This window comes from Amblyomma mixtum, chromosome 3 (assembly GCF_055824585.1).
Source record: "Amblyomma mixtum isolate Tamu chromosome 3, ASM5582458v1, whole genome shotgun sequence".
In the NCBI taxonomy this organism is placed as follows: Eukaryota; Metazoa; Arthropoda; class Arachnida; order Ixodida; family Ixodidae; genus Amblyomma; species Amblyomma mixtum.
Window position 1 is genome coordinate 196332981 of NC_143014.1, and position 144179 is coordinate 196477159.

The following is a 144179-nucleotide window of genomic DNA, read 5'->3' on the forward strand; positions in this document are numbered from 1 at the left end:
ACCGCGGCGGGTATGGCCTTGCCTCAGCTCCGCGAATGGCTCGGCGACTTGCGCAGTATTGCCTTCGCAACAATAAAGTGAATTAGCGGGTCGGATTAGTATCATCTAATATGATAATCCAATGGAAGGTACTTGGACATTGTAAAAGGTGATAACTCATGTAAACCATATAAGGGCAATGGAGCCGGTTCCAATCAGAGTTTTGGCGGAATCGTAACAACATTAGACATTCATTGTAGACGCCATAGCAGGCACCCTAAATGCTATCGCATTTTCTTCTTTGAGAATTCGGTACAGAAGGATTCCAAAGTTTTCATCAAGACCAACTGAACTACAGACCTGCACACTTGGCAGGGTCCTATGGAGCACCGTGCGCCAACTTTCGTTAGCTTTTTGGCCGTTGAGGGCGCTCGGTTGACCTGTTCGTCTGCTATGATCATCATCATCGTTTGCTATTTTGTGCACGCTATTTAATACTTTTGTTTTGTCTTTCTCTGCTATCTTGATATCAGCAATGAAAACAGCCACAATGACGACTTATTTCGCTCTGGAAGAGCACAAAAAACATCTTTTTTGTTCGCTTTCTTTTTGCCGGCACCATCTTGCCTAGCATAGATAAATGGATGATAATGACTATGTGGACAAATGACAAAACTGCCTTGTTTGAAGTAAAACAATAGAAGAGGCCATTTTCTCAACAGGTGTATATTAGCGCCACGCCGCCCGTAATGTTTCTATCCTAGCGGCAAAAGGCATGAACTATAGAACATGCGCGCTGGAGCAGGGCCACTTGTGCAGGTCTGTAGTTCAGTAGGTCTTGGTTTTTATTTCTCTAATCGATCTGACAAATTTGAAGGTATTATCTATAAATTCGCCATTTTTCATTAGATATAAATTACATTGATTTTACGTTTGATATGTTTTTAATCTTGACCTGGGCCTGAAGAGAATACCGCAGCGGTGGCCCAGTGGTTTGAGCATCCGCCTCACATGCGCGAGGTGCGGGATTTGATCCCCAGTGCCGCCAGATACCCACCGGTGATACAATGGGTACAAGCTTTCCCCTGCCTGCTGCTCTGCGTCTTTAGGGTGAAATGCTTTGACCCCACCTTGAGAAAACTAAAATACCTTGTACCGTGGCGCTCTTCGGCCACAGATACCGTTGCGCCATAAAAACCTATCATCATCATCAACCCCCTGAAGAGAGAGGTTCCCTCAACCTTGTAACCTTACGTCACCACCCTGATCCAACTGCTTTTTGCTAACGTCTACTGCAGATTCATTCACGTTACCTTTTGTATATCTAAGCCATAGGTTCTCACGGAGGTTGACTGTGCCCCTGCTGACATCTGGATGAATATACTGCCACAGTCTATTAAGACATGTTCACTTGTTTCTACGAATTTATCATACACTGCACATGTGGCATCTTCATGGTTAAATATCTTTTTTTGTAGCTTTGCGTTCTAAGACAGTCTGATCTCGCTTCAAAGTGTAGGGCACTGCCTCTTGAGTAACCATAGATCTACTCCTTCCTGATCTGTATTTTCCGTTTTCTATACAGGTCTAGAGTCTACCTTTTCTCCATTGAATTAATCCAGTTCTTACGCTCTGCGTTTTTGATCTGTCGTTTAAACATCTTTATTTCTCCGTCTTGGTTTCCTACTTGGTTACCTGGTTGCATACTTACTGGTTAGTTTTCTAGTCATTTTCCGCCACTGTGAGCCTACGCTCTTTCTGCACAAGGATTTAAATAGCTTATCTGTCCACTTGTTATCCTACAATTTCCTCAGGCGTTCTTCATAAAATATTTCACTCTCAGGTTCCCGTGTTTCGAACATGCCCATCTCATGTCCCCGTGTACTGCCTCATCTGTGGTTTTGACGTGGGCACTAGTGTTATAATCTGCCAACAGCTCTCTGATTTATTTCTATTCTCGGCTGAACTTCTGCCCCTAGGCACAAAACCGCACTCCCGAAAGCAAGCCCTGCCACCATTATTCCTTTCCGCATACATCTCAGTACTGCGTACCTGTTGTACCCTCGTAACGCTCTGCGCTTCATTGTAGCCGCATCTCTTCGCTCTTTCTCTCTAGTAGTCTTTTCGTGCTTTTTCATGTATGTATGTCCTTCGTTTATTCGTATCCCGAGATATTTGTATTGTGCCAGTTTCGGTATCTCATGTCTTTGTACTGTAAGCACCTGATCAGCGGAATCGTTAAATATCATCAAAACTGGCTTGAAGGGGATAATGGCTTCTTCTTTTCCACATATGTGGAAAAGAAGAAGCCAGGAAGGTTCGGAGATTCTGATTAAGACATATGTTTTAATCAGAATCTCCGAACCTTCCTGGCTATCAACCAATAGTTTGTCGTCCGAATCCAATAAATCCTAAAGCTTCTGCTCTACGACCACTACGCCCAATTTGTACGCAATATTATAACCTAGATTACTTGTAACCTTCTTTCCATATTTATCATACAAATCATGAAGAGCAGCGGTGGCAACGGACAACCTGCCTTAGACCTTGCGTGCCTCGACCGTTGTCATACTTTTTATCACTTCCCATGCAATTTCAGCTTTGGTATGTCAGTATAGAGGGTTATTTTTGAACCCTTGCAGGTTTTTGTTTTAAAAACTGTGAAATACACGTACGTGCGGTCTGTTGCGATGAACTTTACATACTACAGCAAGCGGACATTATATACCTGATTTCGGTCAATAACTAAGCAATTGATTAACTTAGATTAATTACTAAAATTTTTATAATTCATATTAGGGGGCAAGGTTACATTGCAAACTCGATGAACGTCAACATCGATGGTAAGCTCAGTTTTTAAATTTTCTTAATCGGCAATTTGGTCCGAAATATCGAACATCAAAAACGTGCATTTGAAAGTTATTTGAGTTGGCTTTCCTACATTGCATATTTATAAAATGGTGTCTATCGCACTTCTTATGCATCAAATATATATATATATATATATATATATATATATATATATATATACAGGGTGTCCCAGCTAACTTGGACCAAGATTTATAAAAAAACTAAGCGTTCTTCAGAACTGAAATCGCGTGGATGTTATTGAGGTTCATCTAAAGTTACAGTACCATTTTTTCGCTCTTCCTATTTGAATAATTAGTCGAGATAAATAAATTAACTTTTTAAATATAGCTTGAAACGTTCAGGCGTCAATAGGAAGGTTGTGGAGCTCCGCAAATATCGTCCAACCCAGGAACTTCCAACGAGATAGACTTAGCGTGGCCGTTTTTATTCGGGAAAAACGAAAGCCCGCGGAGTTTAAAAAATACCACGTGAAAGCGCGCTCCGTGCGCCCGGATGCGCCGCGATTACAGCGCTCTCATCCGTGCTTTGTAAGAAACATCACCCGCTTCGGCCCTTTCGTGCTGCCCAAGACAGGGCTTCACGATGTGCTTGGTTCCAAGGTAAGCGCCAGTGGGTACACTCTCAAGGTTAGGTTACTTGTAAACATAAAATACCCCCGAAAGCAGAACATCTGACAGCCGTCGCCGTAGCTCAGAGGTAGAGCACCGGACGCGTAATTCGGAGGTCCTGGGTTCGGATCCCACCGGCGGCATGTGGTTGTTTTTTCTTCTGCTTTTCTAATCAATTAGCTTTAAGCAATAGTATATTCAGTAATATTCTAAATTGATCAACAGCACAAATTAAATAAATAAATTAAAAAATCCCCTGTGCCCCTTGGTTTCTGTGGCTGTTGGCTTCTGTTATATATATATATATATATATATATATATATATATATATATAATTGCTTAGCGAGGGCCTCGGTTCTGGCAGCCTTGACGCCATAGGAAGCATAAGAGGGTTCTCACGCAGCTTCCACCCTTTCCGTTCGATGACGTTCTACGTCACACTTGCGGTAACTCAGGACGTTCTACGTCCGCCGCTTATGAACGTGGGTGGCGCTGATGAACACCCTCAAGGTTAGGTTACTTGTAAGCATAAATACCCCCGAAAACGGAAGATTTGACAGCCGTCGCCGTAGCTCAGAGGTAGAGCACCGGACGCGTAATTCGGAGGTCGTGGGTTCGGATCCCACCGGCGGCATGTGGTTGTTTTTTCTTCTGCTTTTCTAATCAATTAGCTTTAAGCGATAACATATTCAGTAATATTCTAAATTGATCACTACAAAATAAATAAACAAATTAAAAAATAATAATAAAAAAAATCCCCTGTGCCCCTTGGTTTGTGTGGCTGTTGGTTTCTTTCATATTTATAACGAGCCCCTCATTTCCCTTCCCTTGTTTGCTTAATTGCTTAGCGAGGGCCTCGGTTCTGGCAGCCTTGACGCCATAGGAAGCACAAGAGGGTTCTCATGCAGCTTCCACCCTTTCCGTTCGATGACGTTCTACGTCACACTTGCGGTAACTCAGGACGTTCTACGTCCGCCGCTTATGAACGTGGGTGGCGCTGATGAACACTCTCAAGGTTAGGTTACTTGTAAGCATAAATACCCCCGAAAACGGAAGATTTGACAGCCGTCGCCGTAGCTCAGAGGTAGAGCACCGGACGCGTAATTCGGAGGTCGTGGGTTCGGATCCCACCGGCGGCATGTGGTTGTTTTTTCTTCTTCTTTTCTAATCAATTAGCTTTAAGCGATAACATATTCAGTAATATTCTAAATTGATCACTACAAAATAAATAAACAAATTAAAAAATAATAATAAAAAAAATCACCTGTGCCCCTTGGTTTGTGTGGCTGTTGGTTTCTTTCATATTTATAACGAGCCCCTCATTCCCCTTCCCTTGTTTGCTTAATTGCTTAGCGAGGGCCTCGGTTCTGGCAGCCTTGACGCCATAGGAAGCATAAGAGGGTTCTCACGCAGCTTCCACCCTTTCCGTTCGATGACGTTCTACGTCACACTTGCGGTAACTCAGGACGTTCTACGTCCGCCGCTTATGAACGTGGGTGGCGCTGATGAACACTCTCAAGGTTAGGTTACTTGTAAGCATAAATACCCCCGAAAACGGAAGATTTGACAGCCGTCGCCGTAGCTCAGAGGTAGAGCACCGGACGCGTAATTCGGAGGTCGTGGGTTCGGATCCCACCGGCGGCATGTGGTTGTTTTTTCTTCTGCTTTTCTAATCAATTAGCTTTAAGCGATAACATATTCAGTAATATTCTAAATTGATCACTACAAAATAAATAAACAAATTAAAAAATAATAATAAAAAAAATCCCCTGTGCCCCTTGGTTTGTGTGGCTGTTGGTTTCTTTCATATTTATAACGAGCCCCTCATTTCCCTTCCCTTGTTTGCTTAATTGCTTAGCGAGGGCCTCGGTTCTGGCAGCCTTGACGCCATAGGAAGCATAAGAGGGTTTTCACGCAGCTTCCACCCTTTCCGTTCGATGACATTCTACGTCACACTTGCGGTAACTCAGGACGTTCTACGTCCGCCGCTTATGAACGTGGGTGGCGCTGATGAACACTCTCAAGGTTAGGTTACTTGTAAGCATAAATACCCCCGAAAACGGAAGATTTGACAGCCGTCGCCGTAGCTCAGAGGTAGAGCACCGGACGCGTAATTCGGAGGTCGTGGGTTCGGATCCCACCGGCGGCATGTGGTTGTTTTTTCTTCTGCCTTTCTAATCAATTAGCTTTAAGCGATAACATATTCAGTAATATTCTAAATTGATCACTACAAAATAAATAAACAAATTAAAAAATAATAATAAAAAAATCCCCTGTGCCCCTTCGTTTGTGTGGCTGTTGGTTTCTTTCATATTTATAACGAGCCCCTCATTCCCCTTCCCTTGTTTGTTTAATTGCTTAGCGAGGGCCTCGGTTCTGGCAGCCTTGACGCCATAGGAAGCATAAGAGGGTTCTCACGCAGCTTCCACCCTTTCCGTTCGATGACGTTCTACGTCACACTTGCGGTAACTCAGGACGTTCTACGTCCGCCGCTTATGAACGTGGGTGGCGCTGATGAACACTCTCAAGGTTAGGTTACTTGTAAGCATAAATACCCCCGAAAACGGAAGATTTGACAGCCGTCGCCGTAGCTCAGAGGTAGAGCACCGGACGCGTAATTCGGAGGTCGTGGGTTCGGATCCCACCGGAGGCATGTGGTTGTTTTTTCTTCTTCTTTTCTAATCAATTAGCTTTAAGCGATAACATATTCAGTAATATTCTAAATTGATCACTACAAAATAAATAAACAAATTAAAAAATAATAATAAAAATAATCACCTGTGCCCCTTGGTTTGTGTGGCTGTTGGTTTCTTTCATATTTATAACGAGCCCCTCATTCCCCTTCCCTTGTTTGCTTAATTGCTTAGCGAGGGCCTCGGTTCTGGCAGCCTTGACGCCATAGGAAGCATAAGAGGGTTCTCACGCAGCTTCCACCCTTTCCGTTCGATGACGTTCTACGTCACACTTGCGGTAACTCAGGACGTTCTACGTCCGCCGCTTATGAACGTGGGTGGCGCTGATGAACACTCTCAAGGTTAAGTTACTTGTAAGCATAAATACCCCCGAAAACGGAAGATTTGACAGCCGTCGCCGTAGCTCAGAGGTAGAGCACCGGACGCGTAATTCGGAGGTCGTGGGTTCGGATCCCACCGGCGGCATGTGGTTGTTTTTTCTTCTGCTTTTCTAATCAATTAGCTTGAAGCGATAACATATTCAGTAATATTCTAAATTGATCACTACAAAATAAATAAACAAATTAAAAAATAATAATAAAAAAAATCTCCTGTGCCCCTTGGTTTGTGTGGCTGTTGGTTTCTTTCATATTTATAACGAGCCCCTCATTCCCCTTCCCTTGTTTGCTTAATTGCTTAGCGAGGGCCTCGGTTCTGGCAGCCTTGACGCCATAGGAAGCATAAGAGGGTTCTCACGCAGCTTCCACCCTTTCCGTTCGATGACGTTCTACGTCACACTTGCGGTAACTCAGGACGTTCTACGTCCGCCGCTTATGAACGTGGGTGGCGCTGATGAACACTCTCAAGGTTAGGTTACTTGTAAGCATAAATACCCCCGAAAACGGAAGATTTGACAGCCGTCGCCGTAGCTCAGAGGTAGAGCACCGGACGCGTAATTCGGAGGTCGTGGGTTCGAATCCCACCGGCGGCATGTGGTTGTTTTTTCTTCTGCTTTTCTAATCAATTAGCTTTAAGCGATAACATATTCAGTAATATTCTAAATTGATCACTACAAAATAAATAAATTAAAAATAATAATAAAAAAAATCCCCTGTGCCCCTTGGTTTGTGTGGCTGTTGGTTTCTTTCATATTTATAACGAGCCCCTCATTTCCCTTCCCTTGTTTGCTTAATTGCTTAGCGAGGGCCTCGGTTCTGGCAGCCTTGACGCCATAGGAAGCATAAGAGGGTTCTCACGCAGCTTCCACCCTTTCCGTTCGATGACGTTCTACGTCACACTTGCGGTAACTCAGGACGTTCTACGTCCGCCGCTTATGAACGTGGGTGGCGCTGATGAACACTCCTCAAGGTTAGGTTACTTGTAAGCATAAATACCCCCGAAAACGGAAGATTTGACAGCCGTCGCCGTAGCTCAGAGGTAGAGCACCGGACGCGTAATTCGGAGGTCGTGGGTTCGGATCCCACCGGCGGCATGTGGTTGTTTTTTCTTCTTCTTTTCTAATCAATTAGCTTTAAGCGATAACATATTCAGTAATATTCTAAATTGATCACTACAAAATAAATAAACAAATTAAAAAATAATAATAAAAAAAATCACCTGTGCCCCTTGGTTTGTGTGGCTGTTGGTTTCTTTCATATTTATAACGAGCCCCTCATTCCCCTTCCCTTGTTTGCTTAATTGCTTAGCGAGGGCCTCGGTTCTGGCAGCCTCGACGCCATAGGAAGCATAAGAGGGTTCTCACGCAGCTTCCACCCTTTCCGTTCGATGACGTTCTACGTCACACTTGCGGTAACTCAGGACGTTCTACGTCCGCCGCTTATGAACGTGGGTGGCGCTGATGAACACACTCAAGGTTAGGTTACTTGTAAGCATAAATACCCCCGAAAACGGGAGATTTGACAGCCGTCGCCGTAGCTCAGAGGTAGAGCACCGGACCTGTAATTCGGAGGTCGTGGGTTCGGATCCCACCGGCGGCATGTGGTTGTTTTTTCTTCTGCTTTTCTAATCAAATAGCTTTAGGCGATAACATATTCAGTAATATTCTAAATTGATCACTACAAAATAAATAAACAAATTAAAAAATAATAATAAAAAAATCCCCTGTGCCCCTTGGTTTGTGTGGCTGTTGGTTTCTTTCATATTTATAACGAGCCCCTCATTCCCCTTCCCTTGTTTGCTTAATTGCTTAGCGAGGGCCTCGGTTCTGGCAGCCTTGACGCCATAGGCAGCATAAGAAGGTTCTCACGCAGCTTCCACCCTTTCCGTTCGATGACGTTCTACGTCACACTTGCGGTAACTCAGGACGTTCTACGTCCGCCGCTTATGAACGTGGGTGGCGCTGATGAACACTCTCAAGGTTAGGTTACTTGTAAGCATAAATACCCCCGAAAACGGAAGATTTGACAGCCGTCGCCGTAGCTCAGAGGTAGAGCACCGGACGCGTAATTCGGAGGTCGTGGGTTCGGATCCCACCGGCGGCATGTGGTTGTTTTTTCTTCTGCTTTTCTAATCAATTAGCTTTAAGCGATAGCATATTCAGTAATATTCTAAATTGATCACTACAAAATAAATAAACAAATTAAAAAATAATAATAAAAAAAATCCCCTGTGCCCCTTGGTTTGTGTGGCTGTTGGTTTCTTTCATATTTATAACGAGCCCCTCATTTCCCTTCCCTTGTTTGCTTAATTGCTTAGCGAGGGCCTCGGTTCTGGCAGCCTTGACGCCATAGGAAGCATAAGAGGGTTCTCACGCAGCTTCCACCCTTTCCGTTCGATGACGTTCTACGTCACACTTGCGGTAACTCAGGACGTTCTACGTCCGCCGCTTATGAACGTGGGTGGCGCTGATGAACACTCTCAAGGTTAGGTTACTTGTAAGCATAAATACCCCCGAAAACGGAAGATTTGACAGCCGTCGCCGTAGCTCAGAGGTAGAGCACCGGACGCGTAATTCGGAGGTCGTGGGTTCGGATCCCACCGGCGGCATGTGGTTGTTTTTTCTTCTGCTTTTCTAATCAATTAGCTTTAAGCGATAACATATTCAGTAATATTCTAAATTGATCACTACAAAATAAATAAACAAATTAAAAAATAATAATAAAAAAAATCCCCTGTGCCCCTTGGTTTGTGTGGCTGTTGGTTTCTTTCATATTTATAACGAGCCCCTCATTCCCCTTCCCTTGTTTGCTTAATTTCTTAGCGAGGGCCTCGGTTCTGGCAGCCTTGACGCCATAGGAAGCATAAGAGGGTTCTCACGCAGCTTCCACCCTTTCCGTTCGATGACGTTCTACGTCACACTTGCGGTAACTCAGGACGTTCTACGTCCGCCGCTTATGAACGTGGGTGGCGCTGATGAACACTCTCAAGGTTAGGTTACTTGTAAGCATAAATACCCCCGAAAACGGAAGATTTGACAGCCGTCGCCGTAGCTCAGAGGTAGAGCACCGGACGCGTAATTCGGAGGTCGTGGGTTCGGATCCCACCGGCGGCATGTGGTTGTTTTTTCTTCTGCTTTTCTAATCAATTAGCTTTAAGCGATAACATATTCAGTAATATTCTAAATTGATCACTACAAAATAAATAAACAAATGAAAAAATAATAATAAAAAAAATCCCCTGTGCCCCTTGGTTTGTGTGGCTGTTGGTTTCTTTCATATTTATAACGAGCCCCTCATTCCCCTTCCCTTGTTTGCTTAATTTCTTAGCGAGGGCCTCGGTTCTGGCAGCCTTGACGCCATAGGAAGCATAAGAGGGTTCTCACGCAGCTTCCACCCTTTCCGTTCGATGACGTTCTACGTCACACTTGCGGTAACTCAGGACGTTCTACGTCCGCCGCTTATGAACGTGGGTGGCGCTGATGAACACTCTCAAGGTTAGGTTACTTGTAAGCATAAATACCCCCGAAAACGGAAGATTTGACAGCCGTCGCCGTAGCTCAGAGGTAGAGCACCGGACGCGTAATTCGGAGGTCATGGGTTCGGATCCCACCGGCGGCATGTGGTTGTTTTTTCTTCTGCTTTTCTAATCAATTAGCTTTAAGCGATAACATATTCAGTAATATTCTAAATTGATCACTACAAAATAAATAAACAAATTAAAAAATAATAAAAAAAATCCCCTGTGCCCCTTGGTTTGTGTGGCTGTTGGTTTCTTTCATATTTATAACGAGCCCCTCATTCCCCTTCCCTTGTTTGCTTAATTGCTTAGCGAGGGCCTCGGTTCTGGCAGCCTTGACGCCATAGGCAGCATAAGAGGGTTCTCACGCAGCTTCCACCCTTTCCGTTCGATGACGTTCTACGTCACACTTGCGGTAACTCAGGACGTTCTACGTCCGCCGCTTATGAACGTGGGTGGCGCTGATGAACACTCTCAAGGTTAGGTTACTTGTAAGCATAAATACCCCCGAAAACGGAAGATTTGACAGCCGTCGCCGTAGCTCAGAGGTAGAGCACCGGACGCGTAATTCGGAGGTCGTGGGTTCGGATCCCACCGGCGGCATGTGGTTGTTTTTTCTTCTGCTTTTCTAATCAATTAGCTTTAAGCGATAACATATTCAGTAATATTCTAAATTGATCACTACAAAATAAATAAACAAATTAAAAAATAATAATAAAAAAAATCCCCTGTGCCCCTTGGTTTGTGTGGCTGTTGGTTTCTTTCATATTTATAACGAGCCCCTCATTCCCCTTCCCTTGTTTGCTTAATTGCTTAGCGAGGGCCTCGGTTCTGGCAGCCTTGACGCCATAGGAAGCATAAGAGGGTTCTCACGCAGCTTCCACCCTTTCCGTTCGATGACGTTCTACGTCACACTTGCGGTAACTCAGGACGTTCTACGTCCGCCGCTTATGAACGTGGGTGGCGCTGATGAACACTCTCAAGGTTAGGTTACTTGTAAGCATAAATACCCCCGAAAACGGAAGATTTGACAGCCGTCGCCGTAGCTCAGAGGTAGAGCACCGGACGCGTAATTCGGAGGTCGTGGGTTCGGATCCCACCGCCGGCATGTGGTTGTTTTTTCTTCTGCTTTTCTAATCAATTAGCTTTAAGCGATAACATATTCAGTAATATTCTAAATTGATCACTACAAAATAAATAAACAAATTAAAAAATAATAATAAAAAAAATCCCCTGTGCCCCTTGGTTTGTGTGGCTGTTGGTTTCTTTCATATTTATAACGAGCCCCTCATTCCCCTTCCCTTGTTTGCTTAATTTCTTAGCGAGGGCCTCGGTTCTGGCAGCCTTGACGCCATAGGAAGCATAAGAGGGTTCTCACGCAGCTTCCACCCTTTCCGTTCGATGACGTTCTACGTCACACTTGCGGTAACTCAGGACGTTCTACGTCCGCCGCTTATGAACGTGGGTGGCGCTGATGAACACTCTCAAGGTTAGGTTACTTGTAAGCATAAATACCCCCGAAAACGGAAGATTTGACAGCCGTCGCCGTAGCTCAGAGGTAGAGCACCGGACGCGTAATTCGGAGGTCGTGGGTTCGGATCCCACCGGCGGCATGTGGTTGTTTTTTCTTCTGCTTTTCTAATCAATTAGCTTTAAGCGATAACATATTCAGTAATATTCTAAATTGATCACTACAAAATAAATAAACAAATTAAAAAATAATAATAAAAAAAATCCCCTGTGCCCCTTGGTTTGTGTGGCTGTTGGTTTCTTTCATATTTATAACGAGCCCCTCATTCCCCTTCCCTTGTTTGCTTAATTTCTTAGCGAGGGCCTCGGTTCTGGCAGCCTTGACGCCATAGGAAGCATAAGATTGTTCTCACGCAGCTTCCACCCTTTCCGTTCGATGACGTTCTACGTCACACTTGCGGTAACTCAGGACGTTCTACGTCCGCCGCTTATGAACGTGGGTGGCGCTGATGAACACTCTCAAGGTTAGGTTACTTGTAAGCATAAATACCCCCGAAAACGGAAGATTTGACAGCCGTCGCCGTAGCTCAGAGGTAGAGCACCGGACGCGTAATTCGGAGGTCATGGGTTCGGATCCCACCGGCGGCATGTGGTTGTTTTTTCTTCTGCTTTTCTAATCAATTAGCTTTAAGCGATAACATATTCAGTAATATTCTAAATTGATCACTACAAAATAAATAAACAAATTAAAAAATAATAAAAAAATCCCCTGTGCCCCTTGGTTTGTGTGGCTGTTGGTTTCTTTCATATTTATAACGAGCCCCTCATTCCCCTTCCCTTGTTTGCTTAATTGCTTAGCGAGGGCCTCGGTTCTGGCAGCCTTGACGCCATAGGAAGCATAAGAGGGTTCTCACGCAGCTTCCACCCTTTCCGTTCGATGACGTTCTACGTCACACTTGCGGTAACTCAGGACGTTCTACGTCCGCCGCTTATGAACGTGGGTGGCGCTGATGAACACTCTCAAGGTTAGGTTACTTGTAAGCATAAATACCCCCGAAAACGGAAGATTTGACAGCCGTCGCCGTAGCTCAGAGGTAGAGCACCGGACGCGTAATTCGGAGGTCGTGGGTTCGGATCCCACCGGCGGCATGTGGTTGTTTTTTCTTCTGCTTTTCTAATCAATTAGCTTTAAGCGATAACATATTCAGTAATATTCTAAATTGATCACTACAAAGTAAATAAACAAATTAAAAAATAATAATAAAAAAATCCCCTGTGCCCCTTGGTTTGTGTGGCTGTTGGTTTCTTTCATATTTATAACGAGCCCCTCATTTCCCTTCCCTTGTTTGCTTAATTGCTTAGCGAGGGCCTCGGTTCTGGCAGCCTTGACGCCATAGGAAGCATAAGAGGGTTCTCACGCAGCTTCCACCCTTTCCGTTCGATGACGTTCTACGTCACACTTGCGGTAACTCAGGACGTTCTACGTCCGCCGCTTATGAACGTGGGGGGCGCTGATGAACACTCTCAAGGTCAGGTTACTTGTAAGCATAAATACCCCCGAAAACGGAAGATTTGACAGCCGTCGCCGTAGCTCAGAGGTAGAGCACCGGACGCGTAATTCGGAGGTCGTGGGTTCGGATCCCACCGGCGGCATGTGGTTGTTTTTCTTCTGCTTTTCTAATCAATTAGCTTTAAGCGATAACATATTCAGTAATATTCTAAATTGATCACTACAAAATAAATAAACAAATTAAAAAATAATAATAAAAAAAATCCCCTGTGCCCCTTGGTTTGTGTGGCTGTTGGTTTCTTTCATATTTATAACGAGCCCCTCATTCCCCTTCCCTTGTTTGCTTAATTGCTTAGCGAGGGCCTCGGTTCTGGCAGCCTTGACGCCATAGGAAGCATAAGAGGGTTCTCACGCAGCTTCCACCCTTTCCGTTCGATGACGTTCTACGTCACACTTGCGGTAACTCAGGACGTTCTACGTCCGCCGCTTATGAACGTGGGTGGCGCTGATGAACACTCCTCAAGGTTAGGTTACTTGTAAGCATAAATACCCCCGAAAACGGAAGATTTGACAGCCGTCGCCGTAGCTCAGAGGTAGAGCACCGGACGCGTAATTCGGAGGTCGTGGGTTCGGATCCCACCGGCGGCATGTGGTTGTTTTTTCTTCTTCTTTTCTAATCAATTAGCTTTAAGCGATAACATATTCAGTAATATTCTAAATTGATCACTACAAAATAAATAAACAAATTAAAAAATAATAATAAAAAAAATCACCTGTGCCCCTTGGTTTGTGTGGCTGTTGGTTTCTTTCATATTTATAACGAGCCCCTCATTCCCCTTCCCTTGTTTGCTTAATTGCTTAGCGAGGGCCTCGGTTCTGGCAGCCTCGACGCCATAGGAAGCATAAGAGGGTTCTCACGCAGCTTCCACCCTTTCCGTTCGATGACGTTCTACGTCACACTTGCGGTAACTCAGGACGTTCTACGTCCGCCGCTTATGAACGTGGGTGGCGCTGATGAACACACTCAAGGTTAGGTTACTTGTAAGCATAAATACCCCCGAAAACGGGAGATTTGACAGCCGTCGCCGTAGCTCAGAGGTAGAGCACCGGACCTGTAATTCGGAGGTCGTGGGTTCGGATCCCACCGGCGGCATGTGGTTGTTTTTTCTTCTGCTTTTCTAATCAAATAGCTTTAGGCGATAACATATTCAGTAATATTCTAAATTGATCACTACAAAATAAATAAACAAATTAAAAAATAATAATAAAAAAAATCCCCTGTGCCCCTTGGTTTGTGTGGCTGTTGGTTTCTTTCATATTTATAACGAGCCCCTCATTCCCCTTCCCTTGTTTGCTTAATTGCTTAGCGAGGGCCTCGGTTCTGGCAGCCTTGACGCCATAGGAAGCATAAGAAGGTTCTCACGCAGCTTCCACCCTTTCCGTTCGATGACGTTTTACGTCACACTTGCGGTAACTCAGGACGTTCTACGTCCGCCGCTTATGAACGTGGGTGGCGCTGATGAACACTCTCAAGGTTAGGTTACTTGTAAGCATAAATACCCCCGAAAACAGAAGATTTGACAGCCGTCGCCGTAGCTCAGAGGTAGAGCACCGGACGCGTAATTCGGAGGTCGTGGGTTCGGATCCCACCGGCGGCATGTGGTTGTTTTTTCTTCTGTTTTTCTAATCAATTAGCTTTAAGCGATAACATATTCAGTAATATTCTAAATTGATCACTACAAAATAAATAAACAAATTAAAAAATAATAATAAAAAAATCCCCTGTGCCCCTTGGTTTGTGTGGCTGTTGGTTTCTTTCATATTTATAACGAGCCCCTCATTCCCCTTCCCTTGTTTGCTTAATTGCTTAGCGAGGGCCTCGGTTCTGGCAGCCTTGACGCCATAGGAAGCATAAAGCCTGTTTCACATGGAAGCGAATATGCTAGCGAAATCTGCCGCCGCGACGGAAAAACCTGTTTTGAGTCGTCGCTGCGACGAGCGGCGAGGTTTCAACAAGTTGGAAATTTTCGCAGCGACGCGCCGCTCAATCGCTCAGTCGCTTGCATGTGAACCGGCCTTAAGAGGGTTCTCACGCAGCTTCCACCCTTTCCGTTCGATGACGTTCTACGTCACACTTGCGGTAACTCAGGACGTTCTACGTCCGCCGCTTATGAACGTGGGTGGCGCTGATGAACACTCTCAAGGTTAGGTTACTTGTAAGCATAAATACCCCCGAAAACGGAAGATTTGACAGCCGTCGCCGTAGCTCAGAGGTAGAGCACCGGACGCGTAATTCGGAGGTCGTGGGTTCGGATCCCACCGGCGGCATGTGGTTGTTTTTTCTTCTTCTTTTCTAATCAATTAGCTTTAAGCGATAACATATTCAGTAATATTCTAAATTGATCACTACAAAATAAATAAACAAATTAAAAAATAATAATAAAAAAAATCACCTGTGCCCCTTGGTTTGTGTGGCTGTTGGTTTCTTTCATATTTATAACGAGCCCCTCATTCCCCTTCCCTTGTTTGCTTAATTGCTTAGCGAGGGCCTCGGTTCTGGCAGCCTTGACGCCATAGGAAGCATAAGAGGGTTCTCACGCAGCTTCCACCCTTTCCGTTCGATGACGTTCTACGTCACACTTGCGGTAACTCAGGACGTTCTACGTCCGCTGCTTATGAACGTGGGTGGCGCTGATGAACACTCTCAAGGTTAGGTTACTTGTAAGCATAAATACCCCCGAAAACGGAAGATTTGACAGCCGTCGCCGTAGCTCAGAGGTAGAGCACCGGACGCGTAATTCGGAGGTCGTGGGTTCGGATCCCACCGGCGGCATGTGGTTGTTTTTTCTTCTGCTTTTCTAATCAATTAGCTTTAAGCGATAACATATTCAGTAATATTCTAAATTGATCACTACAAAATAAATAAACAAATTAAAAAATAATAATAAAAAAAATCCCCTGTGTCCCTTGGTTTGTGTGGCTGTTGGTTTCTTTCATATATATATATATATATATATATATATATTGTAAAGACTAAAACTGAGACGCGCTCAGCGTCCGCTCGATTGCCTAGCCTTTCTTTTATATCCCTTCCTTCCTCGTCTTCTTCCGCCCGCTTCTCTCATCTCTACTTCATCTTTGTTGTCTTGGCATCACACTTGGCCACGACTGCGGACCTGAAAAGAAGAGACAGCACAGTCCTAATCAGTCTTGCAAGCGAACGACCCTTTTCTTCAACCGCGACACGTACACTGCGAAATTGTTCCTCCTCCGCCCGTCCGAGCCTGCTTGAAAACGCCGCAGTACACACACGCCACGTATTGTCACCTAAGCGCTCAGTGATTACGTAGGGCCCATCATATTTCGCGGTCAGCTTACACCCTGATGATTGAGGACCGCGTCGCACTCAGACCTCGTCTCCCACTCTATAGCGGGGTGCTGGTCGATGTCGGCGGTCATAGTTGCGTTTTTGCACCTGTTGCGCACGAGACGCTCTTTTCCGTGCTTCCGACCTGATGCGCTGACAAGCTGCCTGTCGCGGTACAGGGGTCCCGATGTTGATAGGTGTTTCTAAGTTGCACGTTCCTGCAAGTTGAGGCTGTTGTCCGTACACAATCTTATAAGGCATTGTTCCTGCAGAACTTTGCACAGAAGTGATGACAGCGTAGGCCGCCGCTCGGAGGTGCTGGTCCCAGTCTGCCTCGCCTTTTTTGTTATTCATATAGAAGGGAGCGAGTCGCGATTGTATGGTCTGATTCGTCCGCTCGGTGAGACCATTCGCTTGAGGGTGGTACGCCGATGCGAAGTGGTTGTTCAACTCCCGCCCGGCGCAGGTAGGCACGGATTTCGCGACTCCGGAAGGTGGTTGAGCGGTCCGATATTAGTTTTCGTGGAAGCCCGTGCCGCCATTCGAACCGGTCTTGTAAAAATTCAACGACGTAGTGTGCAGCGAGGGAGAGTACAGCAGCAACCTCTACAAATTTTGGCAGATAATCTACAGCCACTAATATGTACCGGTTACCCACTCCTGTTGTCGGCAGAGGTCCAATGTGGTCGATCCCTACAGTGTCAAATACAGTCTCAGGCAAAGGGATTGGCGTTATAATCCCGGGTTGACAGCCTGGAAGACGCTTGTACTGCTGGCAGACCTCGCAGCTGGCAACGTATGCGCGGATGTTGCTGCTCATCTTGGGCCACCAGAAGCGTTCCTGCGCCTTTCGCAACGTGGCTCGCTGACCAATGTGCCCTCCTGTGGGGGAGTCGTGACTAGTGTGGAGCACCTGCCCGCGGAGAGCAGCAAGAAGTACGAGGAGATGCTGTTCTTCCTTGCGGTTTTTGAGCCAATGTCGGCGGTATAACGTAGCATCCCGCAGGACAAACTTGGAGTTGCTTGCAGTGTCCCCAAGGGAAGCCATGATAGCCGCCAAATCTTTGTCCTCGCTTTGGGCCTTCTTTATAGCCTGCTGACAAAACAAGAGCCAACTTTTGCAACGTGGCTCGCTGACCAATGTGCCCTCCTGTGGGGGAGTCGTGAATAGCGTGGAGCACCTGCCCGCGGAGAGCAGCAGGAAGTACGAGATGCTGTTCTCCTCAAAAAAAAAAAAATATATATATATATATATATATATATATATATATATTGTCACGTAGCAGTTGGTACAGGCGTCCAGACGGTAGAGGAACGCCAACACCGAGATGATGCCAGCGCACACCGAGACGGCCAGGATGGAACGTCCAGTTTCGTCTTCAGCAGCGAACAGCGTGGCGCACGAGCTGCGTGCCCAACAGCCGCCGAGCGGCTATTGTTGTAGACGCGGCATTACCCTCCCTCTCGGAAAGAGCATCGGCCCGATGCTTTAACAAGAAAATAGGGAGAAAGGAACAAAAAAATAACAGAGTAACGTACAGCACTTTGTCACTGAATGTCTCGCGAAAAATAGGGCTTCATCCGCACCACATGAACAATCTCTGGTCTTGTTGCCCGGCGACGATAATCCACCGGTTTCCCGAAGATAAAGTTGGAAAAGGGCCAAGAAGGTCCATGCCAACTTGCTCAAACGGGAGTCTGGGCACTTGAACGGGATGTAAAAGTCCAGCTGGCTTGACAGGGGGTGTTTTTCGTCGTTGACAATTACGGCACGTGCGCACATAGTGTCGTACAGTCGCCGCAAGCTTAGGCCAGTAATAGCTCTTTTTGATCCGAGCCAGAGTGCGGGCGTAGCCGAGGTGACCTGCGGTGGGCTCGTCGTGACACGCCTGCAAGATTTCTTCACGGAGATTCGCTGGAACGACGAGGAGGTAGTCGCTTCCGGTTGGAGAAAAGTTGGCTTTGTACAGCACGTTGTTGCGAAGACAAAAGGAGGACTGGGTTCTTGCGAAGGGCTGGGGAACCTCCTCGGTACGTGCTTCCAGGAAGTCGATGAGAGGTTTCAGCGCCGGGTCCTCACGTTGCTGACTGGAAATAGTCGCTGCGTCTACGGCTGCGATGAGAGGAAAGTCCGGTTCGTCGTCGTCGCGCGCAGCCTCGACTGGATATCTGGACAAGCAGTCGGCATCGTTGTGCTGGCGCCCTGATGTATACACGATGGACATGTCAAACTCCTGAAGGCGTAAGTTCCAACGCGCAAGGCGGCCAGAGGGATCCCGTAAGTTCGTCAACCAGCAGAGAGAGTGGTGGTCGGTTACAACTTGAAAATGCCGGCCGTACAGGTAAGGTCGAAATTTTGTCACAGCCCATACCACGGCAAGGCATTCTTTTTCGGTCGTAGAATAATTAGATTCAGCACGAGACAGAGTGCGGCTGGCGTATGCTACTACGCGCTCAGCGCCGTCCTGCCACTGGACGAGTACAGCACCAAGACCCACGTTGCTGGCATCTGTGTGGACGAGAGTCTCCGCACGAGAATCGAAATGACCAAGGACAGGCGTGGTTTGCAAGCGTCGCCGTAATTCATCAAATGCCTGCTGCTGCTGTTCTGTCCACGCGAATGGGACGTCCTCTCTTGTAAAATGCGTCAACGGTGCAGCAAGTCGGGAAAAGCTGGCAATGAACCGCCGGTAATACGCGCAAAGGCCCAACAAACGCCGGACCGTTTTCTTGTCCGAAGGAGTGGGAAAGTTGGCGACGGCAGCTGTTTTAGCAGGATCCGGCCGGACTCCACGATGGCTGACGACATGGCCCAGGAAAAGGAGCTCCTCATAACCAAAGTGGCATTTCTCGGGCTTCAGCGTCAGGCCGGCAGATCTTATAGCCTGTAGCACGGTCAAGAGGCGCTGGAGGTGTTCTTCGAACGTTGGCGAAAATACAACAACGTCGTCCAGGTATACCAAGCACGTCTGCCATTTCAGGCCCGACAAAACAGCGTCCATCATTCTCTGAAATGTTGCCGGAGCTGAACACAAACCGAAAGGAAGGACCTTGAACTCATAAAGGCCATCCGGCGTCACGAACGCTGTCTTCTCGCGATCCCGCTCGTCAACTTCGATCGGCCAGTAGCCACTTTTTAAGTCCAGCGAAGAAAAGTAGCGCGCGTGCCGCAGCCGGTCAAGAGAGTCGTCAATGCGTGGTAACGGGTAGACGTCTTTCTTGGTAACCTGGTTAAGCTTCCGGTAGTCAACGCAAAATCGCAGACTACCGTCCTTCTTCTTAACCAAAACCACAGGCGAAGCCCACGGGCTCCTCGACGGCTGAATAACACCATCCTGCAGCATCTCTTTGACTTGTTCAGCTATGGCTTCACGCTCCCGCAGTGAGACACGGTATGGGTTTTGTCGAATTGGTCGGGTACTGTAGTACGTAATGATGCGGTGCTTAGCGAGAGGCGTCTGTTTGACTGCCGACGTAGACGAGAAACAGTCGTGGAACTGATGCAGTAGGCCGACTAGGCTCTCCCTATCGGCTGGGGGTAAGCCTGGGTTCACGTCGAGGATCAGCTGAGGTGTGCAAGAATTGGACGTTTCGCTCTGGAGGGCAAGGCAGTCGTTAATTTCAGCGATGCCCTCGAAGTATGCGACCGCAGTGCCCTTGGCGATGTGTTGCCGTTCGGTCCCGAAATTCGTTAGAAGAACATCTGCCAGGCCGTTCCGTAGCGTGACGATACCTCTCGCGATGCAGACCCCATGAGAAAGCACAAGCGCAGTGTTCTGTTCTGCTACGCCGTCAGCACTGCACCGGTCGTCACAAATAACGGTAACGAGGGCACAGGATCGCGGAGGCACGGTCACATCGGCGTCGATTATGCGCAGCGTCACTCCGCGTGGTTCGGTGTCGGCTGAAATCGTTCCAGGGGTCGAAAATGTTACCAGACGATCGGGAAGGTTTATGATGGCACCATGCTCACGCAAGAAGTCCATTCCGAGGATCAGGTCTTTGCAGCAGTGCGGCAGAACAACAAAAGTGCCAACAAAAGCAGAATTCGCAATGGTGACTCGAGCAGTGCGTCTTCCGACAGGCGTCATGAGGTGACCGCCAGCAGTACGAATTTGAGGTCCATCCCATGCTGTCTTTACCTTGCTGAGGCGATCCGCGAGGTGCTTGCTTATTATCGAAAAGTCCGCGCCTGTATCGACTAAAGCAGTCACTGGGTGCCCGCCAACGTGAATGCGGAGGTCCGCGCTAACTGCATCGGTGTCAGGGAAACTCGGGTTCACAGAATCGGGCTGCGGCGGCATCGGGATCTCGGCATCGCGTTCCGGCGGCGTTCGGGGGTCTTCGTTATATCCGCTGTCAGCAACCTTCCCCCCTGAGGACGCCGCTTTCAGTTTCCCCGGCGCGGGCTTGTTGGAGACCGACCCCGCAGTCCATCTGAGAAAGCCTGGCGGCTGGGCGACGTGATGCGTGCGGGATACGGAGATCGGGGTCGGCGGGTAGAGGTGGTGTCATGGGCAGCAAGGTACTCCTCTATTTCGTGGGGTCGCTCACCAAAACGGGGACAGGGAGCGTCACGTGGGAAACCCCGGAGGCCGATTTCACGGTAGGGGCAACGGCGATACAGGTGGCCGGCTTCCCCGCAATGGTAAAAGAGCAGCTGCTGATCAGAAGTGCGCCAAACAGCCGCCTTCCGGGCCGGTGGACGCATGGCAGGGCCTCGCTGAGGCCACTGGTAGAATGACGGTGGCGGAGCGGTTGGCGGCGGCGGGTGGTACGGCAAGCGTTGCACAGGTGGCAACTCGGAACGGAGAGCCGCGGCGTAGCTCATGGGGCGTGGCTCCGGCATGACTGGAGGAGGCGGTGAAAATGCTTGGCGAATCTCGCCGCGCATAACCTCGGTAAGAGCCACAGCCGTCGGATCAGACGAGGCAAGGGTCAGTTTCTGCAGCTCTTCACGGACCACCGCGCGTATGAGCTCACGCAGCGACGCATTGTCGCTGGACACGCTCAAAGAAGCCGCACTGGCGCTTGGCTCACCGCACAAGGAGTCATTTCGGCGGCAGCGCTGATGCAAGGCCCGCTCAATGGCGGTCGCCTCTTTGATGAAGTCGGCTACCGTCTGCGGGGGATTCCGGACAAAACCAGCGAAGAGTTGGTCCTTCACACCTTGCATCAGGTGGCGGAGCTTCGTGGATTCCGCCATATCTGGGTCAGCGCGCCGACAAAGACGGGTCACGTCCTCGGCGAACATGGCAACGCTCTCATTAGGCTTATGGACGCGAGCGTCCAGGAGGCGCCGCGCACGATCCCGGCGGTCCGTGCTAGCAAAGGTGTCCCGGACCTGCTGGCGGAAGGTATCCCAGCTTTGGAGATCGGCCTCCCTGTTCTCGAACCAAATCTTGGCTCCGTCTTCGAGGGCGAAATACACGTTCCGCAGCTTCTGCGCAGGGCTCCATTGGTTGAAATCGGCAACCCGCTCAAACTGGTCAAGCCAGTCTTCAACGTCTTCGAAAGTGACGCCATGGAAGCTGGCTGGCACGCGGGGTTGCTGGAGCGTCAAGTGTGAAGCGCTAGCCTGCGCCATGGTGGTATGCTCACCAGGTCGATGAGCGCGTGCCTCTTTTGGGAGGAGACCAAACTCTGGGACCAGTCCCAGGAGGCGGCGGCTGCTGCGGTGAACGGGCGTGCAGACAAGGGGTAGTTGGTCGGGACTCGATGAGCGGCTGACTGAAGAGGTGTTGGACATAGGACGTCGAGCCAGCAACCTCCACCAGTGTCACGTAGCAGTTGGTACAGGCGTCCAGACGGCAGAGGAACGCCAACACCGAGATGATGCCAGCGCACACCGAGACGGCCAGGATGGAACGTCCAGTTTCGTCTTCTTCAGCAGCGAACAGCGTGGCGCACGAGCTGCGTGCCGAACAGCCGCCGAGCGGCTATTGTTGTAGACGCGGCAATATATATATATATATATATATATATATATATATATATATATATATATATATATATATATATATATATATATATATACATACATATAGGTACAGTATTACGACAAACGCTACTGTTCTTTTAACGTTTATTTTGCCAACAGTTTCGGGAATGGTATTCCCTTCGACAGGGCAGGCTTACAATGAATCCGTTTCGTCAATGTAAGGACACAGAACAAGCGAGGAGGTATAATCTCCGCCCTCTAAACAAACTTGAGAATGAGGGCAGGGGACCGTATAATAGGCAGCACGATAAGTCTCACACGGGCCGCGGCTGAACAACAACCAGAAAAACAAACGGGGAGGTGGAAGGGTAAAGTAGTAGCAAAGAACGAGCCTGAACAGCACAGCGATAGAAGGGGCAAAAGAGCGTTAAACCCGGCTCTCGGCGCACGCGGAAGCCGCTACCCTGGGAGCAGTTGCGGAGTAAGTAAGGATTAGGTTTGTTTTGCTGCCTTTTTTCACCTTGTTCTCTGCCAAAATGGAAGAACGGTCTAGCCACCCGAAGCACTGCAAAACAGTATTCCATATTCTCAGGCTCACAGATACCGAAAAATATGTTCTACAACAGAGGAATTTGACCAGCATACGGGGACTCTCAAGGACGCTTTGTCACGACAAAAATACCCGGGGGAAATAGTCGAAGACGCGATTCAACGCGATCGCAGCCTAGACCGTTCTTCCATTTTGGCAGAGAACAAGGTGAAAAAAGGCAGCAAAACAAACCTAATCCTTACTTACTCCGCAACTGCTCCCAGGGTAAACAACATAGTAAGCCGTCATTTTAATATAATCAGACAGAGTAATAGGCTGTCACTAATATTCAAGGAACCACCCCGAGTGGTGTACCGCAGGGACAAGAACTTGAGAGACTTGCTTGTCAACGCGAAAACAAAGAAGACCGCTGGCCGAGGTGGATGCCAACCATGCGGAAAACCCCGTTGCAAGGTGTGTCCGCACATTTCCGACACCAAACTGGCAAAATCCAAGCCCGATGGCTTTACGTTTCACATAAATGAAGACCTCGACTGCGATTCGAGCAATGTTATCTACTGACTTCAATGCGAGGTGTGTGGGGAGGAGTACATTGGTCAGACCAAGACAACATTTCGTTTCCGCTTCAACAACCACAAAGCGCATGTGTCATCCCTGCCCAACTTGCCCCTTTCCAGGCACCTGCGTCTGCCCCTGCACAGTTTTGAAAACATCCGTGTAATCCTTCTCCAGTCCGGGTTCCCTAACACATATTACAGGGAACAAAGGGAATCGTACTTCATTCATAAATTCGGCACGTTCTCTCATGGCTTGAACGCTACTCCCGGGAGACTTTCCTGCTTAAAGGAGCCAACGTAGGAAATTCCGCCGGTCATAGGCCTTGAACAGCGTTATTATCAGAATACGCCGGAACTTGTTTTTCTTGCCAACTGCAGACACAGTTTGAAATGGCAGGGAATCTAGCAGTTTATTTCCTGAGTACTTTTTTGTCCAACCTCCTGCCAGCATCCACGTTCCATCCCAAATAGACACCTTTGATCTATCACCTAGACCATTGGGACCACGCGGCAGCTCCGCGGGCCGCAGACCTTTCGCGTTTTCCGCACACATGTATTATTATTATTATTATTTTTAATTTGTTAACTTTTGTATAACTTCTTGTGCTCAATTTTATATTCTCCATGCCATTTTTATTTTCATTTTTCTACATATTCCTTGTCATTTGTTATTTACTTACACCAACATCGACTCAACTCGATAATCTCAGAATGATTTAACCTGCGCGTGCATGCAAATCTCGAAACCACATGCACTGCGCCAAACTTTATCAAAGTGCTCTCACCATGTCATACTTGTTTGGCGCCACATTTAATCAGTAGTTTTTCTTTTTCTCTTTTCTCTTCCTGTGTGTGCGTTAACATTTTTTGTGTTACATTTTCTTTAAACATTTTTAGAGCTAATTTTTTTTCTGCTCTTCCCTTCTTTTGTTTTGGTCCCCCAAATTCATCTTTGCCTTCCCATTACGCGCTCGGGCTAGCTCAGTATTTTACCCGACGGACGCTGTTTTTTCACGGGAAGCTGACTGCGGGACACGGGTTTGGACAGCCTAGTATATTTATGGTAAAAGGGGCGCCAGATTGTCTGGTAGAAAGGCCCGACAGAAGAGCAAAGCGACGAAATGAAGCAAAAATACGCAGAGGGCGCAGTCGCAAGTTGCCGTTGCAGCGGTTAACAAGTGAGTGTAGGCCGTCTCTCGAACGCGTCCCTTGCAAGCGTCTCAGGATACCTGATACGGGCCGTCCGCTCGGACCCGGCGGCGTCTTGCGGGGGTGTGCGCGTATTTGGGGGGGGGGGGGGGGGGGGGTAGCGGCTTCCGCGTGCGCCGAGAGCCGGGTTTAACGCTCTTTTGCCCCTTCTATCGCTGTGCTGTTCAGGCTCGTTCTTTGCTACTACTTTACCCTTCCACCTCCCCGTTTGTTTTTCTGGTTGTTGTTCAGCCGCGGCCCGTGTGAGACTTATCGTGCTGCCTATTATACGGTCCCCTGCCCTCATTCTCAAGTTTGTTTAGAGGGCGGAGATTATACCTCCTCGCTTGTTCTGTGTCCTTACATTGACGAAACGGATTCATTGTAAGCCTGCCCTGACGAAGGGAATACCATTCCCGAAACTGTTGGCAAAATAAACGTTAAAAGAACAGTCGCGTTTGTCGTAATACTGTACCTAAACTAGTAAACTGGGCCATTGGAACCCCTACTGAATACAATATATATATATATATATATTGTTGCGGGAAAGAATATATTTACAGATATTTACAGATAGAAAAGAACAGCTGCGAGCTGCACCGAGAACACAGTCAGAACTTCGTGTCGTCTTCGTCTCCTCCGACTCGTGCCATCGCTCACTGTCGTCGTCGTCGTCTACCCGCTTCAGAACCCCCGGCTGCTGAAACGCCGTCTCGGCGTTAGGGCAACGACGTATGAGCGTCGTGATAAGGTTTAAGGCGACAGACGTGGACGATGTCAGTGGTGGCGCCAGAGGACGATGGCGAGGTCGCAAGGGAAACAATTCGGTGACACGGCGCACGACACGGTCATGGTCACGGTAGTGAGAAAAGCTTCTCGGAGAGACCGACGCTGCGAGACGGCGTTCAGAGAAGGACGAGGGATCCTGGGGTATATTCGACTGCCTGGTGACGGCGGTCGTAGGCGGACTTGAGAGGCATGGAGCCGACTAAGTGCTATTTGGCGCGCCAGCGTATGGCCTGGGCGATGGCTGTCCCGAGCGTAAGCAGTGGTGGGGACGAACGATGCCGGCGATCAAACGGCGAAAATATGAGCACAAGCCGGCAAAGCTGCGCACATCTTTCGACGACCTTGGAAGAGGAAAGTCCTTCACGCCTTGAATTTTCACGGTATCTGGGCGCACACCAGAAGCGTCAACGAGGTGTCCGAGAATAGTGAGTTGGCGGCGACCGAACTTGCATTTCGATGAGTTAAGCTGAAGTCCGGCGTTACGAAACACTGTCAGAATATTGGAGAGGCGCTCGAGGTGCGTGGCAAAAGTAAATATCTGTAAATATATTCTTTCCCGCAACACATTTGATGGAGGTGCGGATTTCCCCTACGCCTACCGCCAGACGCACCAGCTGCGTCAGGCTAGGGGGGAGTTTAGCGTCTACTGCCACCGGCTTGCATGTGTAACTACGAGAAACCTGTCGAAACTTTGCGGGCGGATATTTCAAAAGACGTATGCTATTGAATTCTACCAAATCTAATAAATCCCACTGCCTCTCTTTCCAATGTAGACATTCACGCTAGCCGCAGCGGCTAAAAGTTCATTATACATTTTAGTTCCTGACAGTGACAATTATCACCTCACCTAGTGTCCCCTTGGCCACATAACTTATGTGCAGTTGTGAATTGCACGAACTACTTTTTGCCTAATTTAAGAAATCTGTAAAGCATAATTTTGGACACCGTGCGTGCGTGCGTGCGTGCGTGCGTGCGTGCGTGCGTGCGTGCGTGCGTGCGTGCGTGCGTGCGTGCGTGCGTGGTAGCAGTTTGCGTTGGTCAACGGACCACAGAGAACTGTAAGAGGGTCACAGCCTAAAAGTTGATGAACCAGAATTTTTAAAATAGGCTTTTTGAGGTATGAAGGCAGCTTCTGCGGTAGAATAGTACTTGCACTGACGGAGATCAGGAAAAGTGAATAAAGTTAAATAGTTATCCGGTTGACAAATTTCTGGTAATTTTTAGCTATTACAGTTAGACTCCTGGTTGCAATTAAAGATTTGAAGCCGGTCGTTTGTGATACCCATATCAGTTTTTAGAATTTCGAAAACTCAATTACCCTCGGTGCTGCGGCCCAACAAATTATGGCTGCATCGTGCCAAATTATATGCGCTTTCGAAAAGTATAGAGGCAAAGCCACACCTCCAGTACATGTAACCAGTCGAAATAGCCAAATTTTGCCGAGCCACAGCTTCAAGGGTAATCGCATTTTCAGAATTATAAAAAAAGATTTGGCTATTACTAACGACCGACTACAAATCTCTAATTGCAACTAGGTGTCTAACTGTAATAGTCAAAAAGTTAATTACCAGAAATTAGTTAACTTATTCACCTGTTTTCTGATGTCCACCAACGCAGGTATTATTGTGCCATAGGAGCCACGTTCATACCTGAAAAGGCCTACTTGAAAAAAAAACGGTTTACAATCACTGAATCACCTGGTATATATACAGGGTGCTTTTTATTTTTAACCGTTTACAGATTTTTAAAAAGAAGGCGCTGATAGTATCATGAATGTCGCCTTCACTGAATATGTATATTGGCTCGGCGGACACAAGAACACAACGGTCAGAGTTATTTAATTAATTAGCGAAATTTTGTTAATTATCTTTTTAATTCTACACTTTATGCCTCATATTGCAATCTCAGTTTTGAAGACACTAGTGGTTCAAGGCTCATACAATTTTCAGCACATGCCTAAGTGCTACATGTATTGAGATATTCATGATTGAATTATCAGCCTTTTCGAATCCGATTCGGAAACTGGACGCTCAGATAAGCTCAGAGTGCGCCGGAAATCCCGCCCTCAGTACTGCGTAAGGAACTGACGAAATGGTGAATACACCCGTTTGTGGTTGGTTGCCTGCACGGCACCGAGGCTAGCTGTGAGTGCGGCAGACAGGCGTTCGAGATGCGCGCATTGTCACTGCTGCCATCTGCTGCCGTGGACAGCACGCGCTCTTCTTTCGTCATTGAACTTTGCGGTACCTTTTTTTGCCGCCAGCAGCCTCGGATAAGCAGCATAGTGACAACGCGCAAATCTTCCCTTTCCGCTCTGAATCAGGCAAGAAAGGAACGTTGTGCACACACCGTTCCTTGCCATTAATTACTTTTCACCCAAAATAACTGCAAAAGTCAACTGATGACTGCTGCCCTCTTGTTGTGGGTGTTGATCAACAGTGATGAAGACTGACTTCTTTAGGTTAGTTATGTGGACGGACGAGGCCCACTTTTGGCGTAATAAAGTTAATAATATCCACAACGTCCACTACTGGTCTGATCAGAACCATGGCTCCGAGAACACAACCACCAAGTCTGGCGATCAATGAATTAATGTCAGGTGTGGAATTTACTCGAATCGAGTAGTGGGGCCGCACTTCCTAGAAGGAAACCTAAGAGTAAACTCATACACCGCAAGCATTCTAGGTGGTGCTCTTGGCGATTTCGTGTCTGACATGCTCGTGGTTTCAGCACTGCGGGGCGCCTGCGCACTTCTCGTCGCGTGCGAGGGGCTGATTCGACAGCAACTTCGCCGGTCAGTGGATAGGGCGCAGAGGTTCTGGCCAGCCGACCGAGCTCCATTAGATTTCTCTCTTTGAGGTTACGCCAAGAACAAAGTCTTCGCAACTAAACCCGAAGGCGTGGCAGATCTCAAAGAAAGAATCACCACGGAATGTGCGAATATACCCCCGCAGGTTGTGAAACGAGTGCTGCAGTACATGAAGGAGAGATTCATGGCATGCGTAGCGGTTGAAGGCAAGCACTTTGAACAGTACTGATGAATATATAGCTTAGCCTCCAAGATAGGACAGGGCAGCAGTCACCAGTTGACTTCGTTTGCAGTTATTTTGGTTGAAAAATAAATCGCAAAACTGCGTGCCCACTATTCCCTTCTTGCCTGATCCAAAGCAGAAAGGAAAAAAAATGCCAGTGGCTTAGCTCTGCTATGCCAGGATATACGTAGCGTGAGGTGTCCACATCTCGGTGGACACCTGAACCAGAGGGAAGGTGCATAACTGACCTCTTTGAACAGTGGACACCTCAACCATGCTTGAAAGGGACACTGAGGAGAGCTCTATTAATATTTTTTATAGTAAAATCCGATAGTTCGGCATTTCATGGCGTTGTTGCCACTTGGCCGGCAGCGAAAGATGCATTTATTTCTAAGAAATTTGGATTCGAAGTTGAAAAAGTTTTTCCCGCCGCTCTGATTCAAACTTGGGATTCTCCTATGACGACACAGGACTAAGTGACGTGAAACATGACGTGCACATGACGTAACGCAGACTCCGTGATTTCTGGCGGCCAGCAGTGCGGCCCAGCAGCAGCCGAAAAGAAAGCTACCGCCGGCCGCACGTTGAAGGCATCTATCGGCTATAGGGAACCCAAGCTCAAGTTTGGGAGCGCGACGCCAGCGCCGCAGCGGCGAGCAGCGGAAACTCGGGGCGGCGCCGTAGCAGACGCCCTGCTAGCTTTGTGTGCACGTGCGACGGGAGAGTCGCGCGAGGCGCAATCTTCGCGCTGACAGACGCGGTCTCGGCGAAGCAAAAAGGAGGTAGTACGAAGGCCGTAATGTAAAAACCAAAGCGTATGTACACGGTGATCCACTCTTACCGCGAACACGCGAGTATGCGGCCGCGCTCTTCGGAGAGCCAGTGAGTCTGTCCCTACCATGCACGAAAAAAGTGACAGACGACGCGCAGGCAAGTCGCTCGCTGCTCGATTTTCCAGCCTTGCGACTGGGAGTCGCAAGCCGCTGAACTAATCGGCGAGACAGTGGAGCTTTTGGCAATGACGCCGTCCGCGGACAGTAGAGCTTTCGGCAACGACGTCGCCCGCGGCCACGCCGGGCGACGAGCTGCGCTGCTCCCTCGCTGCCGTAGTCGTCGCTAAGCCTAATCATTTCGCACCGATGCTGTAGCTGAGGGCACTTCGGAACTGGCCAGCGCTGTAATAAAGGTGCTACTCCCCAGCCAACCAAGTAATGTTCAGGGGATATCCATATAATATAATTTATAAAATATCAAATGTCCATATAATATTCTCAAAAGTTCATATTATGTCCATAGAATATCCATATGAGCTTCATTTTGATAACAGTGGATGTTTATATAATGTCCATATTTTGGCCACATATGGTCACTCTGAGATATTTAAAGGACGCTGAATAGATATTCATCCAATATTTTTGTGGGTTGTGTAGGGAGGTGCCGGGTATTCTACGCTGAATGTAATGATGCTGTGTCAATATAACAAAGCACTGGGCAAGACCACCATTATTCTTATGTATCTTTATTACCTAGTCAGGTACCCCACCACTGTGACAAAGCCAAGGTGCAGGCACAATCCAAGCAAAATGAGGAATGGCGGACGACTACTCTGGAGAGGTCCCCACTTGATTTCGAGTGGCCTGTGAATATAATAGAGCACAATACATAGTATTAAATAGTAGTCAAGTAACTAAAAAATGCACTTTGTGGAGAAAAACGTGTATGCTAAAGCAGTTTCTGCTTGGAAAAAATTAGCTCCAGAATGACACTACAGGCGAATACAAATGCAACTAGGAATCAAAACCTTCAATGACGTGCTATTTGTACTAAATCACAGAACTTTTCAGAAAGTGACTGCATTTAGGCGCCATTTATCGTATGTTGTGCGATGTCAGTGCACGTTAAAGAACCCCAGGTGGTCGAAATTTCCAGAGCTCTTCGCTACGGCGTTCCTCATAGCCCGAGTGACTTTGGGACGTTAAACCCCATAAAACAAACTTCGATTCAAAACAGTCCTTATCATTCCAGCGGAGAGAGAACACAAATGGCGAACGTTTTCTAGGTATGGAAACTGCTAAAAAATTGGAAACAAAATTTTTAAAATCCAGATTTATGAAATTGTCACCCTAGGCATCTTCAAATCATTTTGAGGACAGATGTGATGTAAGGGCGCATGGGCTCTAACCAGTCAGTGGTTAGGGCACTCGACTACTGAGCCAGGCAACCCAAGGTTTGATCCTGGCTGTGGAGGCTACACAGGCATGCAAGGTGCCTGTGTAGCCTCCTTGCGTGCTACACAGGCACGCAAGGTGCCTGTGTAGCAATGTCAGTGCATGATAAAAAGAACCCAGAGTGGTCAAAATTATCCACAGCCCTCCACACAGCGTCCCTCATAGCCAGTCGCTTTTTGACGTTAAATCCCATGAACCAAATCAAACCGAATTCTGAGAAAAAAAAATGACATCAGTTATAGGGCCAAAATCTATCACCAAAACATTGGAGGTCACAGCGCCAAGCTTACAATTTTGTGAAATATATTTGCTCTTAATGTTGTATACAAAGCGTTCTATCTGCTCAATTAATTAGCCTTAAATGAAACAATCTAAGCTATGCAGACTACGCTCCAAGCTTTGTGAATTTGCAGTGCACCTAATTGTGTACCAGGGGACTAAAAATGTTAGGCTACATGAGGCAGCAAACCAAAAAACTAATAGTGTGCACACAAATGCTCACAAAAATCAAAAGTATCTTTCTCCATAAAAGTCTTTTCTCCATAACACGAGGTGTGGAATGTAACCTTTGGGTATGCCAGGTCTATGTAGACAAGCACACTTCTGGTCATCACTGTACACACAAAAACAGTCTCAAGCTCACAAAAGGTATAAGGGAATCAACTTGCCTCAGCTTTCTTTGCGTGCCTTTCCTGCAGCTGCTTCCGCCTGCAGGACGCATGCTGCAGCCATTTTTTTACCACTCCTTCTATCTCGGCCAGTGTTGTTGAGAACATCTTGTTCGATCGAACAGCATCTATGCAGAACGATAGGACACATTCAGTATGAAAGCACATATGGAAAAAAGAGCCGTGAATGGTCAATATTGTAATAAGTCTGGTTGGTAGACCATAAACGGGGAATGCAGCATGAGGAAACACGGATGAGAACAAAATTGGAATGGGCTGGCACATACTTTTTCATTGCCATTGTAAAAATTGTTTTCTAAATGCATCAGCATGCAATTAGATTTTGATATTACTTAAGCAATACTAGTTGGACTTCCATAAATTTTTGCTAAAAGTTGTATAATGCATGCTAAAGTACTTATATGCAGAAAGTCAAGGCAACTATTTGTAAAAATAACAAGAACAGGATGCCTGGTTATGAGAAGTGCTCATAAATTTGTAACAAAAAGTAAAGCTCCACATTCTAGAGAAAGCGTTACGCAGCGTTACTGAATTCAGTCTGAAGTGATGCAGTGTCAGAACCATCAGTTATTAGATGACACAATCAGCAGCAAAAAACAAGCAGAAACAACACTAAATGAACTGCTAATACAGGTCAGAAAGAGGTCAGCACATCCTTGAGGCATGCCTGAAAGAATTGGAACACCTTAAGAGTTGGTTGCATTAACAGTCAAATGATGTGCAGTTAGAAAGAAAGTCAGCGACCCTGTAGAAAACCAAATAGTCATTGTTGAGGTGCCTTAGTCTTATTGTAGAAACCTGGAGTTTAACATAGAAACATGCCTTGGAGACATCTAAAATCAAAGCTCTTTCCAGACCCAGAAGCTATAAATGTATGTTAATCATTACCGAACATTATAAATTGTGCTTCATGAAAGCATTTGCGGAACCAAAGTTGGGACGTGTGAGAAAACAGGTTTAACTCAAGTAAGTTAATTACGCCAGTGAAACGTGATTGCTTGAATTTTTATGTGTTATGTTAAGACGAAAGATGTGGCAGTAGTTGGCAATTAGCCTGTCTTTAATGAAGAACTAGAATATATTTGGTGAAAGCTATTTGCTTTCCATAGGTCATGACTAATAACCTAAGAATGAAGCACGAAAAACAGTTTCATACCAGCTCTTTGTCTTGATGGAGCAAACGCCGCTAGTGAGTGGCAAAATACAGACAGCCTCTTTTCTGAACATGCTCTCCAAAATACCTGAAAATGAACAGGAGAGAAGAATGGTCACACCCAGCTGCATTACAGGTTTACAATTTGCAACTCTCATTTTATATAACGTAACCCCGTACTGGGGCACACGAACAGTAGCAAGAATTTTCACAGCACTACTTGCATTGACACACTGCAATAAAAAGAAATTTTCAGCAAAAGTTATAGAAACCACAAGCTGAAAGACAAGAATAGTCAAGAACCAAATATCATGAAGTGAGCAACAACTGAAATAGGAGAAAATTACAAGTAAGAAAGAACCCACAAAGGTTTTTTACAAGCACAAAGATGAAAAAGCAATGTCAGACCGCAAAAGGCAAATTTAAACAGAAGAGCTTGACTAAAAACAAAGCCCAGTTAGTTCTGAAGAGAAGAGCTGCAACGAAAGGGGACCTGTTAGCAAATTTTACACCAACACAAGATCTGCGAAAACTGTCTTCTTGAGCCGCCGGAGACTGGAAACTGTCTACCTTTGTAGTGAGGGTCATAGCATGCCAGGCGGCCGCCACAGGCATTCCCGCGCCACTACTGTACCATGCCTCCGCTTCGGGGACAAATCCATTTAACTAAACGCCACGCATTTTTAAGCTATCTACGCACTCCACGAACTGATAAACCGGCTGGTGAAATCGCCAGCACGAAAACTGCACAATGCCACCAACGAACACTAACACTTGTTTGAGAGAAAAGTGTGCAAAAACTCACCATTATTGCCGTTCTTCACGTAGTCCCCCAGTACACTGCACAATGCTGGCACAGGACGGTATACGACGCGTACAAGCTTGCCGCCACAACGGAGAAAATGTGAACACGCGAAAAGATAAAATGTGCAAACGAACGCTAAAAGGAACCAAGAAAACATCGCTTCGCGGCCGCGGCGACGAATGATGATGCCCATGGCCGTTGGGCTGCCTAATATCAATACAGTTCTAGTTGCGGTTCTGGTTTGAAATTCGCGGCGTTTGTGGCTTTCAGTCTGAGAAGTTTCTTCAAATAATCTTACTGCACATGCATTTGCTTGCATAAAATAAAATCAAAGCATGTAATTGCTGACTGCCTAAATATTTCACTCCTGAAAACTTCAGATTGCGAAAGCAAAAAAAAAATCTAAATCTAAAGGCTGTTTGCACATTTTCAAATCTTCCACTGTGCTGAAAGAAAAACATGTATGAATGTCATATGAATATCCACTAACTGATATTTGAATCCGATAGTCGCATCAACATGCAGAGGATATCGATACATAGACATTGGACGTTAGGACCATTAGTGGACATCCTCTGCATATTCATGGTTTGCTGGGTCGCGTCACCGTTTTACTATGTTCACCGTCACATAATAAAACAAAGACGTGACCGATTTCCGTGATGCCTTTAACTGCGGAGCCAGGTGACAACAGGCGAGCAGCACTGGGCATCAGCAAAGCGGGTTTGGAAAAGAAATATGCTTGTATCGCAGTTATCGCTTCTACCAGCAGCTCGGTATTGGCCAACGATCCTCAAAAATGATTCATTTTTGACGTTGCTCTACTCCAGGGTTTGGTATGAACGCGAACAAACAATATTAGCGTATTTTTCTGACGGCGGCGGCAGGCAAACAGGTCGGCAGGCCGGCCCTAAAAAGCGCGCCGCTGTCGCTGTCATCATGGCGCTTATACGACTGCGGTGCACATCAATACCGTCACGACATCCTCCTGGTCACCGTAGTGCATTGAGAATCGCACCGAGCGCGAGTGCAGGAGACGCGGTCAAAGCAGACGAAATTCTCGAAAGCGCGCAAGCAATGTTATTCCGGAGAGTTTTCGTTTCAAGCAAGAAGGCGACCCGCAGGTCGCACTTGCAAGTGTGAACAATGGTGGTCAAATGTTTAGGGGGTTCCCCCAAGGTGGAGTAGAATGTTGACGAACTGTTGCCTGGTCGCATGTCCTTTCGACTCGCACGTAAGTAGAGTGTACTAGAAAGGTCTGAGTGGGCCGAACAACCGGCTCCGCGCTTGCTTGGAGGTGAGGCGCTCCGCGTCGAAAATGCTGCGGTGGCGCTGCGGTCGAAGTGGATTGGGTTGCGCCGGAGCAGACGATGCGTCAGGAATGTTCTCGAGCAGCTAGCGGCGGCGTTTTTTTTTTTTTTTTTTCGCGTAGCTCGTTCTTTTGTGATCACTCTTTTATCCTGCAGTTACCATCAAAGTGTGTGGCATGCCTAATCGAAGGCATCGTCACCGCTACGCACCTGGATGTCGCACCGGCTACGCGGGCGTCCCAGCCGAGAAGAAAGAAGCTGTCGTTGTTCGGCGTCCCGAAAGATGCGGTTAGAAGGAAAGCCTGGGAGCGGAACCCCCATCGCGCTGACAAACCTCTGGATGAGAACTGCGCAGTGTGTGAGCTGCACTTTGAAGAACGGTACATACTTAGTGACTAGTGGCCGGCAAAGGAGTGAGAATTGCTCGCGGAGTGTCCGCGCTCACACCGGAAGCAGTGCCCACGCTTTTGCCCAATAAGCCGAAGTATTTGAGCTCAAAGGCACCTGTGAAACGTGCACTACGCAAGCGTGGCACGTCTACCGTGCTCAAAAGCCCGGGCTGCAAAAGGAAGAAAGCCTGCACCTACGGCCGTGCAGGACAGTGGAAACTACGACGACGAGTCGGGAGAGTGCCTTTACGGGCTGCTTCAGCATGAATCAGTTACACATGCTGACAGCATTCTGCACGTGCTGTCACTGCTCAGGACCAGAACAAAAACAATTAGATGCACAGTCCATGAAGGCGAAGTAAAGTGCAAGGTTGTGAAGTTTTGTATTGTAACACGGCTCCACTTCCTGATTAAGGGCCTAAACAAATCAAATGATGAAAGGCGTCAAAGGATGAAGCACCTAAAAGTGCGCAGGTGCCTATGACGCTGACAAGCAGTACTGCTTGTTGCTTTCGCAAAATAAATGTTGACCTATTTTGCATCAGTTGGCCATACATTTGAGTTGCACTTGCCATCAGTGGTTTAATATACATCATTCCTTTTCAATTATTGACATGTTTCACGGCCTTTTATTACCATAACCAAAAATGTATTCATCCTTACGCAACACTAAGAAAATATTTTGCTTGTACAACAGTACTTTGGCCAGTGTTCAGAGAGAAGTAAATTGAGCGCTGAGTGGTGTTCGAATCCCAGTCTTGCACTCAGCTGTTGCGATTTGCGCACGCGGAGGCCCTTTAGCGCTCCGACCTTGTAACATTTCTCTACTTTGCGATTCCAGACTTTCATTTGGAAGCGCGAAATCGCGCCGAACGCATTCCTGCGCTCCGTTTTTGTGCACGTCCATTCATTCCGCGAAAATTTATTTCGTTTCCGCGCTGACACCATATTCTTTCGCGATTCCGCTGCCTAATACACATTGTCTGGTTAAGGACTTTTTATTACCTTTGCATGACGACGGATATTTCATCAGTATTCGAAGAACAAAAGTTTGCTGATGGTAGACTCGGTGTAAGCTGCCAGGCCAGACATACACGCGAACTTGTGGAGTGCGCTGCAGTTGCAACTCGCCTGCCGCGCACACGGAGGGGACGGTCAATTTCTGGTTTTTGTGGAGACAGCGACTACAAGCGTTCCAAAATACCTCGGGGACCTATCTTGTGCTGTACTGCGCCAATGACCCCTGTTTGAATAAAAAGAATCAACCCGTACTGACAAGACGCCGCAGAAGGGGCCGCAGCGCACAGCTTGCGCCGCGTCTGCCGGCGCGCCCAGCCAATCCACTGCGATCACAGCGCCCTCTATTCTGTCGACAGCCAGCGCCTCGCTTTGAGCGCCTCGTTCGTCTCACTCAGACCTTTCTAGTACACTCTAACGTAAGTGGATCGCCCTGCGCATCGCATGCAACAACTGACAACTACGATCAACAAGTGTCTCGATTTATTTCTCACAGCTGATAGTACTTCGCATATTTCGAGCATATAATTATACCGTGGACTTACCTCTAGTTACATGTCATACAGTACGACGTTAATACTCACTCGAGAAACGCATTTTACAGTCAAATGGGCCTCCTCATCGTCGACCGTCTGCTCCACACAGTAGACGCGACTAATCAGTTTCCCCCCTTTAATTAAGTTTGCATTGCAGTACTGCGCGTCAGTCTGAACGATCTTATTGTGGCTCATGCAGGCGACACATCGCGACAGCGCGGGCGCGCGCACGTGAAAGGAAGCGCGCGTGCAAAGAAGCGTGGTGAAAGCAGCGCGAGCAGCGAGCAGCGCCCCAGTTTTTACTTTTCTCCCATAGATGGCGCTGCACATCAGGCGCAGCAGCGCCACCCGGCGATGCTTTGGGAGCCTATTGCGGCCGTCGCTTCGTTTACGTTTGCTCCGGTGTTTTGCCAGCGTTACAATGGATCCCGTTCTCGAAGTCGTCAACGAAGTTCTCGCAAATAGACACCTTTAGCATACCGTGTACTTTGTTAGCGAAATACCGGGAGCCCGCATACTGCTCTGAGCAGGCGCTGATTGGTCCCGGCGCTGCAGGAGCGCGCGCAGCTGTCGGGTACGTGGCGCCATCCGGCGACGTCAAGGAGATTTGGGCATGCATTTGCTGCGCCTCAGTGATTCGTGGCTCCTCGTGTCCTAGTGTTGCTAGAACTATTGGTTCCAGCAACACTGTTTTGTCCTATGACGTCATGAAGCTTGTACTTGCGAGTTTGGTCTGTGGCGGCGATACCTGTATTTTGGTTCTTGCTCTTTTCTACGTTACAAGAGCTTTGTTGTCAGTATGAATGGCGTTTTTGTAATCAGGAGCTGGTATTCTGTAGATGCAAGTCAACTTCAATTTCTCCTCAGTGTCCCTTTAAGCTAAGTGGCGGTAGTGACAGGTGTGCGTTGCATGCGTTGGCACTGACAACGTGCCAGAAACGCGGCGCTGAAGCCATAGGCGCCTGCTACCCTCTGGAACGCGCGCCGGCGCCAGCTGCGCATTCCAGAACCGAGACGTCATAGACCTGGCAGACGCGCCGGCGCGTCTGCCAGGTCTATGACGTCACGGTTCTGGACTGCGCAGCTGGCGGGTCTTCCCAATACCTCCTAGAAAGTCCCCCGCGCAGCGGCGGCGGCTCCGGCCTCTGGCGCACCAGCTGCGCAGCTGTGACGTCACTCGCTCCTCGCGCATGCGCAGCTTGGCTCATCCACGGCCAGTGTAGCTCACGCTACAAAATTTCAGCGTTGCCGTCGTGCTGCTTATTCGAGGCCGCTTACGGCAGAAAACATGCCGCAAAGTTCGATGCCAATGACGAAATTAGAGCGCGTGTTGCGTACGGAAGCAATGACAATGCACACATCTCGAACGCCTGTCTGCCGCACTCACAGCTAGCCTCGGTCCTTGGTGCCGTGCAGGTACGCAACCACAAAAGGGTGTCACCATTTCGTCAGTTCCTTACGGGGTATTGAGAGTGGGATTTCCGGCGCACTCTGAGCGTCCAGTTTCCGAATCGGATTCAAAAAGGTTGAAAATTCAATCATGCATATCTCAATACCTGTTGCACTTAGGCATGTGCTGCATATTGTATTAGCCTTGAATCATTAGTCTTCAAAATAACAGATTAACGTTGCTTTTGAAACTTTAGTGCACTGTACTTCAGGCAAATAACGCTACTCCTCTTCGCGCTTTACCCTCTAGCTTTTACGTAGGAATCACGCCATTTATTTTTTTGCATGGTCTCTAGTCACTTATCACACACCAGTTTCTTGTCCTCTTGTTCGCTCTTACACTGCGAGATCACCGCTTTGCATGAGCCCAGCCAGGGTCCTTCTGCCCTACAGCAATAACCAGTAAAGATGTGCTACAGACATTTCAGAGCTTGCACAGTCTTATAAGTGTGCTATGCACTTTCATTATCAAATTATTACTGAGAACATCACATCACTGAAAATTTTTCTGTGCCCTACAACTACCTAAAAGAAAAGGCAGAAAATATTCAGGTTTAAAATTCAATTGATTCAACATATTAGTCAGACCAAATAACCATTTGTACTGGTGACAGTAAGCGCTGCTGCTTCAGGTAAATTCTCGCATTAAGAGCGTTCTGTTTTTTTTCATGCTTGGCCCAGAATAAATGGGAAACTTTGTCAACCAGCGGCTAGGCGTTCCAGATTGCACCTGTGTATGTTAAAACACAGCCATTGTGTGCTCCCCTGCCTGACACAACAGACAAAGCAGCACAGCCGGGCACACATCTCTGAGGTGCACACTGGAAATTCACAGGCATGACACCACAAATTTCTTCCCCACCACTGACACATGCTCAGCAGTGAGCCAAATTATTTGTTTATTGCCTTGACAATAAATAACTCGATGGTAATATGTTTATATAATGTGAACACACAGCAATGTTGCTGCACATGAAAAAAAAAGTGATTGCACAATGCAAGGGCCTGCAAAATGATCATAATCATACTGCACTCATTCTTGACATAAATTACACCAATGCACTGAACAGATACTGTAATTAATAGATTCTGACAAAGGATTCAGCCCGTAAAGTCACATGTAAACAACATCAAAGTGAGTTTTTAACAGATTGTATGCAATGCAACTTGCACATCATTGTGACTAAGCAAGTTTCAAATGTGAGAAATAAAGCAGAACACTGCTTGAAATGCAGATGAGATGTTTTCAGGGTAAAAAGAAACCTGTGCACTAGTACACAAGCACCCCAGCTGTCAGCACAGCATTTAAAGCTTCTCTGAGACTAAAGCACACAGCTGCAGGGAGAGTTAGGGCATCAGTCAGTATTTTGTTACACTGGAAAGACACAGTCACAAAGTTCCCGAGTGAGACTGCATGGCAGCTTTAGTTTTACAGTTATGAACACTGCAGTCAAACATAACAATAAAAAAGGTGAGATCCCTAAATTGCTACTATCAGATGTGCTCGTCGATATGACCAAAAGAGTGTTATATGCCCGACACACCATTAGTCAGAAAGTGCACAGCAAGGTAATAACATTGAGCATCTGGTGGTAAAAGAAACTATTTAGTTTCCAAACGCTACACAGACATAGTAAAAGTAATACAAAAAGAATACAACAAGCAGTCATCACAAGCAGCAAAAGTGAAGCCCAATTCAATGAAAAAAACTCAATTTTGGCGTTGCTGCAAAGCCATCACTAGCACACACAGGCAGTATAAAACGTAGTTACATCATTATCAAATTAAGAAGCATTGCATGGAGGTGTTGCTTATGAGACCACAGATGTGGTGTGCATGCACTGTGTCTTGAGACATATGAGAATGAGATCCTGCAGTCACACACCTGTTGATAAAGATTCTGACACACAGGGGAAGATCCACAGGGGGAGGAGAGGTGCACGTGCGATTTCTATATCCTAGTGCAGCTCACAGATGGCGCATGAGGCTGCCGCAGTAATGCCACTGCACCCCCCACCCCTACTTTAATGCTCTACAAAAAGCCTGGTTCCTCCCTATCGACACAGACAGCCACCACAACTAGGGGCCAATCACTGCAACTTGAAACAAAAATACTATGAAACAGTATTTTAATTCTTGTACATAAGGATTAAATAGTGGCAACCTCACATCAAAAGGCATTGAAGGCAAAGTGAAAGACCAGACACAGACGGCTCACAAAAAAAGACTTTCACACAAATATTCCAACAAGGTAAATGCAGAAAAAACACGCATCAAACTTTCACTTACATATTAAGCTCTACACTATTAAGAACACTTTGGGGAAAATATAAAAGCTGCTGCTAGGCATAAGCAAAGGCAATGAAGGACATGCCAAAAATGCTGCATTTTATTCATTTGCATTGTTGTGGTTCTCAAGAAATGATGAAAAATTTGAGAAGAGTGAAGTGTTAGCCTATGTATCTTGCATGGAGTGAGACAAAAGCTGAGCAGAAAGTGGTCATGTAGTGCTATCAACATATCGCAGCTCATAATGGCCGCAACCCTCATGTCGAAAGACAGCCGATACAAGGCCAATGCATTCACCGATCCGGACAGCCACACCTGGCAGCCGGCTGCAGAACTCAGCTATGCCCTGGTCAGAGATTCCCTGGTCCATTTCCAGCATGACCACTTTCAGCTCCGGTGCCACCCTAGCCAGGTGCAGCAGACCCACATCTGTCACCTGAGTCTGGACCAAACAGATGGACTGCAACTTGGCCATCCCACCGAAGTTGCCCATTGATGCTAGTGAACTATCCTTTGTTGCTGTGCAGCCCACATATAGGTGTTCCAACAGAGAGCAGTGGGAAGCCACAGTCTCCAATGCATTCTCAGCAATGTAAGTCCCTTCCACATCAAGCAAGGTTAGCTTAGACAGTTTGCGCAGCATGTCTTGAAAATATCCTGTACTGTCTAAAAATGGGCAGCCCTCAAGGTACAGTTGTGTGAGGCTTGGCAGCCAAGGCCACGGCTTTGCTTCAGCATCAGCCACAAAAAAACAGCGGCCCAAATCAAGCACCTGGAGTCGCAACAGGCTCTGTCCCTGCCGGCTCGCCTTGAAGAATGACGACCGACCCACAATAGAGCCACGCAAAGACAGATGCTCCAAGGTATCGGGGAAGTCGGCCAAGCGCACGCATTTGTCACGTGATGATGAGCGGAAGCTGAAATTGTGGATGCGCAACCTGCGAAGACGCGGGCAGCGGCTCTGAATGCGTCTCAGGGCACGCGGCGACACACTACAAGCCCACAGGCAATGGTGATCGCCGAACACACGCAGTTCCTCGACGGCAGGAGGCATTGCACGCATCTGAAGCAGCAGTTTGAGTTGTTTGGGAGTCAGCTGCACGTGAGACAGGTCCACACGTCGGTGCAAGGTGCGGTCACGCGACAGCGCGTACCACTTGCGGCAGACCCTACGCAGATAGAAGGCAGTTAACACCCAGATAAAAAAAAAAATGCCACAACAGGAAAAGGTCTTAATTCCTAACTGCACTGAACACTGGCAGTGTAAGCTCAGCGGAACACTGGCCAAATGTCTAGCTGTTCGCGGGAAAAAATCAGAACATATATTAACTGGTGCCATTCCAGTGTCCTCAGTCGTTCTTTTATGATAATTAAACGCCATCACGATAATGTGGACCTGCAATGACAGCAAGTATTACACTCAAGCACAAACAAGGCTACACGTTATTAGAAAACAGAAGAGTAGATACGGTGCACACTCAGCGCACAAACACATACGCAGCTGCAGACAGGAAACTGTTCGGAATGTTTGACCCAAGAAGCAAAGCTACTACTTCGGCAACGCACACAGTATAACAAAAAAAAAAAACAATGATGCTGCATTCATGATTTTGCAGATACTTACAGGCCGATAACACACAACTCCAAGAAATCAAGATAGTTGAAGATGTTGAGCAGAACATAGTCAGGTAGATGATCGATTGTCGTTGTGAATCTTCTCTTGGAAAAACGCAAAGTGCTGAAGTGGGTCAGTGCGATCTCTTTGAGGGAATCACCGCTGCCAACAAAAACGTTTCCCATTTCTTGTCAGGCTGCACGTTCCAACTGCTCTACACTCAACATTGTGAACCAATCTTGACGTTTCTCACTTGTGCAAAATGACTGTATTCTCTAGCCGAGCGACGACATGTCGAGCAGTACGTCGCATCGTTACGGCTGCCATGTTTGTTTTCGATTGATTGCATGACGCCAGCATGGGCGCCAGGCGCCAGCAACCAGCAACACGCCCAGAAGCAGGCACGTGACTTGCTTGCCGAACACAAAGGTTTCGGTTTCGAATCAATCGTTCTTGTTTAAATGCTTTAATGGCATTAGTTTCACAACAATTTCTAACGAGCACGGTCTAAGAAGACTAAGAAAAGCCCCCAGCTATCGTTAAAATACCTACCGCACGTCACCACGTTTCCGTGAGGTTAAAAGAAAGTCAGAATTACTCTCAACGTTGGCTTCGTCTCACGCCCGATTCAAAAGCTTGGAAGTGAAATGTTTTATCGAGCTGAAATAGATAATATCCGCCTCATGTAAACGCACAGTGGTTGGGTCCGGATGACTGCCGGGGGAGGCGGGGGTAGATGGGAGTGGATTTCCACTTTCAGCTGTGTTAATAGCCTCCTTTAAACTGGAAACCATTCAATCATTCAGCCCCATATAGAATTTCTTTGCTTCCAGCAAATGTGGCATTGCAGATGTTTTTTTTTACCATTTCTTTGTCATTTATCTGATCCTGGAAGCACATATATTGTTCCACTTGCCCCCCCCCCCCCCCCCCACAAGTGTTTTCCCAATTATTTAATTTCCGTACATTTTAATGTTTAATTTATATACTACTGCTTTGCCATATATATTCTGTTCTATTTGAATTACCTGACGTTAATTTCACGTCAAACTTGTTATTCTTGTTATTTTTTGTTCTTTTGTCATGCTTTTTTTATGTTTACATGCCTTTGTATGACCGCTTCACACCACTGTCTCCCCCCCCCCCCCCCCCTTATGTGATGTCCCAGACGGGATCTTTAAGGGTTCAATAAATGATGATGATGATAAAAATGCAGTTGAAGTTTGCGCCTGTGTGTGTCCCCTTTCTTGACCATATATTTGTTGCGTGCGCGAAATTTCCGTTAGCTAGCCAATCTCCGCGCTAGCCAATCTCCACAAAAAACGAAATCAGCCTTTTAACGTTATCAAAATTGCCAGTATGTGTGTTTAGTTTATTGGGGTTTAACGTCCCGAAGCAACTTAGGCTTGGACGCCGTAGTGAAGGGCTCCGGAAATTTCGACCACCTGGGGTTCTTTAACGTGCACTGACATCGCACAGCACACGGGCCTCTAGAATTTCGCCTTCATCGAAATTCAGCCGCCGCGGCCGGGATCGAACCCGCGTCTTTCGGGTCAGCAGCCGAGCGCCGTAACCACTGAGCCACCGCGGCGGCGGAATTTAACGCGCGTGTGCGTGCGTGCGTGCGTGTGTGTGTGTGTGTGTGTGTGTGTGTGTGTGTGTGTGTGTGTGTGTGTGTGTGTGTGTGTGTGTGTGTGTGTGTGTGTGCACGCGCGCGCGCACGCGTGATTAGCTTCTTGATTAGCTGTGTGATTAGCGCCTGTGTGATTTGATTAGCTTCTTGTTTAGGTAACAAGGAAAGTTTTAACGACGTACTATACTTTTCTGCAGTGGAGTTCTCTGCAGACTTTAATTGCTTTAGTTGTATCCGACTTGCGGTTGAACGCGGCAGCGTTTCGACAGGGAGGGGGCGTTCTAAAACCCATTTATCTCCTGTTTTTTTTTTTCTCGTTTTGTTTTCTCGCCTTTTCTTTCCTTCCTACAGATCCCCGCACCTTGCCTCCTCCTGGCCACCTGCGAGCACGTCTGAAGCTCGTACGCTGGACCCAACCACGTTTCTTTTCCTCCTTTTTAATTAATTATTAATCCTTTTGGGGCCTCATCATTTTTGCTCTTTTTTTCTTCTTCTTCTAACTGGATTTTCTTAAATTTTCGCTCGGGCGTTGGCCTCTTTTATTGTAGTTTGTTTTTGTCTGCGATAACCTCTGGTTTGGTGCGGGTTTCCTCCCGCATTTATTTTTTAGTTTTTTTATGTATTTCTTGATAGTTTTACGATAAAGGTGTGGGGGGTGAAACGCAAAAGGCGCCCATGTGCTGTGCGATGTCAGTGCACGTTAAAGGTGCCCTGCGACGTAAATCAAGCATGAGGTCTTTATTCTTTGTATGCGAAGTAAGAGACATTGTAACACCTGAACGCCCAAAGAGATCGCCGAAATCGTGCGGAATATTTAATATTTTGATCTTCTTCAGAAATTCTCGTTACGAGTGGTGCCGCAACGCAGCGGCCATTTTCGGCAGCATAAATGAGGTGGCATCCAGATTGGGCGCTGCCCTTCTGATTGGTTGGGCGTGCAGTTTGAACTATATAGTTCCTTTATACTCGCAAAATGGATTCTAAATTTTCAATAATTAACTTTTTAACTATTAGAGTCAGGCGCCTTGCAATTAGAGATTTGTAGCCGGCCGTTAGTAACCACGATATCAGTTTTCAGAGGTTCGAAAACGCGATTACTCTCGGCGCTGTGGCCCAAGAAATTTTGGCTACATCGTGCCAAAATACATGCGCATTCGGAGAGCATGCAGGCAACGCAACCACTCCAGCACATGTAACTATAGTTGAAATAGCCAAATTTTGTCAAGACACAGCGCCGAGGGTAATCGAGTTTTCGAAATTCAAAAAACTGGTTCGGCTATTGCTAACGACCGGCTACAAATCTCTAATTGAAACCAGGCGCATAACTCTAATAGTTAAAAAGTTAATTATTGGAAATTAGTTAACCAGCTTACTAGTTAAGATGATTCACCGGTTTTCTGGTGTCTGTCAACCCTGACAATAATATGCCGCAAAAACTATATTTTTATCTCAAAAATCTTGTTTTTCAGTCCTCCCTGAAACGGCCAAACGCCTGCATGGTATAGTGTTGCAGTGCTTTTATAAGGTGTTATGCCTAAAATGGTATGATAATGTGTTATGTAGAATTCTATATTCGAACAGTAATTCAAATTAACCGAAAATATAACCAAAGTATTCGTGCACGAAAGAATCTCTGCAGGTCTGTGTGCTTTTTGCACCCCAAGAGTCATATATACCTAACTGTATGAAGTTGTGATTTCATCCATTGTAAATTCAATTGCATTGGTTTCATATCATCAATGTCTAGGCCGCGGTGACTGCTCGTGTATCCACTGTACGGTAAATCCATAAACATATTGCATAATATATGTCTAGCTGGACTATCTACGGACGCTAATTTTAGTGTTGTAGGCACGTAGATTCTTGAAAAATGAGGCTAGAAGCCTGCTGGAGGTGTCAAATATGCAGCGTAAATATCTAATGGACATCCATGTCATGTTTTATGGTTTGCTGGATGCTGTCCATCTTCTACCCTGCCCTGTGCTGTTTTAGCACTTCGAAATACCTATCCAAGAGCAAAATGAACCATGGCCTTGACAGCCCTGGCTGACCCGCTGTAGGACTCCAAGGACATACCACGGACCTACGTGGGAGACAGAAACCCTAGCCAGAGTGATTTGTATGGGATGTTCCCAGATGATTTTGGGATCTGACGGTGATATCCGCATGCCCAATCAAGATATCGCACGGAGGTGCGCTGGACATCAGTGTTGTCACTGGGGCCCGACCAGTGCCCTCAGAGCATACACGCTTCCGCGCTCTTTGGTTCTCTCGCCACTCTCAGCGGCCGCGAACGCTAACAGCTCTAGACAATTCTAGATGTCTATGGATAGCAGCAGCGTTTGTTTTGGGCCCAGTTGGCTCCTCATTTAAAAACGGGATTTTGTCGCACAACACTTCAACACAAAAAGAGACGGGACAGGCGCTAACTAGCAACTCTTTATTCGAAAGGAACGCGCAACATATACAGGGTGTTTCACCTAAGACTTTACACAATTGTTAAAAATAGAGTTTTTGAGTTGGAAGAGGGCTTTTTCGACATAGCATTGCCAGCGGTGTAGTACATCAGAATACAGCTAAGACGTGCTAACCAACAAGTTGGTTAACTAAGATTGAATAGTCAACTTTTAACTATTACTGTTAGGCTCCTTAATTACTGAGAAGCATGTAGCTCACCGTAACACGCACGCACACGCACGCACACACACGCGCGCGCGCACGTCCTCCATCCTTCCCTCTCTACTGCCACCCACCACTCTCGTCCTAGAAGTACACGGAATCGCCGATACCATCAAACACTTCATGACCCTACCCCTCGGCCCCGCATACGTACTCGTACACGCTCGCAGGCAGCTCTACGCGCTTTTCATGAGAGAGCCCTCGATACCATTCCCTACTCGGTCGGCCTTGGATACTGCACTCACAGCGTTGCGTCCACGACCGGTGACCCTTCGGTGGATCCCTGGTCACATGGGCATTCCCGGCAATGAGCTGGCTCACCAGCTTGCCTGCGATTTCATATGACGTCATCCGCAAGGGGCGTTAGCGGCCGGCGCGGCATTCGCCATGTTGGTGGTCGCGCGCGCGTCCGCCGCAGCCAGCCGAAGCGTTTAAAAGCTGGTGATGTGTGAAATGTGAGTGCATTTCGCGTCTCTTCGTGAACTGCGCGAAGCAGAAAAGGCCGGGCACGCTCAAAAGGTTCCACTTTGTGAAAACGTCGACCCCCCGTAGAAATGTGGAGGCGCCGGCATGGTGTGCGACGTACAAAACTGCTGCCGCGAGTTGAATTCACCGGTATCGAGGCACACCTTGTGCAGGTCTTAAGTTTGCTGACAGGCCAAGGAATTAAAGCATAAAAACCTACGAGAGGGTGCAATTACTTGACAAGCAAGTGAGTCCAAGAGAGCCGTGCTTAGGGTGCCGGCGGCCGAGATGCCGAAGGCCGAAGTGCCGTTTTTGGAGAGGTGAGTAATTCGAAGGGTCTGTTTGCTTAGCTGTAGCTTAACTTGTTACCTCATTCTGCTGAAAGTGACGTGTTACTACTGAATCTAGCGGAATGGCTGCACACTGCGTTGCTGCGAAATGACTAGACGTCTTGTGCATTCGAAGCAGCGCTACGTACAGCTGCAATCAAAACTGCAAAACATTCTCGCTAAGTCTACCGTTCGTGCTTCGAGCGCATGACAGTATTTTGTTTGACCGTTCTTGTCGTATAAACAAGGCGGCTATGACGCTTTGCCTTTCTGCTGAAACACCGCCTGTGAGGCTTCAGCAGTTCGCGGACTACAGCCGCTGGAAAAATGAGTTTCTGCGGCGCCAGTTTCGGAATTTCGGCAATTAATCGTGCTGTTTATCCGCGATGTGCCCTGCATGACTAGCTAACAGCTATCAACTGACATTAAAAGCAGCAAATCGTGCACATTCTTGCGCGCGTGCAGTGCAACCAGCCAGTTTTGCTGCCGAGCTGAGATATCACGGCACAGAACAATTCTGCTGCAAACTTCATGCACAATAAGCGTTCCACAAATATGAGTAGTCGTTGACGCATTTAACAACGTGTAAATATGTTACGGATCCCTAACAGTTCAGGCCGGGTACCTCAAGGCGTCCCGTGACACTGCGCGAGCTGGCGTGAAACCATGCGTGAAACGACCGCAAACATGGCGCGTTTGCCGCGACGATGCTCGCGCCGTCTGGTAGGGTGCCGGGGATCCCATGGACGAACCCAACTACGGTGCACGCAGTTAGGGCCTACAAACTCACTGTCCACGAGCACTGCACGCAGCAAAAATTGGACTTGGTTGATTTACCACCGCCACACCCAACCTTACCAATCCGTGAAGCTCGATCGCATCCTCCGCCGAATATAATTTAACGCGCTTCATACGCATACGCATACTGTTCATACATATACGCAGATATAGAACACAAAGCCACACAGCCTTTCAATCCCTCGCCTATCCTTCGGTCCCCCCGTGGCCCATGTGGCTCGCCTACAGGGACTTGACCCTGCAACGCATCCTCGTCACCTAGCTGGATACCTGTTAACGTATCACGCCCAGAGGTGGGAAATGCTCTCATTGTCGTTTTTCCTCCCACACCCTCCCCATTAATCCTTGGCCTTTTCTCATCCTTATTTTCTAAAATTCCCTGGCCCTTCCTCGCCCTCAGCCTCATATTTCGGAAAATTGCCTGGCCTTCCCTCACCCTCGCCCTCACAACCAGCATTTTTAGCATTCGACCTATTTTTCTGACTGCAGATATGTGCCGATGTTACCGAGTACGTCAGGTGCAAGCTATTGGTCACTGCGTCTGCTACCGGCTGCGTCGAGCCGCGTGGATCTTGCTTAGCACCTCGGTGGCCAAGAATGGCTGCAAAAAATAACATTCAGACTACGTTCATAGGCTGTAGCCGATCGCTGGTGAGAGCCGGGTCAATCTGGTACTTCCAGCAGGAGCTAAAACGGACTGTGCCGGGAAAATCGGAGCCTTCAAAAGCGCCGAAAATATTTTCGCGCGATGCTCTAAGTAGCCATCATAGGAGAGAGTGCCGGGAGAATTTCAGTCAGGAAGTTCTCCCGGCTGCCAGTAAAATAGACACTGCCATAATTAATTGGGCCAACCCACCGCTGTACACTCCGTAAGTTTGGAGGGGGTGGAGCGACAAAATACTCCACCCCACATACGGAAGGGAAATTCAGACTGCTCAACCGGCGGCAGGGGTCACGCCTCATAAGCCGCTGACCGAAGGCTTGGGGCCTACACAGCTGATTGGACAGCAAAAAAACGCTACTTTGTATCAAGTAGAACGACTGCAGAAATTACGAAGTTACCGTATTTTCCGGTGTATAAGACGCGGCTTTTTTTCGAAAATTTTGCTGGTGCGTCCTATACAAGGGTGCGTCTTATATGCGAATTTTTCATCTTTTTTTGCGCGTTCATCGATTACTCCAGTTCATGCTCAAGCTTTTTGCACCTAAAAAATATCACTACCAATAACGCGGTTGTAACACGGTTAATACTTCAATACCGGGACCGCCGTGCGCGACATTCTAGGTGATCTATATTATGAAACGGCGGGGATGACGACTTCCGGGATCACAAACGCGCGGCTGTTTCGGAGGCCCCAAGCAAAAGTAATGAGAAGCGCCAAAAGATGGTGACAATCGCGCTTCTCGCCATTGTCAAGACAAGCCGGCGTTCTTTTTTAGTCACCCTTTGCAACTTTTTTTTGCTCCGTGTACGTAGTGCATGTTTCAGCCGAGTTGCTTCCAGAAATGGGTGAACCTTTTGATAGCGCATCTGAAGATGAAGACTTCGAAGGTTTCAAGTAGAATAAAATGTTATGGACATATGGGGAGCTGTATCGTTTTTCCGTTCTTTTTTGCTAGAACGTGGACGAGTATGGCATGAGTGTTGCCTTTTTCGATCACTTAGCGTTGCTTAAGAATTGCTCACAGGTACGGTGCATTTCGCGATAGTCGCGCAAGCGTATTTAATTAAGCCTCACTGGCCTAACTGGGTAAACTGGGGTGCGTCTTATACACGGGTGCGTCTTATATACGAACTTTTCCAGTGACAGCTTGCATATATGGCAAGTGCGTCTTATACAAGGGTGCGTCTTATACACCGGAAAATACGGTACATATAGACAAAGTACAGAGTATGGTTAAATTATCTCATGGGGAATTACGGTGTAATGGCTGGAAAAATATTTATAACGCACACAACGTTACGTGATCTTCGGTGCCGCAGTCATCGCAATTGACGCATCAGACCCCGGCCGGAGGCTCACTTGCCGGCCACATCTCTGGCTGGCTTCACACGCGTCGCACGCAGCGACTTCCTTCAAGCAGTCTGCCCGTCTCGTGTTTTAAGCATGAAATGCTTTTAGCTCCCGTTGTCGGCAGTGTGGTGACGTCACGCCGAGACCGAGCGCCAACATCCGGGCACTGAATTCCACTCATCCGGGCACTGAAACGAGAGCATCCGGGCACCGTACGAGATTTAACGAGACTCTACGAGAGAGGCCGTGGGGGGCCGCTTCCGCGCCGTCCCCAAGGATGGCGCTGCGGTCCCACACTCACGCATGTAAAAGACCGGCCGCTCCTTCCGCTCATGACGTTTGCCCCTTTGGCAGGCAGATGTATACACGCTCGCGGAGTATTAGAACGCGCTCCTTATACATTCTTGTCAGGCCTGCATCTCATCGTGTCCGCGTACGCTTCTGCATCGTCCTGCATTTCAATGCCGCCACCGTCACAGCTGTTTAAGCCGAGCAATGGAGCCTGATGAAGGGGAGGGAGGAAGCGTCTTGCGGAAAGCGATCGCTTTGCGAGTGATACGCCACAGCAGAAGACTGCTCGCCGCTGCCGACAACGCCATGATTATGCGGTCGCTCCCGAAAGTGACCAGGCCGCCACGGTTCGCGGCTGCGTACCTAAGCCCGCACTACGGCAGGCGTTTCGCATCGCCGCGTCGTCGTCCTAGTGTGTTTTGCGGGAGGTTTGAAGACCCTTTACCACGAAAGTCTTCAAACTGTGAGGTTTTGGCCAAAATAAGCTTTTTGTGATCACTGATAAAGCAGTTGCAGAAGTCTGTTCAAGCCTCCCGCAAAAGATCCCCCTGCTTTGCCTATGCCCTAATCTCCACAGCCGACAAGCAAGATGGCGCCACCGGTGCAATCGTTGAGAGAGCGGCTTGTTTCGTTTTGTCGTTGCCGCAGACAAAGCGAATATTCCACTTCTAATTGATTCAGGCAAGTACTCCGAACAAATATGGTATAAAACAATTCTGACGACTAAATGACATTTCCGTGAGAAATTTTAGCTCGAACAATTCACCACGGAGCAGTCTGTGTATATCTTCTAAGATGCGCGCCAAAAAACTTCACTGAGAGGTGATTATACGGTACTTCCTAATGCGAACTATGAGCGCAGGAAGAAAACTTGGACGACGCTTAATTAGCTACCGTTAGGAGTACAACGCAAGGCACTGCCGCTTCGTCACACAAGGCCTCTAAACTATCGGACTGAGAGAACACTAAATTGAATTGAACATTCCTCAGTGGTGTGCGAAGGATATCATTAGCGCGTTAAAGAGGAAAGGCGCCCATAAACTCACTACAATACCATACCCCCGGCACACCCTATGCCGATGACATCACGCTGTGGACCATCCACAGAAGTGATGGTGACATAGAGAACACACAAACCACTGCCACATTCACACAACACGCCCGAAGCATCGGACTCCGTCCCACCGCACCCATAACCGTTGCTCTGGACGATCGCCCCATCCCGGAGGTGGAAACTGTCCGGGTACAGGGTCTTCATATCCAAAACAACGGTGGAAACAGACCATAAAGAAACTTAAACAAGTAGGTGACAGGTGCGATCTCGCACCTCATCCGCAGAGTTTCGGGACACCATGAGGACATGAAGGAACACGACCTATGTCGTCTCATTCACGCCTTTATCCTCAGCCGATTCCTATACACGCTCCCGTACCTCAGACTTAGGGGTGAGATCTCCACCTCGGACGCGATGCTTCGCACCGCGTCAAGACGGCCCTCCACCTACCCCTCAACACTTCTACCGAAAAACTACTCCAGCTGTGTCTTCACAATACTGTTAGGGAGCTTGTGGAGGCCCATAGACAGATCCAGTATATATCCGATTAACACAGACGCCACATCCTCAACACTCTCGGCATTCACATCCCGGCTAACGGCCCCCCACTCCTCCCATCCCACGTCCTATCCACTCCAACCTCCTAGTCAAACCCCTTCCGAGAAATACCCATCCGCAACACCACGGGCCACGCCGCCGAGCCAGGGCAAAGGCTCTTCACAAATACTACGGCTCCGAGGTGTATGCCGTGTGAGTGAACGCCGTATGCTCGTGTAAGGAAGCGGCGGCAGACGTGGTGGGCCATATCATTGTCTGTTGCTATATACTCTCCCGCTTGCCCACACGGAAATCCGTTATATTCTCGCAGATTCGAAAACTGCACTACTAAATTTAGCGTGCGGGCGAGTTCATGCCCCTGCTGTTCGCATACTGACCTCGCCTGGTACCAACTCGCCCCGCGGAGCTAGTCTGGGCGCCTGCGCACGGAACCCCGGAAACGAGGCCGCCGATAGCTTAGCCCGAGGTCTGATAAACCGGACACAGGCGGCCCCCGTGTCGGAGTTCTCCCGGGAACGCATGCACGCATTCAGCGAGCCGACTCAGGCTCACCGAGCCGAGAGACAGCTCTGCCCACCACAACTCTCTTGTTAATTAACCACCAAACCCTATGGCGCCGCTTCCAGACACGAACCCTCCCATCCCCTTATACTATAGGTCCTGCTACCACCAAACGCTCACCAACCCCTCTTGCACCCTATGCAACCACCCCGCTGCCATCCTCGGCCACATTCTATTCCAATGCACGGCGGATCCTCTCCCACGGGGCCTGGAGCACCTCACCATCTGGGAGACCCTGCTACTTTCTGACGACCCGGTCCGGTAGAAGACCGCCACGGACCGGGCTTCCGACGTCATGGACCATAGGGACATCGACATTTGAGTGTAGTGGGGTCATGCGGGGTCCCAGGGGGCCGGTGTGCCACAAACACCTCTGTCAGAATAAACGTTTTTTTTACCATCTCAGTGATGTAGAGCGGTGCAATGCAACTCTTGCCCGGTTGCGGCATCCTTTCCCACGTTTGCTGCTTCCTAGGAGAACGCACTGCGACGTGCTTGTCATAAGGAGGAAGAACACTAAAGCCACAATGGATGAACCTTCATTTGGAGTGGCCCATGAGACACGTGGCTGTTCCCTAGGGAAATGGCACCATAGGCGCCCATATGTATGTGCTGGTTGACGGTTCGACTGCCTACTCACGGCTGACCAAAGTTCTATAGCAGTTCTGTGGATCGCAATTACGTTGATTCAAACATAATCAGCAATGTGTACCTGTGCCATAAGTAAGAGGCTCAATATCTTTGCGCAAGGAAGTCTCAACGGGCGAGGCAATGAGTCTTATTTCACAAACCCTTCAATGTGTGTGACCTGAAATGGCAGGTACCTTGCCGGCTAACGCATCTACCGCAGTCACTTCTGCGTGGATGGTTGCATGTAATTAAGCGTGACAGCTATGTCTTCCACCGCTACCCCTCCTCCACCTTTTCAATCCCACCCTCCCTTCGTCGTCTCCCTACTTTCATCCTTCGCCCCGCTCTTCGCTTTGCTACACATCTACAGATTACGACAACGGCAAGCCAGGAACGGTCGCCCAAAAGCTGCGCTCCAAAACTCTGTGTCGACGCACGCAGTTTACTTGCAAAGGCCGTAGTCAATCGATACAGGCAAACTTCATTGTGCCCCTTTCAGACCTAGGCGCTGGGTTCAATCTCCAGTGCCTCCGGGTACTGACCAGTTTTAGAATTTCAAAATTTCCCCGGCCTGGTGCTCGGCTTTTCTGTGGCGAAATGCTTGGGAAAAGGGTCTTCAATCAAACTACTGATGGCCGTAGTCTATCAATACAGGAAAATTTCTATTTGTCCTCAGTGTCTTTTTTTTAGACACATCCTCGGGACATCTAGAAAAAAAAAGTACTTTTTAGGACGTAGCCTTGTTCTGCGAGTGTACTGGAGAAAAACTCATTGAGCACTACACCAATATGCAATGCCACCTCGGTTCACAAACCTTTTTTTAGAGTATTCACCAGTGGATTTCGGGACAGCATAGAAAACGAGGCATACAAGCGGATACAACAATTTTCATAGAAACCATTTTTTGGCCATTAACAATTTGAAAGCCAAGTCTGCCCTTAAAGACCACTCAACAAAAGTGCACCATAAAAACTATTGAAAGACTGGACACAACAGTTCGCCAACATCGATACTTTAATTTACAACTTCAAACACACACTGCTGCGCATGTGTACATCACTGGCGTGAGGATCCCCTCCCGCAATCTGTTGTCGTATCATACATTCTTACAGCGTGCACTTTCTTTCGCAAGCATAATGTGCGCGCCCGGCTGTACTGAATCATTCATGCTGCGGACAATTACTCGGGTCGTTTTAGCATCAGCACATGGAACGGTGAGGGACTTAGCTCTGCTAGAACACTATCCAAGCCTACAAAGGGCGCACAGACTACAGTCACATCCTAGGTGCCCCTGAAAGAGAAAAACTCGCACTTGGCCCTTACTGCGACTTCAGTAAGGTCTTAAAAAAAGAAACAACAGTAAGCTAGTTTCTCAGTTTATGCTGTTCTCCAGAGAAAAATGACGAACGAGCTTATTTTTTTAACTGCTGCCTGAAGCAGATGTGCCAACTAAAAATGGGGCGGGACAAAGCTCAAGCAAGTTTACAGCAAATGAATCAATCAATTTAAACTCTGCCCTATAAGAAGTAATAAACTATACAACAATAAAATAAATACCCTTCAACCAGGCATAGGGCCAGATGCTCATTCAGGAACAGTTTCTAGTTGCTCAAAAATACAAGCATAAAGAAAGGCTTACAACCACCGGTGCTGAGTACTAACACCTGATGGGGGACCTGAATGCCTGGTAAATATAATATATGCTTGAATATCAAATTTTTAAAAGCAAAAGCCATTGATCCTAACTACTAATACATTCAAGCCAATATTGCCCTGCAAGAAAAAAAAATGCACTTTCAACAGCAATATGTGACAGTACATTTGGGGCACACACACAGGGAATCATACAACTTTGTGATGCAGAGCTCACTCAAGAGCCTTCCCCTAAGAATGCCTCTCCAAATAAATACCTTTTCCACAAACAATCACCAAGGGCAGCGTAAAAAGCTTGGCTAAACTGCCTCATGGAGAACCAGTGAAATGAGGACACACAGGGGGGTGGCACCAAGGACCATGTCAAATGAAGCAGCTGTAGCAGACTAAATGCTGCTGGTCTCAGGCAGTCTGCCAGCCAGTGACAGTGCGCAAGGGTACTCTGGACCCAGGGCTCTGTGCGCTAGCAAGCAGACTGTGCAAACACAGAATAAAATACGAAAGGCACAGGAAAGAGAGGGTTCACAGTGGCCAAGAAATTAGTCACAGAAAATTACGTTACAAAACTTACACAATCCAAACAAACAAGTGAGGCAGAGTTGGGACTAGCAGGGCACTGGATTTTCGCCTAATCTCTGGTGATGTGGACAGGGATGCCAATGCACGAGGATCACAGGCGACTGGCTGCCCTTTGTGCCACGCTGCTGCTTGGAATGCTCTTTCGGTGCTTCACACAGTTCCACCCCGCGCCACCAACCCTACTCCCATGGCCTTTGGACCTCGCCTCAACTTCACTGGGCCCATCGCCTTTGCTCTCACACTGCTATACTTTTATCAGTCTTTCAGGCTGGCAGTCCTCCATGGAACACGGGGATGGAAAACTCAGTAGGGCCACTGTGAAGACGAAACCTGCGGCCGGTCTGGGATTCTGGGAGGGACTGATGGAACGGGGCGCCTGTTTCGCAAAGCAAAAGAAACAGTAATCGTAAAATGAGTGGAAACAAAAAGTGTATCATGTACTAAAATATAAGAACAAAAAAGTCCCAGCATGGCACTGTATAACACCACAGCCCCTACACAGTAAGGAGAAGCAAATGCATAGTACAGTTAAATTTTCCTCTCCATGCCCCCACGAGGCCAAGAGAAAAAAATATCAGACAAACTATGCAATAAACCCAAATGAAAGCAATGTTTTAAAAGTCAAGTGCCTCATGGTTTCAAGAAACTACCTATTTCACACAAGTCAGAGTAAGCTCAAAAACAAGCACCTTCAGGAATCGGCAAAGAATTATTTTATGAACAACAAATTTGATGTGCAAGTGAGAATACTGAAATGGAATTAAGCATTATTTCTTTAACATGGCGGACATGTAATGCAGAAAAACTGTCCAAAAGAAAAACACCCAAGTATTCCTTTGCTTGGCCTTGCAAATTACCCCACTAAGTTGCAACACCCTTGAGTATTTACAACATGAGTAGAGAACTTTAAACCAGTAAGACATGCAGAAACAGTGGTTACCAAGGTATAGTCTTTAAGCAGTTAGCAATAAAACCAGTGATTACAATGTGTCAGCAATTACCTTGTTTCAAACGCCTAAGCCAGTTTATGCACCAAAAGCTCCAAGTTTACCATATCAACAAGCAGCTGACTATGTTATTAGGCTTCAAGGTTGGTTTATTTATCAGTGTAAAGTAAAAGTAATCAAGCGGATGAAACCTTAAACGTCAAGTTTGCCTAAAGCAATTAGAATTCAGGGAGAAAGTAATTATAAAAAGTTGTAGTTGCAAACAGCTAGAGATGACGTGTTTCAAATCCAATAAGAGCTGCACACAAATCAAATAGCTCGAATGGCTGAAACTAAATGACTTATTTAAACTCTCGGGAATGCTAGGGTAACAAAACGACAGAAACACACCAACAAGTGCATGGGAAAAGCTTAGTTAACTGTACTGAGTTTTGTCCATTGCGCGTTACACGCTTTCTTTACTACCATGCACTGGACCATAAGATTTTTCCACCAACTCTTCCCTGCGTTTGCAACCCTTCACTAACGTCTGCTAAAGAATGAAATATGTACCTTCTATTTGCTGTTCCCACAATTAAGTTCTAAACACAACACTGCAGAACAGCCTAGGTTTTTCCTTTAATAGTGTGGCAATAAGTATGGCAGATGCAGTTAGCAATAATCACGCACTAATTACAGTACTTTCATCCAATCCATTCATCAGGAGCCAATAATGTTAGTGGAACATCAACATCACCAGCCACAATAAACCTATACTATGATGGCTTAACATGCAAAAGACTGCCATACAGTCAAAACTGCTTTCAAGCAATCAAACAAATTAACAACTTATTAGTCACAAGCAAGACAAAGTAACATATGGTGCAATATTATCAATTCTGTTCTCTTATCTTTCTACATACCAAAATGCCTATAGTCAACAGCAAATGACATGAAGTATAGAGAAAAAAATTTTCAAAAGTAACGCCCAGAAGTATTTCACTACACTAGACAGCTCATAAATGTTGTGAACATAACAGAACTCATGTTTCTGTTACCACTGCCACAAATAGATACTGTATACAACTCTAGCACTGTTATATGTCACACATTACAATCTGTTTAAGGACATACATGCAGATTTTCACAGCTGATGAGCATAGGTTGCAAGACAAATTATGATTTGCACCGAAGATCGAAAACTGGCTACTTGCAACTACAAGCAGGCACACAAAAAGGTTGATCCCACAATGCACGCAGGGGTTGCACAAATAGCAATGCAGCCAGAAGGTCCAGCTTCCTCTTATTCCTCACAGGCAGACTAGCCTGTCCTACTGCACAACTCCTACAGATACAGGCCAGAAAAAAAAAAGATGGTTGCCAGCAAGCATGCGCGCTCCACTTCTCACCAACAGCAAAAGTCAAACTCAACTTGAGGGCAACTTCACAACGACAATGCAGTGTTTCTGGACAATGATGGATGATTGTCTGCCTGAAACGCGACTTGCCAAGCAATGCTCCTTCACCAAATGAATGGCAACCCAACAAAGTTGCTACCATTTACTGCACGTCCTGACTGAATACCCAACAGAGACTTTTCTTCAAAGAAAAATATGCAGTATTCATAGCCTGTATTTCAACAAAAGAAGTAATTTAATCATAACTTGATTCAAGAGAAGGCTAAAGACAAGGAACTGAACACTGGTGTTAATTCATGACAGGAACACTGACACCTAGCAGCAAAGTGTAGGTCAGACAAATGACACCAGAAAGGAACCATAACGCTGTGCCAGCAGCTCTGAAAAATAGCCCTTTGAGCATGATAAAAAAAAACAAAAAAGAAACGGGCAGTAAAAGCAGTTGAATTCACAGCTCTGAACAGTAACAGAGCTTGTGAGACCAAATGAGTGACAGAGATAAGGCACTGACCAATTAAAATCCAAATGCAATTTTGCTGTTATCTCTCACATACCTGCCATGCCTGTTGCAGCAACGCTGCTGATACACCTCAGGTTAAGGTAAGCCGATAAAACAAAGACAAGGCAAAAATGAAAAACAAAAAATCCACCTTGGCAAACAGTTTGAAAACTAAGCCAAATGCCCTCCAATTACCTAGTGAAAAATAGGCTGCCAAAACATCCGAAGAAGGAGCATAGCGTTTGACGTGAGTGGTAGCCTGCTAGTGGCAGCTCATGTTTCTTCAACGACAAACTTCCAAACAAGAAACAATGCCGCAGAAACAACAAGGCTTCTAGAGCAGGAAGCTTTGCACTTCAAGCACTGAAGCGGTAGTGGCTGAATACCACCCCAGCAGTTTTGGCTCTGAGAACGAGGCACTAATGAACCCATTCCATGTACAGATCTCCAACCCTTGCATACTTCAACGTACACGCAAGTCCTGCCAGTGCCTCCAAAGCAGTGCCTCAGAATGCATGTTATGCAGAACACACATTACGGTGATTCCATTAAATATGAATATGCAGCTAATACCTTGCTTGCCACTTAAGGTGCCTAAGTAATGGCTGTTTCAACAAGAACCCCATGAAACATGCATAGATCGATTACCAGGGTAATTACTTCATGCAAGGGGATCCAGCAGAATGAGTGTTAAAAGCTACCATCAGGTTTCTTAGCCATTTATCAACAAAACTTGCGTAAGGCTAAGCACAGCTTGCATGAAGCAACTCACTAGACAAGCGAACATGCAGAAGCACTGTTTAATATGTGTTAAATATTGTTTCGATTTGAATTACTGCTAAATCAAATGCTTTCCTTCACAACCAGAATATTATTTCCCATGTCAGTGTGCCCAAGAGCCTAACAACATGACTGCAGATAGGGTGGCTGTACGTGGAAGACAGCTAGTTTTCTTCAGAGCGCAAAAGCAGGGGTGCTTGCAAATATAACCTGCAACGATTGAGTGAAAGCAGTGTGCCCAAGTTAAAAAAAAACAACTTAACACCAATGCAAGAGAGGAGTTAATCGATGGAACTGGAATCATGAGTAACAAAATGAATTAATGCCAATTCAGTATATATTTCAAGAACCTACAAGTCTTGGGGTGCATTCAGCACTCAGCAAGTGTGAAAAGACAACGACTATGCAGAGTATAGAGACAAATGCTCTGATTTTTCTTGTGTTCCTGAACAAAAGAAGACAAGGCTCAAAAGATACGTGCAAAAAAAACTTGAGAGGAACTGCAGCTAGATCATGCAGAAGTAAAATGGAATACAGTCGAACCCGGATATATCGAACCCGCATATTTCGAATTATTGGCTATATCGAACACACAGATTACCCCCTTGAAAATACTATGTAAAAGTATAGGACAGTTGCGTTGTATATCGAATTCCATTTTCGCCGGACATTGGATATATCGAACGCCGCGCCGCGCCGCGCCCCTGGAAGGTGCGCTTTCCCCAAAGACATTCCTGTCCGGTCCTCAGCCGCCTCAGCGGAGAACATTTCCGCAGTCAGCAGGCGCAGGGCCTTTTTTTTTTTTTGTTCCCCGTTTTTGCGCCCCACCGGCGCGAGCTTTCCCGCTCCTCCTCTCCTCCTGTACCGCCGGCGTGTGCTCCGTCAAGGTCATTGGAGATCAGCGAAGAGAGAGCGCCGCATGGAGACGCGCGGCGACCACGCTTCTTGGGGAAAGAGAGAGAGAGAAAACGGTCGCTCGTGGGCACATCGTGGGTCTGGGGAAAAGAGAGAGCTCAGAAAAAAAAAAAAAAAAAACGAAGCCCAGAGCGCCGATCTTTCTCCCTGCTCTTTCTTTTCCCTCTGTCATTCCTTCGCAGCCGCGTTGACTGCCGCTCGTATAGGCTTCGCTCTTATCGCTCCATCTGCGCCTCGCGTGTTTTTGTGTGTGTGTGTGCCTGTGTTTCAACGCGCGACGTGAAGCAGGCCCCAGTAGCCAACTGTTTTGGCAAGGCAGGCCTTGAAGTGGCCGGAGATTAATGTCCGGAAGATTTAGATGACGATGAGTGCTTGGACGACGCGTTTCGCGACTTGTCCAATTTTCTCGGCGCCGTTCCGTCCGAAGTGACTGTTGAGGACTTTAACGCTGACAGCGAAGTTCAAGCGGTAGCTGGCGTTCAAGACGCCGACTCCAGCGACGACGAGGGCAACTGTGTTGTCGAAGAAACGCGTCCGTGCGTAGCCACTGAACTGGCGTCAGCGTTAGCCTGATTCGGCGCTGTTGCGGCGAAATGGAAGGCACTGTGCTCTCGCACCTGGACAGTCTCGAGGCCAGTGTTTTGAACTTCGTTTCCCAGGGGAAAAAGCAGCCCAAAATTAGTGATCTTTTTTTCCGCGAAATAAAGCGCTTTCACATTGCGCGCCCATACTATGTGATTCGCGGCTGTTCCAAACGGTAAGCCACAATTTGTTATGATCGGGAGTGCAGTTTTAGCCTATATCTGTATATCGAATTTTCGCTATATCGAACTATTTTCCGATCCCCTTCGAATTCGATATATCCGGGTTCGACTGTAGTATACAATGCGCCTTAGGTCCTTTATAATGCAATGCCAAATATATCAACCAAAGCCTGACCAACCATCTCAGACTGTACAATGAAGTGCCAAACATGCTGAGAATTCGCTTCCTGAAAATATGTGCATGCCTGGAAAATGAACGCATGCTGTAAAGTTAATGCGAAAAAAAAAAAAAAATCCTTCCCATTGAACTGCTTGGAAGCTGCCGCTCTTGCCAAAGAACAATTAACTACCCAAAAAATTAATATCTGAAGTGAACAGGCAACTACAAATGGATCGCAGTGAGACTAAAACTGCAAAGCAATTAAAACACCCCAAGCCACTTCCAGACACGTAAGTTGACAAATGCTATCTTTTAGCTTTCTCTGCTGAGGCTTTCAGATTATGATCAATTAGTTATTTTGTGCAGTTTTCATTTTGAGACTTGCATTCAATACCAATTTGTTCAAGACAGTCAATTGCGGGCAACTGTTAAGGTTCTGTCTAATGTAACAGTAATCCCCAGTGGTCTCCATTCTGTTCAAGTAATGACTCAACCCCACGACAGCTAGTTGAAGCCTTAGTGATACTTGAAAATGTTCTAGCAACAGGAGCTTTAGAACCATCTCCAAATAATTTTTGAAAAAGTAATGATGTCGAGAATGCATTACAGCTACAACATACCAGAATACCAGAGACCACTTTTTTTCATTCCAAGTACCACGGCAAAAAAACTTGCAGCCAGACTGGTATTGTCAAAGCAAGACAAAGTGGGAAGCTCCTGCTCACTACAGTCACCCCTAAAAGAAAGTATGGCCATGGCAGCTGCTCCAACCCCCAAAAAGAATGAAATCACAAATGCAAAAGTTTATGCAAATAACAAGGCCTTTCTCATAGCTGTTAAGCAAAACTATTGCTTGCCATGTCGACACTACACAAGTGGTACAACGAAGAAAAACTAAATGTGGTGCATACAATAACACACAAACAAAATCTGCCACTTGAACTGCTGTTGCCACCAATCTGCCCCAAGCACCAGTACAAAATAGCCATCAATAAAACCGTTTGGTTTGCAGGACTAAAATGTTTCCAGATATTTTACCAAAGACTGTCCCCACACAAAGAGCGTGATCCATTGCTTCAAGGCAGACTCAGCATATTCAGGCAGCTTAAAACAGGCTTTAAATTTCCAAAGCATCACAAGGACCCCCCCCACAAGTTCTGCAGCTTCACACCTACAATTGCAATCACAACTAGCGACACAAGCGCTACCACAGGAAAGCTGTACCCGCTCTGCCTTGGGGTGACTACCACATTACATGCAGTATGAAGGTGGGGGGATGGATTAGAGGAAGGAGCCTTATTTCTCTCATGCATTATGCATTAGTCTGCTGTACTCTCAAGTCATCACAAATAACCTGTCTGCGACGATCGCCAGCGTGTAGACATGTCACACATGCAACATTTAAAAACAATTTGATGCAGAGCTTCAATAACCAGGCCTAAACAAAATTACTACGGAACAAATCATTTTATGCCTATTCCCAGGCTATTTTGAAGCGTGACGAAACATGCTATAAAAACCAAAAAACTACATTCAGCATGACAGACGACTCCAGCATGCAACTTGCAACACACCACAATCTATGGAAGCAGCTCATCACTGAACTAGCTCTTGAAGCTGCACCACAGCCAGAAGCCAGAACCTTACACTGCGCACACGGCGCTAGCTCAAATTGGAAACATCTGAACGTGTGGCCTCAGACGCATGACGGTCTGAGGTAAAAACTAAACAGAGTTATGACAAGACCTATCATTTGCAAAAATTCCACGGAACTTGTGCAACTATGTACTCTCCAAGGCAGAATTCTGTTGCACGTCTTTTGGGCACTGATACACGTAAAAAAAAAAAAAAAATTGCACAAGGTGTTCAGAGAACCAACACATAACACAACACATCTCAAAAATTGTTTTGCAAGCACTGTGCAAGCCTATCATCAAGCTCTGGTACTCGTATGCGAAATGCCAGGCCTATCCTCAAGAACAACAAATTTTGGACATATAACTACATATTTTCCAAGTAAATAATAAAACTTTTAATACCAGAAACACAGGAGGTCACAGAAGGCCCCTGAAAAAATTTGAAAACATTCATAACAACCAGATGTTATGTTTGCAGTGCAACTTAGTGTCCCTGAGGAGACAACTTAACCAGCAGCCGTCAATAAAATGTTACTGATCATCAAAATACTACTTGAGAAGTTCTTATGTCTGCTAAGCAGGGCTGAGCTGTTACAAAATATCCTCACCAAGCACTAGTTTATTTACATCACCGTTGTCTGCAAGCATCTGCCCTTCCCATGCTACCAAGTCCTAAAGAGGTCTCAAGCTATGCATTTCCGTGCGTATACTCTGAAGCATCATGTCACATGAGCCTTGGATATGCTAAAAGACATGTAAGCTTCAAATATGTGCCCTGTGTTTCATCACATGACCATGTCCTGCTTGCAATGGTGCCAGCAACATTACCCTTTTTATCAAGGGAAATTTCCTATTAAGTGAATATTGTGTAGCAAAATTTTTCCATAAACCGGGCCAACAATACAGGAACTACTTTTAATACATATTGAAAAAAAGATGTGCATGGAAGGGAATAAAAGAAACATGACGCAAAATGAATGCAACTAATGCAGTCTTAGGAAGCAAATGAAATACTCATGTAGTCGTAACTTCTGAACTTTCAACTTGCATCCCCCCATATCCCAGCTCAGAAGTAAGCTTTTGCAGTACTGGGATGTAAGCTTTTGTAGTAACACTACAATTTTTTTATTTTTTTGCCATGGTATGTACAACTACATACCTTAAGTCCAAACTTTCATACTGCAATTACCACCTACTGCCATCAAGTTACAGGCTACAACTCAAAAATGAAATGAAGCTAATGGGTGCTGCTCCAGAACCACCCCAATGTGCATCGAAAGGAAGCAAAATATTCCAAACATAAGACCTATTCTTCTATGTTTGCATGTAATTTAGGAATCAGTTAGGGATACTGTGTAATGTACATAAAAATTCACACAACAGTGCATTAGTAACAGTCAAATTTGAGTTCCAGTATAATGAACATTAAAACCCAACTTTGACAAAAAAACAACAGATCAATTCCGTAACTTTTTAGCTGCCTTAAAATTGCATTAACAAAAACGCTTATGATGGTTTGACATAACACTTCTCAGAGAAATGACCAACATAAAGCCCATGAAAAGTTGCCACATGAATGTATGTAAATGACATTTTTTTTATGTACCATTGCAAGTAGTCTTTTACTCATAAGAGGATTCACTTGGATATAAGTGTCGTCGCAGCCCCTCCTGACATGTGCTCATCGTTCTATGTGGGTGCTGTGGTTTGGTTCTTTGTGTTCACTGTTCCTTTCTTGGTGTTTATTTTCCTCTCTAGTAGTAGCCCATGTAATATTGTTCTCTTGACATTATAGTTATCAGTGCCAACAAAAAGTTGCAAGTTTGTGCCTCACGACATGTCATGCACAGTTATTTGCAATTTCCTTTTTTTTATGCCGATAGCATTTTCCTCAAGCTGTGAACAAGCTTTACTTTACAAAGGCAATGCATGTGCTTGGCAAAGTTGTGAATGCTAAAACATACTCATATGATTCTGCCCTTTATCATGCAGTACTTGAAACATGAACAACAAAATATGAACTCAATCCCTCTCCAGAGTATAAAATTGTAAAGTGAAGCCTTGCAAGAAAGCACATGACACACTGCAGAGAATGAAAACACAGTAGCATACTGCAGAGAATGAACTTTCAGGTAAACAGTGTTACTGGTGGATCAGCCATCCAGGCACACATGCAAGTGTGACGCAGTTAATGTATCTTTAGGTTAATTTGAACTAAGTTTTACACTGCAAAGCTGTTCAGCTTTTCAGGCAGGTGATGAGAGCTACTAGCCTGCATTTAGCTTGCACTGAAAAAAAACTACCACCCAGAACCCTCAACATCACATGAACCACCCCAACATGTTTACATGTTTCAGTGCAGATGTTTCCCAACTCTAGAAGGCACTGATAAAAAGCTACACATAAAAACCCCTAACAATGAAAGTGAAATACTATCAGCAGACTATTGAAGCCCAGCCCAGCCCAGCTTTGCAGAACATGAATAATAATATAATGATGACTAAATCAACTCCAATATTTCATTATAGCAGCAGGGAGATGTGGCCTGCTGACACACAGTCTAGGGTGCAAATAAAAATTTTCAGTTCTCAACAAGACAACAAATGCAAATTTGAACAACCAAAATCTGGAAGCCTGATGCCAAAGTTGAGCTGATTACACAAATCCAGTAGGAACAATTTTTTATGCACCTATCGCAGGTCTACAAGCTGTCATAAAATGTTGACTTAAAGGAGCCATGATACATTCAAGAAAACTTTCCTTCATAACTGCATAACAGTTTTGGAACTATTGATCGCATCTGTCTTAAAGCCTTGAAAGGTAGGAGCACAGTAAAAAAAGAACAGCCCGCAATATGGTGCCAGCCTGCATGCCCATGGACGCCTTGGCAAACCACTTCTCAGCGCATGAGGCAGAGGCAAGCATACTGGTGAATTGACATGCCACCACTCCTAGTAACTGAAACAAAGACCCAGTTAACGCCCACCGTTATGCACAGGCAATTCGAACACCATTCCTGCTCGAGCCCAACTAAAGTAGTAGAAGTACGATGCCAAACGCAACAGCCAGCTAAGGGCAACACAGAACATATTCTCTTGCTAGCTGCAGCTGGGCAAACCGGTGCACAAGTGAACAGCAGTGTAGCAGAATGCCTTTTCTGAAGGGCACCCACTACACTACTGACGTTGCTGCAGCCCTCAGGTTAGCATACTCCACAGCCAGACTACTGAATTGCTACGCAAGACATTCCATGGCAGTTATCTCCCTTTTTACGCACCCTCTCCTAAAATGAGTATGGGGTATTTGTAGGAGCAAGAAGGATAAGTCGCTTCTTAATTCCCTTCAGAATCCCTAGATACCTGAATTGCTCCCTCTGCAGCGTGCCCCGATTCCTGCCAATGCACCTTCGACACTTCTTCTCTAGGCCGTCCTCACAAGTGAGAGACCACAAAACGAACGAAGCAAAGCTTTTTTTCTCTGAGCCTTGTGGCTTGGACGTGGGCTTCGCAGACCAACAACAAGAAATGCACTGCATGCGAGAGGGGGTGTCAAGAGGACGAGGAGGAGGAAGGGTGGTGGGCATGGTGGCTGCTGGCCACCCTTGAACACAGGGAGCAGCAGGTGCAGCAGCCGGGGCAGCGCCCCACTGTAGCCAGGTTGCCATGGCCCAAGGTGCGGGAAGAAGTGCTGCAGAGCGGGCAGCCCGGGACGAAGCAGTTGGAGCCACAGAAGCGAACGGCTCCCGCTGCACCCTGCCCGCTGGGGCTCTTCACTTGCTCAGGGGCATGCCGAATGCGTCCAGCATCGTGTCCACGGCCCCCTGAGCGACGCGCGGCGGCACGCTCGGCAATGAGCCACGCCTGCCGTGCGTGCCACCGATTCATGAGGGTGCGACGAACAAAAAAGAGGGGAGGGGGGCAAAATTAAACGACAAGGAAACCCCCAGAGAGACCAATGAAAGAGGCATGGAAAAGAAAGCAACAGGAAAAAAAAAATGGGTTAAAGCAAGAGCAAAATTGATACAGCATCACCCAGGCGAGAACAAAACCAGCCAAATTTATGTGGTGAGGTGGACAGGAAGGAAATAGAGGACAAGGAAGAAAAGGAGCAGAAAGAACAGTTAGAGCTGCAGAGGGCAATCACCAATAAGGCACAAAGTACTGTAATGAGAAACAACTTTTGCCAAAGTTATGAAACATGGCACTCAAGTCTTCAGTGAAAATAACGCCAAGAAGGAAGAACTCTCTTCACACTCATACATTCACCTTTCCCATGACGACGAACCCTTCAATTTTTCTTTAAAATACCTAATGTCTAGCTCTTTCAGCTTCTGTTACTTATGGAAGCAAGTGGGGCAGAAGCCATGATTTTCAACCAATAAAAAACTTTTAATTTTTTGGAGGGGGGGGGTTCATAGCTACAAGCAATTCCCCAACCATTCCAAAGTGTTGGTGGTGTGTGTCACGAAAAAACTGCCCAAAAAGGCACTTTTCAAAGTGCATTTATCATGCTTGACAGGAAATGATTGGAGTGCAGGTACCCCCCACTGGAAGTTATTTTTCAAACTTTTTGATACACATAAGCACAGCTGCAGAAAATATGGGGTGTTAAAACTGTAATACAGATCAAGTAAAACAGATTCAATAGAAGGTTAGTCTGAACAAGTGCTTCAGACTAATTCACAATTGTGTGAACAATGTGCTCATCTGGCCAGATGACCTCAAAAGCAGTGCTGTGTAGCTATTACAGCATTTGTATAGAAATACCTATAGAATAGAGGAGATATCCGGTATAAGCAAGCTTGCCCAAACAAATTTTGACCTCAAAATTTTGTGGCTTTTGAAGGAAATCTTGACTGAAAAATTGATTTTGAAGAAAATTTTGAAGCTTTTCATCAATACATATCAGTTCTTAAAAGTGCAGCCTTTTGAAACAGCCTATCTTTAGCTAGGAAAACTATCATTCCAATATCATTAACTATTAAACTAAACCATCATTACAAACTATTATTCAATACATTTGACTCCACATTCTGGACAAGACTGTGTAGTTCAGGAATTTAACTCTGGGCTTGTTTCACGTAAATTTGGCCATATTTCTACCAAAAACAAAGTGGACGGTTGAGAGTGACAACTTTAATTATACTATAAACTGTCAAAATCCGTACACATCTGAATAATAGGGGCCTTTAAGCACTGATCTATAACTTAACTGAAAATTTCTTATTTAAACACAAGTCGCAATTTTTTGCAACAAGGATTCACAGCTCGCCAGCTTAACCCATATATGCCTGGAATGACACTGCTTTCTTGCGCAGTAACTCTAAAAGGAAGCTTTCTCCCGGCCTGCTTTTCCGTGCACTGCGATGTTGAAGGCCGCCTCGAAGAAATCAATTATATGTGCATTTGATAGTGAAGTTATCGTGTGATGGGAAAACGGTACCAAGGTTATGCCTTTTATAATGAACTGTGGCTAGAATCAAATCATCTTTGCTGCGACTTCGACACGAAGAACGCTAGGCCTAGCAACACCAGGACAATGGAGCTAGGGTGTGTGTGGGCACGCCGCCGCAAGGAAACTCGCCAATAGCATGGGTACATTGCATTCTGGTTTTTGTGTAGCAGAGGATGATTCCATTAATGTCTTGTCCTAGCCAGCACGAACGCCAATCGAAACGCGTGCTTGCACTTCCAGGCGGAGTCTAGTACGTGGGATGATGTGTCCGTGGTCGTAGCAAATGTTGGATGCAGTTATCGTCTATTAGCTCAAAGCGGAGCATACCACATAGGACAAATTACGCACGCTTTTTTTTTCTCGAATTACTGGCCTCCAAGTTGAGGGTGTGGCCCTCATGGTATTAATTACGGTATTATTACGGTGTTATACGGTATTAATGCCATCGTTTCACCAAGAGATGCACACGACCCAGATCTGGCCACTGGCTTGATAATTTTCGTGACTCGTGGTATCGCATTTACTCCCCAAATGGAACCATCCCCAAATTTGTCGTTAAAAATTTATTACAATTTTTTTTTTTTTTTCAAACAGCTTTTTTTAACATGTTCCTCAGTTTCACGCTGTCCACAGCGCAAACCTTGGCAGCGACCTTGGCAGCGTGCCAAGATGCTGCCTGTTCTGTGCATTTTAAAGAGAGCACCAATGGGGGTGGAGCACTAAGTGAAGTTGGGCAAGACACTGTGCGCCCTGGCCAGAGACTTTAGTGCGTCCCTGACAAGAGCATCGGCAGCAGTGGCTTGCTCAGTGCACTGCTGAACACCCAGCTGTGCCAGTGTCTGCTTAGGAAGCCAGCGACCACTCCAGCATCACAAAGGGGCATAGCAGTTTAAACCAGGACTATATAAATCATCCTCTGCACTGATATGCTACAGTGGATGCAGGACATTCAGAAACCCAAGCAGTTTGGCGAGCTCAAAATTGGGAGCGAAAATGCCCAACCCCTTTCACATCATAACTAATGTTTAAACATCTGCATTACACACTGTGGGACTCGGCCAGCTCCATACCCTTGAGTCTGCTTCTCCACAATGTCGTCCTCCCTAGTTACCGTAACAAAAAAAAAGAGCGCCTGCGACGCAGCAACACTAGCGCGAACAACAGCATGATTGTTGTGGACATGTGGAGACTGCTCTCTCCTCTTCAGCCTCAAGAACTTGTCACGTGCGGACATTTCGGCGTGATGCTCCTTCTCTGCCACGGGGCAAGGTCTTGAGGGAATGAATCCTGTGAGCTCATCCCGGACGGCCCCGGAATATCTCCCCTGCCCTACAGTGGGCAAACATTCGCTCGTAACCTTGCTGACGAGTCAGACAACCGCAATTCCTCAGCGTATTTTGTTGCTAGCCAGCATTGTTGTTGTTGCAGCAACAAATGCCATTTTGTGTCAGCCACTGTGTTGTTCCTTTGTTCCCAAAGAGCAATGCCCGCTGTGGTCGGCGTGCGCTACTAAGTAGCGCTCGCAACCATGGGGTGGGGTTGGCAGTTTTGAACTGCCAGCCACTATTAAGCAGGGAAAACATGTTTACCCCCTATTTCAACCCCACGTTTCAACCCCACTCTTGTCCTGCGTGTTTTTTTAACCTCGAATAAACAACACGCACCTGACCTTCAGGGCCAATGCTCAGCAGCTTCGCTTTATCTCACCGTGATTGGCCTGCATCGTCGACTATCACAAAATTGTCGGATCGCGCCGTGATACAGCAAACACCCTTCGAAGCAAATGATGCTAAACACCGCCGACATGAATGCGGCTTACCGTGTGCTCTTGTAAATGATTATGATGTTTGGATGGATGGATGGATGGATGGATGGATGGATGGATGGATGAATGGACGGGCTGGCATATAATATGATATTTCGACCCCCGCAAAAAAATCCATCTGAACTTTTTTTCCCTTGCATATGGAACGCTCCCCCTAATTGATGTCAACTTTTCTGGCAAAAAGCAGAAAGGGAAAAGCAGCGAGTAAATACGGTACTTTCCTGCTAACTCTGCAGGGACAAACTTTTGTACATTGCCCAGACTGCACCATAAGAAGCAGGACCTCTTTATGACTCGACAAATAAACCAATAATCACGCACTGTATTTCAACCAACAAGATAATTCAAAAACAATTGCCACTAACTGCAACCATATTCCACTTCCAGTGTGGCCCCATATGCTTCACAGCAATTTAAACCTACCAGCTTGTGCACTGCATCTCATCATTCAGCCAACTGTGACACTGACCAAAGCCTTACTGCAGTAGGCAAGCTGATTGCACTGCAAGACAAAAGCTTAAAGAGAAGGTGAAAAGGTGACAGAAAAGAACAAAATCATGGTCATCAGGAATAGTTCACTGCACAGTTGAAGACGGCAGTTTTTATCTCCCCGAAAAATTGTTGGAGTAAAATCTTCACAACACAAAAAACGCAGAAGCATGCACAGTGGAGAGCAAAGCAAATCAAGAGCAGAGAAAGTAAGTTTGCAGCAGTGAGATATCTGCCACTCAGTGCAGCCCACTTGCCACACTTGCTTTCCATGTGCTTTCTTCATGGGCAGCCTCCAGCAATTACGATTGCTTTGTTACCAGACGAGTGACAAGCCTCTTTGAGAAACGTTCTTTTGTCTCCCCATGAGAAGGGGTATAATGACAGTATGATGACAGGTTGCATCGGTTCGCAGGTGCTTGAACAAGCAATCTCAAGAATTAAACTGCTATTTTTTAACCAAAAGCTCTTTCCACAGTGTCACCTAACACCAACTTCCAAGAGGAAATTGCGCCATTAGGGACTGTGGCAGTGAAAAGAAATGACCAATCCTTCTGGGAGCAGTACACTCTGCTCGCAATACAATATACTCTGACAGTGTGTCACCACAGCCTGTCACTCAGGTGTGCTGTACTCAAAGCTAGTGTGGTTGCTTTGATGCGTCTTCACAAGAGCAGCACATCCCACCACAGGGCGCAGCATTCAATGCAGGAGGCAAGGCACAGATGAGCACATCTGAGAAGGCACCTGTGTCCGAACTAAAACATGTGCACCAGAGCACTGCTGCACACATTTACTTTCCTTTCCTTTTAGAAGAGTCCTTTTAGAAGCTTGAAGCTAAACATGATGAAGCACTGAGCTTTTGGGCACAGCCAGAAACTTCCATGGCCAAAAAAGAAAGGTTCGAAAATTGCATTTTGATCTTCTGAACTGCACCACAGTAGCAGATGACATCTCACACAGTAACACCACGACCTGGTTGATCAATTCATGTACCAACAGTTAGAAATTTCAGTGTGAATTTGAGGTGCAAAAAATTATGACAGTTTAAACTCAGTTTTATAAAAGAAGAGCTTCAGCTAACAGCATGACAAGTCTCTACTCCACATGGCGATGCGCAGGTAGCTCCAATATGAAAGGTGGCATGCAGCATGTGGGGTTCAACGTCCCGAAGAGACTCATGGGCTGTGCGGGTTGCCATAGTGGAGGGCTCCGGATTAATGTAGACCGCCTGGGGTTCCTTAACAAGTGCCAACATCACACGGCACACGGGCATCCTCGGCATTTCACCTCCTTGAAAATGAGACCACCACGACCAGGATTCAATCCCAAGACCTTGAGCTCAGAAGCCAAATGCCAAAGTTAGCGAGTCACCACAATATGAATGGGAACAACCAGTCCGCAAAAAGGGACAAATTTTGTGGTTATTTCTATAGTAAAGTTCATACTGACTTTTGGACATTATATGCCAATAGGGAAAGTACTTAGAAAAGTGTAATAGGAAAACTATGTAGAAAAGTGTGCTTGTCACTGATTTATGGAGTAATCGACAGTTGAATGTTCATGATATGTTCAGTTTCATACTGGAGCCACCTGTACATACGAGCCTTTCCAGCCAAGTTTATTTTCAGTGTCTAAATATCTGTGCAGCCAACACCAACGTGGACAGAAGGATGCAGCTCCTCGCAGGTGCAGCGCATGTAATAAACACACAGCTACTGCACGCAATGATCACAAAGCCTCTGAATCTCTTCAGCCAGTCCTTCCAAAACCTTTGATCAAATAAGAAAACTAACAGCAAAGCAAGAGAAGTCGACTGGATGAATAAATAATTCAGTGCATGAAGCGATCAGAAACAGCTGCCACACATTAGACAGCAACACAGTAAAGAATTTAACCTTACTACTATGCAGGCTTTAATGAGCTGACATGCCTTTGAAAAGAATTCCTTTTTCCTGTTTCACACAAACCTCGAAACAGTGACTACATGGTATCCTTTGCACAGAGCCCTGCAATCTCGGTTTATGGAGCTGCCCTACCACTGGCTTTGAAATGGAAGCGGCAGACATGTCAAGCAGCTTACTGCCAATTTTATTCAGCTCTTCATTCATCTGTACCGCAAAAGACTAGAATAAAACTGCAGTACTGACCATGTACAAACATCGCATACAGGAGTCCACAGTGCAACATATTCCCCTTGACCTTATGCAGCGATAAGAGTTTCAAGGACACAAGGCAACTTTTAGCGGGGCACTGAGTTCCCACTGAGCTCAGAGAACATGAATACAACACATGTACAACTAACTTTCACCAAAACTCAAAGCTATGCAGTACCAACTGTTAGTAAAATAGAAGCGCTGGCCACGTCACTGGTTATCAACCAGTCAGCCAGCAAGCAGGAACACAAAATAGGGAAGACAGTAATGGGGGCACTCACGAAGGCACAAGGGGTGCCTGGAAACCGGCACTGATAGGCCTGGGTGGGGCTGCCGGGGGCGCCCTGCCCGTTGACTCGGGCCGCGATGGGATCACTGGGGCTGGCCGGCTGGCCGCCGCTGGGACTGGGGGGGGTGCCCGGGAAGATCCCACATTCCTCCGGGGACCCCCCGGGGAGGGAGGGGCCGGCCTGCACAGCAGACACACCACACCACTCAAAACATGCGCCCATAGTATCCTCTCGGCACCGCTAAACGCCAATGTACAAAGCGTGCAGATAGCCTCTTCAACAAACACAAGGACAGAGGGAAAATATCCGCATCCAACTATCCATGCTTCATTATACTAAAAATAGTAAAGTGTTTAGTGTGGCCAATATAACACACCCACAGCTTATTATTAGGAGCCGTTAAATATCACCCCAACTTCTCCAGCCACCTAAACGACATTTTTCCAGCTCAGAGATGGTCCTGCACTGTGACGTTACAAATCTGCTGCACCTTTCAATAAGCACAGGACATGCTCACATTTGAATAAATGTTATTTCGGTTTGGATAAGCCTGCCTCGACAACAGTAGCCGACCGATTTTTTGGACTCCAATAATTCGGACTTGCGCGATATTTCGGACTTTGCTGAGGAACCGTCACACACCTCATAGGAACGTCCACCTGAGCGCAGCCATACGGCTACAAAGGAAAGCTATACAGCTTTCTCAGAAACTTCGTAGTTAAAGAAAAATTCGTCCTGGTCCGGGGTTCGATCCCGGAACCACCGCTTCACTGGAGCAGTTGCTCTACCAATTGACCTAACCATGACGGCAAGCTTATGGTAGGGCGAGAGCGAATTGATCAATAACTCGAAGTGGGAACTGTGTTGGTCAAATGTTTAGGGGAATCCCCCAAGGTGAAGTAGATTTGTAATCGGTCGGCGACTGTATTTATGCTGCTATGCAAGATTCTAATTTCACGCTGTTTCATGCACAAAAGTGCGTCGAGCCGGCGCAGGACTCTGACTGCAGTTATATTTCAGGCAATATTGCATCTAAATGTTCAGAATTTTCATTATTTTCTTACATTAGAATGTGCTCTAGCATTTAGCTTTCGAATAGAATTTGAGCTTCGATAAGAGCAACGCTAATGATGCACGAATGCTTCACTAGAGCAGACGTCCGCCGTAAAACTAACTGTGCAGCATTATAATAGTTAAAAATTAAAGGGGATGAAATTTATAATGTGACAGGGCACACTAAACACCTATCAGACAAGACACAAGGCAGTTTGCTTGTCTCATGCCTCAACCGGGTTCTCTCCAACCGAAAAACTTGCAGTACACAAGCTAAAATGTCACTGCAGTCCGTATTCAAAACACTTGCTTTAAAAAGCAAACGGCACATGATTGCTATGCTAAAGGCGCGGTGTCACACTAGATAGATCTCGGTTGGCTGAACGTTGACAAATGCAGTTTCTGCATTGTCTGCTGACACCGACGGCAGGCCGATGGTCAGAGTACGGCAGTGTCGGTGGCAGTTGTCGAGATCGGAGCAGTCAGGCGGCAGGCGGCCAGCACGATGTCTCGCTGTCCACGCCAACGAACAGTCATCACTGTTTTCAGTTCGTTCTGCCCACACACACACTGCACAACTGCTCAGGCTTCTGTCGCACTGATTTCAATACCCACAGCCAGCTTCTTTTTTTTTTTCTGCTGCTGCTGCTTGTTCAACTATTTCGTATATTCGCAAAATGAGTGCTTCAAGATAATAGTACACCAGTCGACACTTACCCAGTGCACACGGTATCGCTCCAGGGACGCATCATTGTCGATGACTACACAGCAAGATAGCTTCGTGTACAAAACAGATACTACCCGTTTACATAGCATAAAACGCAAGCTGGGCTTTCCTTATGTTAACTACTCTTATCTTCTGCGCTGGTTGTCACTTTACCTGTTTTGCACAGTAGGATGAACCTGCAAGCAGTGCCAATGGATGCGAATGCACGTCTGGGAAATGTCCGATTGCCCGATTGCTGATGCCGCATATGGGCGGCGCTTCTGCTAATTGTATCAGCTTTCTCCATGTAACCAATAATTGGTTTGGTTTGGTTTATGGGGTTTAACGTCCCAAAGCGACTAAGGCTATGAGAGACACCGTAGTGGAGGGCTCCGGAAATTTCGACCACCTGGGGTGCTTTAACGTGCACTGACATCGCACAGTGCTTTATCAAGTGCTTTATCGCACAGTGCTTTATCAAATCACTTTATCAAGAAGTGCATTTGGCAACCGTCTATACATTAATTAAAACAGCCCAATTTTTGTACACAAGTGAAACAGACAACACCTGCCAAACCCTTTCAGCATTGCTCGGAAAATCGGGTCACATCGGCACTTAACTGTACGCTCGTACTGCGACATAAGCAATAGTCTATTTCTGGTCACTGTTGCCGAATCTACACCGAGTCACCATTTGTATTGACTAAAACTTGAAAATTTGCTCTCCTTATTCAATAAATCAGGCTCACGAATCCTGCACTCTCGCATGGTCTACTCATCACGGAAGGGGGCCAGTGGTGCTTTTCAGAAGCACGCACATATTTCGAGGCGGAGGTGAAACCATCTGTTTCTTGTAGCACTACTACCCACTTCGTTTTTCTCGGCAACTCTGTCACCGAGGCAGGGAACCATCGAGCTAGGCTTCTTGTTCGTACCTCTGCAACCGGCACACCGACATGTAATAAGTGCCAGACGTGGCCCCACGCACACAAGTTGCATCACCTGAACACACAAAACCACAGTAAACATTGAATATCACCATCAAACTAACAGCGGAGGGGCTTCCTTCTCGGTCGTGACAGTGCCAAACTCCCTGGATGATGCAGTTCTGCAGACAGTGGTGCCATAGCATGGCAGCTACAAGCAGAATAAGAAGCACTCCCATAGCATCATGGAGAAGTTTTGTGCCCAGAAAGCAATGAAGGATTCTGGCAGAACTAACGCTTAAGCAAGTATGCCTTAACTAGGTTTTACTGTATTCAAACAGCAGCCTAAAGAATCTAGCCTCAGAGAGCAGAACTACAACTTAATAGAAGTACTTCCTGGTTTAGCATTCTGCAAAAGAAAAGAGGTTTATTTGCTGTCAAATCAGATTCACAAAGTGCAGTGCTACTATTCGTAGTAGTTGCATGGACAGGGGGACAACGGTCAACAATAGCGAATGGACAAAGGGGTCAGAGGCTTCAAACAGATCCTTTAGGCTGAGAAGACTCCAATCTACATACTTTCAAAAATTAAACAACAACCTACACAATAAGTTATTAGCCTTTTAGGTAAATGCTCACCGTGGCGAATCGGGGGGCTGCATTTTAAGCCAGTCGTCCTTGACAGGTGGCGGTGTTGGCTGATACGAGGTCTGCATGGACACATCCCCTATGATTCGTAGAGCCTCTTTGCAGGCGTGGTACATGCGTAGCATCTCATCTCGCTTCTGTGCCTCTTCGGGACTCTCTTCCATGAGCTGCGTCTGCACAAACAAAACAGCGCCGTCAAATTCCGTAAAAAACATGATCATGAACGAACGGAACAAACCCGCACACAAATCACTCATGCAAAAGTATGGGAACACACTGTGTACCAGCATCAGGATGCACTTTTCAGCAGCCACTACTAAGCCCAGTAGATGCTCTGCAGTCAAATGGGCAGTAAAAACTATTTTTAAGCTGCGATATGCACCAGCCCCACTAGCTCTCCAGTGTGCCTTTCATGTAGACAGACCAACATGACCTCTCAACACATTTCAACACCACTGCACATAACACCGGCCACATGTGCCGACAATGGTAAGTCATCTTATGGACGGCACAAAGTACAAGAAAGTTCACTCTTACCCCATGGCCCTAAACTGGGGGCCCACTTTTCCCCTTTTCTTGAAACCAATAAATTTTACTCATTCACTCACACCTCCATATCAGCTATTGCAATGTAACCTGAAAGTAAGCTTATCTGAACAGTTTTCATACACAAACACCCCTTCGCATAAAAGCATGTGTTCAGCAGATTTTTTACTAACCTCTTGGGGCTGGAGATAGACAGCTGCAGCACTGAAACTACCACACTGCAAGATGCCTGCTTTCACTGTGCGGAACTAAATAATGTACTCAGCCTTAAATATGCTGATGTATAGCAGTGAACAATTGGCACCAAATGCCAACAACTTGTGGTACACAATAACTGAAAACTGCAATTTTGGTCTGCTATCACACGCTTTATAGTAAAAAAAAGTTTATATAGCAGATGACCATTTTTTCTTAATCAAAATTTCATCCTTACCTGATCACCTGAAGCATAAAGAGCTGCTAGTAGTTCTGAATAGATGAATTCCTTGGTCTGCACAAGAAAACATGAGCAAAGGACTAAGTAAGCAACCATTCTTCAAAAGAGCCCATGTTACTTAACAAATGCACAAGCGCAATACGCATTTCAATAAATATGCTGCATTATTAGTACAAATCCTATCTTTTCAGAGAAGACGTTACATCATGGTCATTCAAACCAATAGGATAAGGAGCTACTAGAGGACTGACGCCTAATCATGCTCAGCTCACAGTTATCACTGCTGTCATCTGCTCCTAGCTAAGCAATGCACTCCGACTTGAACGTATACTGTACAATCAATCAACAACTTAATAGTAAATTCCACCAATTTATAAGGAAAAGCATTTTTTTAACCCTTTAACCACAAAAAAATTTAGTTGTACTCCTCCCGAGAGAATGCACCAATATTGCCAATGACAAGTCACATTTGTCCAAATTAGCACAGAAAAATTGCTTTAAGCTCCACATTTTATATAAGCACCTGTGTGGCTCCAGATGGTGCATTTTCATTCGCTTGTTTTACATGCAACAGTTTCAAAGGCCTGAAAAAAATATGATAGATTTTTATGGTCCAAGGGCACCTGTGGCCAAAGAGTGCCATGGTGCTAAGTGTTTTGATTTACTCAAGGTGGGCAGTCCTAAAATAAATAACCTGAATTGTTGGTTTGGTTGGTTTATGGGGGTTTAACGTCCTAAAGCCACTCCGGCAATGAGGGACGCCGTAGTGAAGGGCTCCGGGAATTTCGACCACCTGGGGTTCGTTAATGTGCACTGACAGCGCACAGCACACGGGCCCTCGAAATTCGACCGCCGCGGCCGGGATCGAACCCGCGCCTTCCGGGCCACCGCGGCGGGTTCTTGGAGTACCCAACTTGTTGATAATGACTTCTGACAGAAGTGAGCCAAAAGAAGTATAACTAAGACCCTGAAAGCAGTGTACAGTCCCAATGTAGACACATGAGCACCTGCCAGAACTTATATTAACCTTATGGGAGGGCAAGAATTTTTTTCTTTGCAATCTAGGCATGTTCCTCATATGACTGAAGGGGATATATAGTAGATTCTCTTTAATTCACAGCTCGTACATCCAAGTAAAATATTAGAAACAAGCGAATTTTCAAATCTTCTGAAAACAAAACCCAATACAAAAAAGGCAAGCATAGAACGTTCAATCGCGTGCACCACTTCACAGTCCCTACCAATGCACTCAACAAAGCAGCAGGAGCTTCTTGGGAATTGTAGTGACCACGTCACTGCACGTCACCTGAAATTTGGTTATGCTTTCCAAAACCTCAGAACATGGTCGCTCATTTCTCTCTATGCAACTTGGTGATTGGCAAGCTCTTCAACGTTCGCCAGCGCTTTTACACTCAGACATTAGCAGCTCACGTGAATGCAGTGGCCAAGGTTGGCTATATCAGGTTAGTGGTGTAGCACAGCTCTAAAGAGCATGTGCAGAAGGGCTTGCAATAAGAGTAGCTGTCGATCAAAAAGGAGCGACAAGAAGGCATGCATGATTCATCCAAGCAATCCAGGGCTGGCACGGTGTATTTTGTATAAAGGAGTTCTGTGCAGCCCACTACGCACTTTAAAATAGAGACTGCTCTGCGGTTGAAGCATGCAGTGCGGTTGAAGCATGCTGGATGCTGCCGAACAGGATAGTGGTCAGGTGACAATGACCTGCAAGGTCGCTTTGGCTAGTGCAAGTTCACCATGCCACGCGCTAAATTGGAGTACTGCCACCGTCTGCACAATGGTGCACGAAGCATTCAAGAGCCCAATTAAGCACCAAAGAGCTTAATGCAGGCTTGCATGCCTATTATTAGTGGCGCAACACTGCATTACCAGTCAAACTTGGGCACTCCTGAGTTTCAAGCGCGCTCTGCTCTTCCTGCACAGCACCCCAGATATTCGGATTAACCAAGCAAGTGCAAGCTGCTGGCTCTAAATATGTCCTAAAATTTGCATTGCAAATTACAGGACTGGAGAAAATTACAAATTATCCAGGATTTCCATCTTGACTTCCCCCTTTCCATAGTAGACGAGAGTGGAAGTGTACAAGGAATGTTGGGTACATTCTTCATCAGCGGACAATCAGCAGCACGCGAATTCCTCTGGCTTGCTCAGGTCAGAGCACGATTGTTCCAAACGCAGATTCAGGGCAGGTGCTCTGCTAAATTCAGGCGCTCTGTCAGAGCGGATAAACCACTCCGGATCTGAGATGAATTCACAGTTGTCTTACTGAACAAGGCTGCCAATATAGAGAATCTCTACTAGTCAACTTCATCTCCTCACAGCCAGCTGCCGAGGCAAAAGATTGTCAGCCTAGCGAGTCAGAAATTGGTACGAAGTTAGCTAGCTGCAAAAAAATAAATGCGTTTTTGCCAGCTCTTGGACCGGTGGACAAAGCTTCCAGGGCTGCCCAAGAAATGTGAATGCAGGATTGCACTCTGCAGCAGCCCATGCCAAGCACTGGACTGATAATCACAGGCTCATAATTCAGGCGACAGCTTACCAATTCCTCGTACCCCGAAAGAACAACTTGGGCCGCGTAACAGCTCAACATTTAAAGTACACACTGACAGTATTTTCTCAAAAGCAACAGTAAGGCCTTTCATAACATATGCAAGTAAAAACTTAGTAAGCAGCAGTACGCAGCAGACAACCAGTAAGCAGCAGACAAACCAGTAAGCAGCAGACAAGCATAGACAACCGCCAAGAAAGTAAAGGCAAAGAAAAAAGTCCTAGCTTTGTTTCCTTTGCACAACTAATATGTACCATCCCTAGGCATGAAAAGCTCTTTTATCTCACTTGCAAGGCAAAATACTCATGAACAAGCAAAGTAATGCGCTTGGCAGTATGCACAAGAATGTGCACCAAGCCTACTTCTGCCCCTGCTTGACGACATTTCTGAATTTGTCTGCAACACATCAAAAAATGAAAACAATAAATTAATGCTGCTAAACTGAAAGCAAGCAGAGAGCCTCTCAATTCCGAGAACACCGCTTAACAAAATGTTCTTCAGTACCTTCAATTATTTTGAAATGCTAGTAGAGTGTGCAGCGATGTTGGGCACTAAAGGATGTTGGGCACTAAAGATTATGGCAAAAAACTACAGATGATAGCTAAGAGGGAAAAGAATAACCGTAAAAAAGCAATACATACACCCCAGAAAGCTCTGATAGATGCTGAGGAACCAGATGAGAAAGGAGGACATGCTAGGCATATACAAAGATGTGGGTCAAGGAAGCCCAAATCTGAGACCCTAACATAACCTCTTAAGAAAAAGATGATACAGCTACAGAATGTCATGAGCATGAAGAGAAATGTGGCAACAAGAACTTTTTACTGGACACAGTGGCAACAAAAATAAGTCAAGTCACTAGTGAGCAAAAAAAAACAAAAAAAAACAAGCACGAAGAGCTGAATATTTACTTATGTCATTTATGCGCTTTTTCTTTAAGGCTTCAAAAAAGGGGGTGCGCAAATTATGCAGATATTTTGCAAACAAAGGTCATGAAGTGCAATATATGCTGTATATTGCCACCTATGTCAACCCGCCCAGCTCGCATCCCTTGCTGGCCAGAAAAACCTATACAATTCAGCAGTCAATGGCAAAAGGAGACAAAAGGCAATAAAAAGGCGTTGTCGCGTGCGGCCCGGCTGACTAGCAACAAACCAAACAGCAAACAGGCACACACCGGAGGTTGCCAGCAGTTTGCTCTCGCAACAGTTCATCTAAGAAAACTATCGCCAGTGTGAGCAAGCCGGGTGAATGGCAGGTAATTCGAATTTTAAGAGGAGGGGGACGGCGTAACTTTTTTTTCTATACACCCGGGTAATAAATTAGGAGTGCGCAAATTACATGAGTAAGTGCGGTATTTAATAAATTCCAGTGAACAACACTAGTGTCATCAAGCTACAGCGGTCTACTAAGTGCCAGTGTACAGCACACACAAAAATCTCAGGTCTCATGCACCTCCCACCACCAAGACAAGCAAACTGCTCAGAGACGAGCTAACCTCTACATTCACTGCTAAGCATCAACTGCAGGAGAGACAGACGCGGCATGCAAGGTGACGAAACAAGGCTCACATCATTGATGGTGAGGTGCATGATAATCTTGGGCACCAGGTCGCGGAAGGTCTTGGTGATGATGCGCATGTAGGAGTCCACCAGGTTGCGGATGGTCTCCACCTGGCGCTCCAGTTGCGGATCCATGGATGAGCCACTGCCCTCAGGGCCCCCGCCATCCGTGCCCCCCTCGCCGTCCCCTGCTGCACTCTGTGCCCGCTCTGGGTAAACGCCAGCTCGCAGGAACGATGCCTTCCACGAGTCCACCTCTTCCTGGCTCTCGCACGACAGTTCCAGCTGCTTGTAGTCCTTGTACACGTTCCTCCAGTAGGGGGCCATGCACGGTCTCCACATCACAAGCTGCTTTCCCACAGCCCAGCACTCTCCAAACTATGCTCACCCTTAGTACTGCTTTCTGACATGTGAACACAGAGCAAGACATGACATCTGCTACTTTCACACACTTTTTCTCATGGAAAATTAACTAGCAAAAGCCAGGCACAAAATCTGGTTTCACTTTAACCTGAAAAGAAATCACGAATACAACGCGATAGCAAGTTGCTTAAATGAGCAAATTCATCACAGTGCTGGTGCATACAACATGGCCCAAGTAGAATTACGGCGTGTCAACAACTGCTCCAGCTCTTTTAACATACCGGTCCCAGGCTAGATAAAATCAAGCTAGAGAAAATGTATAACTGCCAGGTATATAAAACCAAAATGCCCAGCATTACTTAAAATTTTAACCGACGGCTTTTACTATTTTAGTGACCTTAGTTTTACGGCCAATAGTACCATGCTCGTCATGAGTCCTTGCTTACCCTTATACAAATGTAGCACAATCCAATCAATCTCCACCAACAGTGCACATCAAATTGTTACTAAAAAGCATATAAGCAGCCCCTTTCATTGTACGCCAGAACCAAAATGACATTTGCCAGCACATTCAATACAATACACGCTACATGCTATGACCCAACCAGGTGCACTTTCCATGGGCTTGTCTGTCATGCTGCTGTAATCACTTCATGAGCACAGACACTACACACAATGCTGCAGAGACAAAAGAACACTGCTGCTAAACCGGCAGCTTGACCTCGAGCGAGTTTACAGCTTTATGAACCACATAAAACAGTGAATGTGCCTAACAAAGGATCTAGAGATAAGGCACTAAAGGCAACAGCAATGAAAAAAATTCTTGATAAGAAGTACCCAAGACTTTTCACCCTCCTCCAAGAAGTGAGTAGCATCTGTGTCAAGTCCCTATTTTTTGTAATTCAATGTTTAAAAATACTGCGAGATTTTCACCACTCGCCACCACCATCCAGTTTCACACCTCACCATTCTTCGTGCGGACCCGGAGGGGCACGGGTCTTCTTCTGGCGGAAATAAAGTTTCTTCACCATCATTCTTCTTTTGTTGCTTTTATTTTTCTACTTTTTTGTTTTTTCACTGGAGCTGCCTTGCCGCACAGACTGTGTTCACCTCCATCCATCAAGTAACGCTGCCTCGTCATTGCTACGAGGTTCCTTACTCGCTCCCCAAGAGAAATTTCTGAATTAAAACCAGACCCATGAAACTTTTCTCTGGGATTTTTTTCTGTTTGTGTGATGCAGAAGGAAAACGCACACATCGCTGAAATTACTCTAAACAATTTCTGATATAAGATGTAACTACAGAGTGTGACTGATAAATAATAGACTAAGATTGAAAAATTTCCACAACCCCACAGTGCCACTCTTACCCCTTCTAATGCACTCCTTTCCTTTGTCGATACACTGCTACATACATCTATACTATCATTATCTGTTCGACCTTTCCATTTGCACAAGTCCAGTTGTCTTGTATTTGTCTCATCTCAAAACGCCACCACATGCTTTCAGCCCATCTGTTCTGAATTAGTCTTTCAGACATTTCTGGAAACTTTGCAGCTGCTCACTTTGTATGCATTTGCCACTGCTATCAGTGTGTTATACTGCACACTGCTCATTATTCATTGCCGCACCTTGTATAGCATGGCAGCACTTGTTCAAGTACCCATGTGACCGAAGGGTCAAGCACACCGGGCAACATTCCCAAATTATTAGAAACCACTGAACAAGAAAATAAAAAGCCATAAAGAACATAAAAACTTACATGCCAAACAAAGAAAAACTTACCTTTGGTCAGGATTAAAAAGTGCAAATGTATTCCTTCGAGACATGAAGCCAGCCTCAATGTCCTTAATCTTCAAGCCATCCAGAGGGAGCATGTATTTCTTATCTTTTTCCTAAAATGTGCAATAAAAAGGCTTCAATGTCAGAGCAGCAAGAGTCTGCAACTTTTCAACAGTGCACCAGAAATTTAAATGCACCGAAGCTAATTCTACAACATAGTGCTTTCTACAGTAAAACCTCAATAACTAGAACTCTTAATTCGAAAAATTTCTCCTCACTTTTGCAGTCTCCTCACTTTTGCAATAAATCTGACTGGATAATTCAAAGCGGCTGCCTGCACTAGACCATTAATAAAAAGATCTGAGGTGCTAAGTGAGAATGCTGCAAACCGGTGAAGCAACGACCCCTCAGAGGCCTGAGGTGGCACTGCACAGGAATGCCGATGCTACACATACAAAACGACCTAAAGGTGGTTGTCGCATTCCCAGATTTTTTTTGGCTGGGTCCCCCTATTTTTTTTTTTTGGCTGTGCTTGGCTAATTCGAAAACCCAGTTAAATCAAACATTTTTCTTGGTCCCAATTACTTTGAATTAACGAGATTTTACTGTGCTATGTTAACGAAACACTTTACTAACTGCATTTCGCACTTTTTTTCCAGTGTGTTCTCTGTCTGCCTGGTCGCAGCAGCCTTGGTAAATGGATTCTCATGCCTCCACTGTGAAGCCAGCAGCGGAGGGTGCATGCATCTGCTACCAGAGCGGTGCCAGAATTGCAAAAAGTACAAGGCAGTAAAGAAAGGCGGCGAAGAACAGACAACAGCGTGCTAATGCAAATGCTTGTCTGTTCAAGGCTTGTTTCGTAGTGTAACCTGTGGTTCATGCAAACCGATGACCGATGAACCTTTTGTGTTGCCATAACTGTTATTTGGGAAAATCAAATTTCATCCCAAAGCTAGGACATAAGCAGTGACAAACACACAGTACAAATAGGAGTTTATTGCAAGATTCAAAAAGCCCTCAGCAAGAGTATGAAAGTTCAAATATACAAGGGTTTACTAAAATCATATTACTTCACAATGGACACCTATGGTAAGCTATTCCACAAGGAAGCCTCACAATAACCAAGCTATTTCTGCATCTACGTTTGAAGCCCTCAACAAGTTTTGAGTTAGCTAATGGGGTAGTTGGCATAGCGGCTCAATGGCAAAGGTATTCTGCCGCTGAACAAGAGGGCACACTTTGATTACCGACCAACGGCAGCCGCATTTCAGAATGCAAAAATGCTCCTGAACCAAGGTCTTGAGGCAGTTAAAGAACACCTAGGGGTTAAAACTGACAGAGTGTTTTCCATGTGCCTCATAGTCAAGCTGTTAACTCGGGATGTAAAATTAAATTTTTTTCTTGTTTCCAGATGCGACCTTTAACATTACCCAGCACTCGTACCAACATGGGGCCATATTTTTTTTTTATATCAGCCACAACTTTCACCTTTTATTTAATACTTTCTATTTAATGACCAACAAGTGCAAAACAAAACTGGTCTACTTGCCTCTTCGTCCTTGTACCATGAGATAGACTCGGATGTTAGCACAAACCAGTAGTCCCTGGAGCCACCCTTCATGATGCCCAGGTTGTGGATGCACATCCACCCCTTGCGAATCACCTGAATCAAACACATGGCAATGAATGTAATAAAACTGGCTTGTGCTTCACAACCCACAGCCAGGCTTCAGAACAGTAGGTTCCCACCCAACAATGTTGGACTGCAAGAAGTCAGCATACAAAAAACATGCTTGCCTTAATTTTTCAAAACCTGAAACCCAAAGAGATGAATCAAGCAAAGCTGGTAAAGTCTAACAGCTTTTTTTCTCTTTTGAATTTAAATTACACCTTACAATGCCTAGGCTTGGCTGAGATCATGTAAGCCTGAAACTAAAGAACAAGCGTATAAATGCTGTTGTCTTTATGATGTAATACCTGATATTCTCAATAACACCAAGGTGCCAAAGTTTATCGCAAGAAGGTGGTTTTATCATCACGTGTGGCTTGTGTTTTTAAACAAAACTACGCAATAAAAATACTTCATCCATTCCTGACTTGCAAGCTTCAAGTGACTGCTTATTTATAAGCTTCAGATGTAGCTATGCAATATAGTGCCCTCACTTTCAACAATCCCTTTGCAAGTACAGCTGCATTCAAAATGACCTGCAACATTCAGGTCTGGCCAAAGTGCACTGTACAGGGTGCAGCAATTCCAGCCATGCTAACTGATACAACCTGCACAAAAATAGAGGAGGCATTTCTCTGTACACACATTTCTTAATAGCAAATATTGCAGCTGAGTGCACTGCTAATAAGTTGAATACACACTTCTTTGGCCTCAATCTTCACACTGCACATCTGAGTGCCAATGTGCCCAATACACTATTGCTTCCTTTGCAGTTACAGCAACACGAAACACTAAAGAACTAAAATGTGTAGACTAGAACACAACTACAAATGTTACTGCAGCACACATCAGCCATCTGCACAAAACGTCAGATGTCAGAACAAAACTGTGCAAAGAACAGGAGAAGCACGACAGCCACAAGCATGTCCACCTTTGTTGCTGAATCCAGTTAGTGTGCATGTGAGCATGTGGAACCCTCTAATCAGAAACAGCATTGTGCTAACAAGATGGGCAGTGCACCCTTCAACTGAGAGTTGATATTCTGCTTGTACTGCTTGCCCCAGGGCAGCATGAAAGAGTTGCATGCTTGGCTACAATAAAACTGCTAACACAGCAAATCCTTGCCAGCATTCAAAAGGTGCACGATATTCCCAAGTGTCAGAATAAAAAGTATGCTCGAGCAGAAGTACTAAAAAAATAAAAATAAAAGACATGGCCTTAGAAAAATATGTCAGCTGAATGATAAGCTCTAGCATATCAATGCAAGTATTTCACTGTTGCTATAGTCTCAGCTGCAGGAAGGCTTTCTAGTCTACAAAAATAATGCAGCCACCACTTCTGCGTGAGCAAGGGTGCTTAATTTATCATGAAATGCACTTAGGTGTGCATAACTTAAAGAACAGTTTCTGTCCCTCAAGGGGAATGTTCCACACACACTCGCATGCACACTACATATGCCAAAAATAAAGAACTCTTGCCTTTCCCGGCACAAGCGCAGTTGTTGAAAATTAATGGTGAAATTAAAACAAAAGAAACTAGTCCACTTTTGACCTATTCCTGGTTAACCCTTTATGTGCCATGCTACAGAAGAGCCAAGTAGTCACTTGGCAGTTCGTGTGTTCCCAGTTTTGTGGAACTTCCATATAAAAGGAGTTTTAAGGCGCCCATTCAGCATTCAGAACAAACTGCCAAGACTACCACGGGACCTCACAAAACCAGCCATGCCACTGCTAGTCTCTTTCTCAGGCAGAAAAAACCACTCAGAAGTGGCAACTACATAAATTTGTCCACGCAAACACTGCAGTCCTCATGGCTAATATTTCCAACATGGTCAAGCTAACTGTCACTTATGGCCTAATAATAAACTTTTGCTTCCATAGGAAGCAGCCTTTCCAATAAGATTTTGGCATGATTTGAACAGAACACCATAGTACCAGAACTAATCTGACTGCTGACAAGCAAATATTTCACACAAGCGTCTCAAATAAAAAAATCAGCACAGCAATAAACTGTTGCAACTGTTAGCCTCCCATAAATTTTGATGCACATTTATTCACAAGAGAAATTTATCTACAGGCAGTTCAAACAGTGTTAAATATAATTAAGGTGTCCTATCAAATTTATGAAACTTAATGCCAACTGGCATAACCTCTATTTTTCATGCTTATTTATTAGAAATACGAACTGCTAAACCATGAAAACATTCCTACAGCCATTTCCTTCCTTAAGAGCCATACAGAAAGTGCTGCAGCAACACTTAGCAAAACGAGGCCCACAATGGTTTCAATGGCAAACCAAATTTCCAAATGGTGTCCACACCAAATGATGCCAATGACAAACCAAATTTCTGGCCAAGAAAACTAAAATAGCTAAAGGATGCCTCTTCATAATACCAAATAATTTTAATGTAGTGACTGACTGATCTCATTCTATTTCATATGTCTCAAAGCAGAAAGTTTCTGCACAGACATTTTGAGTGATATCGCGCCTGGCTGCATGAGAACTTCATTGGCGAGGTGTACAGTTCAAGCAATAACAGCATGGAGCACATTTTGGTGATAAAACTGGTTTGGTTTATGGGGGTTTAACGTCCCAAAGCGACTCAGGCTATGAGGAACGCCTCAGTGAAGGGCTCCGGAAATTTCGACCCCCTGGGGTTCTTTAACGTGCACTGACATCGCACAGTACACGGGCCTCTAGGAACATGCATCTTTCGGGTTAGTAGCCGAGCACCATTACCACTGAGCCACCACGGCGGCTAGGTGGTATAACTCTTCTCACCCCTAACCTAGAGAAAATTAGGAGATACTTAATACATGCGTTACCAAATTCACTGATGTGCTCACATATAACCACAAGGAACTATTTTCTCTCTGGGACATGTGAGAACAGTTCAAACACCCAAGTGTGCTCCAAATCATTTCGGCCAGACCAGTACAGGCAACCTTATCAGGCACCTAAAGGGTTAGTAGGCTGCAGTAACATTTGCAGAAGTATAAAATCAATTAGGATAAAAAACCAACAGGTACATCCACAGATGTGGAGAGATGTTGCACTACTGCACACCACACAAGGAAGGCATTGCTGCCACTTTCAGCCACTCAGATCAGGAGTGCTACTTCTGCATTTATATGAAGACAAAAATGGAAACACAAGCCTCAAAAGAAGCTAGAGTTAAATTATTGTCATGCAATGGTGCCTTCCAGTCACGTTATCAGTATTGAGAAACCAAGGTTAAAAACTTACATAAAGGCCATTAAAAGGCCGTATTTGTGACCTATACTAAGAAAGAATACAGTGAAATGTTAAAACAGTGAGAGCGTTTCACCATTTTCCACTTCGAAAAACCCATAAATGAATAACATCATTAATGAGGTTAGTACTACGTGAAACATATTAAGCTTTGTTTCTAACAGGTACTCATTGAAACAAGGAGCACAAAATTCCCACTCAGCAATTCTCTAATCCCACCTGCTTTAACCCATAAAGGGTAAAAAAAAAAAAAAGCATTCATTTTCTGACAATGAAACCACAGGAGGAGCGAGTTTCCAAGCAACCACCAGCACTCTTGCATGACAAGCTCATCCTAGCAACATGCTACCAGCTATGCATAACACTGAGTACTATAGCAGTTTTGTTTTGCTAGCAAAGTACACACAGGGGTGGCGAGCATTTTCTATTTAAACAATGTGGCAAAAGAGTTCTCAAGCCTTTCCAAGCTCCAGCACCAACATAGCATACAAAGCACACCACACCAACATGCAGCTCAAAGCTTTGACCTATGCCCCCAGTTTCACTCCCCATTCACATGTTGCCTAATTACTATCGCTTAATTAAAGCTCACCCTGAAACAAAAATGCTTAGTTTTCCAGGATGGAGCCATTTGCAAAGAACGCAGAACAATTTTTTTTTTTTTTAAACCAGTTAAACCACAGCATGCTATTAGTTTATAAGTATGAAGTTTACAGGCTGTAGATATGCCCACTGTGGGGAATCTGCCAAAACCGAGCTGCAGAGAAGAAAACATAAGAAGCTACAAAAGAAGAGAGAGAAGAGGTACAATGGAATGACTGCAACTTACAGCGAAAACCGACTAGGAAACCAAAGGGACAAAATGGGGAGGAAACATAATTCTTGCCAACTTGGAAACCCAAATATGCAAAATAAGACAAAATAACAAACTCTTTAGTGTATTTTCTTTTAGCATCACACAGTAAGAGGAAAAGTCTCTTGCAACGCTAATATTCCTTTCATAATAATCTAAATTTTGGTTTTAAACACTACACTAAATCTCTGATGTTGATCAGTACATATATATGTATATATGTTTCAGCTGTAATAAATGAGTAATTAGAGCAGTCTTGATGTCAGACATGCTGGCAAGCAAATGAGAAGTACAGAAAAGCATCAGTTAAGAGTCACGCAACATGTTAGTACAGCACATATCCATAAGGCATGCAGCAAGATAATTTGCAAGCACGAAGCAATTATGAGGATTGTAAGAAACAAGCATGCCAGAGGTTCATAAAAAAAAATTTGTGCACGTGCTGTGCAAAATGGTAAGAGGTGAAGCATGCACATAGCATATCACTGTACAGCTTCAGAATACATTTTTAGACAGCCATCCTATCTTCTTCTATCCTCGCATTTTGATGCTGCACAGATATCAAATTTTGAAAAACCAAGGGCACCATTCTGCCCCTTCCAATACAAATGTACACCAGCATATTAGCAACATTGAAAATACTGGTAGGTACTTTCATCATAAAAAAAAGTATATAACAGACTAAAATTTAAAACCTTAAGTAAGCTCAACTATCCTTAAGGATTTATTGTAGAACAAAATAGTTTGAAGTGAGTGGCCACAGTAGTGAACATAAAAGGACAAAATCAACATCTTGCCTAGCTGCAAGCAGCTGAGAAACTACTAACAGAAGCTTAAAACAGTTAAAAGTCTTTTTCCCCTTCTCATTTAAAGCCTTGTTCAAACAAAATTTTTGCAAGGAAAAGAATCGTCGGTTTCCTAGTTTTTTGGGGTCTTTTTGTGACGTAATTTTACTGTACAAGCTACCCCACCATGTGAATGAGCCAATAAAAGCCTGGTTTTAGCTTTTCAAAGCATGCAAAGAGCTTCAAAATCAGATGCTGAAAACTCTAAAAGTAAAAAAGCAACAAGTTGATTAGGCCTTAGTTTTATTTGCTCTTCCCCGAAAATATAGTCTACTACCTTTCTCGACTAACTTGAAGGGACCATGAGAATTTGTTCGTCGAAACAGAAGTACCCCCCAAAAACTTGCATGAGCATGCTAGGTATCCAAATATATGTTACATGGAAATAAAATATAAAATGGCATTGCAGTAAAAGGATAACTGCAAGTAGAACCTTTATTGTACTATGCGTGAAGTGATCAAAAGACTGAGGGCATGAAACAGACTCACATTACCCTACTTAAAAAATGGCACTGGTCTAGTTTTCCTTTTTCATCGTCTCTTTTCCTCACTCTTGCGCAGCGACCGCTATTTGTGTGTTTTTTCAAGTTTTGCTTTATTCTGCCACTGAGCACTTCAAGGGTGCCTAGCTGGCTCTTATCTTGCTCCTTCCGCGACATAGCTGCCACCGCAACTCTACAAGCAGAAGCACCGCACACTTATTTGTGCGCTGTGGACAATGCACGCATGGTGCAGATATCTGGCCGCCTCTACTAAGCGATGACATGTGATGCGACGCCACGTCAACTGAAAATTTGGCCCCCAAATCGAGGAGCAAGTGTACTAGCCTTTTAGTCTGCTAGATGCACATGTGCGCGTCGCTGAGATCTGGTCATGTCGGATGTCTGATCTCTGCGCCCGAGCGCAGGCGCAGAGGAGGCAGCCTGCTTTTTCGGCACCGGCAAGGAAGCGTGCTCCCACAAGACAGCTACTCCATAGTTTTGCACAAAGATGTGCAGAAACTATTTTGCGGGGATGCACTTTCTTTCCTGGACAGTGTCATGCAGACACCCCACAAATGCTGCTGCACTGGGTCACTGGTCTTAGTAGTCGCTGTGAAAGCCCATCTTAACCAAAGGACATGCAAAGCAGTTCATCTTAGGCGAATTTTTTTTACACTGAACCCTAAGGGAAACCAACCAAATCACCCCGAGTTCGTCTGATCGAAGAATTCGTCTAGAGTTCATCTTAACAGGGGTCTATGGTACTGTCATTGCTGGAAATAGATTTCCAGCAATTTCAGAGACAAATTAGCTCCACATGAGTCTTACTTCTCTCTCCAATTGCGAATATGCGACTCAAGGAGCATTTTTGCACCAAATCTAGGCAGGTCTTTGTGTAAAATAAATTTTTCAGACAATCAATTGAAGCAATAAACCTTCCCAGCCTTCACAGCCTCTCAACAATTCTAAATAAGCCTTTAGAAAATTTCCTTGACAATCTGCCTATCAAATCTAGTAAAGTACGAGAAGGGCCTAGAAGTGTCGCTGATCCTGTCAAAAAAGCAGCCAATCAGCTATACAATGAAAACTTTCCTTATCACGAGAAAACAGGCAGTTTCAGGGTGGTTTGCGTAAAGTAATTGTTTAATCATAGGTTGAAACTTTTCCTATATTGCAGCACATCATAGTGTAGCTAACAGAGCTGTCTTTTTGACAGCATAAAGAAAAAAACAGGTTATGAACTACTTATGAGGAAAAAAATTATTTAATTGGAAAAACTTGAAGGACTTGCACAAAAATTCGCAAAAATTAAATATATTCACTCCAAAATGCAAAATAAATTTACACATTTTATGTGTTACTATTTTATAACGGAATATCTAAAGTTACAGAGCTCTTAATTCTAAATTTAAGATCAGTAGAGAAAAATTCACTTGCTCACGCTAATCGCTTTAGGCTACTCTGGAATGCAGTGCCAAGGTCGACCCCAGGTAACCTGGAGAAATCTCAACCCCGTACATTGCTGGTGGCACGGAATCCTTCAGACCATGCCCAGTACCTTCAGAGAGGCTTGGAAAGCAGTGAATTTCCCCGTCAATGACGAAAATGAAAGTTACAAACTGGCAACTAACGACAGTCCAGGCTGAGCGGAACGGCTCTCTCTCTCCAAACTAAAATAAGACCAATCAAGTCAGCTTTTCACTCAAAGCTGTCGCTTGCATCTACAAGGTCAAGTGCCAATGCTGAGGAATCGCGAGACCGCCGTTGCTGAACAGTGTCAGTGCGAGGCGAGGACGCAAGTTTGGGCACAATACTCTCTCCAACCACTGCACGTTGACAGGTTTAGCTAGAGGTTTAAAAATACCCTCTCATATAGGTGACAAACTAGCTCCGAAATTGAAATATAATGCTTTCGCAACACACTGAATGGCACTACTTGTCCAGAAGTGACCCGGATCAAGCAGAATGGGCTATTTTGCACCATCTTTCAAATTGAACACTTTGAACAAGCATGGTAAGGAAAGAATTAAGCAATGGCCTCAAAACTGGAATGGTAATTATATTCTAATAGTAAGTGTAAATAATGTATCAATTTCAGTTGAGCACTGCCTTCTCAATTTTTGACATTAAACTTTTTAAAGACCAAGGTGAAAAATATATCAGATGCAACATCCTTCAATGCAAACATTAAAAGTCATATCATTGTGACAATTTATACTAGAACTTGATGACCCCACCTCTAACGCAAATGCCAAAAGGGGCCTTTAAAGTAAATGAAATGATTCTACCGCTAGCTTATCTCTCAACTAATGTAAGCAAGTCAACTGACAAGCTGCCTGTATATGATAAACCTATATGTAAAGTTTGACGCTGTTACCCAGGAGAACAAGCACACTACTGAGGCCAGACAACAGAAGTGTGCCACGCCTCCTGTCCACAGTAGAATATACAAAGTAACAGTTGCTCCATGACCCAAGACAAATGCGTTAACAAGACCCAGATTGTTCCAACAAACCTCAAGTATAACCAGAGGTAAACAATGTTAAGCTCCAGTCTAACTATGATAATGCACAGCCTGTGAATATTAGATGGGGGGTGGTGCTCCAGGGATATACATTGGGGTTAAAGTCCCGCTGCACTTCACACTCTCCCTTTGCCATTTAGAGCCCCAAGTTATTTCAATACCTCAATTCCTAAAGGCACTTAGATATTTCACATCCCTCAACACTCTCGTGATGCTTATAGAAATAAGACCATATACCACATCTACCTGTTCTAAACCCTGACAAACTACATAAGCAGAACTCCTCAATTTCTGCCCATGGTGCGCTCACGCGCTGTGCTTAGCACTAAAACCTTCTGCATGAGCAAATGCCTCTTGAATTCCACAAAGCCATGTATCAGGCATGGCATTAGGGACCGTAACCCTTTTGGCCCTGGATTTTTTATTTTGGTTGTAGATTTTTTTGCTCCAAATTTTTACAATGCCTAAGGCCCCATAACCATGTAGTAAAAAGTTTGTGGTGCAAGTATTAATTTATATACATGTATGGTGCCAAAATTGGACATCAGGGCTCAATGGGTGTAAAAAGCGAAAGAGACCATTTTGGTTACAGCAACCGACAACAAAGGAATGAACAAAAAAATTTATTTTCCAGTGTGGAGAACTCTAAAGAAGCTTTTTTTTTACTTTGTAAGGGATAGATGGAGCTTGCGGTTGCCACAAAAGATGCCGCTCTCTCCCGTTTATCTTGCGTTTTGTATCATACCTCCTCATTCTTGTTGCTGACAGGATTGTGTTCCAGCTTGTGTATGTGACGTCAACAATACACATGCTCAAATCCTGCATAGCCTTCCTGGAAGGCAACTGTGGGCAATATGAAGGCTTTCCACAAATCTGTAAAGCCCTCCTCTATCGAGCTTCATGAAGCGCTTCTGAAACGCCCAGCCCGGAGCTCGGCACATATTCTAACCTTGCGCGACGGATAATGCACCTGGCTTGCGCCTGTTTTCAAAGCTGTTGTCTACTATAGCAGAATTCATAGGCAAGATAATCTGTCGGGTCTGTATCTTGACCAAATGCTGTTCTCTACAGGTGACAAGAAATTCCCTCTCATCCATAGACTTATGTGGTGCGGATATCTCTCGGCCGGGAAGAAAGCAGAAGCTGTTTGTAAGCACACTAAATACGCTTTCTCAGAAAAACAGCCAAACACGCTGCATTGCTCCCAGCATCGAGGGTGCACCACACGTGCTGCACGAGAGGCAGTGCGCGAGTTGCAGTGTGAATACCCCAATCGCTTCTTGCAGCTCAGAGTCGATGCTCACAGGAGGAGGAGAGCCGTAGAAAAAAGGAATAAAAGAGCAAGGTCAGGCATGCATTTATTTTCACTACTCCTTTGCTCCAGTTGCTGTCATTTCCAGGCTCGATCCGAACATTCACCTTTCCACTTTCCAGTTCATCAGAAAGCTAATTTTAAGATTTCGTCCCTTTGCTGCGATGAACATTCATGTCAGCAGTGCAACAAGCTCATCAGTATAAGTGCATCTACAAAAATACTACCAGATTCTCTTCTACTAAGATCACCTATCATCACTCAATGGCCACCGCTAGCAACCATTGAGCCCCGGTGGTGTCAAAATCGCACATGTCAAAAATGTGTTCAAGCGCAGCGTCTACGCATTCGATAATTCAATACGCATTCGTAAATCTACAAATTTGCCATGCCTCGGCTTCTTCATCACATGCCTACCGTGCTGCTGCTTCATCCTTAGACCGCACAACTCGACGGGAAATGCACAAACAGCGATGCCGACAGCAACAGGAATCCCGTAGGAACTACTGTATTAAAAATTTATAGTATCTTCTTCAGTTACTGAGGCGCAAGCAGAATATTTGTGTTGGGGTGTCAACCGACACTGCCAGGGCTGAAAGGGTCAAAGACAAAAGCAGCTGCATTTCACGTACTTGTGGTTTCACTCCACCGTCATTAATAGGAGACAACAATGAGCTATTTTACCACAAGAAATGCCAAATAAATGCATGCCAGCTAACAAAGACTAATGCCCATATGTGAGGAGTCTCAATAAGCCATCACATTAAAATGTTCGGTTTGCAGACTATCATAGGAAAGCAGAGCCTCAACAATATGGCATGGTTAGAGCAGCCCAACCACACAACAGACAACTTTTTACTTTTCACGGTTGTCTTGTTGCAAAGTTCCTACCATGCAAAAATGCACTAGCCTGCCAAAAAAAAAAAAAAAAAGGTCTCCGCTATCACTGTTTGAGCGGGGCACAATCCTGGAAGTTAATCTGGCTCTTGCCACAGTATAGCACCAAACCCATTTTGAACATGTTCATGATGCAAAAACCCCTACAGGAATGTGTGGCAGAAAACGGGTGGCTAGTGAGATGCCTAAACAGCACAAGTTACTTTAGAGTTCCACTGCCTCCTGTCCCTCAAGGATACTCAGCTTTGGCAATTCAGGATTCAGCAAGGCAATGTGGCTGCCAACATGGCAAGCTATAGTATTAACACCGCTATTGTGTCCTTAAGGACATTCATGACATGTTCCATTTTCAAAAACGAAATATCAAAAAACCAAAAGCAGACCATTTTGCAAACTAGTTTAGCTTTCTCCCTTCACTTTCAATATCCATATCTCGGCCAAGACCAGACTCATCACAGCAAGAGCAGCAGAGTCACAGTACAGCAAGGAGCGACAGGCTGGTTATAACAGTGGCCACACTAACAGCACTTGATCCAAATGCATGCAGAGTGGTGCACAAAAAAGTCAACACAGAACAGTAGGGATTCGCGAATAGTGGTTTTTTGGTTCGAAGCGAATTCGAAGCAAACAGTAACTTTCTTCGAATAATTTCAAAGCCAATATTTAGAATACTTCAGGCACACGAAGAAGGCAGACGGCACAATAAGCATTTTCAAAGTCATGTATTTTCCTAACACACAAGGCGATAACAAGAAAAAAAAAGTGCACTGAAACTGTCAAACTCGTTGAAGCTGTGCTGTCTTTCAGCAAAAATTGCAACTGGAAGCAGGGGCAGTCGACCTACATGTGGTGCAAACGTATTTGAGGGGTGCGAGACCTATCTGTGGGATCTTTAACTGCTGCTCTTAATAGTGATTGTGTCATTACACAGCTGCTGCTTTTCAGCAGTGACTCCATGGACACCCGCTATGCATAAGCACTGTGCGCCCAGCACCATCCCGCTTCAGGCATCTGAAAGGGGCACCCATCTCCATGTGTCTAGTGCTAGCTCTCCTTCTCGTGCCATTGCGCTTGATTAGCGAATTTTATGCGGAGATGAGTGGCTGCGGGAGCTGCAGTCAGCTACAACTTGTACCGTGGAAGTCAAGAGAGCCACGCGTCCTCTAAACGATTCATGCCGCTGTGCCAGTTCCAACGCAGACACCTGGCAGGTACAGATCTGGGCGCCACGCTTGTGCCTGCTGGCGTCTGCTACAGCGCACATGCACGGACCAGCTCCACCATACACGCAGCACGCAGGCAGTGTGTATGCCTAGCAGGTGTCCACAGAGTCGGTACTTTGACTGCACGCGCGCCGCAGTGTTATCCTGGAGGTGGTACGCTGAACCGAAATTACACGAAACAAATGATCCAGAAGCGTTATTCGCAAGAGACTAATGCTTTGTGACTTCGAATACTAAACACTCAGACAAAATCAAATATAGACGACTTTACTATTCGACCGAATATTCGAAATTATCGAACATTCACACACCCCTGCAGAATAGACAGCCATAAATAAGTGCCTCAAACAAGCAATTCCACATATGAAGGACTGTGTTAACTCCTGAAAAAGTCCAATATATATTGGAATAAAAAAGTCTTGTAATGCACTTTCACTAGGTTATTCTTTAAACCAAAGTATTTGGCAGCTGTTGCTTCAGGCACACGGGTAGAAGAAAGAGCTTATGCTATAAGTATGACACTAAGGAACAAGTACTACTTGATCTTCGAAATTACCATCAACTTATATGAAGAGAAAAAGCATATTTTCTATTACACTGGCTGACCGTTTTTCATGATAAAGAAAAGAAACCTCATTGGAACATATATCATGGCAAACTGTTTCATAGGAGGAGAAAAAACTTCCTAGTATAAGTAGAGACAAAAGTGACCAGCGCAGTGTAGTATTCAAATTCTGCAAACGCATTGCAGAGCAATAACTGGGCAGTATAGCTTTTCACAAATGATAATACTGCTGACACAGCTATACATGAAAAACTTTTTCTAGGAAAGTGAAACTCAACAGCACAGCATGCTTCATTTACTTTGGCACATGTTTGTACACCAACTTAATGTGCTATACACAAAGAGAACAGGTACAAAAAGCTGTACGCTCCTTACATTTTTATTCTGCACCAGTTGCTCGCTATACTTACTGTTGAAACTGAACAGAGCATGCCAGTGTTAGCTGCTAAGAACTAATGGGCAGAGTACTTCCACTCGGTGGTTTTAATATCAAACTTTTGTCAAGTCACGCAGAAAAGTAATTTCAAGGCAAACTCCATGCTTGTTATAATGAACTGCGGCAATAACATGAACTTGTTCAGATCTTCATCATCATCAGCCTGACTACACCCACTGCAGGGCAAAGGCCTCTCCCATGTCTCTCCAATTAACCCTGTCCTTTGTCAGTTGCTGCCACTGTATCCCCGCAAACTTCTTAATCTCATCCGCCCACCTAACTTTCTGCCGTCCCCTGCTACGTTTGCCTTCTCTTGGAATCCCACTACGTTACCCTTAAGAACCAGCGGTTATCTTGCTTTCGCATTACATGCCCTGCCCAAGCCCATTTCTTCCTCTTGATTTCAACGATGTCATTAACCCGCGTTTGTTCCCTCACCCACTTCGCCCTCTTCCGATCTCTTAACGTTACACCTATCATTTTCCTTTACATAGCTCACTGCGTTGTTCTTAACTTAAGCTGAACCCTCTTTGTTAGCCTCCACGTTTCTGCCCCATAGGTGAGTACCGGTAGGATACAGCTGTTGTATACTTTTCTCTTCAGGGATATTGGTAAGCTACCATTCATGATGTGGGAGAACCTGCCATATGCGCTCCGCCCCATTCTTATTCTTCTAGTTATTTCCCTCATGATCCAGATCTGCGGTCACTGCCTGCCCTAAGTAGACATATTCTCTTACTACTTCCAGCACCTCGCTACCAATTGCGAACTGCTGTTCCCTTGCTAGGCTGTTGAACATTACTTTGGTTTTCTGCATGTTAATTCTTAGCCCCACCGTTCTGCTCTGCCTGTCTAACTGATTGATCATGCTTTGCAGTTCTTGTCCTGAGTGGCTTAGCAAGGCAATGTCATCAGCGAATCGCAAATTACTCAGGTATTTTCCATTAACTCTTATCCCCAACTGTTCCCATTCCAGTCCCCGGAATACCTCCTGTAAGCAGGCAGTGAAGAGCATTGGCGAGATCGTGTCTCCCTGCCTGACACCTTTCCGTACTGGAATTTTATTGTTGACTTTATGGAGAACTATAGTAGCTCAGATCTTAATTCCTAACCAAATGTAGTAATAGCAACCTGCAAGGCATGAATGGTATTCCGTAACAACTAATGCTCACTGGATACATGTAACCTAGCAGAATATCACACACAAAGTTGCTAAGTCAAGCCACGCTACCAGAAACACCCAATTCACTAACCTGGTTGCCCAGTTTCCTTTTACCGGCTGAAGAGACATCGGCTGTTTGCTGTGCACTGCAGAAAAAGGAGCAACAGTCCAGATCTTAACTATAACGTCGCACTTCGAACTCTGCTTTCAAACTTGCAGAGCAGGCAACACAAGCAACACAGATGGCCACAAAGCAAATTGCAATAGATTTGCAGGAATAGTCACACCACAACAGCACAACCACAGCAAACAATTTATGTAACAAACAGGAAACCAAAAGACAGTCAGTGGAAGCCAGCAAGGATGGCATTTGAGCATCATTAACAGCGAAGCAACTAACAATACGAGTTGCCTTTGTCAAAGCAAAATTCTGCCACCTCAAACACATGGCCTTCGGTGAGATAACATGCAGCCAATACTGAAAGCCCCAAACAAGGAACACAAACCTGGACTCCCTCAAAGCTGTACCCATGAACTTTTGCAGATATTAAGCAGCAATCAGTGGCATAAGCTTATGAACGCAACTTATAAAGGGTTAGTGTTATGGCCACTGTCTGGCACATATCCAAAGAGGGGAAGAGGGCCTGGGTGAGTTTTATTTCTGAGCAGCCTACACAGAACTAGAACCCCCCCCCCCCCCCCCACAACTGCCTCAACCAATTCAATTTTGACTAAAGACAATTTTCAGTTATAATTAAGGACTAGAGGAAACCCAATTCCAGCTAGGCCAGCCACATCTTCACAATGCGCTAGCTCTTGGCCCACAAATATATACAGCAGACTCCCTTTAAGACGAACTTGAAAAAGCCATAAAGACTTGTCCATCTTATCACAAGTACTCCTAGAAAAGAATTGTAGAAGTGCTAGGTGTGTCCAAATACATGATGAAATACAATTAAATGAAGACAATGGATGAAAGATTGTTCAGCAAGAAGACAGCTGCAAAAAGGGCCTCTATTTCACAATGTATGGCCAAAGGCAATGTAGTGAGGGTATGAGTGGTGTGGCTGGCAGCATCAGCATCATGACAAATCATGCGATCCCACTTGAGAACAGCAGTGGCCAAGTATTTTTTTTTTTTTTTACCATCAATTGCTACACTGAGATCTTTGTTTTTGCTTTCCCTCTAGCTCCAAATGCTCCAGGGGTAGGCATTGCCAAGAGATCAATTTTTTTTATTCATTTCACTCCTGTGGCATGGAAGTTGGCAGCTCCACGATCGGGTGCACCTTGTACAATTCCATCTGCTGCCGGCAACATGTGGCAGGTAACACACATGGCACTGCAGACTGACCCCGATGAAATGTATGCTGCACACCCTTCGCCTTACATACACAGCTCTGGCAGGGCGAGCAGCCTGCTAGCTGAAAATTTGACCCCATCTACACTCAAAACCACTGAAGCCTGAGCTCCACTAGCAAATGTTCCTCCACATCAACAAGCCTTTTCAGACGCATGCACGAAATAAGATCTGGCCATATCATATCTGTCAACACACAAGTGACCAGCCACACTCACCTCAGGCAAGCGCAAAGGTATAGGAAAGATTTTGTTCTCTCTCTACTCTTTATTAAGTTGCCTTCTTTGAGACTGAACCATACATGTTTCACATACTGCTGCACAGAGCCACCATGGCTCACAGTCGTTGTGAAAGTTCATCTGAACCAAAATGCATATGCAAAGCAGTCCTTATTAAGGAGATTTTTTACATCATGGTCTCTGGAAAATGAATCAAATGGTCTAACGTTGCTGCATCTGAAAATCAGGCCCAAGTTCGTTTTGATGGGAGTGTGCTCTCAAGCCCGAACTGATGGCTTCAGACATACGGCTTCCAATGACCACCTGTCGGTGTGCCATGTTCAAAAAGCAGACACTCAAACATGTGTCCAACTCACCCAGAGTGATAATCGTCCCTGTGAGTGCAACATTTTGCCGAGACACACACGCAGACGAACACAAGATGAACCGTCACGAAGGGGGAGTTGCAAGGAGCCAAGAGAACAATGGGGGAAAAGAACCAAACGTGAACAAAAGGGAAGAAACAGAGCCACTGAAGTTCCACAGCAGCTACTACAACAAAGTGTGAAGCAACCAGGAACAAGAGCAAAAGTAGTGTGCCGCAACTGCCAAGCACTATTCTATTAACCCAGAGTAAGAGTAAGGCAGCATCAGGGAACAGCCGCAAAACACGACAGGCTAACTACAGAAGCACAAAGCAAACACATGGAGGAAGGCAGCATCAAGAGTGAGATGCAGATAAAAGACATGTTAACAAGATAAGGCACAACAATGCTGAAAGTACTGCACAGAGGGAAGACTGCTTTTATTCACTGCACTGCTTTCATGGAAAAAGGAGATAGGCTCCATGAAAAGAATTGGCTGCCTGCTCCAAAGGAGGAAACCAGGACAGGAAACTCTGTATGATATGCCTCGAGAAAGTAGTCACAAATGAATCTCAGACATGATGCATCAATAATCTACAAATGCTCTCAGAAGACACATCCCCAAAAAAATGAAGCCAAGAGGCACAGGACTGGCTAGAAATGCAGCTGTATGTGAAAACAAAAGCACCAAATATGGAACATGACACTCAACCCAGTTCTCTTCAATCATTCATGACAACTAGCAAGCAGACTAGTAGCAGAGGTCCTAAAGGACATGTTTCCAGGCATGAAAATTGACCATGCAAAGAAAGCATTCAGGATTATCTTGCGCGCCATGCTACAGATCTAGGTTAGGTCATGGATGCCTTCCAAATAAGCCACATGTGGAGCTGACTGAAGGCAAAATAGCCAGGAGAATGTCATCTTCTGAACAGAAGCGAGAAAAGCAAACTGCAATGCCACTACAAAACAAGTGCACATGGACACACAAATGTGCTTGTACAGACAACATAAAATACACATACAGCACTCATTGTCACCAACATGTGTGCAAGTGCCATTCTTCACAATGCTCAAACAATATGCAAACAAGTGCTCTTTGTACACTTAAACAAAAGGAAGGCATAGCTGAACAAGAGTAGAACTCACTTTGTGAACCCGATAAAGTCTTCATGGTTGGTGTTCATGTATGCAAGTTCAACTTCAACCAGCAGAGAGATCTGTTGCTTAGCTGTCTGCTCCCGTTCACGCACATGTGAGGTGATAATGCGTTCAGTTTCCTCCCGAAGTCTTGGGTAACGACTCATCTACAAGAAAAATGGTATGCCGGTCACAAAGTTGGGTTTGGGGGGATTAAATTAGACTAAAACAAAAATCTGGTGCAGTATGCTCTTGCATTAGCCGAATACAGTAAAATCTCAATAATTCTAACTCTGTTTATACGAAATCATGGATAATTCGAAGAATTTCTGCAGTCCTGTAATTCCTAATGTAAATTTTACCGAGTACTAATTCAAACCAGCAACCTGCACCAGCTCGGTTACTTCGAAGATCTGGGGTGCTAAGTGGGAATGCCCGACAACCCGGATTTCACTGACAACCCAGTGAAGCAACGGCCCTGTGGATGCAGAGCCGCCAGGCGACACTGCTAAGCAGTGCCAATGCTAGCTAGGCAAAGCTTCCCAGAATCAATACTCCCAGCAGAAAAACCGGTCCACGGTACGGCTCGTGGACTCCCGAAGCGCGCACTTGCAGGGGAGGAGACGTGCTTCACTGCAATGCAGCAGGGGATCCCGGTCTTCAAGTCACGTACTCTCAGCACTTCATTAAGGCAACGCCTAGCATAGGCACTGGCTTCGAAGCACCGCCCACCCCAGTGACATCAGTGTGGGTCCAACGACAAATTCCAGCAACAAAATTTTTTATCTGGGTTTCATTTTTTTTTTGGCTATGCTCGATTTATTTGAAGACCTACTTAATTAGAATATTTCTTGCAGTTGCAGTGACTGAATTAACAAGTTTACTTTAATATGAAAAAAAAAAACTGGCTTTTTTTGATACAATAAGTTTTTGCATTTGAGAAAAATGAAAAAAAAAAGAGGAAAGGCACTAAAAGCTTCATAAATGTGCGAAGCTCAGAAACCGGAATTACGGCCACTTAATAAGGCCACTTAATAGTGCACGGGTTACAGTGCACCATGCAAAAGGCGGGATTTTTACAGGACCGCTTGCTCTGTTCACCTCGACTTGTCCTTTCGGGAGCCTCATACAATGTTCTACAAGTAGGTTTTCCCTCACATTGCAGTTGATCAAAACGAGAAGGCGAAGGTCACACTCAAGAGTTTTATGAATGCGACAGGAAGAATGCCATGAGTATGGACATTAAGCATGTAACATATCATGGAAGGATGAAAAAGAAAAAAGCGCTTTCGCGTTGAGCTCCTTTGAAGGATCCTTTGAAGGATCCTTTGAAGGATCCTTTGAAGGATCCTTTGAAGGATCCTTTGAAGGATTCTTTGAAGGATCCTTTGAAGCGGGTTGCCGGCCACCTTGTACGCAGCACGTGTGACATGTGGGAGAGCACCCTTGCGGGATTTTGCGCGAGGTCAAGCCTAGAGGCATCGGAATGCAATCGGTCTGCACGGTAAATGACTCAGAAGAAAGGAACAGGACCTTTTCCTGGAACTTTAAACTTGATCGTCGGATAATTTCCCCAGATACTGTGATTTTGCCACAGTTTAATTTATGAAAGTCTGCGCGGTATACGATCACTGGCGAGTATTCGGGAATTTCCGAATATTCGGAAGGTCTCGAATATCAAATTCTCAAATATGAATACAAATTCAATATCAAACATATTTGATTCATATTCGAAATTTCAATTATTTGCACACACCTCATTATATCTGAAATTCTCAAATATTTGCACATCCCCAATTTTAAACAAGGCCATAAACAATAATTTTTGCATATTTCAAGACCTAAACCTACTAGCAATGTCAGAAAATTTGTCGCTACATGGGTTTTTCTCATTACAATGGGTTTCTACGCTCTCATATGACTGTGGTAATAAGAGGAATAAGGTCAGCAACTATCCTATTCCTGGAAGACATCAGCCTTCCGTCAAGTGACAGCAATGAGCCAGAGTTCAGTGATATGTACTCCTTTATTAAGCTACAAATGCAAGCATACCATATAAACGCATGTAAGGGCCAGATTCGAGGGCCAATTTTCGGGGTGCAGCCAATACACGCGATGTGCGAGAAAATTTTCTTTTTAAAGTAAAAACACACAAACGGGCAATGAGCGACATTTATTCTATGTTCAATCGTCACTTGCGGAGTACTTCGACTCTGAGCTGGCGCTGTGCTCTGGTGCACGCTCATCCCAAAAGAAGCCATGCAGCATGTCCGCTGTCAATGCATAGCCATTGTTCCGCACTTATCACATAGCACAGCAGCTCTTCTTCCAGTTCGGGAAACTCGCACGGCTTGCCTCAGAAAGTGCCCTTTTTGCAGCTTGTGTTTCTCAATGCATCCTTTTGGTTGCACCATCATCAGACACACTTCTCGGCCACGTCGAATTTCCTGCCCGCCGCACGCTTGCCGTGTTCGAGACCTAACTCCGTAGATATTAAGGTGCTTGCCCATGGTGCTAAATCTGCAACGCTCGGCGGCAGCACGCGAAAGCCGCAACCACCACAACTACTATGGTGAACACGCTAACACACCGCTGGAGCTGGCGATACTGACGCCGGTGTGGATAGCGGGAGGTTGCGGCAAAGAAAGAAGTTGACGATGATGACCACGGCCTCGGACACCATCCATGAAGAGCACTTGGAAGCTCCTGTGCGCGTGCGTAGCCTCCGTGATCAAGCGCTCCACGATCAAACGCACCGTTGCTCACAGCCGGAGCTGATTGCGGAGGCCACGGCATGTGCATTTAGAAGGCTACTCCCGCCTAGGTCATGGAAAGTTCAGGTGCGACTCTTACACGAATTTATTTTTTTTTTTAACATTTCCTTCGGGAAAACGGGGTGCGGCCCATGCACGGGTGCGGCCCTTACACGAGTTTATATGGTAGTTCACTCTTAGGTAGCAGCAATAAGTGAACAGGCGCACATACCTTTTCAGCACATCGCCGAATAACATTTCCCAGTTCAGCCACGACAAGGTCTACACACTTGATGGAAGGCTCCTTCAACTTGGCAATCTGCTTCTTCACTATAGCCTCGAAGGCCATATCTGGAGTAAACAGTCCAACTCGAATGCCATGAGTGTTGCGAATAGCGAATGCAATCTCCTTGCGTAGCTCTTTCTCATCAAATTCCATCTGAAAGGTCAATTCCATTTGTTCATTAATAGCAAGCTCACAACTGACACCCAATTAAAAACAATCTAAAATGATAGAAAAACAAAAACTGCCCTGAAACTAAAAACGGACTAGATTACCTTGACAATTTCAAAAGGGAATCTTTCATGAAACAGTCTGTTGATGCGAGCACCACCCGAGAGCTCTGACGTATTGATAGCAGCAGAGCCAGAACCTTCAATGTTGCGTTCAAAGTCCGTCTGGAGCTGCTGAATCATTCTGAAAAAAGACAAAGCCATGACCAGTGCTTTCTTGCTATAACTGACATGCACAACAGTTTAAAGATAAAACTATTTCAAACAAAAATATGATATAATACACAAAAGAGCGCAGTGTAAGTTAGGATAACAAAGCAGTATGTGCACCACTGATACAGTTATTAGTATAAGAGGATGGCACACACACACACAAGGGTCTGCTATACAAATGATGTCACAGAACAAAAAAGTGCACGAACAAGACTGCAATGCTTACATGAAAGCACAAAACAGCTAAACAAGAACAAGAGGGTGCCAGAACAAATAAATTTTACTCAGAGATCAGCCTAATTCTGGCAATTAAGCAAGGCTCGTCACCACGAAAGCAGTTGGTTTAGCAAGAAAAAACTGCCTGAACTAACTGGAGCATGGCCTTGGTCTTGCGGGATGGGTCGTCTGGGCGGAAGTTCTTGTACTCTTCCACCTCCTTCTCCATGGAGATGAGCTGCTTCTGCAGCTTGTCCCGAAGGCCTGGCAAGGTGTCCCGAATGTGATTGGTCAGCTGCTGGTTCAGCACCCGTTGCAGGTAAGGTGTGCCCATGCGATCAGCCATGTGCCTACACATCCACAGTAATGGCACAGTGAGAACATGCTTGATGAACTACAAATCTTTGCAAGCAACAATTTATAACAAGCATGCTCAACATCCCAATTCACTCCAGACTCTTAGCCTTTAAAGCCCAAATTATTTCCAGAACACCTCAATCTTTTAGTCTTTTATTAGTTGATATGCATGTACATGTTATCCAGATTTCAAAAGTTCCATTTGTGCACTTTACCTCCACTAGCAATGGCTAAAAATTTTAGCACTTTAAGTAATGGTCAAAGTTCCAAGGAAAGTTCAGATGACAGCAGCTGCTTGAATTCAATATACATCTTCATATAAGCTATTTACACCTACAGGGTGTCCCAGCTAAATTTAAAGATTTAAAAAAACCAAAGCGCACATCCGTATTGAAATCAAGTGAATGCTGTTAGGATTTACGTAAAGTACCGGCTAATTTTTTTTTCCGTTCCACCTACTGCAATTATTAGTTGACATTAACTTTTTAAATATGGCTAAAAACGCTCAAGTGTGAATTGGAAATTTGTCATGAGCCGTGAAAATGGTCAGACCCAGGTGTTTCGGACAAGGTAGCCTTAGTGCAGGCCTTTTCATTCGGAAAAATGAAAGCCCACAAAATTCTGAAAATACGAAGTGAAAGCATGCTCCATGCAAACCAATGCGCCTGTGCCGCGGTTACAGCACTCTCATCTTCAACTTGGTAATGTGCTGCCAGATTCACGCCTCCTGCGCTCCCCATACCAGAGCATGTCGCTGCTGGTTTCGAGATGAGTGCCAGCGGCTACGGATGCCACTGCACCATCGGCAGCTGCAACGCCGAGCACTGGTCATGTCTGGCCACGTTTGGGGAGAAGGTGGCTCTATCTGGCCACATGTGGCCAGCTCCCCACAAGACAGTTTCTCCACACTTGGTGTGAAGGTGCACAGAAGCTATCTTGTGGGGGGTGCACTTTTTGCATGGTAGCGTTCATTATTTTATCTCTCCCCTACAGTGCCACGTGTATGCTCCATGGGAACCTTTTCACAAGGTTGCCATGGTTCAAGGTCACTACAAAAATTCTCTAAAGTGGATTTGTTTACACTGAACGTATGGAAAAGCAACCAAATGTTCTCGCATTGCACATCTCATCCAAGACTTTGTCTTAACTAAGTTTGACTTAATGGCAGTTACTATTACTATTACTAATGCTATTACTCACTACCGTGAAATCTTTTTGGAACGTCCGCGTTCTGCCATTTTCTGAGGCCTCTACAATGGCCTCCGAATGATTGGCGCGCGCACTTCAAATGAGATTTTCTCAGCTTCATGTTTTTTTTCCACCATGACTGGTCTAATGGAAGTTTTCATTGTTTTTCTGGTGCAATTTCAATTAATCTTATACCACTGAATTCATAAAAAAAACTAAACTACGGAGCTATGCTATTTTTTTATGGCTGACTCGAACATATCAAATTTTGTGAACCATAATGTCATCTAAATATATTTCATAATTATGGTGCTGGGACCTAACTGAACTTTCTTATACGATGCTCGACCTCAACAACAATATGGCAGGCCTCTGGCTACAGTTCCATTTCAATCACAACCAAAAAATTTTGAAAGAATGCGTCTTAATGACCTGTAAGAAATTAACTGATTAGTTTTCCGTTATTTTATAATATGGGAACTAACTGGAATATACTGAAACTAACTGTACATATTTGTAAAAACAGGAAGGAAGAAGAAATACATATACATACCAAATTTCATTACAATATCTTTAATAACAAAAATTTCCATTTTAAGACCAGCATCTCCCTTTAAAGGGAGTCTACTGTACTGGCACCTATCAAACTCTGAAGACAGTGAAGCACAGTAACAGCTTTAAAACCACTGGCAACAAGAACTGCCTTTTCACAAGAAGGCATGCAGTGAAATCCTCGAGCACTGCAATGCAAGGCTGCAACAAGTGCATCATTCACCGCCCTAAAACAGTCCACAAAGCGAAACTGACCTGTACGCAGGATGACTGAGGAAGAACTTCCGCTCTGCTTCCATGGCAGCCTTGATGTCCTTCTTGCCTTCTATGTCTTTCTGGCTCCTGTTCACCACACCAACATAGCCTGAAAGAGCAGAGCCCCCACGAGAGGTGAGAAACAGCTCGCCAAGCAACGCAAAACTATTCTAGCGATCCTTAAAAAGCAGTCCTTTAAAGTCCTCAAAGACATTGCAGGAGTCCTGCTCAAGTTTTAATAAAGCCCACAATTTTCCTGGATTAATGATAAAACCCAATAGAACTGCGCGCTTATTCAAGTCAGGTATACAATTTTAATCATGCCGATGCGTCAAGCTATGCATCTGCAGAACTTATGCTTAGCTGTAGTATCACTCATAGCCCTCTCCATATCCAGGCTTCTAAATCACATTCACTGGTGCCAAGGCAGCTCGCAGTACTTTAACAGGTAAACACAACTGCCTGATTTCAACGCAAAAGGAATGCCTTTTTACCTCTCCTCAGGGGCAGCAATTTGTTTTCCAGGATGTCCCTGGCATCAGTGCCTTCATCCATAAGGTCCAACTTGGTGATTACACCTATAGTGCGCAAACCTGCAATTCACACAGTCAGGATGAAAAAAACTCTACGTATTAACTCCATGCAGATAAGCCAAATGAGCACAAAAGCCAAAATGCATACACCAATGCATGCCATACCATGGTGAACCAGGTTAGTGAAAAAAAAAAGGAAGACTCGGAAACAAAGCAACATGGCAGAAGTTATTTGGTTAATACAATTCACTACAATGACAATGTTAGCACCACAACTCGTAAGTTATTGCCTGCAATGCAAACAGAATGCCAAACATGCAAACAGCGACTAAACCAGCATTAAGATTTTGTAAATTCCATAAAATTAAGACCACCAGATATTCAACCGCACCTGCCCTGAAGACTAGACCGAACTCAACAAACAGGAATATGTTCCAAATTAGTAAGAAAACCATGTACTGGTAGCTAGAAGTGATACCAATCTAAGCCAACATATTTTTGTCAAAACATATATTGCTTGTGGATAGAATTTCATGAAAGCTTCTGAACTATACTTTGGAATTTGATACACTAACTAAATTAAAACCAAACCTTCAAAAATACTTTTAAACATAACGAACAGGTAATCTGACGATTCTGAACTAACCTTTCTCTCTTTACCACATATAAGTGCCACGTAGTGGTTAAACCACAATAAAAATCCATGCTCTTTGAAAACTAAACGCACGTACAGATGCATTCAATGAATGAAAAGCTGTCATACTGCAAAGATCTGCTCCAAGGTCGTTTCACTAAAACCAGTGGTAACAAATACGAGAAGAAACGCCATGACTTATGCAATCCACTGGTGCTCAAGATTTCAGCCTTTGTCCTGAAGCAACACTTCGGTTTCTTTCCCATGTTGAACTCTATCACTGTTCACAGCTTGAAATCTGCTAATTGGTCACAGTGTAACTTTCGAGTCAGCAGCTACACATGTGTTGAGTGAAAATAAATGCCCCCTCTTCCCCTATGAAAAAAGATGTTACATGTTGTAGAAAAAAAGGACCCTCAGTCACCTTTTACATTCCACAGGCTAAACACACATTTTAAAATCAGAACAGGCCGGCAGCTGCCGGCACTACAGCTGCCGGCACTAAGGAAAGCGCAAGTAAACTATGTTCTGGGCAAGATGAACTGTGCTTCACCATTAGGGGGCAAACCTGTGACCATTGCAGGTCACATGCATCGCTCTGTCTGTTGAGCTACAATGCTCGCTGTCCTCCCCTCCACTTTCATGGCTGTTGTGTATTTATGTCTGTACATAATAGCCTTGAAAGTGGCCCCCAGAGTCAGTTCACCACAGAGCAAGGGCCTCAAATATGGCAAAATTGCAGCTACAGGTAATATGACAGGGCGCACAAGCCAGCTTGCTGGCTCCTATCTCCACTAGAAACAATGCACCACAGACAATGCAGGTAGACAGGCTGTTCCACTTGCAACACTGTGGTAGCAGTGACGCTGACTGCCACTCTAAGCCAGCTTACGCGTTTATGCACACTAACATACATCTGAAAGATAAAAAGGACAGCCACAGCTGATGGAATAGCAGTGCGAAAGATGAGAAATAGAGAAGTGCAAGACTGTCTTGCCCTTCACGCTGTTAATTCATCAGGCAAAACCAACCTGCCCTGTTGTCAATACTGTTGCAGGACAGTTATAGCTGAATATGTAAACGAAGGTCACCAGTTCAGCCTAAACTAGTGGCATGTCATCTTTTTAGTATCACTGCTATAACATAGATAATATGCACGAGTAACATCTCACCAAAAATATCAAAACTGAGCTGGGAGTTTCTTGGTGGGGGCAGTTGGACCTCTGAGATTTAACTGCTCCTTCACAATGCCCTAGCCTTGTCACTGAAAGTTTTTTCTTGAAATGAAACTAGATCAGTTTTCGTTTAATATGTTGTGGAGACTGCATTATATTCCTCAGTTCAATGCAACTAATTATTTTTTAGAACACTCAACTAAATAGTTTTATAACAGCAACAATATCAAACCGAAATACAAAACAGTGCTTTGCATGACAACAATAATGTCACAAAAAGCACAAGCAAAATTCTCCACACTGATCCCCTAAATTAGCGACTGCAAGTAATGATCACATTCATGAAATATCTCATATGACTAAAAAAACAAGCCTGGCATTTTTCGTTCATCAAGCCAAAGGAGGTATCGACAAGTGAGTGATGTTTATAACATAGCGATTACAAGGCTACTGTCGAAATCACCGTAACTATGGTCATCAAATGGTGAAAATTAGGATTATTCACACAAAAGCAAAATTATGCATGATTGTGCAATTTGCCACAAATGACAAGGACAAGAGCCTAGGGCTAAAGTGAATTTCTCAAACCCCAGCAGCAGCCCTTTTGAGCAATATACAACAGCATTTAAGGCCAGAGGTAGCTCCTGTTTGTACATAAGAAGGGTAACCTGCCCTCTAAGCATGCCATGCACTTAGTGGTTTCAAAAAATGCCCCACAAACTCATTAGACACGACAAAAGCTGGTACATTTCTCCCTTTCACTTTGCAAGACCCCTTGTGCAAAAAAAAAAAAAACTCACTTGTATGCAGAACTACCCCCCACTCGCATGCTTAAAATTTCCATCAAAAATGGTGAGATAAACTACCCCATCTACCCCAGAGTATTTGTCACAGGTTTGGTCCGAATGATGCTAAGGAACTAATACCAAAATATGGTTCTGAACCAATTACATTACATAGCTCAGTCAATTTTAATAAAGCGATGGCTACTAGTCTTGAAGCCATGAACTGTCTTATTTTTTTTTTATCATGTAGCCACAGCCATATAAACGTACTGCACTGCCTAAATGTTCTTAAGGCCAACCCAAGACAACCCCCCCCCCCCCCCCCCCACCCCTCCCAAGGCAGTACGTTTAGAGTGCACATTTCTCCAATAGTTACCTCTACAAGTGGGCCTAGAACCAGCAAGCTCAGCAATAAGCCACTGTTACTGCTCTGGTCTAACTCCGTTTTTGCCTAGCACACTAGTTGCAGTTGTAACACAATGCTAGTCTAGTAAAACTAGCAAAGCAACTAAGGTTAGTACCTAGTGCAAGCCAAATCACTCCAACCTGTGCACACACCAGGCCAACTGGCATGGTTGCGCTAACCTGACGGGTCTACCTCCAAGGCCAATTTTATCGCGTCTGAGGTGGCCAAGTCCTGATTGGCTGGTGTGACAGCCAACAGGATTGTGTTCTCCCGAGATGCATAGCTCAGAACCAAGTCCCGCACACGCGTCTCGATGTCTGGAGGCTGACTCCCAACTGGAACCTTAGTCAGCCCCGGAAGGTCAATCAAGGTCAGGTTCAGCACTGCCCACGGCCAAGAGAGGAAAGAAGGAAAGAAAGGGCAGTTAAAAATGTCCACAGTGGTACCTTCTGGGTCAACCTCCTTGGCGAGCTTCAGGGCGTCTGAAGTGGCCAGATCTTGGTTAGCTGAAGTGACTGCCAATATAAGGCAGTTCTCCTTGCGGATGAACTGGAGAATCATGTCCCGGATCTGCTGCTCAATGTCCACAGGCTGATCACCAACGGGGACCTTGGTCAACCCCGGAAGGTCAACCAGGGTCAGGTTCAGCACTGAGGGAGGCCACACAGGGCGTTTAGAGAAAGGTGACGAAAGCACAGGGAAAAGTGCAGGGCATCTACTGTAAATGCACCATGCCGAGATTCAAGAGCAATAAGGAATACGATGGTACAAAATGGCATATTTCAAAGGAGGGTGGCCCATGCCATGAAAACAGCACTAACGATGACGACTTCATTATTCAAAAATTTTTCACAATGTCCGAACACAAGTTATCATGTTCCCTTTCTGAAAACAAGGGCAAATGTACGCTTGCATTCTTAAAATGGTAACGTATTTCCAAAACATATCTTTTTTTAAAAGGCCTCCAACGACAACAACACTGAGCGCCTCAAACGTCAATACACTGAAAGAAAACGTCATGAATTTTTTAATTCTTGTTTTCTTTTCTTTTTTTTTGTTACCACATTCAGCCCTGCAAGCCTAGCAACAAGGCACTTGCAGACGTGTCCAGTATGAAGGAATGAAAGGGAGGACACCCATGGACAACATGAGTCAGCTTCCCCTATGGTCTGTGTCAATTAGTTTTGCAAGGCCAAAGTAAACTGAACTTTGATTCTTTTGCAAGTATTGTGCATAGAAATAAGATTACTGCATACCATGCGGAGAGTAGACCCTGAGGTTGATGGGCACACTTGAAATGCCCTTGTTGGTGCCTGTCACCCGATCTGTCTCATCTTCAATTTCCTTGCGGATTTGATCAAAATCTGTAAATTTCTTGCCACGGCAATGCAGGAACTCTCCATGTTCTGAAAATATAGAGAACTGATTGACCTCCAGTGAACAGCAATTCAAGCCTAAAAATGGTCACAAAGATAACTTCAAATGAAAAAAAATTTCATTCCCAATATGACTAAACGGTACCTGTATTACAGTTAATCAGCTGTAGCACCAGTGGTCGACGAGTGACGATACCAGACCCTCTTGGCAAGAAGTCCCTGAAAAAGCAGGTTCCATGTCAGCTTCCCATGATTCCATATTGAAAATAAATACAGAGTACAGCGACGCACATTTCAAATGCTGCACTATCAGACAATACTGCTGCTGAATCTCACTGTTCAACAAGCACAGGTGTTTACCAGACCTGTTCTGGCTGGCTGCTGTGGCTTATGCCTGCTATCTAAATATTTTCACAGCACTACTTTTCGCACATTTGACCAATATTTCCAGCACATAGAGAGCCTCTTTCATACTTTCCTATCATGGGCATTCAAAGGTGTATCACAGAAAGAACATGCTGCCAACACTTGAAAAATCACATTGCCAGCAGTCACACCAGTAAATGCTGGCACCGCACTGTCCGGTTACACTGGTCAAGCTTAAAACACCATGAAGACTCCAGTAGAATACGCACAAGCATGTCACCTGTGAAATGCTCAGAGGTGGTGCATGTGTTGTAAGGTGGATTTAGGGCCTTTTCCAGTTATCTGTTAATACAAGCAACAGCAAAGAGCCAAACAAAAAATTCAGGGGGCACTTTGACTGTCTAAAGTGCGTATAGGCAACAGCGTTTTCTGCACCACGTTGCCCCTGTGGCACTGGCAACGTCTCCACTGGATGACGTCACACATAATTAATGACTAATTACTAAGTAATTACAAATTACTACTTAATGTATAATTACTGATTAATGACTAAATACTAATTAACTGCTAATGAATGACGCTTAAGCTTTGCCTTTAGGAGTAGAACGCGACAGCGTGTTGTAGCGCTGCCAGGGAGTCCATGAAACGCTACCACCCGTTGGCGCGATGCCTTGCCGGTTGGAAACACCTTTGAACGCTGCGCTTTTTGAGTAAAGGAAATAGCGCAGTAATTTCTGTCATCTCGGTGGACACCCAAACCGCACCGTGCAGGAAGGGAGGAAGTGGGAGTGAAAGAAGAAAGAGAAAGAGGGGCCATAATGAAGAAAATGAAAATTGTATATGAGGAAAGGAAATTACGCAGAAACTGTTTCACATATCTCGGTGGACACCCGTCCCGTGATCCATTTGTAGAGGAAGTGGGAGTGAAAGAAGAAAAAGGGGCCGCAATGAAGAAAATGAAAATTGTATTTCATGAAAGGAAATTCGTTTGATGACGTCAGCTGTGCTCGGCGATGAGTCACCCTAGGTGCTAGATGTAACGCCGGACGGATGGGAGAATGAGCCATTAAAGGCTTTCGCCTCAATAGAATGTATGTTGTAAGGCTAACAGTGAATGTAGACATGGGTGGAGCTTTCAAGTTCTGCAGGACTGCAGAGATTAACACAGAGGGTACAGCTGACACTGGCAGTTACACAGCAGCCAGACACATACAACAAATTTTCTCCAGCTTTTGTTTCATGAGTCTGGAAATCAGTGAATTTGCACCAAGAGAGTTCAGTTTAGCAGCAAGAAACTTTGGATTCTTGCTAACAAGCTGGATACTATACATTGTTGGAAAATCTTTTTTTATTCTCTTCAAATTTCCACTAACGTCTTTACAACAATAAATAACCTTTCGTCAAAAACTCCTGCTCTGTTACGGGCGTTGAACAATTACAGACACTTCCCATTTTCACTGATGCATGTAACACAAGATGCCTGCCTGCCAGATAATGCAAGTCAGTTGATGCAGTAGCAACTATCAACTTATGAATTTGAGTGACAGGTACAAATGCAGTGGAAATGCTAGCACACATGTGCCTCTGCAAGTGATTACTGGATCAAAAGCTGCCATACTGTCCCCTTTTATCCTGCCATTACCTTCGCTTTTAGCTCTTTCTTAAATGCAGACTTGCGTCTCACAAAAACCAAATGCCCTTAATCACATGCTTGAAATCCAGGCCCAAGGCAAACCCATCACTGCCAGAGGAAAATTCCCAGGTGCCAGAGTCAGCAAACACTTCATTATTATGCATATTTAACAGTATTCTGATATTAACCCAATGTACAAGCTTATTGCAAAACATGCCTTGCCACTCACAGGTAATTTTCGAACGCAAATGAACCAAAAGGAGTACCCAGGCAAGTCATTAACACCTTGTTGAAAAGCATCAAGTAATGCGGCAGGGCATGTAATGTGAAGGCATGATAACCGCTGGTCCTTAAGGGTAATGGAATGGATTTCACGAGAAGGCAAGCATAGCTGGGGACGGAAGAAAGTTAGGAGGACGGATGACATGAAGAAGGTTGCGGGGATGCGGTGGCCGCAGCTGGCAAAGGACAGGGTTAATTGGAGAGACACAGGAGAGCCCTTTACCCTGTAGCGGGTGTAATCAATCCTCGATATCTTACGTTAAAAACTATGAACACTTGATGCTGCAACCATTAGACAAATTTACCTAGAGAAAATGAAGCCAAGGAATTCAGTAAAGCCAGTGACTAGTGTGTGGATACAATGTGACTTGTACAACTGCTGGAGTAAAGCATTCAGTGATGGCTGTACGATACGGCATGTACTTTGCCTCAGCAAGTCCAGTGAACAGGTTAGGAAACAAGCCGTCAAAAAAAGGTGTGCTGCTGAAGCAGCGCCGTGCTCCCCACAGCACTACTACATATAAGCATTCACCAATGCTAACGATAAGCCTGCTTATTTTTAGAACTGTGCTCATCCAAACCGGGTGCCATCAGCTTACTGTGCACTGTTTTCACTCTCTTCAATGATGACTGCGTGCATACTTTCAATCAGGCGTGTGTGCCTTCTTTCCATGCTCAAGTACACCCAAATGCCCCAGGTTACACATAGTACCCTTTTCAAAGATAAAAAAGGTGCTCCCAGAGATCTCAAAATTTTTATTGGCATTTGATTCAGACGCCCAGAAGAGCAACCCATACATATAGTGAGAACAAAGATCTCATATGTTTCACATGAGAGACAAATGTAGTCAGCTCAAATGCACATGCTTTCACTGCTCATAGATGTTATCAAAAACTTTTATTACGTGCCATTTACATTGATGCCACCTCCTTCATAAAATCTCTTCACAGCATTAGAGCACTGCTTGAAAAAAAAAATACAAAGTTCCACAGGCGCCAGGACTTCCAAGAAGCTCACTGCAACTGCACAGCTCAAGGGTTGAAATCTCAAAGCAGTTACCGATTAATTAGTTAATCTCGTTTCTTATGTCCAATTACACAGAATGCCTAAACGCCATTCCTGCATTGCACACCCAGCTAGCCATAAAATACACACAAGTAATGGTCATACGAAAGTATGACGCGTTTCGTAGAAGAAATTCCACAACGTATAAATTGACAGTGCATCCTGCCAGAATTAATTTCCATGTTAACTACAACAGTTTATTCACAATATTTATCGAGAACAACATTAAACGCCCTCTTTCGATGGTACTTCGACTAATATCTTACGAGACATGATTACGAGAAATACGCCCAGGTAAAATGCATTTGCAATCAATCAAGGCTGTACTCAAAATTGACCTTAATGCCCTAAGACCAGCGGTATTAATTTTAAGGCGACAGCACAAATTTACTCATTAGCAATATTATTCGACAAGTCAGCGGAGAACATTTTACTCCTCGTAGTACTCGGTTACGACACTTCACATGCATCGTCCAGCATGAAAGCCGATCTCGGTCACGCCTGCCGCTGAAACACGCCCCTGACATAGTACGATGTTCCAAGGTTTGTTCACAATGCGACCTTCAGCCTTATCGCAATGCCGTCCGGACAAAGGCTCATTCCTAACATCACAATCATTATCTAATACCGGCTATGTGAAACAGTACGCTACATGATAGCACGAAGCACATAAAGAGGAATTAAAACACTCGAAAGAACTTGAAAAAAAATCTTGGCGCTCACATCGCGAAAATATATTCATGAAACAATTTCTCCGTTCCGATTTAGACAGCATACGCAGCCTTGGGGGTGTTTCCAGGAAAAAAGCTCATAATTGACTACTCAAACCCACCTCTACCGAAACCGGAATGCCAACTACAAGTCAGGACCTAGCGCCCCTCAAATTCCACCCAGTCGTCGCATAAGAAGCCCTGCACAATGCCTAAAAGCACAGGAAGTCTACAACATTCACGTTCAAAGGAAAGCTAAAATCGATTACAGTTCACAGTGCGGTAGTAGGCCTATTTGTTTCGCGTCGGGAGCATCGGCGCGACCACCGCCTCCGCTGTCAACATCATGCCAGTGACGGTTCGTTTCACTGGCAAGAATGTTGCGGCGAAGGCGGATTGCGCTCGATCGCTCTGCTGATAACTCATTCACACATACAGCTTTACTCAAGAAATCCATTCGACGAAATGACAAAACCACCTCCCTCCAATACCCGCTTCGCGGCCGCCTAACGACGCCGAGGCGGTCGCTTGACCGTTGTATCTCAGGGGCAGCCAATGAACGAAAGTTCGCATTCCCATACAGGGAACCAGAAGAAAAGATTCTAAACAACGCACCCTATTGAATGAAATAGTCATGATTAACCTACCTGCCGACGAAATTCTCCAGCACACTGCTTTTTCCAGCGCTCTGTCCGCCGACCACGGCAATCTGAGGCAAGTCTAGCGTGAGGCTCGATCCAAGCTGAGCGTAAGCGTCTTGAAGCCGGTTTACAATGGGGATTAGGCCTTCCATGCCGTCGTTACCGCTCATTTTCAAAGGCGGCCTCCAGCTGGAAAGATAGCTCGAGCCCTCAGCAAAACTCGCACCGCACAGGCATCACAAATACCCTCCGCAGACTTCGTCGTGACGGCAGCTGAAGCCGAAATCAAAATGGCTGCGGCAGACACGCGCATGCGCGTACCGGGTGCAGCAGACGTCACTGGGAGAGAGGATCAATACAAGTAACGCAACGATCCCACAGAAAAGCACGTGGTGCATCGCCGCCTCCCGGGAAACGTTTTGGTATCAAGCGCTCGACGATTGCGTGTATCTCAGGTTTCAAGCTGCTCGCGACCGAACGGGGCAGACGCAAAACAAATAGGGCAGAGTACACTGTGCGAAGTTAGCAAGCGGCAGGTTTTGAAACAGCGCGTATTAGGAGGGCTGTTTGCATTTCATTTTCTTCAGCGCTGACCGACCCACTGGGCCGACCCAAATTCTTCATTTCGCACATTTCCCGTGCTTCGAGTTTTGCTAGCACGTTACGCCAATGCGTGAGGGCAATATTTGGCTGTATGAGGCTGCGTTACTGCCAGCCTCTTTAATTGTTGCTGAATTTTTGGCTTGCAGGGCAAAAGCGTAAGCCAAGGAGGTGCATGCAGCTCATAACAATACCAAACACAGACTAGAATGACAAAAAACACTGAACACAAATAATAATAATAAGCTTTTTATGATAGATATTTTTTTTTCCAATTCTAAGTAACTTCTGTTTTCTAAAAACTACTTCTGTGTCTTCACTGACTGTGAGATTGGATATAGCATGCACGCCTCTTTTTGTAACGAAAATAATTTTGCTATATTAGTCGGTATTTTGCCCCACACAAGTAAACCGTAGTGTAGATGGGAGTGAACTATAGAGTAGTATAGTTTACATCTCATGGGTAAAAATGTTCGAAGCCTGTTTATTATACCCACTGACCGCGACACTTTATTACTCAAATAATTTGAAAGGTCGTTCCGCAGTGTACGTTTCGAAAATTACACCAAGAAATTTTATTGTGTTTTCACGAACTAGAGTTGAGTTTTGAAGAGTTAGCGTAAAGTTATCAGCGATCGATTGTCTTGTTTTTTTAGCCCTAAATACGACATACTTCGTCTTTGTAACGTTTAATTCCAAGATATGAGATTTTAGCCAGGTCTTCATTTTGTTTTGAATAATAATAATAATGTTATAGCCAGCAGGAAATTGAAATACAAAATATTGCGGGTCATTAAATGCCTACAAGGGCGTGCGCGACTATGCTCGGCAACGCCAGAAACTTGCTGGTACGTTGGCTACGCGGTTTAAAAATGTGCGCAAGCACTAGCCTTTTACTGAAAAGTTTCTTGAGAACTCCGCAACCGACGAAAATTTCGCAGTTTCAGAACTTTACCAAATTAATGAATATAAGATATCAATCGCTTAAACTGCCAGGGAAATAGAAAGAAGCTGGATTCTTAACAAGCAATAAACAGACGTACGCTTTGTCTATCAAAAAATTCAGGGAGGTAAGCACAGCGTTTTGCTCGACCAAATCTGGTATTGGATTAGTGGACCTCAAACATGCGCTGGCTGCGCAAAACGCATAATAATAATAATAATTTGTTCACAGATCTATACAAGTACCGCAACATAAATGAGGTTCGCCTAAGTCACCAGAGAGGCTTAATTAATTCTCGAACGAAACCCGGCAGTCAACAGCAAGACTTAGCTACAAAATTAGACTACCTTGGAGAGAAAAAAAAATTAAATAACCATTTCAAGGTACAAACGGTAAAGTGCAATGCACAACACAAATAATAACCACAATAAAAATTTCACAATGACACCAAAAACAAATCATAATTAGTCGATGTATAAATGCCTTAAGTCCTTACGAATACAACGTATCGATTCACGAAAGGGGCCCAAGGAAATTATTTCCCAATGACGACACCAGATACCAGGGATATCCGAATCATAGCCAGATATCCTAACCCCTTTTAGTACTTGCGAGGGATGTCCGTGACAAGTCCTTCTTTTAGATGTCTGACACGTTATCCGGTGGATATCCCTTTCGGGTGATATTACAGACACACACTTAATATGAATTCTTTCTGTACAGATTTCCTGACACATTTAAGGATATCACGTTCGAGTGGTAATACAGACATTTACTTGGATCACGTCAATTTACGTTTGCATAATGTTAGCGACAAAGGTGGCACAGTTGACTGTTTTTTTTTTTTCTTATAAAAAATATATGCAGCGTGGTCCGCTTATTTTCATTTATTGTTTGCTTCATCACAGATCCATAACTGAATGAAATAATATTGTTTAACGTGCAAGAGCCACTGGATCCAAAAGAGGGGTGTTGGATTTGGACTACATAAGCTCGTGAAAATTCTTCGTTCTGGGGACATATGCTCAATACGTGGACCGAGCAAGGTATTTCTGTTGGTTGGGCACGAAAAATCCCCACGGAAATTTACCGTTCTTTAACCAATTACGGACCTCCCTTGAATACAGAAAGTGCGGCCTAAAGGATATGTGAGGGATGTCCACGAGAGTTTCTCTACTTCCTGCGGATATCTACATGTCCTTTCAAGATTTCGCAGGGACAGCCGTTGGACGTCAGTGTTGTCACTAGGTTGTATAAGCGGCGGGGCTGGTGAGGGGGGGGGGGGGGGGACTTCTGGGAAGAGATGGGGTGGTGGTGGGGGGGGGGGGGGGGGTCGTTACCTTGATTTTGGAGGGGGAAAGGGCGGACCCCTCGCCCCCACCCCTTGGATACGTGCCTATTTAGAACACAATGTCATCGAGTGTATCTGCAAAATTTGCTACATGTGTGAGAAACGCAAGGTACAGCTGTATGACGTAAAGGTCAACAATTCTCTGTGGGTAATTTATATGTATCGCTCCAGAAATGTTTGAGCACAATTGTTTGAACAAAAAGTGATCGAAAATAAGACATTCTTAGCCACTGAACAAGGTTCACATCTAATGCAATACATACACCATAAGTTACACCTAACACGTTGATGCCAGATATCAGAACACTGAACAAAAGTTGCAATTTCATATCCCAGTATACTGTAGGCTAAGGAATGAACTAACAGTTCCCCGACAGAAAAAGGTAACACCATTTTAATACGGCGTAACAAACAAACATTTTTACGAAGTTTGCCACTGATGTAGGATAAGTGGGTGTACCGCACAACTTAGCACTGTGGAGAGGAACATTTATGTTGCAGGTCCAAAACTATAATTATAAGCCGATAAGAAAACTACATTTTCTATAACTCTTTCTTTGTTTACACTGCGCGAATTCACTCAGTGGAAACACAGAACGAATTCTAGAAAATGGAACTTTTCTTGCATGTTTACAATTCGAATAAGTTCTGTAACATAATTCGCAGCCTTTCTACGCTGCTAAATTCAGTGCTGCGCGTGTAACGAGTCATTTCAGCGAAAAAGGTACAAAGATTTTAAAAAATTGAATTGTGAATTTTTAAAGCAAATTTTAGATTCTTCGGTAACTACGTCTTCACTCCATTATTTGCGTCAAGTTTCATAAACAGCATTGATTATACCTTCGCTACAGGCTTTTTATTCTTACTGTATCCGAGGTCTCACTCCACCTTAAGAGGGCAGCTATAAATCAATTCACTGCTTGACTACGACGCAATCGCGGGATGTGGTCAAGCCTCGGGGCCGATTACCTCATTGTTTATTTTATGAAAAGACTTTGAAGTTGTTACCTCGACCTGCCCGAATTTTCCTTTCCTCCGAGGTGAGCGGCCGATGAATGGGCTACTGTAAATTACAGGAGTGCATGGTGCCGGTTTCGTGGAGGTTATTTATATCCTTATATTTATATTTATATATTAGGATTTATTTTTGCCATCGACGCCGCGAGTGCTCTCGTTCGGGAGCCTTTATTTGCGTGCAGCGGGAGTTTGGACTCTATTTTTTCGTCAAAAGAACTTTTTCCGCTATGAAAACACTCGTAGAGAATACGACGGACGCATACAGGAAAGGGCAGATTTATGGCAACTGGCAACTCTTGCGTCTTGTGAGAGCGGTTGCGAGAAAAAAGGGTGTGTGTGTGTGTGTGGGGGGGGGGGGGGGGGGGACCCTATTCTGCACAAGGCGTTTTCTGAACTTTCTTCGTCATATAAAAAGAAAAAACGAGGGCGACAAATACGATTTTCCCCATGGAAAAATTTTAAGCTCGGGGATTTCTTTATAAGCGGTCCGAAGAGGAAGTGGCAAAAGTGACGATCGGCTCGTTACAAGACGGGACGACCGCGTGTAGCGTGAAGGCCAGAGCGCAGATTTTAAGTGCAGCGAGTGCAACGCGCGTCCGGGAATCGAGGGTACGCCAGCGCGCAAAGACGCGGGTGACCTTGAAGCGGCGTCCACACATGCCGACAGGGGGCTGCGGCCCTCCGCGCGATGCTTTTGTCCTTCCTGACCGATCGCTCTCTCGGCCTGCCTGCATGCCTCGCCAGCTGCTGCATGACTCACGGCGCTGCTCGGCCTCGCCGCTACGAAGTCCGGTTACGTGGCGACTAATTCGCTGTGACGAATGAAGTGCCTCTGAGTTATCTCGAAGCTTCGAATCGATTTTTTTTTTTTGTCTCAGGAAATCAACAACGACCCATTAACGCGCTCTAAGCGCAGAATGCATGAGAACGCTAGTTTCTGTAATAGCGAATCACACAACGAAATAAAGATTTTATAGCTGACATAGCTCGCTAAAGTGCAGCAACTACCGGTACTAGCTAGGACATAACGGTAAGAAAGATTTAGAGGATCATTCTGTGATATGCGCTACAGCTTAATTCACTACTTTTAACTGAGACTATATATGCTCCCAGAAAAGCAATATCAACGACTGTAATAATAATAACTATTGGCAGACTCATCGACGGATATACCCAAGAGACGAAGCAGCAACTTTGTGCCGTATTCATAAACGCACGCTGAAAATGAACAAAAAAAATGGTATTGAGGAAAGGACTCAGTAACTGTATCAACAGGGGATATGCGAAATTACACCTCAACCACGTCGTGAGCGAAGGAATGAAGGAAGGAGAGAGATGGAAGAGATAAAGAAATGCCGTAAAGGAGGGATCGGGAATATTTTCGATGACCTGGGGATATTTAACGGGCACTGACATCGCACAACACACGGGCGACTTCGCCTCCATCTAAACGCGGCCGCCGCGGCCGGGATTGAACCAGGTCCTCCGGCTCAGCAGCCAAGGGCCGTAACCTTTGAGCTCTCGCGTGCACGACAGGGTATATGCATATTGAGCACGAGGGCTAGCAAATCAAGGCATAGTCAAAGGGAAACGCGCCGGTCGATCAGGGGCTGCGTTTTGGCAAGAGAAGTTTCACGCACCGCGCTTCAGAAGCTCATCGCGTTCTTTTGACCTCATCTGTCTTTTCACTTTACCTGCGCCTGCTAGGTTTTTTTTTTTCCTTTTTCGTTTTGTTTTGAGAAAAGGAAAGACGCAGCGTAACTGTCTCCCTTCTCAATCCGCGGATTCCTCAGCAACGACGTGAGGGAGGGATGAAGGAGAGAGTGAAAGAAGGAAAGCGAAGTGAAAAGTGTCGTTTATCTTTAATTCAGTGTCCAACGTTTTGAGCACAACTGTCTGCAGAAACAAGTATTAACTTGTGACGGCTGTTATTAGAGCAGCGCTGTTGCAGGAGCCGAGAATTGTCTCGGAGGATGTCACAAGCTATGCATGCGCCTCTGATATGTTACACGAAAACGCGCTTACAACACCCAGTGTACGTATGCGCGCCCGTGCGAGAGCCTCCGAGCTGCAGGTGCACTACTTCTCCCCTGGGGCGTAGCCGCGGACCTTGTTTTTGCAATGAGCCCAGCCACGCGTTTGGCGACCTTTCAAGTCTTGCGCGCAGCTGCCTTCGCTGCGGCCTCAGTGAGACGTGTCACCGCCAGCGACGCGCCGTAGGTAAACGAACCTTCCTTCGGAGGCCAAGCGCCGCGCCGTCAGTGATCTCGAGCCGCGAGGTTGGCGCTCAGTAGGAGAGGAGAAGTCTCGGGCGGGAGTACACCGTGGGCGGGAGTAAAGAAAAGCCGGCAGCGCTTCCGCTTGCGCGCGCGGAAGCATGCATCTTGAGGTCATTCGCTGCGCTGACGTCACAAGGGGTGCAGGGAGCGACAGGACACGAGTAATACGAGTGCGTCGGATTGTCGCTGTTCGCGCTCCAAGAAACGATACGGCCAGGTCAAATGAAAGTGTAGAAGATTTCCATAGAGAGTTCCCGGCCGCGGCGGCCGGATTTCGACGAAGGCGACACGCAAAAAGCACCCGTGTGCTGTGCGATGTCAGTGCGGTGAACATTAAAAATTCCAGGAGGTCGAAATTAAAACGGAGCCCTCCACTACGGCGTCTCTTCATCTCTCCCTCGTTTCTTCACACGCCCTGCAACCCTTACCTCGTGACGCGGTTCAAGTGTTGTCCACCGAAAGTCCTTAAAAATTTGAATTTTTGCGTAGGGTAAAACGGAAATTTGGGCTTGTAGGCGAGTCACGGCGACGGAAATGAATCGCTGTAAAGACGAGGAACAACTAAGAAGGTGAACACATGACGAGCGCTCAGTGTGTTCGCGGCCTTTTTGAGCGACGTGTTTTCTCCGTTACAGCCCTAGTTCATGGCCGTAAAACTCGATCAGCGCCGGGCACGCCGTGTTGAAGAACACGCGAGAAATTAAGCTCCAGCGCGCAAAATGGGTCAGGGCTGTTCTCGGCTGCAGCGCGTGCAACCCTCCATGCCGGCACTGCGCTGAACGAACCCTTCTGTTGGGCGACCCAGGAGACCGCATAATGGGGGAATAAATTCGCCCGTTTCCGCAGGAAGAGGTGAGCGCTCCGGAAACCGCACGTTGTCACGGGGGTGCCGGGGAGTGTCGCGTGCCACCCGCCAGCCCAGGGCGGCAGTGACGTGGTTCACGGCGACGACTGCCGCTGGGAGCTCCGTCGGGCATGACGAACACCGCAGCGCGCATGCACACCACAGGCGGTCGTCGCTGCGACAGCGCATATAGTTCAGGGTCTCCCCAAGCCAGTGGCAGCGTCATAAAGCGGATGCGGGCGGGCAGGTGTGGACGCTCCCACGTGCAACTTTCTTCCCCGACGTTTTATCTCGGTGCAGAGACCACGAGATCGGAGTTCGAGAGCCTATAAGTGTGCCACTTTAGTTTGTAGATCGCTATTAACTGCCCCCGTCCTCGAGAGTAAAGGAGCCGCCGCCGAGTGTCGCAGTCCGTTCCTGCGAATGGCCATGCAGACGCAAGAGTGGGCTCTCGGGAAATGTGCTCCGTGTGTTCATGTGGACCCTGTGGTGGGCAATGCTGGGGGAGGGGGTTTGATGCGGTACACTTCTTCGCCTCGAGGTAGGGCAGCAAGTCCGAGATATATATACACATATTTTTAACCCATATGCCAGACGCGCAGGAAAGGCAATACACACCCGTCGGAAAAGGGCGGGGTAGGACGCGGAGATGACCGCTCAGAATGCAGAGGGTTTCTATGCTTCCCTTTGTCAGTAATTTTAACCAATGGCTCCAAACCTGGGGTTGAACTTAGAATGTCCGAATGTCAGATTACATCTGCTGGCCACCTCATTCTGATCAAGCCGCCTTCAGCAGGAAGTTGTCGCAGACTCTGAGACGATGTTTGCGATGATAGAAATCTCTGGCCGCTCGTCGCACACTCCCGACTCGGAGTCTCATGAATGTAATTTCAGAAAAAGTGACAGTTAAGGAGAATCCTACCGGGTTGAAGGAAGGTAAAAAACATGCAAGTAGAGACGCTTCTGGGGGCAAGAGTATGCTGTTTCCTTCAAGTGCTTCGCTTATTTCTGTGCAAAGCACAACAAAGGCGACAGCGGAAAGGTGAGAAGCGAAAAAAGAAAACGGAGAGCTACAAACTTGGCTCGAGGGGAGCCTGAATGTTTCCTCTGTACACAAGCACTGTTGTTTCGCCAGTCGCATGCAACGCATTCGTCACCCGTCAATGTATATCCGTTTATCTTCTACGACTCATGGTCGTGTGTTTCCTTTTAAGCTGCCTGCGACAAATGCCTGTTTTACTTGCTCACTCACAAAAGCAGTCTGATCGACTACGGGGAGACCCGGCCGAATCAGGCTGTCTTGGCGAATGCTGTCGAAGACCAAGTTAGCAGCCAACAATATTACAAATAAAACTGTGCCCTACACACTCTGCACTTTAGAAACAACAAAAATGTAATGATGACGACGTAGACTCTTCGAGTAAGAAAGTGCGGTCTAGTCAGCGGCAACATCAGGCAGGCTGCGCTCGACCCGTCGTGCAAACGCGGCGGAATGATGCTATGCATATCAAATATGCAGCGCTGCCGTAAACGGCTGCGGACGTGTGCCTCTTGCTCCACCGCGCATTTACCGTTACGAAAAGAGGCTTGCTGGGCAAGAAGGGGAAGGCGCACTCCGGCAGTCACGCGCGCTGCGTCAGTCGGGGTGTTTTCGAAACGAAAGTGCTAACGTTATATACAGAGTGTGTCATCTCCGAAGCTTAAAAGCATGGCCTCGTATAAATTCACCCTCGCTCTTTGCCGTTCTACTTCCGCTTTCGACCAAAGACGTTGATGCGAGCGCGCTACAATTAAATTGTGAGTTTTAGATAACCGCTTTGGTTGTTAGGGCAGCGAACTTTTCAGAAGCTGTGATCTTGCAGCGAGATTGGGCGCGCTTTCTTCTCAGCTGAGCGAGCTTTTGTGTGCATCTTTTCACTTCTACGCCAGTTTCATCACTATAGAGCTCAAAGCAGGAGCAGGACGAAGCTTGAGCATCAAACACCGAGTGTATTTCCGGGAACGAACGTCGGGGATGAATATGTGTATTTATGTTCGGCCCACAATTCTTATTTCCTGCGAATGGACGCGTGTTATTTAGAGCCTGCAGCTGGGTGGCACGAATAAGTTCTATTTTCTTTTCCAATTGTGGGAGAGATGTAGAGTTGACGCATTTATCAGGTGATCAGATGAAAAAGCTTCTCAAGTTTCTCTGTCGCTTTGCTGCCTGAAACATGCAGGACAACTGAGCTTGAAAACTGCGGGTGGGCTGAGCAATCCTGACAATGCGATACAAGGTTTTTGTAGTATCCTCGTTTTCGTGTACGTACAGCCGGCCAAATCTTTAGCTGGCGTGCATGAAGGCCGGTAGCTGCTCCGGCAGCTTGTGACGGAGCAAAATCGCGAAAAATATCAAATCTAAGCACTGGCTCACTAAGCACGTGCTTACTAGTGAACTTTCCGCACGTTTGCTTCGTCGTAAAGCGCAGGAGCGCAGAAAAAGCGGCCGTCGCGCACGCCAGCTAAAGGTTTGGCCGGCGGTACCTATCTATATAAACAAATAGGCCCTGATGATCTCTTTCAGGCAACGCTCCGTTTTCCCAAAATAGAATCCCCTGCGCAAGACAGTCGAAGCTACCACACAAAGCACAGCTCTCGCTCGACAAACGTGAGCTGCGCTTTACTTCGAATTTCCTTCTGGAAGGGGCGTGCTCTTCACCGTTCACTTTTTGACAGAGGCCGTAAGTTTAGTCGGTGCTGCAAAAAAAAAAAAAAAAAAAAAAAAAGCACGGTTACGGAGTGTCGCTCTGCGACCTTTTTTGGCCTGGTAGGTTTACGCTTTTGCCTGATATGTAACTGCTTTGAACAGTTTTTTCTGCAACCCGGCTCAACGGCAACATCTGTACCGCCTTTACTTCTCGAAAATTCAGTAGGCAATTTGAGTTTCACATCTGTCCTGTTCCATCTTCGTGTCTTCATGATGAACTCTGAGCAGATGTAGAAAGATGATCGAAAACCCAATTAACCTAATACGGTTCTTTCTTTTCTGAACAACAACCACGTATATCTGGCGTGTTTTGCTCGGTGTACGAACTCACAGAGGACTACTCGCTTGTATAAGACCGGCTCGAAAGTGGTCGGCTCTGCATGCGCTGGCCAGTGGCGACCGCCGACGATGTGGCCTAGGGGGCGACCAACCACAAAGCGTTCTTACGCACGGACAGCCTTGCATGCGGTTGGGAACTCCGATTATGAGGTCAGGCCGCAGCACCATATAGCTGTGTTGGTATAGGAGAGCGTGGGGTCACGAGCGGCGATTTATATAATCGTAAGGCTGCTTGCATAAGCCCACCCTCTCTCTTCCTTGTTTGTGAGCGCCCTCAAAGCCGCCTCTTGTGTCCCGAGCAGCTGCAGCCTAGGCAACGTAAAAAAACGACAGAAAGACCGCAAGAGAGAGCGCCTTTATGGACCGAACAAAATATACAGTTGTTGCACTCTGCACCACCCCCATGCGGACCAAGCCAAACATTCGCGGATAGCTCTCGACAGCGGAACAAAGGCTGGAAGCGTGTGCTGCCCGTGATAACGGTGGATCATTGCGCACTGTTATCACACTGTTATCCGTTGCAGTGGCACTGTGGGTAAGAATAACTGCTCGCTCGATGGCACCATGAACTCGTGCAACGTCAGGCCTCTTTCTTCTTTTATTTTTCTTCTTTGAAGACATGCGCTTCGTGTGCACCACGATCGCCTCCCGTACCAGAGGCACACTGTTGCTTCAATGAAGGGTTGTTTCCATTCTGCACTTCACCTCCGGTCTCTAAATACCCTGGAGAATTTTTACAGGCGTCAGCGTCAACTGCACCAAAAGCCACCATAACGCCCATGAATTATCGCCTCAAAACTTGGTTATCTTATCTGCACTTATTGCTCACCTGTGACAACGGATGTGGCCGTCTAACGGGTGAGCAATACGCGAGCAGAGGGCGTGCGAAGGTAAATGTGAGGGGTATCTGATAAGGCCGAACTTTTGTATGTCTTTGTTCCCTTATCACCTCGCGCATCAGCGCAGCCGAGTGAGCTTGCGTCCATTCGTTTGATAAGTTGCCCCTCTCATCGTTTCTGCGGTGTGGGCAGCGTACGCGTTTTGCGACTCCAGCGAACAAGTTCAACGCTTGAAAATTCTTACACAAAGTATACACCTTCAATACTGCCCTCCCCAAAACCAGCTCCGAAATGCAGCGGCATCCGCTAAACACTTCGTTCTGTTATTTTTTTTTTCTTGTTATCAGGAAGGCCGCTTCCTACTCTATAACTATGCTGTTGACTTGCGAAACCCACCTATGCATGCTCACACACCCTCCTCTCAAGACAGTGCCGGAATCTTCGGCGAGCTCCTGCTTAGCTTCGTATAGCGCGAGTCATATCGCATATAGAAAAGCATGACTGTCACGTAAGCACCCGTCGCAGTGGCGAAGGAGTCCTGCGAACGAAGGTTCGTGGGATCGGATCGCGACGGATGAATTTCGATGAAGCAAAATGCGAAACACCCAGTGCTGTGCGATGTCCGTTGACGAAAACCCAGGCGGTGGAAATTAATCCGGAGCCGTCGACTGAGGCGGCTCTCAGAGCCCACGTGCAGCCTCCGTACCATGTTACGCACACGCAAGCAAATTACAGATACGCAGCACATAATAAACAGAGTCTGAAGGTGTGCGGGAATGCGTAGCTTGGTTCCGCGCGCAAACAGCTTTTCAGAGTTCGGAAACAGGCCGCTTATTATGCATTGCCCACGACTGCGGCGGTGCAGTTGCGCTTTGGGAAACGCCTCATATCATGCCTCGTATCAACACCGACTACGGACTTCAAGGCAGTAGTGCTCGCTGCGTGACGTCTCGAGACGGAGGCCGCTTTGTGCCGCCGGCATGTGCGCAATTAGAGGAAGCGCGCACGAATCTGCCAAATCAGCATTGCCGTACGGCTCGTGTGCGATGAATCTGTGACCGCGGCTGTCGCTGTGACTATAGCTTTCCTTATCACTTGCCTCCCCCTGCCGAACCAGTCGACTCGTGGAACGGCCGACTCCAGATAGTAACGCGCATCACGTGAGCAGCGGAAGAGCTTTGGCCTTCAATTCGAGTCAGTGTTGCTCGCACCTGCCTCCATGCCACGGAGCGAGCATTACGGCCTTGGAAGTCTACTCGGTGTTGCTCGCATCTTCGGATGGAACGAAAACCGGAGAGAATGAATGAAGTGAAACAGCGAATGAGAAGAGCGTGGCGGCGTCCCCATGGATCGGTATAGTACACACGGACCGCCAGTCCTGTATACAGCCTCAGCGACAGTTTCGCATGTGCTGCAGCAAGCCTTCTCCTCTCTCACCCGCGGCGCCTTTGTACAGATTAGATAGAACCACGGGGATGGAAAGGAGTGGAGGACAACGCAGAGAGTGCACCACGTTGCATCAGGCAAAACTTGGCAAAACCGAGGATGCTGCGTCCCCTGCGGACAACAGCGAAAAAGGTGGTTGTTGCCGCACAATCTTTGCTTGCCTATGAATTGGACGAACGGTGTTCTTATGTCTAAAGAAGAGGACATCAGCAAAATTGGGTAACAAATTTCACGTGCACAAAGACGAACTTCTTGATGGCTTTGTGAAGCATATAATATTCGTTAGTTGACTACGGGAAAACAATGAATGAGCAGTCCGGATTAGTATAAAACACGTTGAGGGGCTGGTTGGTGCTGCATTGTTTCTAGAAGAGTAACTGGGCAACAAGTACGGCGTCGCTATGGTCTTCTCTGCATCATGTAAATTGGCTAAGATGTGCCCCAAGGTCCGCAGTCATGGCCCTGCGACTTCCGGCTGTGGAATGAAACACGCAAAGCTGTATGTCCAATGCACCACTGGTGTGGTCTACGAGGTCCCCTTTCATGTGGCAAAGTATATGCCGGACAAACTCGGCGTCGTATGAACTAACGTGTCAGGTAACACGAAAGATCGATAGGAACCGTATCGGTCTCGTTCCAGAATCTACGGCGTCCACTGAGGCTCTTTCATGGATGACAGTGATCAAAAGTGTGAGCCACGACTTGAGGAGATCAAAATTCGAACGAGCCTCGTAAGGATAGATTAGCAGGTGAACTACCTGAAACATTTTTTTATCAAGGAGAGAGGCGACACATACATCAGAAACACTCTAGTCTCCTTGCGAGCAAGTGGAGTCAGATGATTAAATAATAGACGATTAAATGCTGTCTGGTATCCTTAATCTACAATGTATTTTTTTATGGTCATAAATGCGCATGGGCTCACTTCCTTCCTTCTAAATAAATGTATGAGTGTGTGCGTCTAAAAACATAGTCGGAGTCAACGCCCGTCCTGTCATGTCCTTCTGTGTGCTCGTCTGAGAAGCGCTCAATTACTCACCTAGAAACAATCAGATTAGTGATGTTCGGCTCAACGGCCCCTCACGGGTGAACGATTTATGACAGTGCCTTTCAGTCTTGCCTGCGACCGTATAGGTAAATGTCGAAACAAGGGAGAGGACAAGGATCAAGAGAACATGACCTGCAGTAATTCTGTCAGGTCTATTTAGTCAAGCGTCGATTTGCTCTTCGATGTGACTTTAATCGGTCCGAGTTGGTATCCGCCTTTTTCACAAGACGTGGCGCCATCTGGGGAGTGGGCGAAAACTGGTTGAAGGCAGAACATTAGAACAAAAGAAAAAAAGTAAGATTAATCGCAAACAAGGATCAGCGCTGTGAATGAAGAAGCGACAGGCGGCGCTCCCTCGCACTGAAAGCTGTACCTTTGTTTAACCTGCGTGGCAGGCGCGGAGCCAGGCCTAATATTAATGTTTGGTTCCAGCGCCGCAGCAACGAGGCGCGGAAAAAAAAAGAACTCAAACACGAGGAGGCACGTAGTAAGGTGTGCGCGGCGTGCAACAAGTGGGGCGGCGCAACATAGTACGAGATCCGCGTTGCGCGGTGGCTTCGCGCACCCACCACCCGCTACGATCTGGCGCGTTCACAGCGATGCTAATGAGCCGCGCAGGAATGCGAAACCACAGGCGCTGGCACGCAGGCGGCGTCGACAGCGGGCTGTAGAGGTACTTATCCCGCTTCCCGCAGCTATCATGGCGGCTTGTGTCTGGCACCCGCAGCTTGTCGTCTGCGGTACAAACCTTTAACCGCCAAAAGGGAGACGGCGTGGGGATACTGGCTTTGGAACGAACTGAAAGATCGGTGCGCTCGGGATTAGGTGTGATGGTCACAGCGGAAGATAGTCATACGTGCGCATAGCAACTAGAAACTCTTAATTTTTTTTTAAAAAAAAAAAGGTCATGACCACTTTTTTAGCGCGAGAACGCTACTTCACTAGAAAGATGAAAAACCTGAGGTATGTGTGAAGCAGTGCTGCCAACCTCCAGAGCCGCTTCTCCCCCAATTTGCAACCAAAAATTCCCTAGATTTCCCTAGATACGAAAAATAGTGTTCAGTTGTATATTGTAAAATTGTATATTTATGCGTAGTTGAGTAGCAAGTTTTATCATGCAGCTACCCTATTACCAGACGTTGGTGAGCGAATTAGCTGTAAATATGAAATGAAGGCTGTAAAATGAAGAACTTCTAAATGAATCTACAAGATAAACTGTAGCGCTCTTTGGAAATTACAAATTAAAGGCTCTATATCGTATACCGTATTGTGCGTTTTTATCGTAAAGACTTTCAAAATTTTTCTTACCTCAACCGCTGGCTCCTTTGCGGTGAAACTGCACACAGAGCTTGCGTATTATGGTAACTTTTGTATCGTAGCAAGTTTTACAACGGTACTTACTTAGTTGAGCTGTGCATGATGCAAAAGCGCAATCGTGTGCGTCGAGATCGGCGTACCGAAACCCAAAACACCGAGTTTTTGCTGAAGGGCGGCAGTAGCGCCATCTGTCTTCCACAACGAAATTAAACAAGGAGAACACAGCTCAGGACTTCGCGACGTCGTCCTCCGACGCTTTAGGAGAGCCACGAAAGCAGACGATATAAGCTGAATTGAATAAAATCATTGGACGAAAAAAAGACGTCAAACAATGTTCTTTTAATGGCAAAGCCTCGTTAAAATAGCTGATTCTGGCATTTTTTCCGCTCAGTTGGCCGAAAATGTTCGAAGCGCTTCAGTTGAAGCAGACGAAAAGGCCCCCACGCTCCTTGCAACCATGCTTGCAACGCTCGCCTTGTGACGCTTTTCACTGCAGACGACAGATGGCGCTACTGCCGCCCTTCAGCAAAAAAACGGTGTTTTGGGCTTCGGTACGCCGATCTCGACGCACACGATTGCGCTTTTGCATCATGCACGGCTCAACTAAGTAAGTACTGTTGTAAAACTTGCTACGATACAAAAGTTACCATAATACGCAAGCGCTGTGTGCAGTTTCACCGCGAACGAGCCAGCGGTTGAGGTAAGAAAAATTTTGAAAGTCTTTACAATAAAAACGCACAATACGGTATGTCTTTTTTTTTCACTGTACACAGGAGATTAGTAAACATGCATCGGCATGCGGAATTAACTGAATTTTTTCCCCTTATGTTGTGTTAGTTTAGACTTCAGCCGAAAGATACCATGTACGAAATGCCTGGAGGTCGCTTCAGGAGTTTACGGAAACTGCCATATAAAGGCTGCTTGTTCGTTTCCTGCGATTGCTCTAGAGGGTGGCTGACGTAACAGTTTGAGTCAATTGGCTTTTGTATGCCTCTTGTGACCTAACTCACTTTGTTCGTCGTGGTGGAACTGGAAATTATGGTCTATGATTTTGTAGGGTATAACGTCCCAAAGCGACCCAGGCTATGAGGGATGAAATGGTAAAGGGCTCCGGAAATTTTGACCACCTGGGGTTCTTCAACGTGCACTGACATCGCACAGTACACGGACCTCTAGAATTTCGCTCCCATCGAAATTCGACCGCCGAGGCCGGGATCGAAGCCTCGATCGTCTTTCGGGTCAGCAGCCGAGCACCATAACCAATGAACCACCAAAAGGAAAACAATAAGATGCAGGTGAAGGATGAATAATGAGCATGCGGTCGGGTAAAAAAGGAGCAGAACTGGGAATTGTTCCCCTAGTTAGACTATAGCTAAGGTTTCCAGAAACGCGCTCCTTTCTAAAAAAAAAATGACGCCCTTGTTCTTTCCTAGTTATCAAAACAAACATGCAGATATGGTTCCTAAACAGGAATTTCACGTCGTGCAGCGAGCTCCAAATACAGCGCGAGGAAAGAGCTGCGCGTGTTGAGGGAAGGAGGTGGTACGCCAGATCACAGCAGCGGGTGCCACTGGCCAGGTCATGGAACATACACTTTCGATTACGTCCGTGTAAAGGCTGGTTGGCATGCAAGCGACTGAAAACTGAGCAGCGCAGTGCTGCGAAAAGTTTGTAACTTGTTTGAACATCGCCGCTCTGACTGCTGGAGCCGCCCCGATGGCTCTAAACAGCTTTTGCACCGCAGCAACAAAGCGTTTTCACTTGCAAGTGAAACAGGCTTCGAGTGCGCGTCCGTGTTGTGCGGGCCTCCGTCAGATGCAGAGAAAAAAAAAAACAACGAAAAGCTTTTACTGTCTTCCCAATTTCAGAGATAAAAAAAAATACCCTCCGAGCAGATGAAATTTCCCTAGATTACACAAAAATACCCTCCCGTTTCCCCTGAACGACGCCCAAATTCTCTAGGGTTGGTAGCACTGGGTGTCCACCTCCACAAAAACCATGCTTTCGCACAATCCTTAAACCACCAGCCATTTATTCTGAACACCCGATTTGGTTGTCAATTGGCTGTAAATGACATACGCCTTGGTAAGAGTAGTTGAGGAGCGCAATCGAAATGAATGCCTACATACTCCTTCCGCTCAGTCACATAAGACCAGCGCCAATTTCGCTTAAGTGTACTTCTGACTTTTGATTACAATATTGCCCCCCGTAAGGGGCATGGGCCGTACCCGATGCAGTGCAATATCGGGACAACCCTTCCAAAAATTAGCCTAGCCTGCCCATTAGGTGCAGGTCCAGGAATCTGGTCTGTACCCGCACCAGCCCTCCGACCCAGACCTCCTCCCAGCTGACGCTCAAGGTAGCGCCAGGTAGGCGCACAGTCTAGAAGAAAAAGGAGAATCACCAACTCTCACTAACGCAGCATCATAGATCTTTTCGGAAAAAGCGACATATCTTGAAGGTATCTGTTATTTCAACCACTAACGATGGCCTGAAGCACGAGGATCGCTTATAAATCGGCACAACATTCTCGGCCGGAGACACCGTGATTTCCGCGAAGACGCCATCTATGTGGAGACTAAAGTCACTGGAACTCTGAAAGTACCGCAGCTGTTTTCTCTTCGCCGCCGCGCCGCCTATTGGCCAGTTTTGACCACGTGATTAGGCGCCTCCATAGATGGTCCACTCGCTCTAGGAGCCGACGGGGCGCAGTGCTTCCGAGGATGTTGGACGGCGTGTTTTATCAAGTAGCACGCTCAGTATAGCGTCTGTGTGTGTCTGTGCGTGTGCGCGCGTTCCTGTGTCTCTATCTGAGCGTATGTCTGTGTGCGTGTCTATGTGCGTGTGCCTGTCTCTATGTGCGCGCATGTGTGCTGCGCGCGCGCGCGTGTCTGTGTTACGCGCGTGTCTGTGTACACGCGTGTCTGTGTGCGTACGTGTGTCTGTGCATGCGTGTCTGTCAGTGCGTGCGTCTGCGTGCGTATGTGTGTGCGCGCGTGTGTCTGTGTATGCGTGTGTCTGCGTGCGTATCTGTGTGCGCGTGTGTCTGTGCACCGCGTCTGTCTGTGCATGCGTGTGTCTGCGTGCGTATCTGTGTGCGCGCGTGTCTTTGTGCACCGCGTGTGTCTGTGTATGCGTGTCTCTGTCAGCGCGTGTGTCTGCGTGCGTATCTGTGTGCGCGCGCGTCTTTGTGCACCGCGTGTGTCTGTGTATGCGTGTGTCTGCGTGCGTATCTGTGTGCGCGTGTGTCTTTGTGCACCGCGTGTGTCTGTGTGCGTCGTGTGTTTGTGTGAGTGTGACAGCAATAAATGTCTTCGAAGACGTTGCTTTACGAGATTTTTTTTCCCTGCAGGTCATCGATATTGGCTAATGAGGATTAAATATAAATAATAAATTGCAGAGTTTAACGTCCCGAAGAGACACGATAGCTATGAAGGGTGCCGAAGTGGACCGCAGTGGGAGAATTTATGCAACCTGGAGTTATTTAACGCGTACTTACATCGCACTGCGCACGGGAGTTTTTGTATTTCGCCTCCATCGAAATACAGCCACAGCGCGCCCGCATGCTATCTGGCTATCTGGCCGCACAGTTAGAGCGTTGGACCCGTCGTCGACCTTGGGGTCGTCCAACTACCTCCCACAAGCCTCCGACCGGCGACTGACCACACGGAGGGAAGAACAGGAGGCGGGAAACAGCAAGCGCACAGGGAACGTTTTATACGCATCAGACTTCCAAGTGAACAGATTTACTAAACGTTTTGCTATATCCCGCTCGTATGTACGCAGCCTGCCGGCTTTAAAGTTTTCTGGGCCCCGAAAACATTCATTTGCGAGCCTCTCACGGAAGCAAAATAGGACGAGCCTGCTTCTTACGTTGTTAGCTCACACCCGTGGGCTAAAGAATACGAGAGGCTGCGCAGCTGTCATGCGACGCTTTCAAGGTTTTCGCAAGGGAGACCTTCTTCGCCTAGCAGACGATGCGCTCGCCGCGCTGGACCACCTCTGGCAACAATACCCCAATGTTGCGCGCGCGCCGCCCGCTGGTTGCGGTACTTTCAGAGTTCCAGTGACTTTAGTGGAGACGAAATAGTGGCGGCACCTGGTGGCAGCGAAGAAAACTATTCTGCCACTAGTCGCTTGCCTTACGATATCACTCGGTGTTGTTGTTTTTGTTGAAAACTTTTATTGTCCAACAGATAAGTACCACACCGCCTGGGCCCCTCTGTCTCACCCCCCTTTACGTGGGAGGGGACATAGGAGCGGCCCAGCCGCACGGGATGGTCGCAGTCGATGCTGGCCGGGTTGGTTTCGCCGGCGGCCTCTTCTGCCAGTTGGACGGCGGTGAGTTGGAGCTCAGGGTCCGAGCTCCGCAACAAGGTTTCCCAGGCTGATATCGCACAGTACACGGGCCTCTAGAATTTCGCCTCCATCGAAATTCGACCGCCGAGACCGGGATCGAAGCCTCGATCGTCTTTCGGGTCAGCAGCCGAGCACCATAACCACTGAACCACTGCTGCAGCAGAACTGGGAATTGTTCCCTTAGTTAGACTAGCTCAGATTTCCAACACGGCGCTCCTTTATAAAAAAAATGGAGGAGTGAGGAGCGTGAGGAAGGGGCGCGCGTGCTGAGGGAAGACGGTGGCGCGCCAGATCGCATCAGCGAGTGCCACTGGCCACGTCAGGGACCATACACGTTGGACTACGTCCGTTCACATGTATGCTGGTTCACATGTATGCAAGCGAAATTGAGCAGCGCAGCACTGCGAAAAATTTGTAACTTGTTGGAACATCGCCGCTCTGACTCCGGGAGCCGCCGCGATGGCTCTAAACAGCTTTTGCGCCGCAGCAACAAAGCGTTTTCACCCGCACGTGAAACAGGCTTTACTCGAGCGCGCGGCGGTGTTGTGCGCGCCTCTGTAAGTCGTAGAGAAAAAACATCACAATTTGAGGGAGAAAAAAAATAATTCTCGAAGCAAATGAATTTTTTTTTCCCCTAAACGACGTCCAAATTCTCTAGATCTAAGGAAAAATCTCTAGGGTTGGTAGCACTGGTGTGAAGCCTCACTTTGACGGAGCGCCAGCGGCGAAGGCCTTGCGCAGCTGCTCAGTCAACGCGTGGAACCGTCCCCCCCCCCCCCCCCCCTTTTCCCCCTCCTCACGCGCGGTTGATGAATGAAATTTGAAAATTGGTTTTTGGAAAAGGAAATGGCGCAGTTATTGCCTGGCATCTCGGTGGACACACGAACCGCGCCTTAAGGGACGGGATGAAGGTGGGTGTGAATGAAGTAAGAGAGAAAGAGGTGCCGTAGTGGAGGGCTCCGGAATAATTTCGACCACCTGGGGATCTTTAACGTACATTTACATTGCACTCCACAAGGGCGCCTTTCGCGTTTCGCTTCCATCGAAACGCGGCCGCCGCGGTCGGGTTCGACCCGGGGAACGCCGGCTAAGATCTTGCATCCGGTTTCATTTGAGGCGGTGTTGCTTCAAGTGCTTTCGCACGTCCTACTCGGCTTAACTAGTTGAAACCCTACCATTCTTCTTTCACAACACATAGTTGTTAATTGCAATTGTGTCCATGTGAAGGTGTTCTGCTAACTAACGTCCCGTCTAATTAATCAGAAATACAATGAAGCTTGCAGAACGTGTGTATGGTAACAGTTGCAGGGATGCATGCTGCGATGTCGCGCGATTCGCCGTGGTTCATTCAGCAACGTGCAATAGGGCGCCGCGCGGTCAAAGGCTGTCATTCTCGTTAGCATGAAATCTTACCTTTATCTAGCAGCCGCGCGGTGGCTCAGTGGTTATGGTTCTCGGCAGCTGACCCGAAAGACGTGGGTTCGATCCCGGCCGCGGCGGTCGAATTTCGATGGAGGCAAAATTCTAGAGGTTCGTGTACTGTGCGATGTCAGAACCCCAGGTGGTCGAAATTTCCGGAGCCCTCCACTACAGTGTCTCTCATAGCCTGAATCGCTTTGGGACGTTAAACCAAACACGCACGCACGCACACACACACGCGCGCGCGCACGCACGCACACACACACGCGCACGCACGCACACACTTTGTAAGCGTACAGCCAATACCCGTGCTTATTGCAGTACCATGAAGCTGCTAAGGCTACGGTCCGCAGAAGTTTTTGCATACCGAACACTTGGATGAACGCTCAGTCCGTCCCTGGAATTCACTGCTTCGTCGTAAGCACGCGTGGTGTCGGGTGCGCTGAGAAGTCTGACGAGCGCGACTATTTCTGCGGCGAATGCGCAAATGACACCACCTCTGTCGCTGTTAAGCGGGCACCCAAGTCTTTGTCAAAAGTAACTAGGCTGCGTGGTTTGCTTCTCATTCGTATAGTAGAGCCCTCATGGCTTTCCTAAAGATCAAAAAGTTCTTCAAAGGTGAGAACAGGGGTTCGCCTTACCATACAGGGAGTTAGAGCTTGAGGGCTGGCATAATAGCTCTACTATACGACTGAGAAGCAAACCATGCAGCCTGGTTACTTTTAACAAAGACTGTACGTACATCACTGCATTTGACCAAAGCGAATCATCGGCACACTTTCAAAGGTATCGAAATTTCAGAAAGCTTATGGGAAGTGACGGCCGATGCTGTGGTTTTCCTTAGTAGAGCATCTCGTTATACTGCGACGAAACGTCCTGCAAACTTCCTACTACCGAGTATAAAAAAAAAAAAAAAGACTAAAGCCTGTTTCACATGCAAGCGAAAACATAGCGAATCCTGCCGCCGCCGCGCAAAAACCTGTTTTTGAGTCGTCGCGGCGGTGAGCGGCGAAGTTCAACAAGGTGGAAATTTTTGCTGCGACGCGCCGCTCAGTCGTTCATTCACTTGCATATAAACCAGCCATAAGGCATGTTTGGTATTGAAGCACTGCGTGAAAGAAGGACAAGACCATGGAAAAAAGGGTTTGCTCGTTGCACGGGCCGACTTCAAGCACGCGATTTCACGTTGTTATATGAGCAATCAGAACAGGCCAGTCGGCGAATCTTTATTTTGTCGGCCGTTTGACTCACAGCTTAGTGGCGCATGCAGCAGCTTTGGACTGGCATGACCGGTTGCTGGCCTGTTTGCACTTCAAGAGTGCCTTTGTCGAAACCAGCCCGCGGTAACGACGAGAGGAATTCTAGCGGGCTCATAAAATAAGAATGGACAGACGCTTAAATATGTACACTCATCCAAAGCGCGAAAGACAAATTTATTATACTACTCAAGCCATGCCGCGCATGCAGGTTCTTCTAATCCGGTACAAATCCGGAAAGCAAGAGACCCGACGGAAACACATTTGATTTTCTTCATCTAATAGAGAACCTCAGAAGAAGCGCCGTAGGTGACATCTTACGCGTAGCCTGCCAGCGGCAGTGCATGTATCTACGACTCTTCCGGCCAAAAACAACTCTTCCATTCTAGCCAGGGGCGAAGTAGTGAAAATGATAGCTGCATCACTCCCCTTTCCCCCACTTTCTTTTTACCACAAGGTCGTCCACTCTGGGGCCATGCACGTGATCCAGGCACGCTGTCATCGGTCGTCGTTAGAACGAGAGCCCTCGGTTACCGGGTGCTAAACTACCACTCTAACTATACACCGCAAACTCAGAGGGAGAAAAGTTCGTCGTACAGCTATCGCTGTAACGAGCTACAGTCCACTGGTCATGCGTTTCGCACGGAGGCTTCAGTATAACGAAATTCCTCCTAACATGTCTGGAATGAAAATAATCGAAAAGAATATTTATAATGCGAATTAAAGGACGTTTGGTTTAAGGGGGTTTGACGTCCCAAAACGACTCAGGCTATGAAGGACGCCGTAGTTCTTTAACGTGCACCGACATCGAGCAGTACAAGGACCTCTAGGATCTCGCCTCCATCGGAATTCGACCACCGCGGCCGGTATCGAACCCGTGCCTTTCGGGTCAGCAGCCGAGCGCCACTGAGCCACCGCGGCGGCTTGTATTAAAGGTCGGCGCATGTCTCAAACGACTTAACCGACTCAGTCTCCTCTACACCGATCGCAACGTATTCAGACTTACTCCAGCACTTCCATCTTTAGAGGCCTTTTCCGAGCCCTGCTAAAGGGCTCAGTAAGTCAGAAGAGTGGAGACTCCGACGACTCCAAACCATGGCATACATCAGTGCACATAAACTAGATGCTATCAACCTGGAATCATTTCCGGGACAAAGAATTCTGCGGGTGAAAAGCAGACCTGTTACATATGGTGTGGGCCTGTCAGTTAAGCGTCGCTATAGACACTAGAGCGCAACCAACGTGCTAGCGATGGGAAGCTCTGTTCAGCCCGGATCTAGAGGAGCAAGAGCACTCGTCGAGCGAGCCAGGGCAGCCGGCTTAGCCAATGGAGCCCTGGACTGAGGACCACCCATTCCCTTCCCTAAACCCCTTATTTTTAATCAATGTCAACAGCAGCAACTTTATAAAGTAATTGCTTTTACATAAACAGTAACTGTCACTCATTTTAGCCGGGCCCCACAACCCCTCGGTATAGGCATTCTACAGACTGGGCACGTAGGCACGTTGACTTGGCTGAGGTACAAGGGATCGGGGGGTTAGGTCTGTGTGGTATCGGCTTAATTTAACGCTGTGTAACGTGGTAATTCGTGGAATCAACAAAAGACTTGGCAATTAATGAGATACTAATTAGAGTGAAATAATGTGCATAAACTGCAGTGTGGAAGAGTTCAAAGACAAGAATGTGGAAACTGTGTTGTTACAATTGTGATGTGTGAATGGGAACAAAAAACAGCGACTGCGTGTGAAGAGAAATAGCTGAAGGGAACTATGAACGCTGCCGCATCATACCCTTGAAAGCGGAACTTAAGTGTGCCCCTAATTTTTTTATTTCATTTTATTCTTATCGCCCTCTGTTCAAACTGGATGACCCAAGTTATAACGAGGGCACGATGGACCTTGAGGCAATGAAAAATTTCATCATCAAAATAAAATCGCTAATTATTCTAGGCATGCTTTCGACGGAAGGGGCCAGAGTAGGCCAGAGGAAGTTGCTTGTTTAGTCAAGCAGGCTAATCCCGCCCTCCGAAAATGACAGAATCACCTTTGGAAGGTTTAAAGTTCACGGCAAGTAGCCTATGCTTTGTAGCATGTAATAACACCAAACTGCAGCATGCGCGGCCTCGCTGTAGATGGAGTGGATATTATATGCGAAGGTTCCTTTTCATTCAGCACTGTCTTGCTTTCTGGTGCGGCAGCATTGTTTTTGTTGCTGTTGTTGTTGTTGTTGCCTTGGTGGCATGGCACATACCCACGACGGGGGATTGGCCAGGGTTCAGTGAGGAGAGCCCAATGAAGGCAAATTGGGCTCTCCTCACTTTGTTTTGAAGACATCTCTTCCTTCACGTCTTCACTCACATGATAAAAGATGGCCGAACTGCACGCAACCGCCGGAGTACAGCAAAATTTTATACCAGAAATTGGTCAGCACAGCGTGGTTTATACATGGTCTGTTCTGAAAGTAGTAGGACTCATTTTTTTAAACAAAATTTATTCAAGAGAATAGTACAAACGATTACAATTTTCAAGGTAGCACCCTTCCGCACCTACACGCTGCTGCTAATGAGTTTTGCAGTTTTCGTACGCCTCCAGGAACGCCTGGACCGGAATGCTGTTTAGCTCCCTCGTCACGGCCTGTTGAACCACCTCTACCGATCCGTGATGCTTCCCCTCGAGGGTCGATTTTATTCTCGGGAATAGAAAAAAGCCTGGCAGGGCCAAGTCGAGGCTGTAGGGGTGCTGAGACAGCGTTGCCGCCTTGTGCTGGACAAAAAATCTGGGTCCTCATTCAGATGACGAAGAAGATCCTAACGGTTGGCCTTTTCCTCCTACAAATTCTAGCTCTGCGTCCCAAAATTTTAGATATAAATATACTCCATTCCCTGTACATGAGTGCGTTTGTATTCGCTATGCACCCTGGCCAATCCCCCGCCGTGGGTATGTGCCATTCAGCCCGAGGTCATCATCATCATCATCATCACTCCCGGCACCAACTTCGCGCACGCTTTCCTCATGGATAAGTTTTCTGTCACGATCCCAAAAACATGGGTTTGAGGAATGCTAAAGTCATCAGCAATCATTCTGATACTCATTCTACGATCACTGTTAAGTAAATGTTTCCCTCGCTACACATTTTCGTTGGTCTTGCTGGTCGAAGGGCGTCTGAAGCGGTCGTCTTCCTCCACTCTTTCTTTACCTTCTCGGAAAAGCTTGTGCCTATCGAAAACACCTGATCTACCCATAGAAGCGTCACCGTAGGCCTCCTTAATCATGTTGTGAGTCTCTTTGCCCGTTTTACCAAGATTTACTCAAAATTTGATCGCGTATCGCTGATGCAGTAAACGCTCGACGATTCTGCGTGACGAGACGTTTCGACAGGGGTTCACAGTACAAGCGACCTCCTCTCTTTAACGGCCGAGACCCGACTGCCGATTTTCCCCAGCATTCCCAATATCCCCCTTCAACGATCCTGCACGCGCAGTCCACCTTTCGTCCGCCCGTTGGCCCAGGAAAAAAACCAGTCATACTACTTTCAGAACAGACCATTGTAGTGCCGGAGCTCCCATTTCGCTGGCTGGCCCCCCTGGAAATAAGCGCTGCGCGCTCGCCGACGCTCAAAGCAGGCCCAGACTTTCTCGGACAAGTCGCGACATGCAGCGTGACTCATCCCGACGCCGCGGCGCCGACACGGACCCTTCCTCCTCTCCGTCGGTGCGAATTCCTCCGACGCTCGCCGGCTCTCGACCATTGGTCTAATTTGAACGGTGGCCAGTGATTGGAGGATTTGAACGGCTGGCTGCCGTAACCGTTTCCAGCGGCTCCAGGCGGCTCCAGGCGTTTCCAGGCGTCGGGATGAGCGGAGCCGCGCTGAACCCGAGCAGCAGACGGGCAGCAGAAGAGCCATCACGCCGGAGCTACGCTCGCCGCCGGGGCCGCCCTTCTTCTGTGTGCCTGCCCGTGGTGCTCTTGACCCTTGTATCATGTAAAAGCCCTTGTACATACTGTACATAAAGTTCATTTGACTCACCGTCGCCTCGACCGTTTCCTGGCTGGGATGCCCAAGTCCCAACAGTGGTGGCAGCGGTGGGATGCCCAAAACCCAACAGTGGATGGCAGCTGCGGGATCGACCGGCGTCAGCTACCTCGGCGCGGTGAGTGCCTGATGTTTTCCCCTCAATTCGCCAGACTGCTCTAGCACACGTGATTGTAGTCTAGAGTAGGGCTGTGTGTGTTGCACTGGAGAGAGCTTTGCTGTTTCGAGCCAAGTCGGAGCGCTTTGAAACGAAAGCTGGTGCAGAGGGAGTAAACGAGGCGTTTTGGAAAGAATTACTTGCGCGTGTCATACTAGTAGCGCTATAGTAGTGAACGGCAAGGGAATTCTAAGAAAAGGGCAAACTACAAGAGGCTATTGTGAGCGATGGAGAACTTCAAAGTTAAGGAACTCATCGAAATTTGTGAAGAGTTGGGCATTGATTTGGGCCCCGCAAAACGAAAGCATGCGATTCTTGAGATCATGCGAAGGGAGAATGTAACGGCTGAGGAAGCCAATGAGGCCTGGGAAGAGATCACAGAACGCCGTGAGCGCGAGGAGGCCAAAAGACGCCGTGAGCGCGAGGAGGCCGAAAAACGCCGTGAGCGCGAGGAGGCCGAAAAACGCCGTGAGCGCGAGGAGGCCGAAAAACGCCGTGAGCGCGAGGAGGCCGAAAAACGCCGTGAGCGCGAGGAGGCAGAAAAACGCCGTGAGCGCGAGGAGGCAGAAAAACAGAAGCAGCTTGAGTACGAAGAGGCAGAAAAACAGAAGCAGCTTGAGCTCGAAGAGGCAGAAAAACGGAGGCAGCTTGAGATAAAACGGCATGCTCGCGCTAAGAAACTGATGGACCTGGAGCTTGAAGCACACGAGATCTTTTATGAGAGAGATAGAACATTGTTCGCTCTGCGTGAGACCAACGGTCATCAGCTGAGAGACAGGCCGCAGCCCTTCGTAATCGCCGAAGATATGGCGAAATATCTTGCGGAGTTCGAGCGCGTCTGCGAGAGAAAGCGCGTTGAGCGGAATGGTTGGGCACAGAAGTTGGTAGCCCTGCTTTCCAGCGAAGCGTATGACGTTGTCAAGCGCCTGTTGGACGACGGCTTGGCGGACTACGATGAGCTGAAAAGCTTCTTACTGGCGAGATATAACGTGTCACCGCTGGACCTTCGCCAAAGGTACCTGCGAGAGAATAGCACCCCATCGTTTAACGATTTTCCGTACCAGTTTAAAGCCGACATTTTAGAGTGGCTCGAAAATGCTGAAGGGTCGGAAGATCGTGACGCAGAGGTAGAGTGCGTAGCTGTAGAGCAGAGCT

At 46.2% G+C, this 144179-nt stretch overlaps 2 protein-coding genes, 1 long non-coding RNA gene and 3 other non-coding genes across 12 annotated transcripts; 3 read left to right on the forward strand and 3 right to left on the reverse strand.

The window, feature by feature from the left end:
- The first annotated feature begins 7049 nt into the window (after positions 1–7049).
- TRNAT-CGU (transfer RNA threonine (anticodon CGU)) lies at positions 7050–7121 on the forward strand. Its single transcript has one exon. It is a non-coding gene; the product is annotated as a tRNA-Thr (tRNA).
- Positions 7122–8055: 934 nt separating this feature from the next.
- On the forward strand, positions 8056–8127 carry TRNAT-UGU (transfer RNA threonine (anticodon UGU)). The gene has a single exon. It is a non-coding gene; the product is annotated as a tRNA-Thr (tRNA).
- A 5979-nt stretch (positions 8128–14106) lies between these two features.
- Positions 14107–14178, forward strand: TRNAT-UGU (transfer RNA threonine (anticodon UGU)). The gene has a single exon. It is a non-coding gene; the product is annotated as a tRNA-Thr (tRNA).
- Positions 14179–29054: 14876 nt separating this feature from the next.
- Positions 29055–33719, reverse strand: LOC149353196 (uncharacterized). Of its 2 annotated transcripts, none has more exons than XR_016290931.1 (4): positions 33325–33719; positions 32523–32607; positions 31346–31473; positions 29055–30086 (listed from the first exon to the last, which is right to left on the reverse strand). It is a non-coding gene; the product is annotated as an uncharacterized LOC149353196 (long non-coding RNA). The 2 variants fall into 2 exon arrangements; XR_016290930.1 differs by lacking the exon at positions 33325–33719 and adding an exon at positions 33090–33316.
- A 5156-nt stretch (positions 33720–38875) lies between these two features.
- On the reverse strand, positions 38876–42283 carry LOC149353197 (F-box/LRR-repeat protein 12-like). Its single transcript, XM_089582403.1, has 2 exons — positions 41939–42283; positions 38876–41483 (listed from the first exon to the last, which is right to left on the reverse strand). Exons 1-2 carry the CDS (start codon positions 42112–42114, stop codon positions 40526–40528), a joined length of 1134 nt encoding a protein of 377 aa, XP_089438529.1. The 5' UTR covers positions 42115–42283; the 3' UTR covers positions 38876–40525.
- An 11655-nt stretch (positions 42284–53938) lies between these two features.
- Positions 53939–117363, reverse strand: shi (dynamin-1 shibire). Of its 6 annotated transcripts, none has more exons than XM_089582407.1 (20): positions 117038–117348; positions 112479–112552; positions 112214–112363; positions 111404–111607; positions 107919–108017; positions 107425–107533; positions 105228–105422; positions 104689–104827; positions 104363–104569; positions 101387–101544; positions 100250–100267; positions 98386–98440; positions 88825–88836; positions 84624–84737; positions 83077–83187; positions 80940–81242; positions 76800–76856; positions 75812–75993; positions 72479–72667; positions 53939–55550 (listed from the first exon to the last, which is right to left on the reverse strand). In XM_089582407.1, the coding sequence occupies exons 1-20, from the start codon at positions 117199–117201 to the stop codon at positions 55478–55480; spliced, it is 2613 nt and encodes an 870-aa protein (XP_089438533.1). In that variant the 5' UTR covers positions 117202–117348; the 3' UTR covers positions 53939–55477. The 6 variants fall into 6 exon arrangements, with proteins under 6 accessions (XP_089438533.1, XP_089438530.1, XP_089438531.1 ...); XM_089582404.1 differs by lacking the exons at positions 53939–55550; positions 111404–111607 and adding exons at positions 56979–66133; positions 111137–111340 and having other exon boundaries at positions 117038–117363; XM_089582405.1 differs by lacking the exon at positions 53939–55550 and adding an exon at positions 56979–66133 and having other exon boundaries at positions 80940–81240; positions 83078–83187; positions 117038–117350.
- Between the last annotated feature and the right edge of the window lie 26816 nt (positions 117364–144179).

Coding starts and splice junctions, on each gene's coding strand:
- shi (XM_089582404.1), bottom strand. CDS start 117,201: ATGAGCGGTAACGACGGCATGGAAGGCCTAATCCCCATTGTAAACCGG. Junction 76,857..80,939: donor TGCACCTCACCATCAATGAT/GTGAGCCTTGTT, acceptor TTTCTTGTGCAG/ACCAAGGAATTCATCTATTC. Junction 75,994..76,799: donor TTTATGCTTCAGGTGATCAG/GTAAGGATGAAA, acceptor TTGTTTGTGCAG/ACGCAGCTCATGGAAGAGAG.
- LOC149353197 (XM_089582403.1), bottom strand. CDS start 42,114: ATGGGAAACGTTTTTGTTGGCAGCGGTGATTCCCTCAAAGAGATCGCA. Junction 41,484..41,938: donor GAGTTGTGTGTTATCGGCCT/GTAAGTATCTGC, acceptor CTATCTGCGTAG/GGTCTGCCGCAAGTGGTACG.